Source organism: Polypterus senegalus, chromosome 6 (genome assembly GCF_016835505.1).
Source record: "Polypterus senegalus isolate Bchr_013 chromosome 6, ASM1683550v1, whole genome shotgun sequence".
Lineage (NCBI taxonomy): Eukaryota > Metazoa > Chordata > Cladistia > Polypteriformes > Polypteridae > Polypterus > Polypterus senegalus.
Window position 1 is genome coordinate 20394417 of NC_053159.1, and position 125369 is coordinate 20519785.

Here is a 125369-nt window from a genome sequence, read left to right on the forward strand (position 1 = left end):
ATCCCCCTGTAGTTGCTGCAATCCAAGAGATCGCCCTTCCCTTTCCAGATAGGGACAACTAGTCCTGTTTTCCAGTCAGTTGAGAAGATGCCAGTCTCCCAAATGGAAGCAAAGATTGCTTGCAATGCCAGGAGGACAGTCTGACCACCAGCCTGGAGAGGTTCACCCCTGCTTATCTTCATGATAATATGCTGGCTACTAAAGTACAGTTTGCGTCCTTGACCACCTGTGATGCTGTGATATCACTTGCGATTCCCATATGTGTACTCCTGCACACTTCAGTCATTGATCTTTATGTTTGTGCCAGCAATCACACCGACAAATCCAGAAAAACCAGTGATTTGCATTTGTGCTGCTTGCTTTACCATTACCTCACACTTTACAAGCCCAGGAAGGTATAAGGAGGAAGACAGAGACTTCTCTGACATTGGATAAATAGAGCTTTGCAGAAAATAAGAGGAGATTACAGAGAGAGTGGCACAAAATGCAACTCTGGAAGGCGATTTTTAGGGACACTGGAAGAGTGAATGCGACTTCAGAAATGGCAAGAAGAGCCATGGCTAGTTTCAGTGAATATGATTTTACAATGAGTTTCCCTTGGTCATAACAGCAGGAAGTTGATTCTCCTGAAACTACAGCTGTGGATCATCTATTGTTAAACAAACATGCCCATTATCATTCACTGTGTGGGTCACATTCTTTCCATTTCAGTGCTCTTTACAGTATTATTCATGGTGTTGTTGTGAACTGGCAACAATTATGTGAATCTGAGTGCAGTGTCCTACCTTATTATAGTAGTCTTTTTCTTCTTATTATTTTGAATATTATTATTGTTATCATTATCTTTATGGTGTGTGATGGACCCGGGCTGTCAGCGTGCCCCAAACCCGATCACACACAGTCCTAGATTCAAATAAAGGATGGCTTATTAACCAAAAAAGTATGTCCCCAAAGTTACACAAGCACAGGTTTTCTTTCTCCACAAATCAATTCTCTTACAATTCCTCTCACCGCCACACTTCCTCCTCCAGTCGAGTGTTGCTCCACGTCCTCCCAGCTCCAACTCGCCTGGATAGGGGAGTGCGGTCCCTTTTATTTAAGACCCGGTAGTACTAACGATGCCAAGGTCACTGCCCAGTGGAAGTACTTCCAGGTCATATGGAAGTCCCATAAATTGGGGGGGTGCATCTCCCAATAGTACCCCCTTGCGGCACCCATGGTCCTCAGCAGCATTCCCTGCTGGTTCCCAAATGGGTGCTGATACAATAATATAATAATTTATCCCCTGTGGTGTCTTTTACAATTGATGGGCTCTCCACCCATCCCTTCTGGGCATCTCTTCTGGGTCTGGCTTCTTCTTCTCTCCTGGTTGGAAGCCCATCTGCCTGCTTGGAGCCTCCTGTCCCAGTAAGGAACCATCCCTTTTTCTGGATGGGATGCCTGTCCAACCCTGGTGGCATTTACAGGTGACTTTAACGTAAGTATCCAAAAACTACCAAGCATCATCATGAATTCCAGAGAAACTACAAAACACCTTCATGAATTGCAGTTTGAGGCTCAGGTTGCCATAAAATTGTGATATCATTCATTCTCAAACATGAAATCCTGCTCTTTGCTGGGAGTTAAATGTAGGACACCTCATAAATATTTCTCATGTCCTACTCGGGGTAGGACAAATTCTTATTCTAGTCAGATTTTTAGTCCAATTCCTAGGAATAATTCTGAGATGCTTCATAAATACGGGCACCGTATATCTTTAGGGATGTGGGAGGAAACCAAAGTATGAGGAACAGAACCCACTCAGACACAGGGAGAACATGCAGACAGCAACTTGTTATAGAAATCAAATGTACACCCTTGGATTTTTGTAGCATAAGGGGTGAACACTATGCCACCTTCACACATATATTCTGTTTTTGGAGTCCTGTTGCATGTTATATGTTTTGCTTTCATTTCTAGTGTATTTGTAAATGATGTGAGGGTTACCACAGCGGGTCATCTTCTTCTTCATCTTCACCTTCCTGTCCTTGTCATCTTGTTCTGTTACACCCATCACCTGCATGTCTTCTCTCACCACATCCATAAACCTTCTCTTAGGCCTTCCTCTGTTTCCCTTGCCTGGTAGCTCTATCCCCAGCATCTCTCCTCTGCACGTGCCCAAACCAACGCAATCTCGCCTCTCTGACTTTGTCTCCCAACCATCCACCTGAGCTGACCCTCTAACATCCTCATTTCTAATCCTGTCCATCCTCGTCACGCCCAATGCAAATCTTAGCATCTTTAACTCTGCCACCTCCAGCGCTGTCTCCTGCTTTCTGGTCAGTGCCACCGAGTAGCTGAAAGAAGAAGATGATGTCAGGGTAATGAAAGTGCACTATATTAGAATAAATTGAGCAGACTGAATGCTTCATAACACCGTGCTTCACAGGAGTTCACCAGACAGTTTAAAATGTATCTGATAGATTTTGGTCTGCCAGTCACAAAAATACCCTTTAATTTTTCCTCTCGTGTACTTGCTTTATTGCAGTCGCCTACTTTTGTGATTTTGTCTTATATGTCTACATGTACAGTACAACAGCTACAACTGGAACATCTGCAGTGATCTAAATGCAGTAGCACCACTATGCAACTTCGATATACCAGGTGCTGCAAATGGGACAGTCATGCTAAAGAGTCTCGTTACATTAAAAAGAAATGGCTACTTCATTAGCATTTGGTTCCATCCATCCATCCATCCATCCATTATCCAACCCGGGTTTAGACATGCAGGTTAGGTGGATTGGCAATTCTAAATTGTCCCTAGTGTGTGCTTGGTGTGTGTGCCCTGCGGTGGGGTGGCGCCCTGCCCGGGGTTTGTTTCCTGCCTTGCACCCTGTGTTGGAATTTGGTTCCATTACAGAAAAGTGTTGCACATAAATCACTTGTCGACCCAACTGGCATATTTTTGCCTCCTCTTCAAATAAAACTTGGAATGATGAAAAAATTTGCCAGAGCAATGAACGAGGAAGATGAAGGAATTTAATATTTGAGACAGATGTTTCCACAAATAACTGATGCCAAGATTAAGTAAGGCATTTTTGTTGACCCACAAATCAGACATGGCATCGATGACAAGTGCTTTGAAGATCTGCTAATAGGGCTGGAGGACTGCATGGAAAGCATTCAGGGATTGAGAATTTTCTTGCCAACTCTAGAGCACCAAACTACGCCCAGCTGGTTTACAACATGCTTCAAGCATTCAAAGCCATGAAGTGGAACATACATGTCTGCAAAAATTCTTTTTCTGTATTCACATGTGGACTTCTCTGCTAATTTTAGTGCAGTCAGTGACGAACATGATGAAAGGTTTTACCAGGACATTGCAACGATGAAAAGAGACACTATGAGGACAAGTGGAATCCATTAATGCTGGCTGACTATCGTTGAATGCTAAAATGAGAAGCAACAAAACATTTTTAGCTCAACTGAATTAATACAGTGTGTCAGCATTAATAATCAATTAAACACATTAAATTCAATAAATGTTAACTTCATGTTTCTCCAAATTCCTACATATATAGTCAATCTGAAATTATAATTGAACCAAGGGAATAATATACACTGACTGGCCACTTTATTAGGTACACCGGTTCAACTGCTTGTTCACGCAAATATCTAATCAGCCAATCACATGGCGGCAACTCAGTGCATTTAGGCACGCAGACATTGTCAAGACAAACTGCTGAAGTTCAAACTGAGCATCAGAATGGGGAAGAAAGTTGATTGAAGTGGCACGGTTGTTGGTACTAGACAGGTTGGTCTGAGTATTTCAGAAACTGCTGATCTTCCGGGATTTTCACACACAACCATCTCTAGGGTTTACAGAGAATGGTCTGAAAAAGAAAATATCCAGTGAGCGGCAGTTCTCTGGGTGAAAATACCTTGTTGATGCCAGAGCTCAGAGGAGAATGGCCAGATTGGTTCAAGCTGATAGAAAGGCAACAGTAACTCAGATACCCACTCATTACAACCAAGGTATCTAGAAGAGCATCTCTGAACACACGACACATTGAACCTTGAAGCAGGTGGGCTACAGCAGCAGCAGATCACACTGAGTGCCACTCCTGTCAGCTAAGAACAGGCAACTGAGGCTACAATTCACACGGGCTCACCAAAATTGGACAATCGAAAATTGGAAAAACGTTGCCTGGTCTGATGAGTCTCAGTTTCTTGGGATGGTAGGGTCACAATTTAGCGTCAACAACATCAAAGCATGGATTCATCCTGCCTTGTATCGACGGTTCAGGCTGGTGGTGGTGATGATGTAATGGTGTGGGGAATATATTCACTTTGGGCTCCTTAGTACCAATCATTTAAATGCCACAGCCTACCTCAGTATTGCTGACCATGTCCATCCCTTTATGACGCATAATGTGCCGTGTCACAAAGTTCATATTCAGGGCTGTGGAGTCAGAGTCAGAACTGAGGAGTCAGAGACAATTTTGGGTGCCTGGAGTCAGAGTCGGCAAAAATGAACCAGCTCCGATTCCTAATAAACTTACAATACAATACAGTTTATTTCTGATAGCCCAAAATCACACAGAAAGTGCCGCAATGGGCTTTAACAGACCCTGCCTCTTGACAGCCCCCCAGCCTTGACTCTCTAAGAAGACAAGGAAAACTCCCAAAAAAACCTTGTAGGGAAAAATGGAAGAAACCTTGGGAAAGGCAGTTCAAAGAGAGACCCCTGTCCAGGTAGGTTGGGCATGCAGTGGGTGTCAAAAGAAGGGGGTCAATACAATACAATACACAGAACAGAACAAATCCTTAATACAGCATAAAAATAAAAATTTTAGAAATACGGATCAGAATTTAACAGTAGATGATATCACGTAATATGATTTGGATTTGTTTAGAGTCCTGGAGACCTCAGCCATCAAGCTGCCTCCCCCATTTGGCCATTCCACAGCTGAAACAGTGCTGGGCCAGCCAATCCGATGAAAGGACCCCTCTTTCCCATGATTCCTGCGATCCTCCATCAGGGATGACTTTACCATAGGCAGGCAAAACAACTTGGCAGGTGGGCCATGGCACCAAATGCCACATTTGAGTACAGAATAGGTAAGGGTTAGTATTCAATTATAACTGTCATGTTACTTATGTTTTAGTGCTAATGACTAACAACAGAGATGCAGTCTGTTTAGTTAATCAGCAGCTCTAGTCAGGGTGTGCTAAACTGAAGTGGTGAGTCTTCAGCTAGGGTTTAAAGGCTGAGACCGAAGGGGCATCTCTTATAGTAGCAGGCAGACCATTTCACAGTTTAGGGGCCCTGTAACTAAAAGATCGACCTCCCTCTGTTATTTTATTAATCCTTGAAATCCTAAAAAGACCAGCATCTTGAGATCTTAACGTGCGCTCGGGTCTGTAAATCATGATAAATTCAGACAAGTAAGCTGGACCTTGGCCATTTATTACTTTATATGTTAAAAGGAGGATTTTGAAATCTGCCCTAAACTTAACCGGGAGTCAGTGTAAGGATTTAAGAACTGGAGTTATGTGTTCATATTTTCTTGTTCTTGTAATAATTCTCGCAGCCGTATTTTGGATTAACTGGAGGCTGTATAAAGAACAGTTTGAACAGCCAGTGAACACCGCATTGCAGTAGTCAATCCTACTAGAGATAAATGCATGAATTAATTTCTCAGAATCCTGTTTATTTAGAATTTAAATTGTAATGAAAATAAATACAGCAAGTTCAAATGTCCCATTTCACAAACAATACTCATAATGAAGTACTTCTCTGATGTAAGAATACAGTCCGGTGCATAGTTGTGTTACTACTAGTGTGAAATTCAGCTGAGCTATTATACAACCTGACATTCTCATAGTGTAATCTGGATTATGGTACATTACAAAAAGTGTTTTCATTTTATTTCAGATATAATGTGTTTAACAAGTTAATATGAGTGTAAACAAGTGTAATGATGTAGGTGGAGGTGTGTGCTGTGGCCTGATGTGTGTTCAGGGGTTCTTGTCTTTTGTTTAAACTGGTCAATATGGTAGAGAGTCAGCTTCCTAGCCAGTAGTTCTGTGGTTAAATGACATGTATGTTGCCTTCCTTCCATCAACATGGAAAATAAATACAGAAGAGTTGGAGTCAGGGAGTCGGAGTTGAAGGATTTATCTACCAACTCCACAGCCCTGCTCATATTATCTCAAACTGGTTTCTTGAACATGATGATGAGTTCACTGTACTTAAATGACTTCCACAGTCACCAGATCTCAATCCAACAGAGCACCTTTGGGATTTGGTGGAACAGGAGATTCGCATCATGGATAATGCAGCCGACAAATCTGCAGCAACTGTGTGATGCTATCATGTCAATATGGACCAAAATCCCTGAGGAATGTTTCCAGCACCTTGTTGAATCTATGCCACTAAGAATTATGGCAGTTCTTAAGGAAAAATGGGGTCCATCCTGGTGCTAGCAAGGTGTATCTAATAAAGTGGTTGGTGAGTGTATCACTTTACCTAGACTTTATCACTTCTTCACAGGAATGACCTTTCATTTTTTTCATTGAGTCCACGATCTCATTAAGAGCCATAATGCCCAGGATAATGTGAAAAGACATAGTGAGTGCAGCTCATGTGAACATAGAATTGCACCTTGCAGATCAGCCCCACCTCGTTTGGTGGGCTGCAGTGAGAACAGCGTCTGAATAAAGCAGACAGGGAATGCATGGCACAAATGTCCAGCGGCGTACTTGGAATGACTATGTAGATGACCGGGTGTTAGCGCCAGCAGAGCACACTTGAAAATCATTCCGGGTTCATTGTATACACACATTGCTCCAAAAGCAGGGGACACTCGTGTTTTAGATAACTGACAGAGAGTAAAGCATAGTGTGTTTATTTGCATAGCCCATGTGTTTTCTGGTTTAATAATATCATGGAGTAAAAGTAGCCATTTTTCTTTGAAAATGTAGTGAAGTCAAAGTGAAAGTAGGCAGAAAATATTATACTCAGGTAAGGATATTTTCAAATATACTCAGATCCAGTAACAACAGAGTGGTTGCTCTTATGGCTAAGGCTCTTCACTGCTATCTGGAAGGTTGACGTTTCAAATCCCATTATTGCCAGAAAGGTTCCTACTCTGTTGGGCCTTTGAGCAAGGCCCTAAACTAGAAACAAAATTTGCTTTGGAGGGCTGTACAATAGCTGAACCTGTCCTCTGACCCCCAAATGTCTTGCAAAAAGACAATATCCCCTTAAGGATTAATAAAGCATATTAAATTAAAATCAAAAAAATCAAATTCTGCTTCATTAATATGTACCACTGCTTCTGTGACCAGTAAGTCACTGCAGTGTGAGATGCCCATGGTGGCACAAATGTTTCTTGAATATTAAACAGATAATAAAGTTGTGGCCTGTTATTCCCCAGGTACCAGTGGACACCTGTTCAGCAGTTCTTTTAAAGAAGGATGCAGTCTAATAGCCAAGAGCCTGGAATCAAACCAGTCAAGTCTGCCAGTTGAAATTCTGCCCCTGACTTTCTGTGATATCCTTAACTTAAAATTGTAAGAAATGTCTGTGAAGATTCTCAGCCATTCAGGTGAAATTATCTGGTGGTTGAGTCATGGCAACTGGACTTCTTCCTTGTTAGATAGATAGATAGATAGATAGATAGATAGATAGATAGATAGATAGATAGATAGATAGATAGATCCGTGGCAGAGTGACGGGCACTGAGCAGGCTCCTGTCAATCATGGAGAATCCACTGCATCAACTGAACAGGATCATCTCCAGACAGAGGAGTAGCTTCAGCGACAGCTGTCACCGTCCTGCTCCACTGACAGACTGAGGAGACCCCACACTATGCGACTCTTTAATTCCACCCCATAACGTTAACATTATACAAAGTTAATGTCTGTTATACCTGCATTCTTATCACTCTTTAATTTAATATTGTTCTTTATCAGTGTGCTGCTGCTGGAGTAGGTGAATTTCCCCTTGGAATTAACAAAGTATCTATCTATCTATCTAGATAGGACACTTTATGATAAATAGATAGATAGATAGATAGATATGAAAGGCACTATATAATAGATAGATAGATAGATAGATAGATAGATAGATAGATAGATAGATAGATAGATAGATAGATAGATAGATATGAAAGGCACTATATAATAGATAGATAGATAGATAGATAGATAGATAGATATGAAAGGCACTATAAGACAGACAGAGGCAGAGAGGCAGGCAGGCAGGCAGGCAGGCAGATTTCACTGTTCATCCAAGCAGCTTCTTCAGTCTGAGAAATGTTGTTGGAGACCACAAATTTATCCTCCAGGTTAGTTTCACTACACACCTGCCCTGAATAAGCTCGTTGAGTAAAACAAAGGAAGGAGGAGGTGTGGGCAGATGTAACCATCACACCTTTAACAGCCCCTCCTACCCCCATAGAGGGGGTCATTACGGGTGGTCCACCTGGTGGAGGTGTAAATTGGGCCTGATTTTCCTGAGGATAGATGAAAAGGCAGCATGATAAAATGAAGACAGGTTATGCCAAAGGCCTCTACCTCTGTTGAGTGAGGGGCTGTTGATTTGCACATATAAAGCTTCCCTCTCCCCTCTTTCAAACCAGTTGTCTTCTCTATCCAATATCTGGACGTTAATGTCCTCAAATGAGTGTCCTTTGTCCTTGAAATGGAGGTACAAAGCTGATTCCAGCCCTGAGGTGTTGCTTTTTCTGTGCTGGGCCATCCTTCTGTGTAGCAGCTGTTTGGTCTCTCCATTGTACAGTTCAGGGCACTCTGACACATCGCTCTTCTTCTGTTTTGGTATCCTGTCTTTGGGGTGGACGAGTTTCTGTCTCATTGTGACAGCGAGTTTGAAGTGAACAGGTATGTGGTATTTTTCAAAAATCCTTTTTAGCTTTTCAGACACACCAGCCATGTATGGAATAACCAGGTTCTTCCATTGGCCCTGGATGTCCGACTGTTCTGTTGTCCTTTTTCTGGAACAGATAGAGAAGACAAGTGGCTTTGAGAGAGTGGTGAGGGAAGCTTTGCATGTGCAAATCAACAACCCCTAACTCAAGAGAGGCGGAGGCCTTTGGCATAACCTGTCTTCAATCTATCATGCTGCCCTTTCATCTATCCTCCGGAAAATCAGGCCCAATTTACACCTCCACCAGGTGGACCACTCCTAACGACCCCCTTTATGGGGGTAGGAGGGGCTGTTAAAGGTGTGATGGTTACATCTGCCCACACCTCCTCCTTCCTTTGTTTTACTCAACGAGCTTATTCAGGGCAGGTGTGTAGTGAAACTAACCTGGAGGATAAATTTGTGGTCTCCAACAACATTCCTCAGACTGAAGAAGCTGCTTGGATGAGCAGTGATGGATGGATGGATGGATGGATGGATGGATGGATGGATGGATGGATGGATGGATGGATGGATGTCTGTCTGTCTGTCTGTCTGTCTGTCTCTTTCCTATTTATTAATCTACCTATCTATCTAACAAGGAAGAAGTCCAGTTGCTATAACTCAACCACCAGATAATTGTAAAGAAATGTATGGGAAAGTTTATAGTTTGGTCCTGGTATAGTGCCATGGCATAGCATTTTATAAAAAGGCCCTATATATTAAGTAATGTCAGTGTTACAGTCAAAGCATCCATGATTGCAAACCACATACTATATGAATATAATTTTTGTTCATTTATCATATTTGATCATTTAAATATTTAATAGGATGGACTTGAGTACAATAGTTAGTACTTTTACCCCACAGCTCCGAGAACCTGGATTTGATTCTTAGGGTACAATCACGCCTGGCAGACAACTTCAGGGCTCAGCTAATAGCAATTCCACCCCGAATCAAGGGTTGGCGCTGTTGCTTAATGCCTTTCTTTCATCTCCTATTTTCTGCAAACCTGCAATGAGAAGATGAGTGACATGACTTCCGGGTTTTGGTCCCCTGAGCCGGTCTTTTAACTGGCTCCACTGCCATCTTGCATCAGTCAGCATTTTAGTAATTATTTGCAGGGACTGCCTGTCCCTCTTACGCTCACATACGTTTCTCTTCACACTACAGGCCATCAAACATCACAAAGATTAGAGTGTTAGATTAATTGGTGGCTGACAAATGATATTGTCTTTCAAACAATCCTGTAATGAAGTGGAATTCAGTCCAGGGTTGACTCCAGACTTTCACAGGATGGTGGCAGGGTAGTGTTCATCTTCCCATGACCCTTTAAGAAAACAGTTGGACTTAAAACACAGATAAAAGGATAATTTTGGTTTGTTTTGTGTTTGTCTGTAAAAAGCTCCTGCTGCAAGTACTGCTCTGGTCTCCGTCTAACTGAGAATGGACGGACTGTTTGGAGACCTAATATTGTAATAGTAAACACTGCCACCTAGTGGCTAACCTGTGACACACTACAAACAGAACAATTTCACATTTTAAGATCTCGGTTTGTGGAGAAGGCTTGTGGCCACAGGTTATTTTTTCAGATAATTTCTTAATTACAGCACAGCCAACTGAACTTGCTAATGGGATTTGTGAATTAATCAAAAGGCTTGTTCCTGCTTTCACTGCAACTCATTACTCATGCCCACCAGTGGAGATTTTACTTTACTGAGAAAACCAACAAAATGTTTTTCATACCCAAGTGAATTAGGATTTCTCAGCCACCTATGCTTTCATTATTCTAAATATTTCATTCTGTTAACCATATTGCGAAGGGTGCAAACACAGTCAACGAAGACACTCCATTGCTAAACAACCACAACACTGGGTTGTCTTTAGACCAGTTAGACCACACTGAAAAAAAAAATGCGATGATTCACACTTAATATTTTCAATCTGAACCAATATAATTCTTTTTAGCTTATTGATCCCACAATTTTTAAGTCGAGGCAAATCATTTAGAGTGATTGGGTGCAATTCACTTGTTTTTTTACTGAAGTAAATCTATTTTTTAAGTTGTTCTTCTTTTTTGGCAGTTGGAAAGCCATCAAACTTGAAAGTTCGACAAAAAGAATATACAAACGGCCCCACAAACACAGCACACGAACAACCTAAAATATTAAGTTAAATGAAATAGGATTTTTACGTTTATTCCCTCCACCATAACTTAATTTGGTGCAAACAAATTTTTTTTACTTTGATTGAGATCTGAAACCAAATATTTCAAGCTGTAACACTAAATGACTAATCTTAAGTTGCTTGAAAGAGAAAATTTACGTTGAATGAACAACATCCATGTTATACTTTTCAGTGCAGCTCTTTGGTTTTCCTGATGTTAAGTTGCAGACAATTCTCTTTGCACCAAGCGACAAAGTTCTCCATCTGACTATTCTCCTCTGTCTCATACTCCCTTATCAATACTCCCGAAAAGCGCAGAATCATCTGAGAATTTCTGCAGGTGACATGACCTGATGTTATATTTATACTCAGAGGTGTATGGCGTGAAGAGCAACGGTGACGGGCCTGTTCCTTGTGGTGCTCCACACAATCCTTGAGTCTCACAAACTGAGGTCTGTCTGACAGACACAGAGTTCATTATCCAGGACACCATTAGCTCATCCACCTGAATACCTCTGAACTTAACAGATGGTAATAAAGGCACTTCAGAAATGGAAAAACCGACAGATGGTTAGGAACAGAAGAAGCAGGTCCTCATCAGTCAGGCTTCACACATTATGGCTGGCTAGAGCTATCAACATGTCATCTGATCTCTCCTCTGGCTCTGACACAGCCAACAATCAGGTCCTTTTTGCTGCCGTCTCTGACCTTGACATCGCTGGTACTGCTCTCGTGTGGTTCGAGTCGTACCTTCTGCACAGATCCTGCCATGTGCCCTGACAAGGAGAGATGTCAGCTTTGTAGCAGGCAAGCACAGTAGTGCCCTCTTTCTATGCACCTCCTCACTAGGCCCGATCATCCTGTCCCGTGGTTTCTTTGTAGTTTAGGTAATTGACTGAGTAAAGCATTTTGCATGTTTGTGTAGCTTTTAGTTTTTTTCTGGTTTAATATTGCGGTATAGCAAAATACAGGGTGGGCCATTTATATGGATACACCTTAATAAAATAGGAATGGTTGGTGATATTAACTTCCTGTTTGTGGCACATTAGTATATGTGAGGGAGGAAACTTTTCAAGATGGGTGGTGACCATGGTGGCCATTTGGAAGTCAGCCATTTTGGATCCAACTTTTGTTTTTTCAATAGGAAGAGAGTCATGTGACACATCAAACTTATTGGGAATTTCACAGGAAAAACAATGGTGTGCTTGGTTTTAACGTAACTTTATTCTTTCATGAGTTATTTACAAGTTTCTGACCACTTATAAAATGTGTTCAATGTGCTGCCCATTGTGTTGGATTGTCAATGCAACCCTCTTCTCCCACTCTTCACACACTGAAAGCAACACCGCAGGAGAAATGCTAGCACAGGCTTCCAGTATCCGTAGTTTCAGGTGCTGCACATCTCGTATCTTCACAGCATAGACAATTGCCTTCAGATGACCCCAAAGATAAAAGTCTAAGGGGGGTCAGATCGGAGACCTTGGGGCCATTCAACTGGCCCACGAGGACCAATCCACTTTCCAGGAAACTGTTCATCTAGGAATGCTTGGACCTGACACCCATAATGTGGTGGTGCACCATCTTGCTGGAAAACTCAGGGAACGTGCCAGCTTCAGTGCATAAAGAGGGAAACACATCATCATGTAGCAATTTCGCATATCCAGTGGCCTTGAGGTTTCCATTGATGAAGAATGGCCCCACTATCTTTGTACCCCATATACCACACCATACCATCAATTTTTTGTTCCAACAGTCTTGGAGGGATCTATCCAATGTGGGTTAGTGTCAGACCAATAGCGTGGTTTTGTTTGTTAACTTCACCATTCACATAAAAGTTTGCCTCATCACTGAACAAAATCTTCTGTATAAACTGAGGGTCCTGTTCCAATTTTTGTTTTGCCCATTCTGCAAATTCAGTGCGCCGATCTGGGTCATCCTCGTTGAGATGCTGCAGTAGCTGGAGTTTGTAAGGGTGCCATTTGTGAGTAGCTAATATCTGCCGAAGGGATGTTCGACTAATGCCACTCTCCAGTGACATGCGGCGAGTGCTACGCTGTGGGCTCTTGCTGAATGAAGCTAGGACAGCCACTGATGTTTCTTCATTAGTGACAGTTTTCATGCGTCCACATTTTGGCAAATCCAACACTGAACCAGTTTCACGAAACTTAGCAAGCAGTTTGCTAACTGTAGCATGGGAGATGGGTGGTCTCGTAGGGTGTCTTGCATTGAAATCTGCTGCAATGACCCGGTTACTGCGTTCACCAGACATCAACACAATTTCTATCCGCTCCTCACGTGTTAACCTCTGCGACATGTCAATGGCTGTAAACAAAGAGAAACTTGTAAATAACTCATGAAAGAATAAAGTTACGTTAAAACCAAGCACACAGTTGTTTTTCTTATGAAATTCCCAATAAGTTTGATGTGTCACATGACCCTCTTCCTATTGAAAAAACAAAAGTTGGATCCAAAATGGCTGACTTCCAAATGGCCACCATGGTCACTGCCCATCTTGAAAAGTTTCCCCCCTCACATATACTAATGTGCCACAAACAGGAAGTTAATATCACCAACCATTCCTATTTTATTAAGGTGTATTCATATAAATGGCCCACCCTGGTATATTGGAATAAAAGCAGCCGTTTGAGTTAAAAAGGTCGTGAAGGAAAAAAGTGAAAGTGAGCAGTTAAAATTTTATTCTAAAGTAGAAATATTCTCCAAAAATACTCAAGTACAATTTGTTACTTCGTTACTATATAACACTGCCAGCTGAAACCAAATTAGGCCGAATTTTACCCACAAACGTTAAGACTGATAAACTGGTTAGAGCAGGGGTGTCGAACTCCGGGCCTGGAGGGCCGCAGGTTTTCATTGTAACCCTTTTCCTAATACGTGACCAGCTTCCACTGCTAGTTAAATTTGTTTCTCTTCATTTTCATAGCCCTGTTTCTAAGGATTCAGCCCTCTGAATGTATTCCTTTCTTCATTAAATGACATCCATCCATCCATTTTCCAACCCGCTGAATCCAAACACAGAGTCACGGGGGGTCTGCTGGAGCCAATCCCAGGGCACAAGGCAGGAACCAATCCCGGGCAGGGTGCCAACCTACCGCAGGACACACATTAAATGACAGCCAAACAGAAATGAGACGTGAAACAAGCCGGCATATGACCAGCTAAACTGGGGCTTCAAACTCCAACCAATTTCACTCCAACCATTTTCTTAATGAGAAGCCGATTCTTGCTGTTAATTAAACTCGTTCTTTAATTCCACGGCTTGTTGCTGCTCTCATTCTGCCACAGCAGACATTTCCAGAACTGTTGATTTTTCTGTTTTTTCTAAGAACACATTTCTGAGAAATGTTTTGGTGACCTGAGAGATCAGCCTTACTGAGACCTTCACCTTTCTTTATTTTCAGATATTGTGTGATAGGCACAGGTGAGCTGCTCATGTGGCGGCTTGTTTTAGGTCTCACTATTGTTTGGCTGCTAATTAAGGAAAAAGAAAATACTAAGGGGCCTGAGTCAAGTTAATTAAAATGAATGCTAAAGAAGTTAATTAGCAGCAAAAACCGGTCACTAATTAAGAAGATGGTTAGAATGAAAACCTGCAGCCACTGTGGCCCACCAGGCCTGGAGTTTGACAATCGTGGGTTAGAGGATGGATGGATGGATATTTATTTATTTGGATTTTTATTACTATATTTTATTTTGATTCAGCGTAGGCTCTTTCCTTGGAATTGGGCCTAATGTGCCCACTCCCTATAACCTGAGTAACTAGATTTACAAATTGGTGGATGGATGAGTGGCTAGTTGTCACTACCTGGCAAACACCATTAGTCAAGGTAACTTAACAACATTGGAGAGACAGCTGGTTCCATTTCTTTTGTTTTTCCAACTGGAGCACAGAGAGGTGAAGTGACTTACTCACGGTCACACAGTGTCAGTAGTGGGATATGAAGCCACATTTTGAGAGTCTGAAGTCCAAAGCCTTACCCACTAGGCCGAACTGCCTGCTTATTTATAACACAGTCACTTTTAAAATCCGGTTTCCTCCCACAGTCCAATGACATGCAGGTTAGGTGCATTGGCGATCCTAAATTGTCCCTAGTGTGTGCTTGGTGTGTGTATGCCCTGCGGTGGGCTGGCGCCCTGTGTTGGCTGGGATTGGCTCCAGCAGAACTGTATTTAGGATATAGCGGGTTGGATAATGACCAGCTGACTGACTTTTAAAATGAGATAAAGTAGCACTTCTTAATATCCATTGTGACCTCTAGGGGGCACCACTGAGCCCCCAAACCCCAGACACAACCACCCCAAAGGTGCAAATTTTTTATTCACAAAATGATCAGGCTTCTTCTCTTAACACAGCACAATGCAGCCTAGAAAAAGACTTTTGCTTCTACTTACGCTAACTTACTCGCTGTACTTAAAATACAGGTTAGCAACTATGGGTGGCAGAGATTTCAATGTGACAGCTCCTAAAATTTGTAATATTCTTCCTCGCAGGAAAAAACTATTATCCATTTCAAACTTCTGTTAAACACACAACTTTTCAATGAGTATTATTCATTTTCTTGTATGTAATTTCTACTGTCTTGTTAATGTGTTTATTGAATTGTAAAGTGTCCTTGAGTGTATGAAAGGCGCTACATAAACAAAACTTATTATTATTCTTTCTCATTGACCCTTCCTAGGCGACTTGTCCAGCTTGCCTGGCTGAAATCGAGCAGCTTCTTTTAAAGGTGACCCAGGAGTAGTTCTGGTGCCCTACCATAGCCCACTGGAAGCCCTTCTGGGTCGAACGGAATTTACTTGAATGTAGGGATTGTGAATCCTGTCACCCCCCCCCGGCAGTCCCCATGACAACCCAACAGGGCTGTCCTGTGGAAATGCCAATCTCTGCCTGCCCGGCAGGTATCCTAACCCAGGGTGGCTGCCATCTAGCATATTGGGGGAGAAAATATACGCTAGTGCTAATCTCCCCGGTCCTTCCATTACACTGGCCACCCAGATGGGTATGGGACTTTGTTCAGTCCTGGCCAGGATGCTAGCTCATGTGTGCCATCCATTACTCCATTTACTTTTAAACCTTAATTCTCTGCAGGAATGGGGAGCAGCCAGACCATTCCAGGGGGCACTCACACATACCAGGCTGGCATAGCGTTGCAACTCAAACTCGCTGCAAGCGATTGCAAACCGCTATTGTTTGAACTTCTACCTAGAGACTTCAGACAGAATGTGTTGACTCAAACCCGGGTCAAAGTGCCATCAGATAGCAATGTTAGCCTTTAACTTAGTAAACGGAGAAGTTAAATATTGTATGTATATATATGTATATGTGTATGTATATGTATATGTATATGTGTATATATACACACACATAAAACAGATCTTACATCATGTGGTGCTCCTCAAAATGCTCAATTTTTCCTGTGTTTTGCCTGAGCTGCGCCAAGCAAATCTTTTTTTATTTTCAATTTCCTCCTAATTGCAGCTCTAGGCACAAGGCAAGCACAGCATACTTTTGATCCTACTCACCCAGTCCAGGGTGAAGAAGCTTTAAAGGTGAACAGAAAGGATTTTCCGGGCAAAGATGGCTGCTTTTTTCATTTTCCTTTTTATTCTTTGAGATGTTATAGCCAGGTATGGTGTGCTGAATTCCCCGTGGAACTAGAGGGTACCTGTTAGCCCCACTGTTAGATGAACAATGAAATCTTTTTCTGCTAATACAGAATATACAATAAATTAGCTATAAAGAATAATGTCAGTTAGAATAAACATACATTGCATCATACATGGAAACAAAATCTGCAAACAAATGCCACACTAGATTCTACTTCTCACCAGAATCATGCAGAACTGGGATTTTTAATGAGACACACGCATTTATAGTGCCCTCCATAATAATTGGGACAAAGACATATTTTTCCGTGATCTACTCCTCTGCTCCACAATTTAAAATTACAAATCAAGCAATTCAGACATCGGGATTCAAGTGCACATTGCAGACCTTCCTTTAAAGGGATTTGCAGACATTTCGGCCACACGACACTTTTTCTGTATGGTCCCCCCCATTTCAGGGCACCATGATGTTTGGGACACAGCAATGGCAGGTCTATTAAAGCTGTCATATTTAGCACTTTGTCGCAGATCCCAGCATGCAATGACTGCTTGAAGTCTGCGATTCATAGACATCACCTACCAAGCCTCTAATGCAGCCATCTTCAGCTCCTGCTTATTTCAGTGGCGTATCCCCTTAAGTTTTCTCTTCAGCAAATGGAAGACCTGCTCAAATGGATTTAAATCTACTGACTGGTTTGACCTTTCATGATTTTTCCATTTTTTTAGCTTGGAAAAATTCCTGTGTTGCCTCAGCAGTATGTTTGGACTATTATCTTGTTTTCGGATGAAGTGCCGTCCAGTGAGTTTGGAGACTTGTGCAGATCAGATGTTTCTACACACCTCAGAATTCATTGTGCAACTGCCATCAGCAGTTCCATCATCCATGAAGAGAAGTGTGTCAGGACCTGTAGCAGCCATACATGCCAAACATACAGTCATAACACCTCCAGCACCATATGTAACAGAGGAGGGCCTTCTTCAGGGAACAACTATTCGGTTACAACCTACAGATGTTCTACAGCAATTAAAAGTAAATGAAGCCTTTCAAGTTGAAGCAAACAATTTGCACAGGTGTCCCAACTTCTGTTGGTTACTTAAAAACCCTCAGTCTGTCTTAAAGCAGAGTTGGACCAGACTGAGTTACTGTACCCTCTGAAGTACGACTTGGACAATATTCCGGTGATAATGACAAGAAAACCACAACTAACCAATGAAATGAGATGGAGCATTATTACCCTTAGAGGTGTAGGCCTTTCATTTTTTTCCAGTGTCTCTAAATGAAAGTGTCAGTAAGTCCAGTAGTGTCCTACACAATCCAAAGGTACTTTAAAACTGGAAGAAACTTTGATAGAATGAGATCTGGCAGATCCAAACTCACAAGCCAATCAGATGACAGGTTTCTGAGGGTCACCAGCTTGTGTGGTCATAGGAGCCTCGCAGCACAACAGCTTCAAGCCCAGCTTAACAGTACAGGTGGACAAAAGCAGTGAAGAGGAGACTTTGTGCTGCAGGTTTGACAGGGCGAGTGGCAGGAAGAAAACAAAACGGGGCCTTGAAATACCAGCTGTGGACTACTGCAGAGTTGAAGAAAGTCTTACGGAGCAACGAATCCAAATTTGAAATCTTCAGTTCATCATTGATGCAGGGTGTTAGTATACCGTTGAGTTGGTGAAAGGATGGCTCCTCAGTATGCGACACCAACTACCGAACATGGACGAGGAAGTGCGATGGTCTGGTGTTCTTCTGCTGTTGGCCGAGTTGGTGACTGGCATTCTGAATCAAAGGATTACCACAGTTTACATCAGCAAAAGGTGCAGGCTGCTTTGATGAATCAAAAATATGAATGAAATTTTTTACACTTAACGATTCCTTGACTTATTTTATTTGCCGTTGTTTACTTGTTCTACGCTTTGATTTCATGAAATATTATGACATTAAACTCCATTCATTTCCATAAAAAACTTAAAAAACAGAGTTGTTCTCAAATGTCTGCATTTCGTCTCAGTGCTCATTACAATGAATTCATCAGACATGCATTTTGTTTATTCTCTGTTAAGATTCTTTGTTCCTGCACTTTGTGCTACGTTTTCATAAAGTTGCTGTCATCCTCTGTTAATTCTGCTACCATACCCTACACAAAGGCAGAGCTTTCTAATTATGAAGGGACAACTTTTTGGCACCCTAAGTGTTATGACTCATTCAGTTCATTTGGGGGTCACTAGATCAAAGGGGCCGAACAATTATGAAAACTCTCTTTCCTGAAGAATCCATGTAATTAGCTTCCAAGTATTCAACCTGAATAACATTAGACTCGCAAATAAAAATTTGAAAGGGCAACACAATGTGAACCTTATACAGAACTCAAATTACTTTATCAAGGTGCTGTATATTTCAGAATATATTATATACAAAGGCTGATGTTAACAAAGAACACTTTGAGCTTTCCACTGACTCATTCTGTGCCCACAAAGGATATGTGAGTCAATTAATTTAAAGACAGCTGTGTGCCAAAGTTGGAAAATGTCAGAGGCCCGGCACACCCCTGGGACACTTGGCAAGGAAACCCTTCACACAGTGAAGACCCACTGGAACTGGCAAACTGCCCCACCAAATGCTACAGTAAGACTCACGAGTTTCAACAAAGAGCAAATCATGTTTCTTACTGTTCTCTCTAAAGTTTATTTCTGAAAATACAAAGCTGGGAGCAGTGGCGGTTTGTAATGCAGGGTGCTGGGTGCCGCACCCCCTCCAAATATTTTAAAATCTTTACATAATTAGGTAATGCAAAATAATTAAAATAAATTTGTTTATTTGGACAACGTGCCTGGTGTCTGGCAATGTCAACACCCATTAAAACTGTTTTGGACTGATTTTTGTGTGAATATCTATCTGCCTTTCCTGAGTGAAGGGTGATGGCCAAGTGAGAGTGTACTGTTTGTAAGTCCTTCATCTGTTGGCAAGCAGGTGACCTGAGGCTGCCTTTTAATTGGCTGTTTTCAGATTTTTCCAGGGACGCAGCTACCACCAGGTGGAATCTTCCAGATTTACATAAAGTACGTGCGCAAGTATAAACAGTACAATACTTGCGTAGCAGTAGCGTCTCCTGGAGCATGTGTCACGTCGCATGAAGTATAAACCTGGCCTTACAGATTCTGTTCTATTGGTGAACAAATTAGAAATGCCACTACAGTTTACCTCAGCAATGGCAGGCTGCATGCAGCTGGGATAACAGCCCATGGTCAGCTCCAAGTTTACTATCGGTAAGAGAAGTAACATGGACGCCTCCCCATTTTCTTGCAGAACCTTGGTTAGATAAGAACATTCCCTAACCCCTCAGTTATTTTTAGTATTAATAAACTACCACAAGGTAGTTTCAGTGAGATAATTCAAACTTTATTTAATGTAAGCCTAACAAAAATCATTTCATTTCAAATCGATTTCTTTCAACTCGTGCTGCATTTGCAGATGCTCGAGCTTCTTCAGTCGCTTGTGCACGGCTGGCACGATGTCTGTCAACGTTAGTAGCTTTCTGTAGCGCATGTTCTTCATCTGTCCTTTGTGTCCGATTTCTTTCAGCGTTAGTAGCATTTGTAGACGTACGCTGCTCATACGTTTGTTGTGCTCGTTGTGTATGTGTGGTCGCATTAGCAAGTCTACGTTCTGCGTCAGTCATGTGACTTTGTTTCCTACACATCCTTCCCGCGGCCGCTGCTCGAGGTACTGCTGCGAACACCATACATATGGATAGTATCAAATTATATATAAGGATTGGCACTTTACTTGCATCAATTAGGGCTCTGTTCGTGCATTCACATGTACTTTAATAAAATGATTATTCACAGAAACCAGATTTGTAAAATGCCATGTAAACCCTTATTTAGGTTATTGGCCTCTAAAAAAACCTGATTTAGCAGAGGTAGATTTCTCTGCAGATAATCAGATTTTGTGGCCATGTAAGCTCTAACCGGGTTAATGTGAAGGGTTTTGTAGTCTGCACATGTCAAGCATTTGATTTCAGCAGCCACGGGTAGAAGATTCCATGAAATACTTTTCTACAAATAAATGGTTGGGTAATCGCTTTATTTTTTCTCCCAGATTAAGTAGTGCGTCTTAGTATTTCAAAAACCACTAAACTTACAGTATGTCGATGAGCTAAATGTACAGTGCAAAACCCGGCATCACAATCTCAAGACCATGTTAAAAGATAATGTGTGTTACAGAGTCCAATTAATTTTTCAAGTAATGAATAACCTACTACAACACTCATCTTACTGAAGAAAAAAATCCCTGTGCTGGTATTATTGCAGAACTGGTTGTACGGCAAGAAGCACAAGTCACGTACCGGTATGACGCTCCTCTGCAGGGCTCAGTCACACAGCCAAGCAGACAAGCGTGCGTTGTGACTAATCTAATAACAGAATCTGATACAATAAAGCATCAATTTGACTAAACATATTTATAAAACACAAGAAAACGATCATAGGCGTCATTCTTATTTTCTGAATCACTGCGGACAGCGATGATGATGTGCAACTCTTTTTGGCGCAGATTAAAGACGTCGGAGCATTTTACCAAAGGAGAACTCCAGAGGATCACTTGTAAATGTAAATGTGGATCATTAAGAAATGAGGCTTCTGCCTTAACCGTGTTATTCACCTTCTTGGTTACATGTGTGCATGTATATACACTGCTTAACTAAGCACGCATTTGAACATTTCCTCCTTAATGTTGATAACATCTGAAAAAGGTTTGATGATAAAGAAAATAAAAATCTTACCAAACAGGCAAAACTGGTCCAACAACCCCAATCAAGGAAAAAAAAAAAAGCAAAAATAGAAAAAATGTATAGACGGGCAGAAACATTACTTATTTTTTGCTTGACTCTATTTTTGTTGCCAATCATGTTGTTAGTTAAGAAACAGAGAGGTCCATAAAAGATCTCAGAATTTTTGATTTATTATGTTGCAGTTCAGCATTTTAGAAAATCAAAATTTTTTCATATTATTTTTCAACCACACACAAAAAAAAAAATACAATAAGGCACTTGCTGGCATTTCAACATACATACAAAATTGGACATTTTACAGTGAAAGGTCAATTAACATCCATGAATGAAAATTATTTGATAAAAGTCGCTCGTTTGTTGTGAAAGTAAAAGAACAAACAGAAAAGGACACCAGTCTCTTAGTCTCAGAGACAAACCTTACAAAGTGGGTCAAACTGGCCTTTGTTATGTGGTCTTTAGATGATGAACCACCCTGGGATGGAAAAAAAAAAATCAGCCCTCCAGTGCTGATCCAAAAGCTTTTTTATATAAATCTAAATTTTCTAACACATTGCAGTTTTTTGAGGCTTATTGAGTCCATCTTATCTGTGAAACTTTCAGTTTATTCAAGTGAAATCCATCAATGGACTACTAAAAGTTACTTTAAATTAAACTCATGTCATTTAGTCTGTAATCATTATGCCTCAAAGATGTTTTCAACTTATTTGTTCTGCGTATTTCCCAGTGCATCTCCTATAAACTTTACAAAATAAATAAAATTCTTAAGACCATATAACATTAGACAACTTTGCCATCAATTTTCAGCCATTTCTGTCATTTAAATAATCATAGACAGCTGGAGGCAAACATCCAGTCTGACATACCCAGCAACTCAGTCTAACTAGTCCATGACTTGTCCTGACAAAATTAAACAGGTTTTAGGTTGTCTTTAGTAGTAGGGGTGGGCTTTGTGTGCATGAGAACCGACAACCAATGACTGCAAGGGAACAGGAGTATTTTGGACCTCACAAACAGAAGACAAGCTAGTTTGTCTGATGTCTGTGCTAGAAGATTGGCATAAAGTTGTTTAATGTGAAATGCCCAGCAATTTTCAGTCAGGTAAATTGACATGGTCGGTCAAAGAGATCGGCAAGTCTGACATCCCCAATGATTAGAAGTAATGTAATGCGACACTGGCCTTAGCAGTAAACACAGGAAATGATCATTTCGTCATTCTATAAATGGCTTACTTACTCTGACTTAAACACATTCAACATTTTGACTTAAGTGAGTTAGTGAAAGCCAGTGTCAGAGGAAGGATTTAATTGCTCAAAATCTCCAAGCTGTAACAGTAAAGATAATTTTACCAGCCGAATGCCCAAAAAACAGAACTAAACTCAAGGTTAGCATATAGTCTCATGGAAAGGGACCTCAAAAGTTGGAATGCAATTAAAAATTAATTAAGGTTTATGCACAAGTTTCTTCCAGCAATAGACAATTATGCTACCAACTTTTCATATTTGTCTGTATTTAGCTGAAGATTATTGTATTATTTTTATTAAACTATGGCCCCTGCTTGTTAAGCAAAGGGACATGGTGACTGACAATGTGTCCAGTGATGCATCACAAGGCTGAACATTTGATTCACTTTAAGGTGACAAAAAGTAATGGCTAAATAGCTTTGCATTTGTATTTAATTTCTTTTACAACATTCCCTAAATTTCTGATTGAAATTTCTCATCACCTTTTTATTTTAAAGAAAATTCTTTGCACATTTTTTAATTTGCAATTTACTAAGAGAGCTTTTTGTATACCCCTCTCCTAAAAGAGAAGACACTTCATCACGATGGGTTTCTAAAACTTTACTGAAAACAGAGATATACAGATGGCTACCCACTCAGCCAGTGAACTCGTACCAACTCATATAAACTCTACAAAAAAGTGCAACTGATCTCGTTACAGCGAAATATGTGATGAGGTGATGAACAGTAGACTCAAAATCAGGCACACAGACAGGTTTGCCAGCCTGTAAAAAAGTTTCTTCCAATATGGACACACTAGGCATTGTTTACTGGCTGACACTTCTTAAAGCATCAGCCATGAGTGAACATCTCTGTTGTGTGTGGCAGACAGAAACTGGCTCAGTCTAAGCACAAGAACAGATGTCCAAAAAAATGAAGGCTGCTTTGTATTCCAGAGTTAATATGGTGAGCACCGTGAAGAGCACAGAACATATTACATAACTACAATCTAGAGGACAAGGGCTCACGGAGTATGTCCTACTTTATAATTATGAGACTACGCAAGAATAAATAAGAAAGGTTTGGCAAAAGCTAAGCAAAATTTCTTTATCTTTACAAAAGTATTGTATATCATTAATTGGGATCAACGCTACGTTTTACTCTGCACTGCACTGGCACCCAGCCCTGGGCAGCTCCAGGATTTCCTAGCTAAGACCACGGAGACCCTGACTTCAACTAAGCAGATCTGAGTATGTTATACAATATTTTGCTGACTATGAAGATAACATCCTGCTAAAACCATATTGTCCAAGTAAAAATATGTTGGTAAAGGTCTTGGGTTGAAATAAAGATCAGGAAATGCAATAAACAAAAAAAAAAAAAAGCACTACAGATGAGAGATGAATGTTACAGATACGTCATAAATCAGGAAAATCTACATGTGTGGCAAGTGACAGACAGTCAGTTAAACTCTTCCTCATGGCTTGAAATTGATAGAAAACACTTAAGAATAACTTTGTAAATGTTATAAAAAGCAGATCTTATAAAAGTATAAGAAAATCTTATAAATACATATGTGGTCCAAGTAGTACAGCATTTGAAAACTTCTCTGTAAGTGACCGTCAGCTAAAGTAAACTTCACAGTTTGAAATTAAGATTAAGCTAAGAATGATTCATTAGCAGCACAACAGAGACAGACAATCTATCATTTATAAAAAAAAAAAAATACAACAAGAAGCATTTCAAACACCTGATCCCATTTGAAGTATATTTATAATAAGCTAAAACAGACAGAAAATGAACTCCTATGAACTAGTTTTACATATAAAAAAAATCTCAACCATTTTGATCATGAAAGTTCAGAAGACACTGCAGCTTCTTTGGACTGCAACTCGCACCGCAGCTACAGTGGAGTGGAAGCCAAAGTAGCTCTTAAATTCACTTCTGCGGGGCCTAATTGCCCAACCTTTTGATCCCAACCAACTCATGGTTGGCATTTTTTATTAATTTTTTTGTGAAATTTTCCTGAATAAATATTTACAAAGTATGCAACTATTTAGGGACTTTGGGAACTAAGGAGTCTGAATTCAATATTGGCTTTTTGTTATATGGTGAATCAAAAAACCAACATTAATTGGAATTCAATAACCATTAATGTATTTCACACCTTTTTAAGTCATTATTATTATTTCACACACCTATTTAAGTCATTATTTTCTAGTGAGCACATGACTGTGCGTGACATTGAAGTAGTAGCATTTTTAATTTTTAACAATACTAATGACATTATTATTGGGTATAAACAAGGAAGTATTCTCCACAAAAAAATTAAAAATTACAAAAATACATGACGTTCTAAATTTCCTACGAATGTCAATCTCACACTACTATGCTTTTCTGAACATAGACTTGAGAAAAAAAGAACATCATCAAGATCAGTTAATAAGTAAGATGACTTGACGACTGTAAAACTGTTTGGTACAAAAACCTGCGGCCACAAGGGACCTCCAGGACTGAACTTGAGGACTGCTGTTGTATAGCACCATAATACGGGTACTGATAAAATGGATTTCACACTCGCCTTATGGCTTGAACTTTAACCTATTCTTAATAACCTCAACTGCAACGTAAAAGTAATGCTAATTATAGATAAACAAATAGATTCATATTTTACAGTAATATCGCTGCATTTTTATACATTCTGTGTATGTACATTCATTTTTTAAACCTTCTATAAGCAAAGGGTCTATTTTGGTTTACATGCGTAGCGTGTACACAAACCCTTTAAAGTATTCAAGTTTGCATAAATTTACATAAAAATATAAAACTAATGTAAGCTTACACAATAAACATTATTTCTTCATTAATGAGAGCCTTTTCCATATGGAGGACAGCTTTTAAAAAGGAGGCAAAACTCATTTTAAACTATATAGCAATTATTAGTAAGAAGAGTATGGATTCTTAATGTTTTGTTCATTTTACATTCCTGGTTGCAGCGACTGGTCAAGGTGAAACACAGCTCTTTTGATCAACCAGGAAAAGAAATAGTTAAAATTGTCACAGCCTGATGAAACTGTGAATTACAAAGTCCATAGTAGTAGGACACCAAAATACAACGTTATTGTGATATTTATTGTGATAACTCCATGATTGTACAATATTACTTTAATATGTGATGAGATAATGCTACAACGTTTTCAAGTGTTTATGACTGTGGTATGTATTGAAAATTATTTCTTCCCTGTGATGGGCTGGCACCCTGTCCAGGGACCATCTCTGCCTTGCATCCTATGCCTGCTGGGTTAGGCTCCATCTCTCCAAGGACTCTGCTCAGAATGAAGCAGACTTTATTGGTGTGGTATTACTTCGCTTGGTATCACATCCCATTGGAATAATTTCACTTTGATAAAACTAATAGGAAAAACACTAATTCAACTGCAGAAAAAGCACTTAAGTATCTCAGACAGTTCCTTAAGGCCAATTACTGTACAGTAAACAGCAGCTGAATATGAAGAGAGTCTTTATTTCTGTATTGCAGCTTTAAGAATTTGATTTTCCTAAAATACTGCTTGCAAACTGCATGTTTTATACGAAGCTCTGTGTAAAATTATGATACCTAGGGAAAAGCTCTAAGCTCTATGTAAAAGTATGAAAACCAAAATGTACCCAAATACTCAGCTTAAGTATGGACGGAGTCTTTTATCCAAATGTCTGACATTAGCGGCCATTATTGCTCCTGCACCAACAAAGAAAAACTGTTGTCAGGGTATTTCTAATTTCATTCAAGGAAGGAAAGTTCTATGTACCTTTTAAAAGGCTATAGAAGCAATGAATTGATAAGTGTCAATATACTGATTAAATAAAACAATGAAAAATATCATAATACTATATTGCATTGCTATTGCTCCCCATACCTACAGTAGTTGTTAGCCAGTAAGCCAACTTCTCCATTAACAACTCAACTACCGCATAACATGGTTGTTATTTACTTGGCTTGTAATATAATGGATGACAAATGTAAAAATGGCTTCATAAAGAATCACTCAGGACAGCGAATATTCATCACTGTTCATTTTTTACATGCTAAGAGGGAAGAAAATAGTAAACTGTACTTGGAGGTAAATGATCCATGTTGTAGCTAGGAATGCTTCATTGTGTTCATTAGGATGAACAGGAGGTCTATGGAAACAATTGCTGAAGTGAGGTGAGATTTAATCAATTCTTTCTTCAAAGATTAGGCAAAAGTAAAATTGAAGAAATTCAGCTGATTCGTCTCATAAAAATCATCACTAATCCTTAGGACAAAAATCTAATTTATAACTATAAAATGAAACACAAGTCAAAACGCTAATTCCTTCTCCAATTGTTTTTGTTTGTTCGTAATAACCATGTGAAAACGCTCATCAAGGTCTTCACACATATCACTGTATACGCCGCCATCTCTTATAGTGCAATTGTGCCAAAGTTAGGTGCCATACAGGTGTGGAACTTTAAATTAAAAAAAAAAAAGTGCAACACAAACAATGATGCAGTGTTTCTGACAAAATAAAGGCTCTGTTCTCTTTTCTCTCCAAATATTGTTAATACCAAGAAATGTAAAATGAGATGTTGAGACCACTGATGACAAATCAACAGCATCTGACAGCACACAAATTAGAATGACTGTGTGTGCCACACTGGAGTTCCTCTGCAGCAGTGTGTTTAAATACACAATCAATCTTTAAACTTCCACACATAAGATTGTGAAATACATTAGACATAAATATGGCATGGGTCATGACCAACCTCATGTCCAAAACTATTGCTGGTCTAAACAGAGCTTTAACCTTGCGTGCTTATGCTTACAAATAATTTCTTTCATTAAAATGTCAAACACAGGACCTGTCTTAACATTTTTTAAGGGAGCACTACTGCTACAAGTTTTATGTTTCGGTATAATTCACAGCTAAAAACCTCATCTGAAATGTAAAAAAAAAATAAAAAAAATAAAGTATAATTATGGCTCAGAGAAAACTTTTTCCTTTATCCAAGAAGAGCATCGTAATCGATATACCAAATAAGCTTTCCACTTGTGGGCTTCACTGCTGTTATTGGCCACTTTTTGGCATCATCTTTTACACGACTTAACTGAGTTATCATTTCATGCTTTGCCTTTCCAGTTATTAAAACCGCTACGTTTTTGGCTTTATTAATGGCCGAGAATGTTAGGCTCATTCTTTGATGTGGTTTTGAAGGGCTTTCTGTCAGCGCTACCAGCTTGTCTTTATGCATTTCAAATTTGCTATTTCTAAACAATGATGCAGTATGCCCATCATCTCCAACACCCAAAAGAATAAAGTCAAAGCTGGTGTCATTTACTAGTTTCAGGATCTCTTTTTCATAGGCCTCTGCACCACTGTCCTCTTCAACACACAGCCTCTGATTCAGGTAGACTGGCATGGGGTGAATATTGTAATATGGGACCTTGATGTACTGCAAAAGGTAGTCATGCAGAGTTTTAAAGTTGGATCCGGGATCATCCAGGGGGACACAGCGCTCATCGACCATCCAGAAATGTGTCTTTTTCCAAGGGAAAGTGTAATGGTGCAAGGCCAACCTTTGAAACAAAGCAATTGGAGTAGAGCCCCCAGAGAGTGCCATATGAAATTGCCCACTGTTTCTAACACTTTCCTCAGCAACTTTTTGTAGATCAGCAGACAATCTTGAAATAAGTTCTTCAGCCCATGCAGAGACCATTTCATTCTGCCGATACTTACCCTGAGTGATCTGAAAGCTATCAACTGAAATTTCATCTTGAATGTTTGACGATATCACCACTGGTTCTTGAATGAAAGAAAGCTCACGGCCTTTAAGCTCAAAGTCCAAAAAATTATTATTGTCATTCCCTCCTGGATAAAGACGGGGCATATGTAGGGATAAACTATGAAGCAATGGTGACCAGAACTTCCATGAGGCCAACAGATTTTCTGTGCTGACAAAACTGTCATGTTTACCCTGAAAGATTAGAGAGATGAGTATTGTATATGGTTCACTCTGTGTGACTGGAGTGTAGATGTAGTACTCTGACAGTGGCTGTCCTAGTAAGGTCAATTCTGGATATTCAGTCACTTCCTTCCAGCCACTAGGTAAAATGGGTTTAAAGAGGCTCTTACTGACCAGAATGGCTGGGTACTGTAAACTTCCATGCCCAAAATAAAAGATCACCTGTCGGAGTTTACAATGCATGGCTTCCTCATTCTGAACACAAAAAGTTGGATTCCTGAAGACAATGCGTGCATAGCCCACACGTTCATCCAGTGACTTTCCTGAAGTCAACAAAAAAGGCACACCATCCCACTGGACATTCTCAATGTAAACTGCAACACCTGGAATGGGGGAGAAAAAATATAATTTTTCAATACAATTAATTATTAATAAAAATAAAAAGACAATTTACTCGTCTACAATCAAGTGAAATCTTACAGTCAGTGATCATTAGTGAAATCTGCTGAATTCGCTTCACCTTGAGTTCAGTGAAGTTGCAGCAAGGTTCAGGAACTCTGCCAAATTCGGTGAAACTCATTGAAGTCAATGGAGAAGGAGGAAATGATACCAGCTTTGAGTGGGTTATAATAGTTCAATGGTGTTTTGTGTGTTCCTGAGGGCTAGCAAAGTATTGCAAACTATGCATGAATGCTTACTATGTTTAAAAATGTAACCTAAGCTGTGAGGCAGCAATGCCAACCACTGCACCACCATGCCTGCCCCAAGATAAAATTAACAGCATATCAGACAAGTAAACTTTCTTTAAGAGAGTGTAAACAGGAACAGGAAAAGGAAGTATGACTTCACTAACTCTTGCCCCCCTAGAATTCGATTGCTGGTACTCACTTCTCTTTGCCAGTACAGTTTTTTTTTTGGTTTTGTTTTTTCCTTGACAATTTTGTTCACTCAATGCCATTGCCCTCAAATACAGTAAGTGCAACACTATAGCACATGAGTTCTTCATTCTGTTTGTATCAGCTACAGAGCACTCTGGGTAGTATTATTAAAGGGGCAGGCTCATGTATTACAAGTAAGTCACATACAAGTCCAGACAAAAAGACATTACCGTTAAATCACAAATAAACAAGATACACCAATACATTTTCAGTTTCCTTCTGTGCATGTGTTTTGCATTTATATGCATTTGCATATCTTCTGTTCGTTCTTAGCTCACGGTATAGCAGCTCTTTTTAAATCCATACCAAAAGAAGAGTTTCATCTGGGATACCAGTTGATCTGGCATACCACCCAATACTAGGATTAGAGTTGTATACTCAGCAGGGCTATCCTAACCAACATTGGGTACTACTGTGGTGTCAATTCACATCATGGGCCACTGGGATTATTTAAAAAAAAGCCAGCTGCCTGGTGAACTTTCAGGAAAATATATATTGAACAAGGTCACCAGTTAGCCAACCAAATTGACTGCAGTTAACGCTTTGGCAAATTCCATCAATCAAGAATAATGATCACGTAACGAGTACAATGATAAAAACACCAACTCCATCCATTTTACTATTTTCACCTTTAGAACTGTAATAACTTGATTTAAGTATGTATAACATAAATGGATTTCCCCAACTTCTCCATTTATTTAAACTGCATAACCTTATTCTATCTGAAAATCACAACAATAAGAAATATAAGTCGTCATGTGTTCCTCGCCCAAAAGATTTACTCAACTGTGGTTTTTCAATATCAACCGTCACAGCTAGCATGAACAAATCCTAGCATCCTTTATATCTTTATGTGGAGGCAATTAGAAATAAGTCTAGGCAAGTGGGACGCTGAAAACCAACCATAAACTAATCAGAGCGTGCATTTCTTGAAAGAATCCTCTTTACATGCCAATTTAAACTATATTTAAAATACCACTGAAGAACATTTTTCACTTCCTTAACAGTCAAATTAGTTTTGCTCTTAGCAACTCTACTCATCTTTGGGGTTGTGCTAATGAAACAGACTGGGAACAGGAGGACACACACTTAAAAACATGGATTGAAAGGCTGCAGGGTATAATTTGAAAAAGTGGTGTTCATGTAATAATTTTCGGGGTTCTTTAATTTAGTAAATCTTTTGATTAGAGGACTGGCACAAAATCTTACGTGATGAAAAGACGTGAAAGGTAATCGCAAAAAAGAGTACATGAATCATAAAAACAAAACACAAATCGCATGACAGAGCAAAGCTCAATTCTTTCTCAGATAAGTTATCACTCCCATAAGTATTTTCATGCCTTAATTACCATGTGACTCATGACTATGAGCTTCACACATTAAAATTCTGCCTACTGATTCAGTTTAGCCATGCTAGATAGCAGTTCAAATACCAAAGCCCATCAGCTTTTAAACTAAACTTTTTTTTAATCTTTTCATATGCCTTTTGGTCGAGTGCATACCAATTACATAACATTCTGTGCTGTACTTTAGCTAGGGAAAAACTGACAGAAATTTAAAATGTTATGTTGTTTTGGGAATTTTATAACTTTATGTTATCAGAGCTGGGTTTTATGGGATATAAACTAAAAACAAATTTATCCAGTCATTTATGTTCCTAAATAAATGGATAATCATAGTAAATCTCCAAAGATCAACAAGCACTGCTCCTAATTAAAAAAAAAAAAATGTAGTTCATCATTTACCTCTATGCACATTCTGATGGAATCTGGTATTGTGAATGCTTGTAGTGTACTCATGACTTCCACCTCTTACAAGAAACTAATTTATGCTCTTTCGTGGATAAAATGATAATATTCTCCCCCATTCAACTATGAATAGAATTAACCTTTCTTGGTAATTGCTCAGGGTCACACTCCCCTCACAGCTCTTATCCTCTCTGGGACAGCATATGCAGGACATGAACTTGGGCCAGTGGTTTGTACAGCAGCACTCCCAGCCCTCTGTGTTAAGGGACAGCCCAACAGCTGATCATGTAACTAACTGAAGAGGACTAAGCAAAGACAGATTCTTTCTTTCAGCCTAGTAGCACTTGCCCATTATGTTGCAGTGATCTATATCTCTCTATTATAATAAAATAAAAAAAAATAAAACTTGGGTCGAGATGTGATCTTCTCGGAAGACACTTTGACATCCTGCGAGAGAAAAGGACAGCTGCTGTACAGGCTTTTAAATGATCAACGTGCAGCACGACAAGCAGAACACACAGCTTGGCAGCAGCAAGCCAGCAGCTGATCCGTCCGAATCTCCTTAGCGTGCGTTCAGCATCCACCCCCTCTCTTCATAACGTGAGCGGCTGGTGCGTAGCGCTGGGAAGGGCATGGGCAAGAGAAGCGAGGCAGTTGCTGTACAGGCTTTTAAATGATCGGCATGCAGCTCGGTGCATTCAGCAAAACATGAGTGGCAGAGGCACAAAGTGAGCACCCCTAGTTTTCACTAAGAACAAGGGAAGTACAATATCTATATTAGTCTTCAGAAGACTTCATGCTAAAATTTTGCTGTATAAGGTGATGCACATACTCACCTGCAAATGTGGCGGTGTTGCTCACATAGTCCACTGTCTTATTTAACTCCGCCTTAACTTCAGAATTAAAATTCTGGTATTGCCCAACCACTGCACTCCTCCGGGAAAGGTCTTGTAAATTGGTATACAATTTGAGTTTCTTTCCGAGGACCTCTTGTGGGTCATTTGCATTATAGGGAATTTCCATGGCAATAAGCATCAGGATCTCCGTTAGATGATTCTGAATAACGTCTTGAATAACACCATACTGATTATAAAATTGTGCCCGACCTTTAAAGAAAAAAAGGGAAAAAAAAAAAACATTCAGAGTAAAGTCACAATGTTTTTATTTCAGCAATGATTTTGTTGCCCAAAAGTGAAAGCAGTTTATTAAATTCACCCAGGTTGTTGACAACCCTATTTAAACTAACAATTTATCTCTATGGGACATGCACCTTCAACACCTAAAAGGAAGCAGCACAGTGACCTTAGGATATGTGCGACACCAGTAATAATTACTTGTTCTCTTTAAATAATAAGAGAATTTCATGGGGAATAAATTAGGAGCTATAAAGAACTTGCAAGACAGATGTATAATGTGTACTAGACTAAAAACTCCAGCACTAACAAAGGGGCATATAAGAGCATGAGTGCAACAGTTAAAAATGATATTAGGAAAGTTAAAAGGCAGCTGGAGAGAAATATTGCAAAAAAGACAAACCCAAAGGGACAATTTCAATATTTTATAAAGGTGAAGGCAGAGGTGAGGAGAATTAGGAACAATAAAGGCAAACTAAAAGATACAGACAGTGAAATGGCAAATGCTTTGAAAATATGTTTTTCTGTTGCTTATATGTGTGAAGAAATTGATAAACCACAAAAAGTAACAGTATTACTAAAAAGGTTATTTATTATCTGGAAAAGTACTGATTAGACTAATCAGACTTAACCTCTTTAGCGTTAGACCCGAGCGTCATTCGGGAAACTGCATAGATGCATATTGTGCAAGCGTTAGACCCGGGGATTACTTGGGCTATAAAAGTGGCAACAGCATTAATGCCGAGTGTTCGTTAGGAAATGGGATAGGCGTGTCTTGTATAAGTGATAAGCCGTTACCCAGGGAACGGTCTTTTTCCTAGCCTCGTAATGGTGTCTCGTAAGAAACGTTTTTCAGCAGCCCAGGTGTTGCATGCTCTTAACAGTGATATGAGCAGTGATGACGAAGTGAATACAGTATGTCTTCAGGCAGTGGAACTGAAACAGACAGTGAAACTGAAAGTTATTCTGATGAATCTGAAAGCGATGCTCATGTCAATCACACTTGTGCGGTGTGCATTTCAAAAGCCGGAAAGAAAATCTACAAGGAATCGAGCAAGTCCAGAGGAGTATTAGCCAGTAAGCTGGGATTGACAAGTATGAACTACAAGAAGAAACTGAAGGAACTAAACTTTCTTAGTTTAAGCAGAACAAATTAAGTGTTGGTACAATCAAAATTTTGAACATTATGAGGGGAATTAGTACAGTGTATTCCAGCTTTTACTTTAAAATCAATTCTTCAACAAAAACACCGGGACACAAAGGAAACTTAAAGAGCATCTTTAACACCAAAGTTAGAATGTTTCTTCATACAAAGAACCAGCAGGACTTCAGCAACCTTCAAAGCTTAATTTGATATTATTTTGGAGAATGTAGGGGAGCAAAACTGGCAAACTTTATGGGATGAATGGCATGTTGTCACAGTTGTCCTAACATCAGCTAGGCTGTGGAAGTACTGCCCTGTTACATTTTTAACTGCTTTTTCACCTATAGGGCTCATGATGTAGTGCTATACACTCAATAGCAACAAGTGACAGTTTAGCAACAACTCTGGGTGCAATACCATTGCACTGCATGACACAAACTACCACAAACATTACTTTTATAATAACATTCTCAAAACTGTTTAAACCAATAACTGATCTCATGGAGCACACCGCAGTAGCAAGCCATTCATTGCAGAGCCCACTAATGCCCAGATTCACATATGGCCAATCACCAATCAGTCTTGCACACACAGCTTTAGCAATAGGAGGAGCGATTCTAAAATTCTCCCTAGTGTGTGTGTGTGTGTGTGCCCTGCGGTGGGCTGGCGCCCTGCCCGGGGGTGGTTTCCTGCCTTGCGCCCTGTGTTGGGTGGGATTGGCTCCAGCAGACAGACCCCTGTGACCCTGTAGTTTGGATATAGCGGGTTGGATAATGGATGGAAAACTGGGGTAACCACAGATAAACCCATGCAAGTATGGGAAGAATATACAAAACCAATATTAACAAAACTAGCCACAGGATTCAAACTCAAGATGCTGGATTCATAAGGTAGTAATGCAGATGTGCTTTTCTCTTCCTTTTCACGGAGTAAATGTCCTTCCATATTATTACAAAGTGTTCCTAAAGTATGCATTTTATGAAAATGACAGTCATAAATGAGCAATTTGGATAGGAATGAATAACATCCATGCATACTAAACAACAGATGATGACTGAAATACAGATACTTACAGCATGAAATCTTGGGCCGAACTTAAACTGGGCTTTACACTTGCAGTCTGGAGTGCCTAAATAACTAAATGGGAAAGTGAACTTAATTCTACATACATCTCCTTTAAGGAGATTGAAGGAAAAAAAAAATGAAGCACTAAACGTTCTCTTAAACTACTCACAACTGGTAGACTAAGTTTTGGGCGATTAATTAGGAGGTAAATTTGATGCTTTTTTCAAGCAAAGTGCTATATAGAAAAGGTTTAGTAAAACATTAACTTGGAACAAACATAACATTGCTAAACTGAAACAAAATAACACATGAACAGTAAGGTAGAGACAAGAAAACAATCTGATGCTTTTAGCAGCATAGGCTGAAGACCACAGAATCACAACCATCAAAAGGTGCTAAAAAACACTGATGAGAACATGGTTCACCTCTTATTTAGAGAAAGTGAAACAATCAATAAATAAATAAATGTAAAATGATTATAAAAAAGGGATATCTTGGCTACTCAGTCCCATCCTGCTCTTTACGTAACTTCACAGAAAAGCCACTCAATGAAAGTATAACAGCCGAAACACTGCCAATATTGCCTGGATTCATCCAATAAGATATGTAAAAAAAAACAAAACAAAAAAAAACAACAAAGATGCACTCTAAACATGTTTCATTTCATTTACTCTTCCTTCTTCTGTAATATCATAATTGTAAGAAATTCCTTTCAGTAGATCACCACGGTAGGTGCTGAATATTCAAAAATGTCCTGCTGTGATGGCCTCGAGGCTTTTCTGGCAGGAGGTCTATTGATTGCATAGTTTGCCAAAGGTGCCATCTGCTGGCAATTACTCTAGGGTTGTCTCCGTCAACAGCTACGGACATTCTCAATTCAATAAAATAATAAAATCGATAAACATGTGTAACTCAAAAAAAAAAAAAAAAAAATAGTAGTATACGGAAGTAGCAGTCTTATTAGACCCCAAATGCTTTTTACAGTATTCAGGCAAATACTACCAAAAGACAGAATGGGCAAGACTAAAGTTTTAATGGCTTGGCATATGACACAATATTTATTGGGTGACTCATGCACTAGAATGGGTGCCATTTCTGCTAAGTGTTCAAACTCACATGTCATGAGTGTTTCAGGAATGGGTCACCAAGGGGAAACAAAAAAGTAATATGCAGGTGTGTGACCTGTCCTGAATAACAATGAGCTACATTTATCAAACATTAGCTGTGTGTGATAGTGTTGCACAGAAAGGCTTATCAGAATGTATACCTTCTTGCTTATGTGGTCCAGCAAGGGAAAAAAAACGTACAGTTGATGTGTGCTGGAGAACTCAAACACTGGAGGATATCACATGTTGGAAATGAACAACACTGACTGGAAGATCACAATACGTAGCTTTTCTATGACATTGCACCTGAGTGTACAAGTTTAGAGTTCAGCAAAACCTAAAGTCAGTAGTACATTTCTTCTTTTTTTTTTTTATTAGTGTTTGTTTTGGACATTTTCGTAATTAAGATAATTCAGTTTTACAATCCACCACACTTTGTTTAAATTTATCCACCACCTATACATTATCATAGAAAAGCATTTTCTCCCAACCCTTTATCAAATCAAATTACTTTAACAAGCACATTTAAAACAGCTGCACCAAAGTGCTGTACAAAGTAAAACAAAAATAAAAGTGAGGTCTCCAAACCTTTGAGCTTTAAAGAACATGACAACTTCCAGGCCATAGCAAAGCAAAAACATTATTCAATGTCTCCAAAAGCCAAAGAAAACAAGATGCGTCTTTACAGAGGATTTAAATGTCAGGACAGCTGAAGCAGTTCTGCCAAATAAAGCCAACTCATTCGATAGTTTTGGAGCAGCAACCGAAAAAAAGCTTGATCATCTTTTCTTATGAGGAGAGAACATGTCATAGTTAAGAAAATTTGGAAGATGATCTCAGTGATCTGGTGGAAAAATATAGAATAAGAAATTCTGAAATAAATGGAGAAGCGAGGCTATTTTGTGCTTTAAAAACAAAAAGAAGCACTTTAAACATAATCCTGAGCCTGTCGGGCAGCCAATGAAGAGACGCCAAGGTAGTTACCTCTTGTGGGAACCTGCATTTTGAACTAGCTGAAGATGACATGGGGAAGCCTGACTGACTCCAAGACATAAAGAAATGTAATAATCTAATTAACTGGAGATACAGTAAGTGCATGGATGACGGTCTCTAGGTCTTCATTAGGTAAGAAGAGCTTGACTTTGGCTAGGTTTCTGAGATGATAGAAACATCCACGCCCATAGCATTTATCTGAGGGAAGAATCAAAAAACACCCTCAGGTTTTTAATATACGTTTCAATTGGGGGCAGGATGGTAAGAGGGCCAAGATTATTAGCAAGGCTACTGATGGAAACAGGAGGGTCAAAAAGCAGAACCTGCCTTATTCTTATTTAACTAAAGTAAGTTATTAGCGACCCAGCACTTAACATCCTTTAAGCAGTCAAGCAGATTGGTTATTGAACCCTAATCAGTCGGCTTCAGGAGAAGATCTAACAGTGTGTCATCAGCATAGCAATGAAGTGCAATATTATGATGTGACCTAGCAGAAGCATGTATAGGGCAAAGAGTGTTGGGGCCAAAATGGGCCCTGGGGAACAACAGAAGAGACTGTAGTAGAAGAGGAGGAAAAAGGCTCTATGTAACATTTGCTCTTTAAATTCCTCTGGCATCTTCATTACCATGTTCTGGAACCATCCATCTCTGTTAACTTTCCTCTGGTCTTTTATTTCCATGTCTCTTTCCAAGATCCTATCTTTGAATATTCCTCGTATACCTCATATTTTTCTCCTCCTAAATCCAGCTGACTCCTTCTCGTAAAGAGCATTTCTTTCTATGCACTATACCAGCAAGCCTGGCTTTAACCTCTAGAAGGAAGTCTGCAGCCCCGCTTCTGCATAACCCTTGAAAATACTCCACATTAATTAATTAATTCATTAATTAATCAATCATTTTTGGTTAACAAGCAGCTTTACTGAAAATAATAAATTTACAAAAATATATAGTAGAGAAGCCAATGATTATTAGACTGACAATTTAACTGAGGAGCTTTCAGCTGACATACAAATGCTTGTAACAAAAACAGAAGTGAAGTGAAACCAAACAAGAAGAAATAGCAGAAAATATTACACTTACACATATTCTGTCTATAAAATTTCTGAACTGGGAAAAAATAGCCATTCATCACTTCATTTAACAAACATGCAGTATTTTCTCTACATGGAATTTAAGGTTTGCAGATTTCTCAGAAACATTTTGTGTTAATAATGATTTGCTGACACCCAGTGGCCTACAAAGGAAAATGTTCAAAAAAGGAAGAAGAAGAAAAAAAAAAAAAGGGGGCCCCACAAGCACACCTTGACTTGAGGAGTAAGGAGAAATATTTGGGTAAAACTAAATACACAATAAATAAATAGTAAAATGGTACACTTATTCCTGAATAGTTCACCAGACTGATGTTAATCTACTCAACTATATTGGCCTCTTTTGTAAGTCACTTTAGGTAAAAGAGATTATTATGCAAATATATGTAAATGTAAAATATGTGATATAAATATTTAAATGTGTTATGAATTATGCAAGTTACCAAGTAGTGTGGTAGACAGTAGGACACTAGGAACATTCAAAGTTCAACTTGATATTATTTTGGAGGAATTAGGTTGATAGGACTGGCAAAATTTGCTGGGCTGAGTGGCTTCTATTGTTAAAAAAATTTCCAGTGCCCTTTCTAATTTGTTTTTTGTTGCTTATTTATGTACTAGCAAAACACCTGCGCTTCGCAGCGGCGAAGTACTGCCTTAAAATTTTTATTAAGAACAAAATTAAACCTTTTTAAAACTGAGGGAAAATATACCAATACTTATTTGTTAAGGATCTCTTTGTATACCACATCGTCAGTTCGGGCATTCGGTTGTAATATGACCAAGCTGTGTGCTGAGCTTACTCTTGAGCATGCAACGTACAGTTGGCCATGTGAACAGTAATCTTGTCTCATATCTCATAGCTTGGATTGCTGCTGTCATAATCGGTTTGAGTTTCATGGTTTGTTTCAATTACGACAGTATTTGCAAGACTTGTGTTGAAGTGACATTCGCCATCTGTCAAGCGTTTTAAGCATACAACCGGTTTCATCAATAACTTCACATCCACATCACTTTTGAGAGTTTAAACATTAATAAACATCAAAGTGTCCACTACTGAAATCGTCATCTGTGAATCTAAGATGTTTAAGGGGCACTGGCGGTTGTCCATAGGTGTAAAATATTTGGCCATTTCGGTACACTTGAAAGCGACAACCGAACATTTCAGCGGCAGCCATTAACTCACATGCAGATGCATAGGTGAAGGGCTTAAGCATTTCACTCTTATAGTGCTCCTGTGTAGTACAATTATCTCCTGTACCGTCATCAGTCCACACCTTGAACCTGTCCCAGTCATTCAATACATTAGACACAATGTTCCTCCGGATATCAAGAGTGAGCCTGATATGGCCGTGCAATATGTAACACAGAGAATGGAAAAGGCAGGTTCCATCTCCGGGCATGGAAACCACTCTGTAAGTGACAGTTCTTTGATCGATGGTGATCACCTCGATAGCCATGTTAATGGGGATACGGTTGGAACGATAAAGGAAATGGGTACCTGAACAATGTAAAGTAAATCTAAAATACCTACACAATAACTATAATCATAATAAACGAACAATAAAACAGCGGAGAAGCCGTGGATTAAATAAAAAGGTTGTAGTTATCAGCAGGGAGACGTGAATTCAGTGGCGGAGCAAGGAACGGAATGTAGCGACCGGAGCGACAGACGGCCTTATATAGGCAGGCAGCCAACAACGTGGGAGGCGTTGGGATGGGGGACCCAACGCTGCCTCACACAGTGACCGAGCTGCAGGCTATGGACGTATATATGTACATAAGTAGGATTGAGTTAGCGTTGGGAACACGCGTACCAAATTTCTTGAAGATGGGCCCATAAGTAACAAAGACCATTGGAAAGTCCAATATGGCAGCCGACAGTAACATCATACCACAGAAATAAGTACGTACATTGGTTTTGGTTAGCGCAGGGAAGCCACCTACCAAATTTCGTGAAGATGGGGCCATAAATAAGAAAGTTCAACATGGCGGACGTTGTCGACCGTTATGACCGTTACGCGTAGAATTTCAAAATGAAACCCGCTTAACTTTTGTAAGTAAGCTGTAAGGAATGAGCCTGCCATATTTCAACCTTCTACCTACATGGGAAGTTGGAGAATTAGTGATCAGTGAGCGAGTGAGTCAGTCAGTCAGTCAGTGAGTCAGTGAGGGCTTTGCCTTTTATTAGTATATATTTAATTACTTCATGATCTATTTATTTCAGTGGCACTGCATGCAACATGAAATATTGTTCGAAATGGAAACTATCATTTTCATTTATCAACGATGAGAGGGCAAGCCCTAGTGAGTGCGGTGTTTAAACTTGTGAATTGTCGGTAGCGGGAGTGCTTACAGTCACAACTTTGCACATGCCTATGAGCCACAGGATTTCTAAGAGAACCAAAGGGCATTCTCAACGTTATGAATGTGCACGTTTTTGGCAGGCACAAGTGTAAGAAAAAGTTTTCCATAATTACTGCCTTAAACAGGTACTTTAATTCAAGACTACCCGAATTCATCACCAGGAGTCTGTATAGGAAGTATGTGCCTAAGAATGTAGCACTTTATAACCAAAGATTTACATCCACACGCAAGACAATTCACCATTCAAAAAACAATACTTGCTATAGAATCCACTCCTTTAACTTTGATGAGTTGGGTGGAAGGAAGAATAAAAAAAACGAAGTTTGAGTTGATTTTGATTCTGTATTTTATGTTTTACTAGAAGAATACCCGCGCTTCGCAGCGGAGAAGTAGTGTGTTAAAGAAGTTATGAAAAAGAAAAGGAAACATTTTAAAAATAACGTAAGATGATTGTTAATGTAATTGTTTTGTCATGGATATGAGTGTTGTTGTCATATCTATATATAGCAAAATACCCGCGCTCGGCAGCGGAGAAGTAAAAAGAAAAGGAAACATTTTAATAATAACGTCACATGATTGACAATGTAATTGTTTGTTTTGTCATTGTCATGAGTGTTGCTGGCATATTTATATATATATATATATATATATATATATATATATATACTGCTCAAAAAATTAAAGGAACACTTTGAAAACACATCAGATCTCAATGGGAAAAAGAAATCCTCCTGGATATCTATACTGATATAGACTGGGTAATGTGTTAGGAGCGAAAGGATGCCACATCGTTTGATGGAAATGAAAATGATCAACCTACAGAGCCCTAAATTCAAAGGCGCCCCAAAATCAGAGTGAAAAATTATGTGGCAGGCTAGTCCATTTTGCCAAAATTTAATTGCAGCAACTCAAAATTGTATGCAGCACTTTGTATGGCCCCTGTGTTCTTGTATACATGCCTAACAACATCGGTGCATGCTTCTAATGAGATGACAGATGGTGTTGTGGGGATCTCCTCCCAGATCTGGACCAGGGCATCACTGAGCTCCTGGACAGTCTGAGGTGCAACCTGGTGGCATTGGATGGACCAAAACATAATGTCCCAGAGGTGTTCTATTGGATTTAGGTCAGGAAAGTGTGGTGGCCAGTCAATGGTATCAATTCCTTCATCCTCCAGGAACTGCCTGCATACTCTCACCACATGAGGCCAGGAATTGTCGTGCACCAGGAGCCACTGTACCAGCATAGGGTCTGACAATGGGTCCAAGGATTTCATCCTGATACCTAATGGCAGCCAAGGTGCCTTTGTCAAGCCTGTAGCGGTCTGTGTGACCCTCCATGGATATGCCTCCCCAGACAATCATTAACCCACCACCAAACTGCTCATGCTGAATGATGTTACAGGCAGCATAATGTTCTCCATGGCTTCTCCAGACCCTTTCACTTCTGTCACGCTCAGGGTGAACCTGCTCTCATCTGTAAAAAGCACAGGGCACCAGTGGTGCATCTGCCAATTCTGGTATTCTATGGCGAATGTCAATCAAGCTGCATGCTGCTGGGCAGTGAGCTCAGGGCCCATTAGAGGACATGGGGCCCTTGGGTCACCCTCATGAAGTCTTTCTGGTTGTTTGGTCAGAGACATTCACACCAGTGGCCTGCTGGAGGTCATTTTGTAGGGCTCTGGCAGTGCTCATCCTGTTCCTTCTTGCCCAAAGGAGCAGATACTGGTCCTGCTGATGGGTTATGGACCTTCTATGGCCCTCTCCAGCTCTCCTAGAGTAACTGCTTGTCTCCTAGAATCTCCTCCATGCCCTTGAGACTGTGCAGGGAGACACAGCAAACCTTCTGGCAATGACACGTATTGATGTACCATCCTGGAGAAGTTGGACTACCTGTGCAACCTCTGTATGGTCCAGGTATCGCCTCATGCTACCATTAGTGACACAGTGGCCTACACCTGTTAAACCATTCCTGTTTTTGGGGTCATCTCATTGTTGCCCCTCTAGTGCATCTGTTGTTAATTTCATTAACACCACAGCAGCTGAAACTGATTAACAACCCCCTCTGCTACTTAACTGACCAGATTAATATCCCATAAGTTTCATTGACTTTATGCTATACTCTGATTAAAAGTGTTCCTTTAATTCTTTTGAGCAGTGTATATATATATATATATATATATATATATATATATATATATATATATATATACACATATATATATATATATATATACATATATACATATATACATACATATACATATACATATATATATACACAAATCTACATATATATATATTAGGGGTGGGACTCGATTAAAAAATTAATCCAATTAATTAGAGGCTGTGTAAGAATTAATCTTGATTAATCGCACACGTAAATTTGCCCCAAATCGCAAATGTTTTGTTTTTTTTAATTTAAAAGGGTTTTAGTGGGCAACAGAATCAAATAATAGACATGGACATGAATATTGTAAACTCAAGCTGTTTTAATTTCTGAAAAAAAAAAATGCTTTTAAACTGCATTTGAATTCAAAACAGAAACAAAAATATCATCCCTGGTTAAAATTGGGCAGACTTAAAAATAAAGTGGTAGTTTAAGTACTTTAAGTACATTTTCAGAATGGTATTGTCTTTAAATAATAATAACCAAAATTTCAACATAAAGTGCAGTTTTTCTTCTTAAAAAAATAAGTCAGAAACATAAAAGGTAATTTGACCAGCTTCACCTTTAAACTCTGAGTAATCTTAGCCAAAATTATTTTGTACATTAGGCTAAAACAGTGTGATCATTGAACATTTTGTAATTAGATGTAATTAGAATTACTAACGGTCACGGAAGTCCAATGATCCCCAGTAAGAGCCACAAAGTCCGCTTTCTGTAATGCATCTAATTTTGCTTGCTTTTCAGTGTGCACAAAACCATGCTTTTATCAAGGCTTCGGGTAGTCGAAATGATCAGTCGTAGGAACGCGCTTTATTCCGACTCTGACATTTTTGTAGCTGTGATGTGTGCATCAGTGTAATCGATGTACCAGGAAATCATGTATTGACAAAAGTTCCCCTTTGCTTGGAATTGAAAGTGTGATTAAATGCAACATTTTAAAAATAACAACATGATTCTGCGTTAACCGCATATTTTTTCATACGTCCCAAACCAAGGAGATGCGAGGGTAAAATGAATCGGGAAGCATGCGTACATACTCGGTGCATCCCCTCTCGGGAATCAAACCTCGGATGTCGGCGCTAGAGGCGAAGCCTCTACAATTGCGCCACGGCGTGTCTATTTGAGAGTATGTAGATCGGGGTATATATATATATATATATATATATATATATATATATATATATATATATATATATATATATATATATATATATATATATATATATATATATATAGAGAAGTAGTGTGTTAAAGAAGTTATGAAAAAGAAAAGGGACCATTTTAAAAATAACGTAACATGATTGTCAATATACAGTAATTGTTTTGTGAGTGTTATTGAGTGTTGCTGTCATCAAGGATTTGATTATCATTATTTCTTTCAATCAGGGTCGTATTTGTAGGATGTGTTGTGTTCAAGTTACATTCCGTGTTTGTCAATCGTTGTAAAGATAAGAGGTTTCATTCATCGATTCATTTCTTACTGCATCAATAAACTGCTCGTCTTCCTCTTTATCTGAGATGTGACACACTGCATGCATGGTTTTTTTTACACTGTCTTCCTTTAGCGGGACATTGACTTTTTCCACCGTGCGCTTTGTTTCCGCAGTAGCTGCACTTATGAATATGCTTGTATGAATCAGACGCTTCATATTTTTTGCTGACTTTTCAATTGTGTAATTCAGTTTTTGTTCAGCACTCTTTGGAACTGTTGCTTTTTGTCTGTGCACTGCGTCAGTTCACGTGAGCAGCTTGGTGTTCTTGCATCGAAGGTTTCCAGCTGTGCTGGTGCCATCTCGTGTGATGTCCACGGCTGTATGTAATGTTAGCTAAGACCCGGCACTTAAAAGTTTCTTTTGCAGTTTCGCTGAGTTTGTGCCAAACACCACCCTGACCATCTCATCTTTCTCTGCATAAGCACAGTCCTTCACCTGTGAATATTTAGCGGCAGTGTTTCTATTGGATTGCTGCTGACGGACGGCCTTATATGGGCAGGCACTAAATTACAAATGCCAGCGGCAGCCTGTCTATGAACTTAATTTAAACTTTAGGATTACACCGTGGTTTGTTTCCGAAGTAGCAGCGCTCATGAATATGGTTGTATATGTCAGTCACTCGCTTCTTATTGTTTCGCTGCCTTCTCAATTATATAATGCATGTTTTCTTCTGCGCTTTTTTGAGCTCTTCCTGGTTTTCTACGTACTGCTTTGATAGTCAGTTCACGTGATTACGTGGGAGGCATGATGATGTCACATGAAACTCCGCCCCCCCACGGCCATCCAGCTCAACTCCATTACAGTATATGGAGAAAAATAGCTTCCAGTTATGACCATTACGCGTAGAATTTCGAAATTAAACCTGCCCAACTTTTGTAAGTAAGCTGTAAGGAATGAGCCTGCCAAATTTCAGCCTTCTACCTACACGGGAAGTTGGAGAATTAGTGATGAGTCAGTCAGTGAGGGCTTTGCCTTTTATTAATATAGATACCAGGGATGTTGAACTTCGGTCCTGGAGGGCTGCAGTGGCTGCAGGATTTCATTTTAACCATCTTCTTAATTAGTGACCAGTTTTTTGCTGCTAATTAACTTCTTTTACCTTAGTTTTAATTAACTTGACTCGGGCCCCTTAGTATTTTCTTTTTCCTTAATTAGCAGCCAAACAATAATGAGACCTAAAACAAGCCACCACATGACCAGCTCACCTGTGTCCATCACACAATATCTGAAAATAAAGAAAGGTGATGATCTCAGTAAGGTTGCTCTCTCAGTTCACCAAAACATTTTGACAGCGTTTAAAAAAAAAAAAAACACAAAAAATCAGTTTTGGAAAGGTCTACTGTGGCAGAATGAGAGCAGCAACAATCCATGGAATTAAATAACGGGTTTAATGAACAGCAAAAATCGGCTTCTCATTAAGAAACTGGTTGGAGTGAAATTGGTTGGAGTCTGAAGACCCAATTTGGCTTTCCATCTGTTGGCTCATTTCACGTCTCATTTTGTTTGGCTGTCATTTAATGAAGAAAATGATCAATTCAGAGGACTGAATTCTTAAAACAGGGCTATCAAAATGAAGGTAAAAGAAATTCATTAGCCGTGATAACTGGTCACCGGTTAGGAAAAGGTTTAGAAGGAAAACCTGTAACCAATGCGGCTCTTCTGGCCTGGAGTTTGACACTTACTGTCACTGAAAGGGGGAAGAAAAAAAAAGATGACATACATAAAGAATTAAGCAACAAAAAACATTTCATGACATATTTAAATTATTTATGGTTACATATAATTTTATTTTAATTCATTCATTGTCACATTTCACAATATATTTATTTACATATTTATTTAATGTAGCCAAGATATTCCTCCATAATGGAATGACATACTACTTGTATCATTATTAGTAAACGGGAGACCAATATATTATTACTTTTAAAATACCGTTTTGGTTCAATGGTTTCAGCAGCTGGACAGGTATTCTTATTATCAGGTCTTAGCCATAAATATTATTCTGCAGTTTCCAAATTTGTACACCTGATGTCCACACTGGGTTAATATAATACTTTAAAAACACATGGGATGGATATGGACAGCACAAGAAAACTTAGTCCAAGAGAGAACATTTTACATAACAAAATTTTCTGCAAAACCTATACTGGATGCCTCATCATTTACAGCAAAACGATTCGTCCCACTCAGTGTTTGCCCTGTTTTGTCACATTACAACCTGGACTTAAAACGGATTTTCATTTGAATTTTATGTAATGGACTTAACAGTATAGTCCAAATTGTTGAAGTGGTCTACCTGTGTGCAATCAAAGTGTCACATGATCTGTCACATGATGTCTGTATAAACAGACCTGCTCTTCATGACCCCTTCAACTCCACAACACTAAGCAAGCAACATGAAGAAAAAGTAGCATTTCAAACAGGTCAGAGACAAAGTTGTGGAGAAGTGCAGATCAGAGTTGAGTTATAAAAAAAATTCCAAACTTTGAATATCCGACAGAGCACCATTACATCTATTATAACAAAACGGAATGAATATACACTCACCTAAAGGATTATTAGGACCACCATACTAATACGGTGTTTGACCCCCTTTCGCCTTCAGAACTGCCTTAATTCTACGTGGCATTGATTCAACAAGGTGCTGAAAGCATTCTTTAGAAATGTTGGCCCATATTGATAGGATAGCATCTTGCAGTTGATGGAGATTTGTGGGATGCACATCCAGGGCACGAAGCTCCCGTTCCACCACATCCCAAAGATGCTCTATTGGGTTGAGATCTGGTGACTGTGGGGGCCATTTTAGTACAGTGAACTCATTGTCATGTTCAAGAAACCAATTTGAAATGATTCGAGCTTTGTGACATGGTGCATTATCCTGCTGGAAGTAGCCATCAGAGGATGGGTACATGGTGGTCATGAAGGGATGGACATGGTCAGAAACAATGCTCAGGTAGCCCGTGGCATTTAAATGATGCCCAATTGGCACTAAGGGGCCTAAAGTGTGCCAAGAAAACACCCCCTACACCATTACACCACCACCACCAGCATGCACAGTGGTAACAAGGCATGATGGATCCATGTTCTCATTCTGTTTACGCCAAATTCTGACTCTACTATTTGAATGTCTCAACAGAAATCGAGACTCATCAGACCAGGCAACATTTTTCCAGTCTTCAACTGTCCAATTTTGGTGAGCTTGTGCAAATTGTAGCCTCTTTTTCCTATTTGTAGTGGAGATGAGTGGTACCCGGTGGGGTCTTCTGCTGTTGTAGCCCATCCGCCTCAAGGTTGTGCGTGTTGTGGCTTCACAAATGCTTTGCTGCATACCTCGGTTGTAACGAGTGGTTATTTCAGTCAAAGTTGCTCTTCTATCAGCTTGAATCAGTCGGCCCATTCTCCTCTGACCTCTAGCATCAACAAGGCATTTTCGCCCACAGGACTGCCGCATGCTGGATGTTTTTCCCTTTTCACACCATTCTTTGTAAACCCTAGAAATGGTTGTGCGTGAAAATCCCAGTAACTGAGCAGATTGTGAAATACTCAGACTGGCCCGTCTGGCACCAACAACCATGCCACGCTCAAAATTGCTTAAATTACCTTTCTTTCCCATTCTGACATTCAGTTTGGAGTTTAGGAGATTGTCTTGACCAGGACCACACCCCTAAATGCATTGAAGCAACTGCCATGTGATTGGTTGATTAGATAATTGCATTAATGAGAAATTGAACAGGTGTTCCTAATAATCCTTTAGGTGAGTGTATATATTTAAAAAAAAAAAAAGTCACAGACCAAGCAAGGAGGGCATTAATCAAAGATTTCAACAAAGACACCAAGGATAACTAGAAAGAGCTGTGAAGATCCACAGCAGAGACTGGAGCATCTGTCCGTTGAACCACTTTAAGCCATACACTCCACAGAGAATGGCTTTAAGGAAGAGTGTGCAGAAAAGAGCCATTGCTTAAACAAATCAAAAAAATAAGCAAATAAGTTCAGAGTTTGCCTAAGAGCATGGGGAGGACTTCCCAAACACAGAGAAGAAGGTTGTTTTGTCAGATGAGACCAAAACTGAACTTTTGGCAAACATGAGAAATGCCATATGTGCTTAAAAACCAACACTTCCTATCTCCTTGTGAACACCATTCCCACAGCGAAGCATGGTAATGGCAGCATCATACTGTGGGGGATATTTTTCACTGGCAGGGACAAGAAAACTAGTCAGGACTGAAGAGAAAAAAATGGATGACATTAAATACAGGGCAGTTCTTGAGGAAAAGCTGTTTTAGTCTGCCAGAGATATGAAACTGGGATGAAGGTTCGCCTTCCAGCAGGAAAATGACCCTAAGCACACTGCTAAAGCACCACTGGAGTAGTTTAAAGAAAAACAATCAAATGTTTTGGAATGACCGAGCCAAAGCCCAGACCTCAATCCAACTGACAATCTGTGACATGACTTGAAGATCGCTGTACACCAAATGCAACCCGTCTAACTTGAAGGAGCTGTAACAGTTTTGTCGTGAGTAATGGGCAACAGTCCCAGTGGCAAGATGCGCTAAGCTAATAGAGACATTCCAACAAGAGGGGGCTCTGTTTTTTGTTTTATTTATTGTTTGTGTCACAATAAAAATATTTCAACCTTCAAAGTTGTAGGCATTTTGTATAAATCAAATGGTGCAACAACCCCAAATAAAATCCATTTTAATTCCAGGTTGTAATGCAACAAAACAGGACACACACTGAGGGGTAAGAATACTTTCACAAAGCAGCGTACAAGAGTCAACAAAAGAGCACAACAATGAAGCTCCATTACCTCACCTTGGTAGCACCTGATTTGTTTACCACATGGTGGCAGGAAGAATAGCAAAGCATGCCATTTGTTGGCATTTCTATCATCACTACTACAAAACCACTGTAAAATATAGGTAAGCAAATATAACCTATGTTTAAATTATCAGTAAAATTTTAAGAACCATTTACACGTGTGTGTGTTCCAGTGGTACTATACATAGTATGCATGTAAAGTAAAAGTCACAAACATACGTGTAGTTTTTCCTTGAGTTAAAGTAAGCACATTAAAATTACTTAAGGATTAATGTTCTCATGAGATTAAACATTGAGGAGCCTCTATAGAAATCTACATTTATTCTACTCATATTTTTTTAAATACGTAGTCTAAAGGTGAGAAAACCCATTCCAAATACCAATTAGTTCAAGGAGTCAACCTGGAAAAGAAGCAAGTCCACCACAAGACGATTCACCCTTATTATTTCACATAAGTCAAGTTTAGAATTGTTAGCCTAGCCTATTCATAGCCTATGTGTTTGAACAGTGGAAGTAAATCCATATATCCTCATGAAGGACGAAAAAAAAAAAAACATTCAAATAATATGAATAAAGGTGCCCCAGCTAAAAAAAAAAAAAAATCTAGCCCACCCATCAATTACCTTTGACATCCAATGTTTCTTTTAGGACGATTTCCACTTTTTCCACATGGTGTTGGTTCCACAGAGGATACAGTAATTTTGCATTTTCATGTCTAAATGGTAATATCTGTGCAACAGCCTTTTAAAAGGTAAAGAAAAACAGAAGATTGAAAATTTCCACTTTTTAATTTTTGCTCTTTTCAGTATACAGTGTACTTAGAATTAGGAATTAGAATACAGTATCTGACCCACATAGCACACATCCTGGAGACTTCTGGTTCTGACCCCCTTTATAAATTTTGGTAAAGTGGTCAGTAAGCATAATTTGCTGAATAAAGCTGTTACTACAAAAATGCATCTTGAACGGAGAAGACAAGGTAGACATACTGAAAATAAATAAATAAATAAAAACAGGAAACACCTGTAGGTTAAAAAATCTTAAGCATCACCACTGCATAAAGAAAACAAAACTGAAGAAGTTACTTTCAGCATATTTTTGCTCAGCCTGAAAATCTAAACAAAGTTTAACACCGTTCTTTTTTGAGTCGTATCAAACAGGATGTACAAGACCCTGCATGGAGTATTTTTGTACTGTATTATAATTTCCTACTTTATTTTGAGCCTCTACAATCTGCATGACCAGGGTCAACTAACAACAAACAAAACAGTTGGGTAATAATGTCAAATAACATTAAAAAAGATCTAATGAACAGATAACATTACAGCAAAATAACCCAAGGGCAGCAAGATGACAGGATCCGTTACAATGGCAGATTAGTTTTATATATCTGCTTTCATAACCGTTGTCAGGATAAGTGTTTCTGACAGGAATATTAGAACCTTATTAATGGTATGAGTAACTCAAGTCCTCACTATCCCCGACAGATTTTGAAGGAATTGAGGTTTTAATTTCCTTATAGAAAAAAGCTTTAATTTATGTGGTGAATTAAATCAACAGAGAGGCAGAGGTCATCCATGTGCTTTGAAAACATTTACAATGAGAGGTCATTGCGTGAAACAAAACATTTTCATTACGCTGTGCATGTATAGAATATAGAAAACACAGACTAAGATCAGAAATGTGACAACTCAGTATACTCATCTGGTCATACATACCTGTTTTCCCAAATAGTGGTCTATCCTGTACATCTCATCTTTTCTGAGAAACTTGTCCAAATCCATGGCTAGACTCTGAGCACTGTCGTAGTCATGGCCAAATGGCTTCTCAAGAACAACTCTCAGCCATCCCCCAGTAGTTGGTCTGCAGCTGCTATTGATCCTTTCTGCAATTTCAACATATGCAAAGGCCGGAACTGACAAATAAAACAATCTGCCTGCCTCTACCAGTTCTTCCTGCTTAAGCTGCGTGTTGATTTCTTCATGAAGGGCAGAATACTGCTCTGCAGTCCTCAGCTGTCGATACTGAGAAAGTTTTAAAAACTGCTCCTTCAACAAGGCACACTTTTGCTGATCCACATCAGATGGGCACCTCAGGCCCTTCAGGATTTCAAATAATGCTGGGTTTCCCTGGTCGGCTTCTGCTAGAGCTCCACCATAAAAGCTAAAGCTGTTCCCACTGGCGACTTGTTCCATGTAGTGGTGGAAAAATCCCTGCCATAAATATTTCCGAGCTAAATCGCCTGTTGCTCCCAAAATCACAACGGAAATGTGACCATTGGACTCCTTTGCTAAGATCTGAGGTAATGGGTAAAGGCTGACAAGTAAAAAGAAGAAAGCACTGCAAAAGTTCATCTTCATTTAATCGGTGAGATAACAAAAGTCACACTTTGGCAGTTTTAAGAGATGTTGAATTGTCCTTTCCTCAACGTTGTGCTGGTTATCTCAATGTGTGCTTGTTCCTCCAAACTGTACGGAGATAAAAAGCATATAAACTTTTTAACCATTTGTCTCAATAAAAAAAAAAAAGACATCAAAAATAATCATTGGGTCAATAATCTATAATGGGTGCATTTACTTATCAAGTACATTTTTCAAAACAACACCCTTGTCCTATTCACTGAGAACCAAAACATAATGCATCATTAAGAAATGAATAACAGCAATTCACCTTGAATTTGAACCTACAATATATGAATTGCTAACAAAACTACAAGCGAAGCAGCTGCTAGCATCAAACACTGCAATAATGGAAAAAAGGGAAATTAGCTCCTTGCAATATGCCACAGTTCTGTACATTCCATATAGCAGACTGTATATAGTTGATACTACAGTAATGAGATTCATCAATAGATGCATTCTCTAGGCATGCTACCTTCAGTATAGAACACTGCTAACACAATTATGGTTGATATACCATTTTCAGTTGAATTAATACTATATTTCATATTGGAATATCTATATTATGTATAATGTACAATATCCACAAAACTGCTGCCACTGCACCATTTATCGGCCAGTCCTAAGAACACCTCTAACCTCAACCCTTTGATTTAGTTGTCATTTCATAACCCTATCCTGACCTATGGTCTGTAGCCCTGGCTAGCAACTGAAATGAGATCATGAGTACAAGTGGCCAACTTAGACAACTGTACTTGGTTTTTGGGCAAACTGTGTGTCAAAATTTAAAACTGGACCACTGCATCTCTGGAGAGAGAGGTGGTTCAGGCATGTAGTTAAGGATGTTTGCACTTCATTCTCTCTTGGAGGTAATTCCATGAATAGCCATCTAGAAAACGACTCAAGAGTAGACCCAGGACATGCCGGAGGTATTATGGGCCATTTCAATTTAATTCAACAAATACCCTTTGCATCATTTCTGATCCTGAGGACTCTTGGCATATGAATTAGGGCTCGTTTATACTTCACGCTCAGAACGCGTACGCATCATGGCTGCCACGCATTCCCAGCGTTCATTTGATGCGTCCTCTGAGCAAGTTCTCAGAAATTCACGTGACGCGTGCGCGAGTTGTAGTACCAGCAAAAAGTGGGGTGGGGTGCAGTGTGATAAAAGTCGGAACGTGACGTCAGAGTCCCTGTTTACTATCTACACGTGATAGAAAGCCTCTCTGCGGATCCTATGGGATCAATATGCGAGCTTCGATGTTTGATGAATGGTTTGATGTGGTGAAGCAAAATGCCGACATACAGATGCATTTGTGGTGCTTTTATATTCAAGTGTCGCATATTCCCGATCATAATGACATGATTCATTTTAAAAAAGTCTCACATACCATCTTTTGTGCCGTCTTTTTTTTCTGGGGCTTCCTCCTGACCTGACAGGAGTGGCATACAGCAATAGATTACCACACAGAACACATTAAATGTATGATATTCCAACTCTCTGCACATTTAAAATCCTTACATTTATACTTGATATCACGTTCATGATGAAATGCATTAAAGTATGTATGCTACATTTTACAGATAAATTATTAATTTCGTTTAAATAATGAACATTGTTAATAATTACGCACATGGGGGTGACACGGTGGTGTAGCAGTAGTGCTGCTGTCTCGCAGGGAGTCACATCGTTGGTATTCGTTGCCTGGAGTTTGTATGTTTTCCTGCTGGGTTTCTTCAGTGTGCTCCAGTTTCCTTCCAAAGATATGCAGATTTGGTGGCACCAAAATGACGGCAGTGTATGTGAGTGCTTGTATTCAACTTGCGATGAGCTGATGCCTCGTTCAGAGATTGTTTCTACCACTTGCCCAATGCTAGCTGGAATGGACACATCCCTGGATTGATGGATTTAATCATTAAACATCCTTTTCAAAGATATTGTGGTAAGGTGTCATCGGAATTTAATGGGTGTTCCAGTCAATTCACAACACAGCAAAGCTGAACCTGTTCCCACCGTGATGATATCTCACATTGCCACCTGGTGGATTCCTCCATATTTACGTAAATTACGCACGCAAGTATAAACAGTAACAGGATTGTCCGCTGCAGCATGTGTCACGTGAAGTATAAACCCGGCCTTAGACCTTTCAACTGGAGCTCGGATATTTCTTTTTATATATATATATATATATATATATATATATATATATATATATATATATATACATACATATACACACATATAGTACAGGCCAAAAGTTTGGACACACCTCCTCATTCAATGTGTTCTCTTTATTTTCATGACCATTTACATTGATAGATTCTCACTGAAGGCATCAAAACTATGAATGAACACATGTGGAGTTCTGTACTTAACAAAAAAAGATGAAATAACTGAAAACATCTTTTATATTCTAGTTTCTTCAAAACAGCCACCCTTTGCTCTGATTACTGCTTTGCACACTCTTGGCATAGTAGCTACTAAATTGCTATAGATAGATAGACAGATAGATAAAATACAACATGATTTTTATTTTGACTGATAGCAGGCACACAGTATTAACTAACTATAAAAAGTTTACACACCACATAACTTCTCAAGCTGCTAAACTGCATTTTTTAACAAATGTGAACAATTCTGGGGTGTTAATCTCATGAAAAGACCCAGGTAACAGGTTAATATTTTAAATACAAGTAGTACCCATGAGAATATACTTTGGCATTAAAAACGGACTTATTATTGCGAGCCTGTCACTGTTTGGTTTTTAAGTCAAAAATAGTAAAATAAAAAAGACAAGTTGCAAGATGCATTTTTAGATTTGATAGGAAAAAAGCTGCAGCTCATAAGAAAACACTCTATATTATAATTTTTAAAAGATGTTTTAAAATGAAAATGACCTCCATCCACACTAGCGTTTTCACATAGTTTACGAAAGTACACAAAAGACATAGCCATTGTCCTACACTGGACATTGGTGGAAGGCAAGTGAGAAGTGTCCTTCACGCTAGACAAATATTTGTAGGTTATGTTTACAGAGAACTGCAATGGTAAATAAAAAAAAAAAACAAACATTGTTTTGTTTGGACAGAAGAGGAGGTGGAATTGTAATTGAGAGTAACTCCTGAGTGTAAGGGAAGCAAAGCAGCTGAGAAAATGTAATGAGCAGAATCCAATCAAGGAAGTGCCATATAACCAATCAGAGCAGGAGTCTATATTTTCAACGTTCACCATTTTCCACCATCCACAATGCATTGATAAGCCAGTGTTTTTCAAATTATATAGTTCTTGGGGGGCTTTTTCAAAAGTCTTCTCTTTACATGAAGGTACAACTTGTTTATGTTTCATAAGCATCTACTAAATTAGATTCCTGCACTTTTCTCCAGAATAATAAAAGACAGGAAAAGCAACCCACTATTTGGACTGCTAGGAAGACAGTTTTTTGTGCATTCTGTTAAGCATGAATTTTGAATGTCTGGTTGAAAAGGCTAGGCGATACCCTGAATGTGAAAGCACTTGTCCCTTCCCACTGTTCTCTGCCTGCTTTATTACAATGAAAGCCAATACATTGAGAACTCTAGATGCCATTAAGGCTGTTCTCTTCTCTTTGCAGGAAGGGACTGGATGAGTTTTAGGAAGGATGCACCCCTCTGGGGGAACTAGATATTCCGCAAAGAAGGTCTAACATAAGTCGGGTGGAGACAAGGCAAGAATAAGGTCATTTTGAGTCACTTGGCTAAGACAAGTACAGAGTGGTCCAGATCTAATTATGCAATTTTCATTATGCTATAACTTAGGTTTATTACATAGAGAATTCACAAAAAATTCTTTTTGTTGCCGATAGATGGCAGTACCTGCCCTACATTCCAAAATGGCGGGGAGACGGTTGTCAGTCGAACAGCGGGTGCGATGTGTTTGTCTTTTCGTAATTGTATACTTAGATCTGGACCACCCTGTATAAAGGATTAGGGTGGTTTGGTTCAGTAATGAACTGAGAAAGGATTAGAACTCCACCTGAGAGCTCATTCCAAGTCAAATACTTAAACCAAAGAAGAGTCTACTCTGCTAACCTGGACAGACATCTTTCCACAGTCTTATATTTGACGTCATTAATAGCTCCTCTGTGAGCCTCTTAGTGGAAAGAGAAATCAATTCTGCTTTTAAAAGAAATTGTAGAAACAGTATACAGCACATTTGAAGTTAAAAGGTCTCATCTATAGGTTTATTATATCGGTTTAAGACAAATGGAGCAACTAGAGCCTTTTGTATACCAGTCACACAAGACACTAGTAAAAAGTAATCTATAGATAAACAGTAAACTTACTGAACCAAACAGATCACACTGTCAATTGTTTAGACAAAAACTGCAGCAGAAAAGAGCATATTACAAATAAACAACCTTCAAGGATATCCTAGACATTATCCGATTAGCATTTCCAATATGCTTTAAAGAAGGGGATTTAGTACTTTCTGGAGTAAGCACACCTAAAGAAAAAATTTAAGCCCCACCAAAACAAAACAAATATAACATAAATAATATACACAACTACATTCAATTCCAATAATTCACCAGATAGTCCAAAATATACTAAGACTTATGTAGATAAAGGCTTCTAAATACTTCTTGTATTTACTAGAAGTTACAAATACAGAAAATGAAACCTTGAAACAAGTCTAAATGGGGCAGTAAATCACTAAGCATTACATCATGGTAATTCATTTTTTATAATCCAAAATAAATAATATATACTACAAAACAACCTTAAATCTCATTATTAAATTATTCTGAATTTTAAGCACATAAAATTAACAAGAACTGGTTGATAAAGTTTAAAGATGACTAGTAACAATATTTAGGCAGCACACAAATTGATATTTTAGGATCAGGAAAAAAAAAACATTTTGAATTAACATAAAATACCAATGAAATTCATTCTAAATCTATGTTTAAAAAAAAAAAAATCAACAAAACCTAATAGTAGCTACATTTTAGGGCACTTTCAGCTGCGTTAATTGAAAATTGTAGAAATTATGTTATGGGAAATTAATAAATACTAGCCAACCCGCGGCGTACCATACGCCGCATAATCAGGCCGGTTTTTTAATGATTTTTAAGCACAGAGAGAAAATTAATATTTGAAAAATCGGTAATGTAATAAATCAGCAAGAAAAGCAACATTGTAACAATGCGTGAACGAACCAACACACAATCGTCCGTGACTGAAAACTGGCAGAGCGCCATCGCACCTTCTCCTGGGTGTACGGCGCTCAGGCGCAGAGGGTGGAACGGGAGGAGAGGAGAAGGACGTCCATTCCGCTCCCTCCGTCATGCTAGTCTGCCGATTTCTCGTTCAGTATGCACTGCCTGCTCATGTGCCCACCTCCAACTCGTCACTTGAGTCGTTGTCGTCTTTGCACAGTCCAGATGCACCTGTGACTCACGTAGACGTCTCATTGCTCTGTGCGGTTTTGGCTGCTTTTCTATATATAATCCACCCAGACACCTGACCACAGTAGTAGCGAGGTGGGAGGGGGGTGTGTACAAAGGGTAGGGACGTAATCAGTGGGAGCGTATGAGTCGCACTTAGTGGGAATTCCACGGCTTGCAGCCCGAATGGGGTTCAACGGCTTACCCACGCCTAGACACACGCTCAATCTCAAGCATAATTATTTATTGAATGCTAAACACTTCTGGAAAGACACGGTTGTCTAAAACGGGTTGGTGTGAGAATACAACAGTAAGTGAATGAAAAGATGGAACTCTGGAGAGAGCAAAATACAACACAATAGTGAACCCGCGGCATAACAAACGCCGCATAACTATTTATTGATGGTTGAACACTTTTGGAAAGACACAGTTGTCTAAAAATGGAGGGTTTGAGGATACAGCAGAAAGTGAATGAAAAGATGGAAGTCTGGAGAGAGCAACATATAATTGTCCGTGAGTGAAGAAGACGCATGTTTGTCGTGGAAGCGAATTGCTGTATGTAGCGTGTAAAACAGTTTGCTATGGTGCACGCGGTCGTGCGTCGTAACCGAAAACTCGTTTTTTGAAGACTGCTTACTTCATTGTGTTTTAACCTCAGTTGTAAAGGATTGTTTTAACGATCCCATGGGATACCCCTCGCAAACTGTTTTACACGCTGTATATGGCGACTCACCTCCACGAGAAACATGCTTCTATGAACAGTCAACGTGGCTCGGAGGTGCATGTGGCCTCTACGACAGAAGAATATAAAATGACACCGTTTTTTCTGTGTCGTCGCGTCCGAGTTGGTGGGCGTGGCTCTGCGAGTTGTCGTGTATCCAATGGTCTTGGAGTTGGTGGGCGTGGCTTCTTCCTGCGTGCGCCATAGGTGTCTTGCCTTAGTGAATTATATATATAGATCTTTAATACTGAATATAAAACATTCCATTAAGAATTATTCTGTGATGAACTGACACCCTGCCCATGAATGGTTCCAGTAATCCTGAAATGGATTAATTATGTTATTACTAGTGGATCAAGTATTATAGATACAAAAAAAACAAACAGAATATATAAAATATGTTACTAATCAATTCCCATAATAGTTTCATACAATAAAGATTACCAAAAACACACATGTTTAGCATTTGCAAACTATGAAATCTACTTCCCAATGCATGGTACATCAAACAGCCATTTTAGTGTATATGAATTAAGTATGAACCTAACTGAATCTAACTCCAAATTAATCAATTTCCAAAAGATGTTTTTTTTTGCCATTTTTTAAATATAGGGCTTCTATGACTTGATAAAGCATCTTGTTAAATATTAAAGCAGTCTAATAAATGGCTTCCTAACAACAAAGAGTTAAACAACATTATTGATGTACAGGAACTCTTAAGGCCACAGACTCTTTGGAAAGACAAACAGGCCATTTTAGTGGTGAGGCTTTGCGACTAGATAAACAGGTTGTTAAACATTGACACATTCTAACAGATTATTTCCTTATATCAAATAGTTAAATTACACTGCAGCATTACAAATAGTTTCAAGTCCAGCAATGGTTGGTCGACTAACTAGTTTACTACTTATGAGTGATGTGTTGGAGGTCGTGTTATTACCCTTCATGTTTGAAGCAGGTTTGATTATAGCTGGTTGTACAATGAAGCAAACAAAAGTGTTTATGTAGCCAGCGTGCAAAGGCAGAAAAGGAAGAAAGGAAAAAAAAAAGCAGTAGTATACGATTGTCAAAGCTGAACTTTAGTGCAGTGGTACCAGTAACATATGTTAAATCATTACTAACATTGCATGTTATTTTGGGGTCATTTTTTGCCCTTTGCTCTCAAGTATTTTTAATGCAGAAACACAATATATTTGAATAAGTCTCAGATTTTTTTATTCTATATATTTCACAGGGTAAGCCGACACAAGAAAGCCAGATACAGGAAAAGGTGCAATGTGACGATTTATACCTCCAAGCATCTAACCAATATCTCCTAGTATTAAATAAATAAAAAATAAATTAGAAACAATCAGACATTAAAAAAAAGAAAACACAATAGGGTGAATGTTTGTTTAGACAAAGAGGCTCCTGGAAACATGATATGTAACATTTTAATAAAGTCTCTTTTCATCATTAATGTGAGTAGAGCTGAACAATACTGACAAAATATCAAATAAATGTTATTATCTTCATTAAGACTGCGCCTCCAAAGCACCAGTGCGCCATATCAAAAAGGTGTATTACAAACCTTTCATACTATTTCAAAATTTAACCACCTGGGTTTGGATTGGGACCCGAGTGCAGCTGGTGACACCTCAGCACCACACTGGAACAGTGTGAGGTTTTGTTACGGTGGCTGGAGTGCCAATCCTGCCACCAAGCCACCCCCAATATTTTTCCCTGTAAGCTGGAGGAGTCAAAAAAAAAAAAAAATTCAGAAAGAGAATTGGCTTTTATTTACTTAATGTTTAAGAGAAAAGCCAAGCAAAATGACTCCTTTTACATTCATAATGGCTAACACGGTACAACACCCTAGTACTACTTTATGTTTTAGAAACCCATCCAGCCATTATCCAACCCGCTATATCCTAACTACAGGGTCACGGCGGTCCGCTGGAGCCAATCCCAGCCAACACAGGGCGCAAGGCAGGAAACAAACCCCGGGCAGGACGCCAGCCCACCGCAGGGCACACACACCAAGCACACACTAGGGACAATTTAGGATCGCCAGTGCACCTAACCTGCATATCTTTGGACTGTGGGAGAAAACCCACGTAGACACGGGGAGAACATGTAAACTCCACGCAGGGAGGACACGGGAAGTGAACCTACCCACTGCGCCACCATGCCGCCTTGTTTTAGGAACTATTCTTTTAAAACAATCTTGATATCTGAACACATGGTAATAAAAGCATTTAAAAAAAAAAAGGTCTCATACAGTGAGAAACAACTCCAAGTTGCAACTCACTTCCAGTTCAGAGCTGCATGCAACTGTGTGTCGTATAATCATCCTGAGGAGCAGTCAGTGGAGTCAAAGAGAAGTCCTTTTGCTCAATTAGCTTTTTAGAATACTGATAGTGAACACTCATCTTGACATTTCTCTTGTATAACTCAACTCAAATTTAAAATGTCTTCACAGTTACTTGCCGCAAAGGAGAAGTGACTGATAAGCCTTTCCAGGAATAACTGCTCTTTCGTTTTGCACTTGTACATACCCTTTCCATATGCTCTGCTTTGCAGCCACCCCTTGTAATTTGTTCACTGGCATTTCAGAGCTACTATAATGCACAAATGGTTTATTTAAACAGTTTTTTTAGGATAAAATCTTTTACTTATATACTGTACACCACAATTGTGTTTCACATTTGAGTTATGTAGCCACTTTCATCCATCCATCCATCATCCAACCCACTATATTCTAACTACAGGGGTCTGCCGGAGCCAACACACGGCGCAAGGCAGGAACCAAACCCTGGGCAGGGCGCCAGCCCACCGCAGGGTGTATCCACTTGCAAAAAACACTTAATATTATTAAAAAAAAGTTTTTGAAAATTATTATGGAGCTGAAATGACCATCTTTATTTCTACATGTATTGAGCTTATAGGTCAAATTTCAATAAACAAAACAGACTTCATTCTAAGATTAAATCAGTACAAGATTACAAATAACTTTTAAAATTAAATTATGTCACACTATACAGTCATTCACCCCTCTCCTAGACAATTCTGAGAGCAATGTTAATGAACAGCCAATATGTGGTAGATCCTCATGTATAATTAAAGATAAAAAAAAAAAACGATTACTGTTAGGATAACAAAATGTGGATGAATTTAAAGAAATATTTCTTGATGTTATTGATGTAAATAACTTATCACTGAAATGACTTTCTAATTAAATATAATACACCAACAACTACAACTGCTGGATGCCATGGGAGTTGCTGCATCAGAACAAGGTGACCAGGGTTTAAATACGGGTGCACCCTGGGTGGAACTTGTATGTTCAACTGGTGTTTGCGTGGGTTGGCTTCAGGCACTCCAGTATCCAATCATGTCCAGGTTAGGTGAATTGGTGTTGTGTTATTGGCCTGTGTGTTTTTACCTATGATGGACTAGCGGCCTGTCCAGGAGTTGGTCCTGCTTTACACCCAATGCTGGCTAGGATAGGCTCCAGCTTCTCTGAAACCCTGCTCTGGACAAGACAATATTTAGAAAATGGGTGGGTGGATGAAATGAAAGTGTTACCTCAAAACGTGGGAGGCTAGAATGCAAACTCACTGCTATTTTAATCTTCTAACTTATTTTAGCCAAATGTGTTAAAAAAAAATCTAACAGTGGCAGCAAATAAATAAAAGCCCAAAATTTTAAAACAAAGAGTTAAACAGATTGTGCAATCAGAAAATATACCTTTTTCCAGTAAAGGGTTCTACAATCCAGAAAATATTTGAGAAATGTACCAAGGACTACCACTTGGCAGTGCGCCCAGTATAAACTCCAATTCAAAATTTAGAAAATGCAAGTAACTGAAAGTAGACTGAAATCTTACATGAATTTAGAAAAATGGCAATTGCCAGGCCTTCATTTACAATAAAGGTTAATATTATAATATTTAAATACATATCCATTCAACATTTTAGATATACCTAAGGATGCCCTTACTTTATTATGTGCCTGTTCACCATTTGTTCTGGTTTTGTCTCCGAGATGGACTAGCGACCTTTCCTGGAAATTGTTCCTGCCTTGCACTCTGCTGGATCCATCCCACCACAACCCTGATTAGGTTTATGCAAGCTTTGAAAATGGTATGGTATATTACCCTACAATTCTAGCATTACATTTTTCTTCTCTGATAGTTGTAAGGCATCATATAATTGAAAACAGAAACAGTCATAAAATAAAAATGGGAGTCAAGCCAAACATTGCTATCCAAACTGTCTTCTGTGTGTAGTCTGCGTGTTTTCCCTGTGATCGCGTAGGTTTCTTTCACAAAATCAATAGTCCAGTAAAACACTCCGCTGCCCAGGTGTTAATGAATTTAGTCGTTATTGTTTAGTTTGTTCAGGGTTGGTTGTGTCCTGCCTCGCTACAACTATTTTACTTATTGATTTCACTTCCCACTGAAAAAAAAGGAATGAATGGTGTCCCTATTTTTTTTCTCATAAGGCTTGGCGACAATGCTAAAAAAAAAATACACTCTAAAGACACTACATAAAAACAACGAAAACGATCAGTCACTTCAGATATGATATAAACAGTTTAAACTGGAGGGGTCAGGCGTAAATGTAAACTATAGTAATGTCTAGTAGCCTGGTTTTTGACTGACTTCAAGATTCAACTGCATTGAATTCCGCGTACGGTTGGTGACGCCACAAATGTGAAATTTATTTTAACAGGCTTGCAGTTTAAGCTGGTTAAGAACGTAAGGCTGCATATTCTCGACAGTCTGAACATTTTATTCTCACTTGTGAACAACCTCGTGATTTAATGTTGGACTCACTTAATGCATGGATCCACCTCTCTACCTGCACCCAGACACACCTATGATTCAGAAAAAATGGATCAAATTGATACTTGTCAGCTTTAAGGTACCAAGCAACAATCGCGTTAAAGGCTAGAAAAACCTTGAGTGAAATTCGATGCCTCCAACACACCTGTCACCTACAGTAATATGTACTACAAAAACGTGACTTCCTTTCCTACCTTCACTGAGATGCGTACAAACTTCAGAGATCTCGCCCACTCCAACACCTAAAAATGTTCGTAGGAATATAAAAAAAATGGTCCCATGTAACAGCAGTCTGCAGCTGAGCTGAAAGGAATTGGTGCGCGCTTTCTGTACACGTCAAGTTGTAGCTTTGAAGGGAGGAGAGTAGTAAAAATTCTCACAATTCAATAGGCCAGAAGTGTGTCACGTGACAGCGGAAGAGAGCGCGGAGAGGAGGACCCGGATTGCCGGCAATGCAAACAGTTCCCAGAAGAGTCAAAAGGCGAAGACCGTGCCGAGGTGAATGGAGAAAGAAGTACACAGAATACATGGATAAATCAGAGCATTCCCGGAAGCTTTACGTATTAGCTTAAAGTAACGAGTCGTCATCCTTTCCACGTGGAAGCAGTAACGAGGCGTATCCTGTGCCTTCAATACCTTTCATAGTTGTGTCAAAGTTGGTTTGATCCTGCTGTCATGACAGGAAATGACTTGGGAATCTTATCAAATGATAGAGTTGCATAATTACCACTATTATAACGCAATCAATTCAAATTTTATTTGTCAGTTACAATTATGCATAGTACAATATGTAGCGAAATGCTTAGTTGTTGAGCTCTATCGCGTTGCATTAGAACAATATAAAAAAAGACAGTAAATTGTAAATTCTCAGTTCTCTACATATTGTAGCCGAAGGGAATGCGGAGGCTGGAGACATTGATTCAAAAAAAAAAACAAGCTCCATTACTAGCAGCTGGCACAGGTGCTTTCAAGCCAACAACTCTAAAAGAAAGTCTGTTACTGTGTTTAAATGAAACACAACTGCACAGCCTTTTAACCCAATCTCAAAAAGACAAGATATGCAAAGGGGGTATGGAAAATAACAAGGCAATCTCCATTCACTATTTACTGCCTCCTCCCCAGGGCCAGCTGTCCTGGTGGCCTCAAACAATCTAATCAGACGAGCAATAAAAGTCTTCCTGCTCCCTTGGGGGCTAACAAATTCACCCTGGCAGTGACCCTTTACTTCCCTGAGCTGGGGCACCACTGTCTATCTCACCAGTGTGAGCCCCGCTTTATATCCCCCAAAGATTGTCCAGAAGCCCTTTGATCATTGTGAGGCAAGTTTGGAGCCAAGTGCTCTTGCAGCAGTACGACAGTTTAGTGCCTGGTTAAGAGCCAGACCCGATAACACACTACCCTCAGTGCATCCAATACCTCAAGTGGGCCTTGGCAGGCACTCTTAACTTTGGGGAAAATTCTCGTTTCCACTTTAGATTATACTCCCACATCAGGTTTCCAGGGTGCTATGCTTGACCATGGCATTGGGTATCATAGTGCCACTTCTGTTTGATCCTGGCTCTGGTGAGGTGTTTCACAGCAAAGGCATATGTCCTGAGCAGATGCTGCCTGAGCTCTGGTCCAGTTGGGGCCATCTCTGTAGGTTTCAGGTTGCCCCAAAAGCCAGTTGCACAGGTGTACGATTCTGATTCTCAAAAAGCATAGAGACAGGGGTGCACAGCTGTTTGGTAGGACCACAGGTAGGTGAAAATCCCAACTTCACACCCATCACCAATGCCGCCAAACCCAACAATGAGGCTGAAGATAGTGACTTGAAAACAAAAACAAGCCTTAATATTAGCAGCTTGCACAGGTGCTTTCACAGCTAACACCAACAACACCAAAAGAAAACCTGACATAATTTTTAAATTGCATACAACTTCACACCTTTTCGTTTTACCCCAGTAATAAAAAGGCAAGACACTCGAAGGTGGCATGGAAAATAACAGTAATCCTCATTAAATATTTAGAAGAAGAGCTGCAGTCTGTCCAACTGCCCAAAACCCACCATAGTTACAATATCAATATGTAAAGTTTATTTGGAAGTTCACAGCTTTGTAGCTCCTAAACACAGGCAGATGCAAAGTACTGTACTTTCTTCTTAATTAAGCAAAAAAAAAAAAAATTACCCCTCCCCATGTCCTTTTTCTGACACTTGAAAACTGCAGTTTTTAAGAAAAGATGAACATTTTTGGAGTAGTTAGGACCATAAATATTTGGACAGAGACAACTTTTTTTGTAATTCTGGTTCTGTACATTACCACAATGAATTTTAAATGAAACAACTCAGATGCAGTTAAATAAAAATTTTTCTTTGTGAGCTTTCCAATGTGTTATTTCAGTCAGGCTTCAGAACAAATCACAGCACAGAAACTGCACTCGTTAAAGTAGTAAATGATTTGCGGGTGAATGCAGACAGAGGCCATTTATCTGTTCTCATCCTCTTAGATCTGAGTGCTGCATTTGACACCATTGATCATAATATTCTTAGAAATCACCTTAGTCAATGGGTGGGCCTTTCTGGCAGTGTCTTAAATTGGTTTGAATCCTACCTGGCAGGTAGAAAATTCTTTGTTAGTTGTGGTAATCACATCTCAAAGACACATGATATCCGATATGGTGTTCCACAAGGCTCTATCCTGGGTCCGCTGCTCTTCTCAATCTACATGCTTCCGTTAGGTCAGATTATCTCAGGTTACAACGTGAGCTACCACAGCTATGCTGATGACACACAGCTGTACTTATCAATAGCACCTGATGACTCCGACTCTCTCGATACACTAACACAATGTCTTACTGGTATTTCTGAATGGATGAATAGTAATTTTCTCAAACTAAATAAAGAGAAAACTGAAATTTTAGTAATTGGCAATAATGGATTCAATGAGGTTATCAGAAATAAACTTGATGCATTAGGATTAAAAGTTAAGACGGAAGTAAAAAGCTTAGGGGTAACTGTTGACTGTAATCTGAATTTTAAATCGCATATTCATCAGACCACTAGGACAGCATTTTTTCACTTTAGAAATATAGCTAAAGTTAGACCTCTTATATCATTAAAAGATGCTGAGAAATTAGTTCACGCTTTTGTTTTCAGTCGACTATATTACTGTCATGCACTCCTCTCAGGACCACCCAAAAAAGACATAAATCACTTGCAATGAGTGCAGAATGCAGCTGCTAGAATCCTAACTAGGAAAAGAAAATCCGAACACATTTCTCCAGTTTTGATGTCACTACACTGGTCACCTGTGTCATTCAGAATTGACTTTAAAATTCTGCTTATGGTTTATAAAGCCTTAAATAATCTCGCTCCATCTTATATATCGGAATGCCTGACACCTTATATTCCAAATCGTAACCTCAGATCCTCAAATGAGTGTCTCCTTAGAATTCCAAAAGCTAAACTTAAAAGAAGTGGTGAGGCGGGCGGCCTTCTGCTGTTATGCACCTAAAATCTGGAATAGCCTGCCAATAGGAATTCACAGGCTAATACAGTAGAGCACTTTAAAACACTGCTGAAAACACATTACTTTAACATGGCCTTTTTATAACTTCACTTTAACTTAATACTGATACTCTGTATGTTCAATTCTTCATAACTATTCATGGTGGCTCTAAAATCCGTGGTGACCCCAACTCTCTCTTCTGTTTCTTTTTCTGTTTCTTTGGCTTGCGCCACCTCCACCTACTCAAAGCATCATGATGCACCAACATTGATGGACTGAAAGCCAGAAGTCTACGTGACCATCATCATCAGGTCCTTCCATGAAAACCCTAAATACAAAGAGGACTGTTTGACTTATGTTAGGTAGATTGCCCAGAGGGGACTGGGTGGTCTCTTGGTCTGGAATCGTACAGATTTTATTTTTTTTTCTCCAGCCGTCTGGAGTTTTTTTTTGTTTTTTCTGTCCACCCTGGCCATCGGACCTTACTCTTATTCTATGTTAATTAATGTTGACTTATGTTTATTTGTTATTGTGTCTTCTATTTTTCTATTCTTCATTTTGTAAAGCACTTTGAGCTACATTTTTTTGTATGAAAATGTGCTATATAAATAAATGTTGATTGATTGATTGATTGATTGATTGATTGATTGATATAGGTGAGCCATGTAGCTTTGATAGGAAAAATGTTAAAACTCAAAGCAAAACACTCTAAATAATCATTTATTTACTGGTAACAGTGAAGAAAAGTGCCTATACCTCAAGGATTTTTTTTAAATAAAGGAAAAACATTATCAGAGCTGCGGAAGGCACATCTAATTCAAATGGCAAGTTGCAACAAAAGCAAAATTGGAGATTTTTCTTTTTTAAAAATTTGTTGAATTAAATGGCAAGGATAAGTTTGGCGTTTTTCAACTCAAAGTTATTTCTTCACAATTATGGTGTATATTAGTTGGTATATTTTATACATTTTAAAATATAACTAGCCTTCTGTTATGTTTTATACTGGAGCTTATGGATAGTGAGGTTCCATTTTAAAGGAAAAGCCTAAAACCTACCAAATACGTTCATTTTTCAAGCCAGGAATGTTATTGAGTATCAATGTGTGTTCTTGAGATTACATACTGTACATATTGCAAAGCAGCTTATGTATGTTGTTTTAAGAAGGTAAAAAAAGTAAACCATTGTCGTGAGATTGAAGCATTTTAAAAAGATGGCCATGCGATTAACTTCACCAGATACCCCACTTGTCATTACATCTCCAGGAGGACTAACCCAGCTGCAGCACGCAAAACAGGGAAGAGATACTTGGCCTCAAGGGCATGGATTCACCTCAGAAAGCCATTACTAAGCGCTATTTTTGGTATTATTGAATGTTGATGCCAAGTTGTGAATTAATTTTTCTGTTCTGAAGACAACTAGCCAATAATAGCTTAAAAAGGCACACTCACAACTACAGTACTTATATTCTGTCAATATCCAGAAGGTTATAATCTACACACATGAGAGTGAACGCACATACAATGCAATCAAGTGACAAGAACTGAAGAGACGTTATAATCAGCCGGTCATCCATCTAACCCGCTAATCCAGGGCTGGGTCGCAGGGCAGCTGGAGCCTATGACAGTAATCATCGGGCGCAAGGCAGAAACACTCCCTAGACAGGGAACCAGTTCATCACAGGGCAAACACACACACACTTGGGCCAGTTTAGCAATGCCAATTCACCTGAGTTTATTCAGGTTAAAGTTTAGTAAGTTTGGTACAGATGGTTTACATAAGCAGAGGGCATTGCTTCATTCCTGCCTCATCGCACCAAGGTCTGCATGAGCTTTACATGTTCTCAGCATGTATTTATGGATAGATTGGTATGAGTGAGTGTCAGTGAGTATATTCACTCAAATACATTGTCCTATTCTTTTATTACCATTTCTGAAGCAAGAGTGACTTATCATGCATATAAAAGAAAGTTGTAATTGTTTTTTGGCGCTTCAGTCAGCTCTATCACACTCAGTGCTTTTCATTTTCTGAGTATGTTTAGTGTTGTACAACACGCCAGAGAAAGTGGAACGTGTGAGTGGCTTGGCTCTTTCAAAAATCTAAGCCTTTTAAAAGAAAGAAAGAACGAACAAACTTCATTTACCACAGGAGGAAATTTGGCTTTTTACTGAATAATACATACATACAATTAGGTCCATAAATATTTGGACAGAGACAACTTTTTTCTAATTTTGGTTGTTTTGTACATCACCACAATAAACTTTAAATGAAACAACTCAGATGCAGTTGAAGTGCAGACTTTCAGTTTTAATTCAGTGGGTTGAACAAAAAGATTGCATAAAAATGTGAGGCAACTAAAGCATTTTTTTAACACAATCCCTTCATTTCAGGGGCTCAGAAGTAATTGGACAAATTAAATAACTGGAAATAAAATGTTCATTTCTAATACTTGGTTGAAAACCCTTTGCTGGCAATGCCAGCCTGAAGTCTTGAACTCCTGGACATCACCAGATGCTGGGTTTCCTCCTTTTTAATGCTCTGCCAGGCCTTTACTGCAGCAGCTTTACTTTCAGTTGCTGTTTGTTTGTGGGCCTTTCTGTCCGTAGTTTAGTCTTCAACAAGTGCAATGCCTGCTCAGTTGGGTTAAGATCAGGTGACTGACTTGGCCATTCAATAATTTTCCACTTCTTTGCTTTAATAAACTCCTGGGTTGCTTTGGCTGTATGTTTTAGGTCCATCTGTATCATGAAACGCCCGCCGCCCAATCAATTTGACGTCATTTAGCTGGATTTGAGCAGACAGTATGTCTCTGAACACCTCAGAATTCATTCGGCTGCTTCTGTCCTGTGTCACATCATCAATAAACACTAGTGTCCCAGTGCCACTGGCAGCCATCACACTGCCTCCACCGTGTTTTACAGATGATGTGCTGTGCTTTGGATAATGAGCTGTGTGGTGTTATGGGTCCACAGCTCGTTGAGTAAAGGCCATTTTTAAATAAATAATCAATGTGCTCGCGGCTTAGTGAGGGGACGTTGGGCCATAGTGGGCCGTGGGACGATCCGTAGGGTGTGGGCGTTTCTCACCTAGTGCACAGGTGAGGAACTGCCCACATTCATGATTGTCCCGCGGCTAATGCTGCAGCTGCTGTGGCCCTCGTCATTTTAAAAATAAGCGCGAGTCGGTTTTAGAGGGGAAAAAAACGATCGGAGAGAAAAAGGAAAGGAAAGAGAGGAGGGAGGTTACAGGGAGCGTGGAAGCAAGCGGTGCAGGAGAGAGACGGACACGCGGAGCGTGTGGTGAGCGCGCGATCGAGCGCTCGTGGGCAGCTGCGAGGAAGCTGGGAGGAAGCTGGGTGTTAGGCCGACACCCAGGTGTTTGTGTAGATGTCGCTCCCGCTGAGCGATCTGGTAGCGGGAGTGACAAGGTGAAAGCGACGAGCCGCGGAAGGCAGCGGAAGTCGGGAGGCTTGGTGGTGGAGTCCCCAATATGAGCGACCTGGCTATTGGGGTAATCAAGTCTCGGGGACTGGGATGAGTGCCATACCGGAGCCAGGGATCGGGAGGTCTCCAGTCTCGAGCGTGTGAAGTAGGAGGGCAGCTGCAGAGAGCGTCTTGCCTGCTGCTAAGCCCGTACGGGATAAGCAGGTGAGACGCATACAGAAAAGCACCGGATTTGTTTTTTGTTTTAAAGACTGCTTCCAGGAGAAGATTTTAACCTTCGTTTTTAAAGGATTGTTGTGTTTATTTATTGGTTTTACCCCACGTTCGTTTTATGGATTATTTATTTAATGAACTATGAAGATCTGCACTATTTACTTGAACACTGTTTTTGTTTTTGTTGACTGTTTTAATAAAAGCACTATTGCACTTTTTGTATACCACCCCTTGCTCAATTGTTTATTTGCCTCCATTGACTAGCTCACTCGGCAACATTATCGACGGTGTTGGGTTCAAGGGTTCCCAAACATCAAAGGGAGTGTGGAGCCAGAACCCACATCGTCACAAGCTGTTCCACGACTTCTCCATACTTTTTTCTTACCATCATTCTGGTGGAGGTTGATCTTGGTTTCATCTGTCCAAAGAATGTTTTTCCAGAACTCTGCTGGCTTTTTTAGATGTTCTTTAGCAAAGTCCAATCTAGCCTTTCTATTCTTGAGGCTTATAAGTGGCTTGCACCTTGCAGTGCGCCCTCTGTATTTCCTTTCATGTACTCTTCTCTTTATGGTAGACTTGGATATCGATAACTGCCCCCTGGAGAGTGTTGTTCACTTGGTTGGCTGTTGTGAAGGGGTTTCTCTTCACCATGGAAATGATTCTGCGATCATCCACCACTGTTGTCCTCCGTGGACGTCCAGGTCTTTTTGCGTTGCTGAGTTCACCAGTGCTTGCTTTCTTTCTCAGGATGTATTATGTATGTAATATTGTAGCAATTTCTTGGATGGTTTTTTTTCTGTTTTCGCAGCTTAAGGATGGCTTCTTTCACCTGCATGGAGAGCTCTTTTGACCGCATGTTGTCTGTTCACAGTAAAATCTTCCACATGCAAACACCACACCTCAAATCAACTCCAGGCCTTTTATCTGCTTAAGTGATAAGACATAACGACGGACTTGAACACACCTGCCCATGAAATAGCCTTTGAGTCAATTTGTCCAATTACTTTTGAGCCCCTGAAATGAAGGGATTGTGTTAAAAAAATACTTTAGTTCTCTCACATTTTTATGTAATTGTTTTGTTCAACCCACTGAATAAAAGCTGAAAGTCTGCACTTCAACTGCATCTGAGTTGTTTCATTTAAAATTCATTGTGGTAATGTACAGAACAACCAAAATTAGAAAAAAGTTGTCTGTGTCCAAATATTTATGGACCTAATTGTAGATATAAAAATAATAAATACGTACACACACACACATTGTGATCTGAACAGACACCAGAATGACTAAAAAAAAGAAAACTGCAAAGAAAGAAAACTTAGCAGTAGCATTCACAGTGAGGTATTATGCAGTGTATTGCTGTTGGTATAAAGGAGCCTCCACAGAGTTTCTTAACACACTTCTGCTGACTAATTCATTGGCTGAAAATATTACGCGTTCATATGTCAGAGAGACAGTGTGTAGCTGGGTTCATAATGGCACCCAGTTTTGTCTTCATTCTCTCCACCATCACTTCCTTCTTTTAATTAGCTTGTTGATTCACTGGGCTTGTCCTGACGTGATGTTACCAGCACAGCCCAGCACACCAGAGTGTAGAAAATTGCCCGGGCCATCACAGAGTGACAGAACATGTAAAGGATGTCCCTACTCACATTAACTCTTTGAGGGCTGAATAATTTTTCTAAAAAATGCAGCTTTCTAAAATAAACACAAAGCTATAGTTTCACATGTAAATCAACATAAAATGTCTGTCGCTGTGTGCTGTGGCCACCAGTTTGCCACTCTGGGCCAGCATGACAGCTAGCGGGGATGTGCGGCAGGCTGGCTGGCTGGCTGCCATGTTCTCTTTGGGGGGCGGCAGCGGCAGTCAAACTGGTTTGTACCTCTTGTCATTGTAAGTGTCTGTCTTCGCAGGTGAACATTGCCACAGATGCATCAGCTACATGAATGTGTTCAGCACCACGATCAGCTGGGGACCTGATGCAGATACCTCACTTTCGTTTTTTATCTCGATCTCCAGATCACTTGCATCAAAATCAGTGCCCGACCAGTCAGGGTCCAATTCAGTGATAATATGTAAAATGGTGTCCACAGAGTATTTTCGCTTCGATCTCTTGTCAAATGTCGATACCCTTTTTGCTGTTGTTTGCTCTTCACTTTTTACACCTGCATGGGGAATCTCGGTTAGACCTACAAAGCTCACTTTCCTTCTAGCAAAGACGGTCAAACTAAAGCGCAACGGCGGGTTTTGTCACCGTTTCCAGTTGATTACCACCCTCAACCCCTCCTGTCTGACATCTACCCTAAAACAGTTAAAGGAACGCAGTCTTCTAAAAGAAAAGAGTCTGCTCTGCCCTTTCCTCAGTGGTGTGAGACCAGTCCAACCTGTCATTGATGTGGACCCCCAAGTACTTGTGACAATGCACAACCTCCACCTCCGCTCTCTGAATAGTGTCCAAGTATCGAGGGTCTTTGGTGTGGTGAAAGCCAATAACCAGTTTCTTGGTTTTATCTGATGTTACAAATACAATGCAGTGTAACCAATTCAGGTCAGTTTTATTGTTATTTTACAAAGTACAGTGAAAGTCTTAGCTTTTCATTTTGCCAATTGGCGTGGTTCTTGCTGTGTAGACTATGTAAAATAATAACTCAAAATGTAATGTGCAAAAGGTAGGCACTGTTTACTAAAAAACAATTACATGATTTGAGTGTGCATCTGTCTGTTACTACATGCTGTTACAGAACCTAACCGCTGATGAAACAGAAACAGATCTGCACAAGCAAAAGTAGTAAATGGGCAGAATAAAGCTTGGCACTGGGGGCTTGTTGGATTGTCATAACTCCATTGCGAAAGCAGCTGTGAGCAGACAAGTGAGTGGGAAATGTATTCTTACCTCATGAACCAGTCAGTCAGTCAGTCAGTCATTAGCCAACCTGCTATATCCTAACACAGGGTCACGGGGCTCTGCTGGAGCCAATCCCAGCCAACACAGGGCACAAGGCAGGAACAACCCCCGGGCAAAGCGCCAGCCCACCGCAGACTTAACTACCCAAAGTAGAAAATATTTATTTTGAATCCTTCTGAGATGCATACATAAACAAAAAGAGCCCAGGAGCTTATGTGCAGGGAGCATTGCATACTGTTCAACAAAAAGTATTCCAGCTTTGTGAATCTTGGTACTTTCATGACATAGACTTTGGTTAGGTGGGTCACAGTGAATAAAGTGGCATGTGTTTGGTGTCAAAAGTGACCTTGTGAACAACCCCAAGAGAATTCATTAATTTAGGGAAAGTTAGGGTAATCTACATAAATATTACTTGGGGGAAAAATTTGCAGACATTTGCTATCATACTTACAGCGAATTTTGAGGTTATCACAAATAAAATTTATTACCATTTATTGTGGACAATAAACAAGGCAGGCACAAGGCAGGAACAAATCCCGGGCAGGGCACCAGCCCACCGCAGGGCACACACACACACACATTAGGGACAATTTAAGATCATCAATGCACCTAACCTGCATGTCTTTGGACTGTGGGAGGAAACCCACGTAGCTACGGGGAGAACATGCAAACTCCACGCAGGGAGGACCTGGGAAGTGAACCTGGGTCTCCTAACTGCCAGGCAGCAGCGCTATGAACCAGTGATAAATTAATTATTTCTAGTTTCCTTTCATTATAAGAAGGATGCCTCATAGACACAGAAGGCGTATTTTCTTAAATCGAGACCTTTGCTGCATCCAGGTGGATGTATTTGGTAAGCTTTAAGGCGTTTTCATTTGTTTAAGGACCCTGGTACCCTTCAACCTCACTGTAAACTGCAAGAACAGACAAGGCATTTTTAAAATGTATAAAGAACACTTCACTTTAGAACACAATTGTAATATTTCCAATGATTATGAAAAAAATAGATAGATAGATAGATAGATAAGAAATGCACTATATAATAGATAGATAGCATACAGCAGCATACTGATAAAGAACAATATTGAATTAAAGAGTGATAACAATGCAGGTATAACAGACAATCACTTTGTATAATGTTAACGTTTACCCCCCGGGGTGGAATTGAAGAGTCGAGTTGGGTCTCCTCAGTCTGTCAGTGGAGCAGGATGGTGACAGCAGTCTGTCGCTGAAGCTGCTCCTCTGTCTGGAGATGATCCTGTTCAGTGGATGCAGTTGGTTCTTCATGATTGACAGGAGTCTGCTAAGCGCCCATCGCTCTGCCACAGATGTCAAACTGTCCAGCTTCATTCATACAGTTGAGCCTGCCTTCCTCATCAGTTTGTCCAGGCGTGAGGCGTCCTTCTTCTTTTTGCTGCCTCTCCAGCACACCACCACGTAGAAGAGGGCACTGGCCACAACTGTTTGATAGAACATCTGCAGCATCTTATTGCAGATATTGAAGGACGCCAGCCTTCTAAGGAAGTACAGTCAGCTCTGACCTTTCCTCTGACCTTTGACTTTTATTTGAGGAAACTTTAAACAAGATAGTTAAAGGATCTTTTTGTCCTCTGGTATTTTTTACTCATGCCTGTCTCAGACTTATTCAGCATTCTGAACTGCACTCTAGGCATTTTTCTTTTTTTTAGAATACAGGAAGCTGAAATGCAGTTCCATGAATACATGAGGGAATTCAATCTTGTGCAGCCGTGTGCTTCTTTCCTGATTGTATGGCCTTGTTTGATTGACGTCTACAGCGTCATTCTGATACACTCAACACAAATGCAGAATTTGCTGCTCCCCAGTGGCCCTTGTGTTTTCACAATGGCATTTGCAGGGCATTTTCTGCTGCCGGTAAGATTCTATGTCTCTTTTGGAGGACTTGTTCTTCACTTAACACTGCTTTTTACCATCCTGATGGCTGCATTTTGTCAACCAGGTCTCTCTTGAGTAGATCTTGTATAAATTAATGAAAGTGTTATGAAGTAATCCCAGGCTCTTACTATAAACAGTAAGATGGGATTCCTTCACCGAGACTCTTGTAAATACATTTTAATTACCTTAAAATCCCTTTGAAAAACTGGGCATGAAGCATTACGGGTGCCATGGCATTTTGGCTAGAAAATTAAAAAAGTGTTCGCAATACGAATAGAATCAAAGTGACCCAAACTTGTGTCTCCTGGTAAGTACAGTTAGGTCCATAAATATTTGTACAGAGACAACTTTTTTCTAATTTTGGTTGTTCTGTACATCACCACAAGGAATTTTAAATGAAACAACTCAGATGCAGTTGAAGTGCAGACTTTCAGCTTTTATTCAGTGGGGTGAACAAAAAGATTGCATTTTTTAACACAATCCCTTCATTTCAGGGGCTCAAAAGTAATTGGCCAATTGACTCAAAGGCTATTTCATGGGCAGATGTGTTCAAGTCCGTCGTTATGTCTTATCACTTAAGCAGATAAAAGGCCTGGAGTTGATTTGAGGTGTGGTGCTCGCATGTGGAAGATTTTTCTGTGAACAGACAACATGCGCTCAAAGGAGCTCTCCATGCAGGTGAAAGAAGCCATCCTTAAGCTGCGAAAACAGAAAAAACCCATCCGAGAAATTGCTACAATATTATGAGTGGTAAAATCTACAGTTTGGTACATCCTGAGAAAGAAAGAGAGCACTGGTGAACTCGGCAACGCTAAAAGACCTGGACATCCGCGGAAGACAACAGTGGTGGATGATCGCAGAATCATTTCCATGGTGAAGAGAAACCCCTTCACAACAGCCAACCAAGTGAACAACACTCTCCAGGGCTTGGTAGGCGTATCGATATCCAAGACTACCATAAAGAGAAGACTGCATGAAAGTAAATCCAGAGGGTGCACTGCAAGGTGCAAGCCACTCATAAGCCTCAAGAATAGAAAGGCTAGATTGGACTTTGCTAAAGAACATCTAAAAAAGCCAGCACAGTTCTGGAAAAACATTCTTTGGACAGATGAAACCAAGATCAACCTCTACCAGAATGATGGCAAGAAAAAAGTATGGAGAAGGCATGGAACAGCTCATTATCCAAAGCATAGCACATCATCTGTAAAACACGGTGGAGGCAGTGTGATGGCTTGGGCATGCATGGCTGCCAGTGGCACTGGGACACTAGTGTTTATTGATGATGTGACACAGGACAGAAGCAGCCGAATGAATTCTGAGGTGTTCAGAGACATACTGTCTGCTCAAATCCAGCTAAATGCAGTCAAATTGATTGGGCGTTTCATGATACAGATGGACAATGACCCAAAACATACAGCCAAAGCAACCCAGGAGTTTATTAAAGCAAAGAAGTGGAAAATTCTTGAAAGGCCAAGTCAGTCACCTGATCTTAACCCAACTGAGCATGCATTGCACTTGTTGAAGACTAAACTTCGGACAGAAAGGCCCACAAACAAACAGCAACTGAAAGTAAAGCTGCTGCAGTAAAGGCCTGGCAGAGCATTAAAAAGGAGGAAACCCAGCATCTGGTGATGTCCATGAGCTCAAGTCTTCAGGCTGTCATTGCCAGCAAAGAGTTTTCAACCAAGTATTAGAAATGAACATTTTATTTCCAGTTATTTAATTTGTCCAATTACTTCTGAGCCCCTGAAATGAAGGGATTGTGTTAAAAAATGCAATCTTTTTGTTCACCCCACTGAATTAAAGCTGAAAGTCTGCACTTCAACTGCATCTGAGTTGTTTCATTTAAATTTCATTGTGGTAATGTACAGAACAACCAAAATTAGAAAAAAGTTGTCTCTGTCCAAATATTTATGGACCTAACTGTATATTCACACATTACAAGAAATTGCCTATTTTTGCATTAGTTTTAAATAATATAAAAAAATGTAAGAAAGTTACCTGGGAATTCTCCTGAATACCAAAGGAAATGTAATATCAGAAATGATTCTTATTGCAGAGTCATTGCTTGTTGGAGGTAGAGCGACAGAATTATCTGCCAGAAGAACGTCTGCTTGCTATGCACACAGAAGGGCCATCATTCTTTTTCATAGATTTTTTCAGTCTATGACAAATTTATTGGTAGTGAGAAATGAATGGCAATCTTCAACTCTAGCCATAAATTTCTGTTTTATTCAGTATTGGACTGGTCCTTCATTTTCTTTTTTTTTTCAAACAATCCATTGATCTGGCCTTGTGCGTCAGGTCATTGCCCTGCTATAAAGGATCATTTGCTGACTCATACATTTTATGTTACTGGCTTGTGATGATAATTGCATTGTAAGGAACTTTTCATTGGGAATCTAGTAGGATCCTCATTTGTAGCTCCAATTGAACGTGTGTCACTGAAATAAAGAAATGTCCTTGATGTTTATTATTGTGCAGCTTGAGGTGTGATTTGAGTCTTGCCATTGGTTATACACTCAGTAAACAAATGTTGCATCAAGGTACCAATTTTCACAAAACTTGGTACATAGATTTAGTGACAAGCATGTAAAAAAATTATTCTGGATCCAGAAAAAGAAAGAAATGTACTGCACTAGAATAGCACGACAAGTAAGGGTTATTACTATTAAGGCCATATTGTCCTCGTATCCAGCTATAGTTCAGCTGGTGTCCCAAAGAGGCAATGGTTTGACGATGGTGCAGAACAGACCATCACTGGCACACATGCTCTGTTGGGGGCATAGCTAGGCAGCATGGAGTGCTCACGTCATGTGTAGATTCTCAAGTGATGGTAGCTGTTTGTTATCAGGCATTATCATGATAAAGGAATACTGCACACAAACGTTTGCCACAGGTGGACTCCAGTCAGGTTCGAGACACAACTCAAGGATAATTAAAGAAACAGGATGCAAAGGGTCTGACTATTTACATGAATGAGAGATTTCTGTTTTTTTGATTCTTCATACATTTTGTATCCTTCCTGAAAATATAGTTTCACTTTCTCATTATCAGTTATTGAGTATTGACTGATGGCCAAAATGTCATATTATTCATTTAAAATGAATCCATAGCACAATAATACTTTCTGCACAAAGTTCTCCACCTGACTCCTATACTCCGTCTCATCCCCATGTACAGTGGTGCTTGAAAGTTTGTGAACCCTTTAGAATTTTCTATATTTCTGCATAAATATAACCTAAAACATCATCAGATTTTCACTCAAGTCCTAAAAGTAGATAAAGAGAAACCAGTTAAACAAATGAGACAAAAATATTATACTTGGTCATTTATTTATTAAGGAAAATTATCAAATATTACATATTTGTGAGTGGCAAAAGTATGTGAACCTTTGCTTTCAGTACCTGGTGTGTCCCCCCTTTGCAGCAATAACTGCAACTAAACGTTTCCGTAACTTTGATCATTCCTGCACACCAGCTTGGAGGAATTTTAGCCCATTCCTCCATACAGAACAGCTTCAACTCTGGGATGTTGGTGGGTTTCCTCACATTAACTGCTCGCTTCAGGTCCTTCCACAACATTTTGATTGGATTAAGGTCAGGACTTTGACTTGGCCATTCCAAAACATTAACTTTATTCTTCTTTAACCATTCTTTGGTAGAACGACTTGTGTGCTTAGGGTGGTTGTCTTGCTGCATGACCCACCTTCTCTTAAGATTCAGTTCATGGACAGATGTCTCTGATATAATTCAGAATTCATTGTTCCATCAATGAAGGCAAGTCATCTTGGCCCAGATGCAGCAAAACAGGCCCAAACCATGATACTACCACCACCATGTTTCACAGATGGGATAAGGTTCTTATGCTGGAATGCAGTGTTTTCCTTTCTCCAAACATAACGCTTTTCATTTAAACCAAAAAGTTCTATTTTGGTCTCATCCGTCCACAAAACATTCTTCCAATAGCCTTCTGGTTTGTCCACGTGATCTTTAGCAAACTGCAGACGAGCAGCAATGTTTTTGTGGAGAGCAGTGGCTTTCTCCTTGCAACCCTGCCATGCACACCATTGTTGTTCAGTGTTCTCCTGATGGTGGACTCATGAACATTAGCCAATGTGAGAGAGGCCTTCAGTTGCTTAGAAGTTACCCTGGGGTCCTTTGTGACCTCGCCGACTATTACACGCCTTGCTCTTGGAGTGATCTTTGTTGGTCGACCACTCCTGGGGAGGGTAACAATGGTCTTGAATTTCCTCCATTTGTACACAATCTGTCTGACTGTGGATTGGTGGAGTCCAAACTCTTTAGAGATGCTTTTGTAACCTTTTCCAGCCTGATGAGCATCAACAACTCTTTTTGTGAGGTCCTCAGAAATCTCCTTTGTTTGTGCCATGATACACTTCCACAAATATGTGTTGTGAAGAGCAGACTTTGATAGATCCTGTTCTTTAAATAACACAGGGTGCCCACTCACACCTGATTGTCAGCCCATTGATTGAAAACACCGGACTCGAATTTCACCTTCAAACTAACTGCTAATCCTAGAGGTTCACATACTTTTGCCACTCACAAATATGTAATATTTGATCATTTTCCTTAATAAATAAATGACCAAGTATAATATTTTTGTCTCATTTGTTTAACTGGTTTCTCTTTATCTACTTTTAGGACTTGAGTGAAAATTTAATGATGTTTTAGGTCAAATTTATGCAGAAATATAGAAAATTCTAAAGGGTTCACAAACTTTCAAGCAGAACTGTACTCAATGTCCTCAGGAGTAGCAAGAGTACTACTGGATACCCCATCTCAGACTGAGAGCTAAGCAGAAGCTAAAAGGAATTAAACCAAAACACAAGGAACAACAAAAAGCATCAAAGGAAATATGAAAAAGGGTAAAAACCTGCTCTTCCGCTAGGCCTTGTTCCTCCACTTTTGCCCTAGATTTCTCTCCTTTTCACCTTCCAACATACTTTCAATGAACCGTGCTGTCACTGTGGTGTCCTCAGGGTATTTACTTTGAGGTTATCTTTCACAATGACAACGTGTAAGCCCCTGGTGGCCCCTTCCTGTGCAGCCTGTTATGAAGACGTGGTTTTTCTCAGTTGCTAGTGTGGATTCCTCTCTTGTTATCCACTAACAGGGATCTCCTGAATGCTCTTAGCAACACTTTGCCAGCTGGGCATCCCCCTGACACCCATATAATATCTCAAACTCATGACGGTGTCACCTAGAAGCCAAAGCACTACATTGCTAAAAGCAAAATTGCCAATTCAGCCTCTGAGCAAATGTGAATAACTGGACTAGGACTCAGTAGTGGTAAAGGGCTTGAAGGTGAAAGTATAACATGAAGGATGTTTAATTGGATATACTGTATATATGTGCGCTCTCTCTAAGAATATGTAAAGATTATGATGAGATCTTGTTAAACGTCCTGCTACTATAATATATAACTTTTTAGTCGTTTCGTTGTAATATATTACATCATGCTTTATTATGTAGATTTCATTTTTTATTAATAGAGCCTAACTAATATTTTATGACAACAAAAGTAATGAGAGCGGACATAAAGCTGTCAGAAAGGTCAAATGCTGTGCTCAGAAAATTCATCCTAGCGTATGCTTTGTGTTTTCTTTTTCCAGTGGGATTATTGAGAAGCCTGCAGCACACTCAGTAAGAATTGTGAGCACCGTTGCTATCTTCTGTGAAATCTTTGCTGTAAGCATTTGGAGATGTATGTACGTATGTACTTTATATATCACCTGTTTCTGTTTTAATCTTAGATTTAAGACTCAGTTGTATTTTATTTTTAGTGACATTGCTGTCATGCCTTCTGCAATGATTTTAGTCAAAAACTTGCTGTGCTTCTTAGTTTTACACTCAAATTACCTGGTTTTCTTTATTTTACACTGAGGTTTTTAGTTTAATGTACATACACTTGCTTAGCAAATTATTAAGAAAACATATACTAATACTGCTTGGGGCCTACTTTTGTTGTTAGAACAGCCTCAGTGTTTTGTGGCATGGATCTCACAAGATGCTGGAAACATACCTTTGAAGTTCTGGTCCATGTTGACGTGATTAAATCACACACTTTGTGCAGATTTGTCAGCTGCACATTCATGCTGCCAATCTCTAGTTCCACCACATCCTTTAAGTATTCCGTGGGATTCAGATGTGGTGACTGGTAAGCCCACTAAAGTCATTGTCATGTTCAGGAAACCAGCCTGAGGCAACGTTTGCTTTGTGACATGGTGCATTATCGTGCTGGAAGTAGCAATTAGAAGATAGGTCATTTGTGGGCATGAAAGGATTCTCACTATCAGCAACAATACTCAAGTTGGCCATTCAAGCAACGATTGATTGATATTAACAGATCCAAAGTGTGTTAAGAAAACATTCCACACCCCATTACACCCCAAAGGCTTGGACTGTTGACACAACGTAGGTTGAGTGCATGGATCCATGCTGTTGGTGCCAAATTCTGACCCTACACTCTGTGTGCCTCAACAGACCAGGCTACATTTTTCTAGTGTTCAGCTATCCAGCTTTGATGAGCCTGTGCCCACTGCAGCCTTAACTATGTGTTCTTAGCTGAAAGGGATGGAACCCTACATGATCTTCTGCTGTAGTAGCCAGTTTCCCTCAAGGTTTGATGTGTTGTGCATTCTGAGATGCTTTTCTGCTCACCACAGTTATACAGAGTGGTCATCTGAGTTACCATTGCCTTTCTGTCAGTTCGAACCACACTGACTATTCTCCTCTGACCTTTCTCATCAACAAGGCATTTCACAAGACTGCTGATCACGGGGTGTTTTTTTTTTTTCACACCATTTTGAGGAAACTCTAGAGCAGGGGTACCCAATATGTCGATCTCGATCGACCAGTAGATTGCAGGTAGAATGCAAGTAGATTGTGTTGCATTCAAAAAAAATTTTTTTTAAATGTTAGTCTATCATATATCCTCCCTATGGCATTTGCCACTTGATTGACATACAGAGCGGCCAGTCTGAGATTTCTTTTCTTCTAACACACTGGTTGTCCCGCACATACGATCAAACGTGTGAGCTACTGCAAAACTCCGGCTATCTAAGTGATCTAGTTAGCCTTCCAATTTATATTGACTAAAGAAGGGATTAAAAAAAAAAATTGTGGGCTGGATGTGGAACTGGAAGATGAATGTCACAATCGAAGTGCGTTTGTCTGATCTGTCAATCTATCATTGCTATTCCAAAGAAGGAAAATGTGGAAAGGCACTTTCGAGCTGTTTATAAAAACTACAAAACTGACTTCCTTCCGAAAAGCAATCTGAGAAAGAGAAAGGAGAGGGAACTAAAATCACAGTTAATCAGACAGCCATCATTTTTCACTCGGTTGAATTCAAAAGCAAAGGCAGACACACCGAGGCATCGTTCCGGGTGAGTCACTCAATCATTAAGCATAAGAAGTCCTTCCAAGATGGAGACATGATAAAAGAGGCCTTTGTTGAGACAGATGGCTAGAGAGAAATTCCTGCTGAGATTTCAAGACCCCTGGCCGGAGAAAAAGGAGTTTCTCCTTGGCATTAAACATGCAGAATACAAGCAACTTAATAACGATACACAGTATATATATATCCTATTTAATAAAACCGCTGTGTGCGTCCAGGTGTCCGTGTGTGTGTCTCTTCTGGTAAAGTGCGCATGCACGGGGCCGCACGTGTTCAGTCTCTCCCTGTGCATTAACTGTGCAGAGAGACAGAGAGAGTGAGAGAGAGAGAGACACCCACACACACACACACACAGGCGCGAGAGAGACACACACAGGCATGCGAGAGAGACACACACACACACACACAGGCGCGCAAGAGAGAGACACCCACACAGGCGCGAGAGAGACACACACACAGGTGCACGAGAGAGACACACACACACACACACAGGCACGCGAGAGAGAGACACACACACAGGCGCGAGAGAGACACACACACATGCGCGATAGAGACACACACACAGGCGCGCGAGAGACACACACACACACACACACACACAGGTGTGCACGTGCATTGCTGCAATGTTACTTTTCTTGGTGGTTTATTAAATTACGGATTTTTCAAATGTTCATTTTTTTCCTTGTGTTTAAAACTCATAAAAAAAAGTGTTTTTAGCGAGCGGTTCGTAGCGCTAAAGTGCGAACTCTGGCAGTGTTACTTTTCTCTGTTGTTCAAGGTTTTCTTAATGTTATTCAATGTTTTTACATTTAGTTTACTATTACACTGTGCATTCTGTGGTATAATTAACTATATTTGTACTTAAAAACTTAAAATAAAATATATTTACATACAGTTCGTACGGTCTAGAATGGATTAATTGCATTTACATACAATCCTATGGGAGAAATTACTTCGGTTCACGACCAAATCGGCTTAATGGTTTTATTTCAGGTGACTACCTGTTGAAGCTCATCGAGAGAATGCCAAGAGCAAAGGGTGGCTATTTTGAAGAAACTAGAATATAAAAGATGTTTTCAGTTATTTCACCGTTTTTTGTTAAGTACATAACTCCACATGTGTTCATTCATAGTTTTGATGCCTTCAGTTTGAATCTACCAATGTAAATGGTCATGAAAATAAAGAAAACACATTGAATGAGAAGGTGTGTCTAAACTTTTGGCCTGTACTGTGTATATATATATATACATATATATACAGTATATATACTAGGGGGTCAAGTCCCCCCTTGTGCCTTCGGAGCCCAACCCCCAGTTGCAGCCATAATATTAGTAAAATCTGTAAATATACAAAAGAAAAATTATTATTTATTGGAGTCAAAATCACAAAATTCTATAAATATGTAAAAGAAAAATTAATTATTATTTAACGGAGTAAAAATCATGAAATGAGAATAAAATATTTACTCTCTTACCGATTGGAGCATTCTCGTTAAACTGAGGTCCACTTTGCTCGATGAGCTTTATAAGAGACTAAATAAACAATCCATTCATTTTAACTGACATCCTTATAGAAAAAAAACTTTTTTTAAAAATGACTCATTTAAATAACAGGAAAAATCACGTGAAAACTAAAGTGGTATGCAATGGGTCATCGTAACTCGACCTTCAGCTAACTAAATCACCTAAATACAAACATTGGTGTTACGAATAGATAATTTTTTTTTAAATTGTTTGTTCCTGTGAAAGAAAGTTTACTCAATCAAATATAAAAACCACAACTTTCTTGATATTTTAGTTTATGATTTAAAAATGGAATACGAATCTGACAATCTAACAACATTACATTAAAGATCGATAAATTCTGAAAAGAATGATACCAAACATATATACAGTATGTAGGATTTAAAATAAGCCCAATTTAAAGTGTGACATAAAAACGTCACATAAAATCATTGCACAAAATCGTTGCTCTTTTAGGCTTAGGATTTTATATATAGAGAGTAGATACTGTATATCTATAGCTACACCAAGAAAATATAATTTAATAAGCAAGAAATGCATTTTTTAAAATGATGTGTTGAAAACGCTTTGTGAACTCTCATAGGCTCCTTTTTTTTGGAGTCATCCTGAGATAATAGTAAATATCCGGATATTCTGTCATACCAAAACTTTTAGAAAACAAAGCGGATATAGTATTCTCTTCTGCAATAAAGTTGTAGACTGGAAGTCCCCGACGATGCATCTCCTTTGCCAGAAATGTGACAATTGCCGTCATACAGCCTTTGTTCCTGAACTCTGGAAGGATGTAACCCATCCTGAATGCGGACAGTTCATCAGTCAGACTCCATCCCATAAGACGACCCTCGTCATCAGACATGCAAACAGATGGGAAAAGTTCAATACGCTTCTTTATATAATTCAGGCTCTGTTCACTTCCACCGTAGCCTATATGTTTGTTAATGAGCTCTGCAAGGAACATGGTGTCACTGGACAGCTTTGATGATTTGTGAAACCTGCAAAGTAAACGGAATTACTTTAGTAACTAAGATTATTACAGTACGTTATGTTTGAGAAAAAAGGGCAGATCTTTTGGAGATGGCTAGGAGTGTTTATTTATTTTTTATTGATTTATTTTACAAAGCTTATAGTGCTAGGGAGTTCTACTGTGTTAGCCATTATGAATTGTGGCATGCGGCTGGGGGTGGAGGCCAGCCGGGATGCCCAGGAGGACCGGAGGAGGGCTTGTGCTTCCTCCAGACCACGAGGGGGCAACCGCCCTAGTTGTGTTGGGGCCCGCAGGTAGAGGGCTTCGAAGCCCAACCCTGTAGGGGCCTGTGGCCACCACCAGGCGGCGCCCCGGTGCCTGAAGAACCCTGGACCTCAGCACTTCCGCCACACCCGGAAGTGCTGGGGGGAAGAAGACTGGGGACACGGGGGCTTCCGTGTCCCAGCACTTCCGGGGGTTGCCAGCCGGAAAGCAGCTGGAGCCCATCCGGGCTGGTATTTAAGGGGCCGCATCCCTTCATTCATCGGCAAGAGTCGGGTGGAAGAGGACGGAGCTCGGAGAGAGGAGTGGAGGCGGCCAGGAAAGGCACTAGAGGCCTGGACTTTGGGGGATCGGTGCTGGAGGCACTAAAACAATTGTAAATATTTAGTTGTAAATAAACGTGTGTTGGGTGAACAACGATGTCCGTCTGTCTGTGTCTGGGGCCACTTCCACAGAATGTAGTGAGGGGTCAAGCAAAATGATACCTTTTATTAGCTAACTAAACTTTACTGGCTAACTAACTTTTACAAAGCTTATAAACAGAATAGTCTAGTTCTAGGAAACGAATGTGTGCATATTAAGTCTTGGTGCCAGTACAGCAATAACTTAAAATAATAATAACTAACTTTGTAGGTCACATCTGGACCAATGGACGACAGCTACGGAACAGGCCAGGATGTGTCAAGCAGACAGGTGTCAGTACTTACCGACCATCGTCAGTAATGCTTTCTGGATTATGATGAATAAACACTTTGCTTGGTATCATGAAATGCTCCAATGTCAAATTTTTTGCATCAGCCACTTCTTGTAAAATATCAAAGGAGGAACCTGGAATACCTTAATAAGCACAAAGTACATTATAGCAAATCCCGAATTTCATAGAATGTCTTAATGAGTGCTGCTTTCCTAACCACATCTTCTCACTTTGGACAGGCACAGCAAAATGTATATAGGATGTGGTAGGAAAAGACCTGAAACTCTTTTGCCCTCATGGGCAATGCCACCTTCAGGAAAGAGCACAAGGAGGTGAGCAGACTTTGTGACAGACATAAAGGCCGTGGCATTTGAAGTGTGAATCTTCAGGTTCAGGTCTCCTCTCCACTAGAATACTCTTAAAGCTGTACAGAATGTCTAAAATTTTATGTTACGTATTTCCCGATTCCACAACTCTTAACCACTAAGCCACAGAGCCAGTTTTCAGAGAGATGACCTCAGTTCACATATTAAAGCTTCTTAATTTATGAGATTAGGTTCCAGCATTTTTGGCCGACTATAATGGTCAGATACCTACCGTTTACCAGAAGGCTTTGCTTCCAATCAATTACTTTGAATTCCTGTAGCATTCTCTTCAACTCAGCTGGGTCCTTAGCAAACATTGCATATGGATTGGAAAAAGCGTCCTTGTCATCTGTAACAAACTGTTCAGCAATTAACAAGAGCAAGCAGTTAACAGAGGTCCCTTAGTCATTTCATGATCACTAAGTGCAATTGCAACATTTCAGAATCATTTTTTTGTCTCAAATTTGCTAGTATATAATTGATTTTTTACTTTTACTTAACTTTTTTACAAAAGAACGTCTTTACCGAGCTTTACATATTTAGGAACTGAGCAGTCAAATTATCGGACCCACTTAGCGTTAATCTTACTTTGCTCTTTTTTCCCCTGCCTTTAAACCCAAACTTCATCAAAATAGAAGAACATTAAAAGTGAAATTGAGCAACATGGTGGCGCATCTCCAAAGGTCTGGAAGGTTGGGTTAAACTGTAATTCTACACAGGCAAATTGTAAATGTGTGCGTGTCCTGTGATGGGCTAAAATTCTGTCCAGGGTTGTATCCAACTTTGCATCCAGTGCTGCCATTTTATGCTCCACCATAACACTGAAATGGATTAAATGTGTATAAGAAAGTATGAATGTAATTATAATTAGTAGAAAAATAAATTATAAAAGCATCCATTAGCATGGGCAGTGGCTATAAATTTCAATCCAGGGGGACGCTGTGGTTGCTTTCCAATTAGTTTCGTATTCAGTAAGTCATTTCTACTTTTAGATGATTCTGTTGTTTAAATAGTTGGCCTCTTTATCTTTCTTTCAAAGTCAGAAAGTCATGGCACTATAAAACGTACATTTATGAGCAATTTACAAACATTTTTTTGTCATGACTTTAAATACTTTTTTTTTTTTTTTTCTTTTTTACCAGCCTGTCAGTAACACAGATGACACATGCATATGTAATGCATGTGTAGCTGTGGTGTCATCATTCATGGCTTTTTTTTTTTTTTTAAATATATATATATTTATTTTTCTTTTAAATAGGTTTGTTATAGTCACAGACAGGACCGGGGGAAAACAAAAACAAAAGAAAAAGGAAGAAAGTGGGGAAAGAGTCAGATGGTGGACAATGGAAGAAAAGATAAAAAGGAGGATAGAGAGAGAGGGGGAGACAAAACAAAACACCGACAATCTGCTTCAATACCTGTTGAGAGGAGAAAAAAAAAAAAAACAGGCAAAAACACAGCAACCAACATCTGTATCAATCACAGTGATTAATAAATATTAAATGTTATTGAACAGCACATAGTACTAATATTACAGGATAGGATTAGAGGGAGCCACTAGGCAAGACAGTGTGTGTCTGTGATTACCTGATTATACACACGTGTTCACCTGTGTGCACACCCGTATATGTGAGCGCACTTGTATTCATAAGGTTCTTCCATGTAAATGTCTAATAGTGTAATAGTGTGTGTGGGGAACAGCAGCCCCGCTCCCCAGGACCCGAAGCAGATATGTAGGAGACCCGTGCCCCAGACATCCAGAGAAACTCCCGGACACAGGAGTCCTAGGTGGATCCACGCAGGGATGACTGCAGCCCCCACTCAGAAAAGAGCAGAGGAGAGCCCCGGAGGAAGGTCATCCAGCAGCCACTGTGCCAAAGCCCTGGGGGGCCATGGTGGCGAGCCCGCGGGCCCCGTCGGCAGTCGGCCGCCAGGGAGGACCGGGCCCTGTGCCCCGGGATCCAAGAGCCCCCCGCCCACCAGCAGGGGCCTGACACAGCTGTGAGGTCCAGGTCCCGCCAAGCAATCGCTGGGAGTGAGCCAGCACCCACCCGAGTATCCAGCCCAGGACATCGAGAACTGCCAACACAACAGCGGTTGGGGGGATCATCCACCGGCAGGGAGTGGGGGGGGTTTGGGTGGGAGAGTAAGGACTTTAAATCCTTAAGTCTGTCTTGCCTTTTTCTTCTTTTTTTTTCAGTTTCCCTCTGGTGTTTACGTCCTTAATTGTATCCAGTTTAGCAAAGAGCAGAGAAGACGCAGGTGCCAACAACACTCAGATTTAAAGGTGAGCAGCTAATGCTGTACTTCTCTGCCATAGCCATTTGTCTGCTCATTAGCAAGCAACTTAAATAACCAGAACATTTAAAAAATTTGAAAGCAAAATCTTTAAAAGTATGATATACAACACCAATTTGTGATATTCTTTAAAAAACATATTGTGACAGTAGAGGGCAGTAGCGCTCCCTTGAACCCTCAGGTACCACGCCAAACACCAGGTAAAAGTGCCACAATAATTTTTTTTATTATAATAATTATGTGCACCCTCCACTCCACACTACTCATAAATAACCACAATACTCCAATAACAATAATCAATCCTCCATTCCCAGACGCGTTGCCCTCCTACCACCCAGCTCAGCTCGCCGTCTGGGAGCTCCCTCAGTCCTTTTATATTTCCTGACCCGGAAGTGTTCCCAATCCAACAGTCCACAAGTCCTTATTCCTTCCCCAGAAGCCCGTCGCTCTTCCTGTGACGAACTTCCAGGTCATAGAGTGCAAATGAGTCCACTGGCCTCCCGACAGCGACTCCCAGTGGTCCCCAAGGTATCCAGCAGGGCTGTGCATAAAAACTACATAGTCCATGAGGCCCTGCTGGAATTCGGGGCCCGTCCATGCTCTCGGGAGAGCTCCTCCTGGCGGCCTGGGGGTGAGGGCCGGAATATGAAGCCGGCCATCCACTACAGTATTCAGCCAAGCGTGCTATTTCTGGATTTACACAAAAGTGGAAATATCAGCTTTCTTAAATAAGGAAGGAGTCTCGTTACACACATAAGTTGGTTAGAATGGAAATCTGATGCCACAAGGGTCCCATATCAATGACCCTGAATACCATGGCTCTGTTACGAGATATCTGTGAATTTCCCCTTGGGATTAATAAAGTATCTATCTATCTATCTATCTATCTATCTATCTATCTATCTATCTATCTATCTATCTATCTATCTATCTATCATATAGTGCCTTTCATATCTATCTATCTATCTATCTATCTATACAGTGGTGTGAAAAACTATTTGCCCCCTTCCTGATTTCTTATTCTTTTGCATGTTTGTCACACAAAATGTTTCTGATCATCAAACACATTTAACCATTAGTCAAATATAACACAAGTAAACACAAAATGCAGTTTTTAAATGATGGTTTTTATTATTTAGGAGAAAAAATCCAAACCTACATGGCCCTGTGTGAAAAAGTAATTGCCCCTGAACCTAATAACTGGTTGGGCCACCCTTAGCAGCAATAACTGCAATCAAGCGTTTGCGATAACTTGCAATGAGTCTTTTACAGCGCTCTGGAGGAATTTTGGCCCACTCATCTTTGCAGAATTGTTGTAATTCAGCTTTATTTGAGGGTTTTCTAGCATGAACCACCTTTTTAAGGTCATGCCATAGCATCTCAATTGGATTCAGGTCAGGACTTTGACTAGGCCACTCCAAAGTCTTCATTTTGTTTTTCTTCAGCCATTCAGAGGTGGATTTGCTGGTGTGTTTTGGGTCATTGTCCTGTTGCAGCACCCAAGATCGCTTCAGCTTGAGTTGACGAACAGATGGCCGGACATTCTCCTTCAGGATTTTTGGTAGACAGTAGAATTCATGGTTCCATCTATCACAGCAAGCCTTCCAGGTCCTGAAGCAGCAAAACAACCCCAGACCATCACACTACCACCACCATATTTTACTGTTGGTATGATGTTCTTTTCTGAAATGCTGTGTTCCTTTTACGCCAGATGTAACGGGACATTTGCCTTCCAAAAGTTCAACTTTTGTCTCATCAGTCCACAAGGTATTTTCCCAAAAGTCTTGGCAATCATTGAGATGTTTCTTAGCAAAATTGAGACGAGCCCTAATGTTCTTTTGCTTAACAGTGGTTTGCGTCTTGGAAATCTGCCATGCAGGCCGTTTTGCCCAGTCTCTTTCTTATGGTGGAGTCGTGAACACTGACCTTAATTGAGGCAAGTGAGGCCTGCAGTTCTTTAGACGTTGTCCTGGGGTCTTCTGTGACCTCTCGGATGAGTCGTCTCTGCACTCTTGGGGTAATTTTGGTCGGCCGCCACTCCTGGGAAGGTTCACCACTGTTCCATGTTTTTGCCATTTGTGGATAATGGCTCTCACTGTGGTTCGCTGGAGTCCCAAAGCTTTAGAAATGGCTTTATAACCTTTACCAGACTGATAGATCTCAATTACTTCTGTTCTCATTTGTTCCTGAATTTCTTTGGATCTTGGCATGATGTCTAGCTTTTGAGGTGCTTTTGGTCTACTTCTCTGTGTCAGGCAGCTCCTATTGAAGTGATTTCTTGATTGAAACAGGTGTGGCAGTAATCAGGAAATTGAACTCAGGTGTGATACACCACAGTTAGGTTATTTTTTAACAAGGGGGCAATTACTTTTTCACACAGGGCCATGTAGGTTTGGATTTTTTCTCCCTAAATAATAAAACCATCATTTAAAAACTGCATTTTGTGTTTACTTGTGTTATATTTGACTAATGGTTAAATGTGTTTGATGATCAGAAACATTTTGTGTGACAAACATGCAAAAGAATAAGAAATCAGGAAGGGGGCAAATAGTTTTTCACACCACTGTATCTATCTATCTATTATATAGTGCCTTTCATATCTATCTATCTATCTATCTATCTATTATATAGTGCCTTTCATATCTATCTATCTATCTATTATATAGTGCCTTTTATATCTATCTATCTATCTATTATATAGTGCCTTTCCTATCTATCTATCTATCTATTATATAGTGCCTTTCATATCTATCTATCTATCTGTCTATCTATCTATTATATAGTGCCTTTCATATCTATCTATCTATCTATCTATCTATTATATAGTGCCTTTCATATCTATCTATCTGTCTAGTTGCAGTGTTGTATACATAGTACAGGACTTTTTCCAGCGATTTTCAGCTGTAGACTTCGTTTATATAATTTAAGTGAGTTTAGAGGCAGTTGCGGCACACTCCCATAGCTTTCAGTTTTGTAGTGTGTCATTACTTGCGACTCAGTCCAATCAGTCTGCAACTCTCCCTGACAAAATCAAACAACAACCTGAAAATACAATGAATGTAATGCTGCTACAAAAGAATAAGGAACACAAGTATTTTGAGCCTCACAAACTGATGTTTCATGTTTTACATACCGAGAAAGAACAGAAACCAGAGAAGAAGGCTGTGATTGTGGCTGAACTTGCCATACCTGTAAAGTCTTCATACAGCACTTGTGCTGTCAGGCAGCATGTTACTGGCTGTCAGGACAAGGGGTGAGCTTCCAGTGTGGGAGGAATGCTGGGCCAGTTTACAGTCACAAGTTAACCAAACACCCAAACTGATTTTGAAAGCTGTACAGGTGATGGCCTGGGTAAGTGTCTCAAGTTCTTAAAGCACTTACACAGTAATATTCTTGTGTTCTCATAGTAATACTAAAACCTGTCTGAGTATTATGAAACCAGTCATAAAAATATTGATGTCATTGTTTTGTTTACATAATTAAAATTGAAATCAAGTAATTTCTCCATTTTTATGCAGTGATTGACCAGTCTGTAACTGGAATCTTACATAAAACCAAGGTCGGAGCCAAGCCTGGATGTCATGCACATATCTTAGTACAGTTCAAAAAATGTACAGTAGAAGGAATCAGAATGCACTTCAATAAGTGAATCCAAATACCTGTCTCTGACACCGCAAGACAACTGTTCTGAAATCTGGCCATGAATCAACACACACCTCCATGTTGAAAGGATTATTGTTTCGTATGTGCTGAAGACCTCCATAAACCTGGAAATGACAATAAGAAGCAAGAATTTCAGTAGGTATGTGAATACTTATTTTCTGCTTCAGTTTGGGCATCCATACAAGTATTTGTTTTATAGATTTTTCATCATCAGACTTGAAGTACAAAGTGTGAGCTTTAATTCCCTCTCAGGATTTATTATGTCTAATTTAGATACACTAAACCTCTGGGGGTCACTGCATAGTGTGTGACGTGGTGAATCTTCTAAAGATCACTCAATGTTCGCCTTATTCACTGAATGTTCAGACAAATTGTATGTAATCATTTCATCAGTTTTATACAGTATGGAGCTCTTCACTAAAGAAAGTAACTCAAGGCACCTTAGAAACAAACTCATAGAATTCCCAGTAACAAAACAAAAAATCAAACCATTTAGCATTCTAAGTCCCAACTAATGCTGTTGAGAGTCACAGAGGGTTGGGGGTCAGAACCCATTGTGTGTGTCACAGGGCCGGCTTATACATAGACCCTCACAGAGCCAGTTTCAAATTGCCAGTTAAGCTATTCCCATCTTTACAATGCTGGAAGAAAAACAAAGAACCTGGTAAAACCCCATGCAGACACAGAGAGAACATGAAAACACAAAGACAGTAACCCGCCTCATTTATTGGTCAAGAATCCTGTCCTTAATTCAAAAGCGTGATCCAGTGTGAAGAGGCTTCCTGTTTGTGGACTACTTTCATTTTCACGTGTTGTTTATTTAACAGTATTTTAGTAAATAATTCAAGCATTTTGTATGTTGTGAGGATACCACTAAATTATTTGATATGTGGAATGTGTGAGACGAGTAAAGTGAGATTTTTTCATGGACACTTTTGATAACGTTTGCTGGTCTCCAGTGTTGGTAACCATTGGGTCCAATTCTATCAAAAACTTTACTATGTTAGTTCTGGATGAAAACATGAGATTAAATATTTTTCTTGGCCATCACTATAAGTTACATCAGGTAAGTAACATTTAAAAAATATCATTTTGGGTGGAATAAAGGAGATTACAGAGATCACTTTTCTTCTGCAGACATACATGTCTGTCTCTGTCTCTGCTGACATCCTTAAAGCAGAATGAGGCTGATTTTGAGCTCCTCAAAATGAATGCCACATTACCTGCCACAACAGCCTCAGTTGTGTGCTCATTTTCAAAGCTGACACTGGTGAAATCAAAACTACACACAGGGTCAGTTTAGAACCACATGTGTCTAACGTGCAATTCTTTGGGATGTGGGAGGAAACTCTGTGTAAACATGAGGAGATAATGCTTATTCAACGCAGACAAAGATTAGATACAGGAGTCAAACACGTTACGTTAATCGCAGTGACTCAGTACTGTACCGCCATCTTCCATTAAGTCCATTCTGATTACAAGATTGATTAAACCCAAGCAAGCCAGGACTCGGAGAACCCTTGAAGTTCCCCTGTTAAGTGAGAAATACTAGCAAGAAAATATCCTACAAGGCTTCCTGTGCCTCAAACTCCCATCATGGGCAGCAGAAGTAACAAACATAGTTGGAGACAGTCCTCAGTGGGCACTTTAAGGCCTTGTTCACACGGGCGTTAAAATCGAGCGTTATTTTTTGCGTTCGTAGCGTCCGGTGAGCGCGGATCAAGCGCCGAGTGTTTTCTACACATAGGAGTCAATGAGAGTGTTCACACGGGCTTTGGTGACGTGCGTTTGTCCGGCTGCGCGTTTATACGGCATCAAAAAAACGTTGCATGCAGCTTTTTCTTGGCGTTCAAAACCCAACGAACGCAAGGAAACCGCTTCTAGTTCGTTTTCTGCGCGTTTATTTTACGCTTCGGAGGAGCAGGGGGGCATTTCAGTGCAGAACACCGGTGTAAGCGCACACTCGACTACTGTTTCCTTACCTCAAAGTGACAAGTAGTCTCTCTTCGGGGCTAACACCAAGTCGCATATTGGTTGATCGGCGTGCAATGTGGCATTGCACCAGCTGCAGCAGACAATCAAAAGTGGAAACCGACATCCGACAGTAATTAAAAAACTTGCGCGGAAATTTTCGCATTTCTTCATAAAGCACAAAAAAACTTCCTTTAACCCGACGTTGTGCAGTCAGAGGATGAACCCAGTAGCGGCGGCGATTTTTTCTCTCCCTACGTTGCCGTATTACGAGTATTTTTAAAACAAGAAGATTAATATCTAACATAGCAAAATGGTCCATATTGAAAGGAGGCACCTCAAATAAAACGACAAGGGCTTTCATATCCAGTTCCCGACACTGCCTCCACAGGTTAACACACAAACTACAATTTGGGCTGCAGGCTGGCGTTAGACAGAGACAAACGAACGCCGGTGTAGAAGTCAATCGATCGCCACCACAAAATGCAACATAAACGTCTAGGACGTTCAGAGCAAGTTCGTTGATCCAAAAACTTAATGCCCGTGTGAACAAGGCCAAAGAAGGAGGAAATCCCAGGTTGGGGACATGGCGGAGAAAGACCATTTTAAAAATACAGCCAGCACCAATGCAGCTCCTAAAGAACCAAGTACACTACACACCTTTTCTAGTGTTTTTCAGTCATTGACTTAATTTACATAACCTTAGTTAAAGTGAGAGTAGCTTGCAATACTTTGACAATATAAACCTGCACTAAAAAGTCATCACTCAGGCATGTAGTTAGCCATTCCCTGTGACTCCTAGTTGTGTAATCTGACATCCTAAGGAGGTGAGAAAAGCAACAGCACTTGTCTAATTTGGCATTATCTCTGACTAATATGATGCCAGCTTCATTCTGAGGCACCCTAGAAGAGAGAAGAGATTAGACTAATGGCTGACTCAGATGTGACTTCTCTCTTAGCACAACACAGAAGGTTTCATGAGTGCCTGATCACCGGTCACAGGCGACAACTTCTTTAAGCCAGGTAATAGGAGCTCATAGTTTTTAAAGTCTGATACTCCTTAACATCCTTCTGAAATAACAGCTCCACTTCCTTGGATGACTTAACCTCTGGGCCCCCTCCTAGGGGGGTCTCGGACTACACCAATACGTTTGAAGGGTTAAAATAGGCAGTTTATTTCACAACAAGCTCCCTGTCCTATTTTCATGGGTTGCAAACAAAATCATTTAAAAGGCTTCTTGCATGTAAACATAATGGTCAGTTAGACCCTCTGTAATCCTCCATGCTCTCCTTAATGCCCCCAATCAGAAAGAAGGCACTAATACATTATAACAAAGCACGTAACGTATAACAAAGCACGTAACTCACCCAGTAGCTGTAGCAGTTTGTGTGGATGTTGCCGGGAAGTCTTCTCCCTCCATCCAACTGACTCACCGCCTGATGTTACTGACTCTGACTAAGATTAAGGCTTCTGTTTTTATTTTTATATCCTTTGTTAAAGGTTGCACCATATGCGTATTGCGGGACACACGCTCCAATTACATGATTAACGGATCCTGAAGCCTGCGATAAACTGGAGACCAAAGACCAGCATAAGTAGGCAGAGAAGATCCTTCTAGTCCTGGCACGAAGACCTCAAGACCGTTGATATAGAATGGGGTGAAGCAGAAAAAGTCCCCACAGACAGAAATTAGGTGGAAGAAGCTTACTATGCACTGAATAGTATAAGAGGAACTACAGTAAGTGATAATTTAGTGCATAACAGGCACATGTAACAATAATGAGTCAGTGCCTCAAAGTTTTGCTTACCAAAGAGGTTGATGACTTTATTTAGCTTCACCAAATCCAATTAAAAATTGATTTGTACATGTGATTTGGAAACTCATTTGTTCTTGGAAAATCTTCACCCGATGTAGTAAAACACTAAGATGTGTGTGCATTCAGTCCCTCAGAGCAATCTGATTGGTCAATTCAGCTTTGGTGACTCGATCGAAAGGGTAAGTGCGAGTGTGACACAAACAAGGAGGATTAAAGGTGTAGGAGGCATGCTGGGAGTCACCTTCAGAGACACAAAGTCCAAAAGTGGACAGAAGGCGAGTGAGGTGCCGCAGAATGACAGAAAGTTTCAGGCTTTATATGAATGTGCTGGGCTAGAGAGGTTAAGACGCACGATGATACTGAGGCACAACACCGAAGGTATAGTATATGTATGGCTAGAGATATCAAATATTTTTAAATTTATTCTTTTACCTGGCTAGTAGACAGGCGAGTGACTAATAAATTCTGTAATATCTGTTAATTCCAATTAAAAGTTAGTTATGTGGAATGGTTGTGTCCAGAGGTCTTGAAACTTTTGCACTACCTACAATAATTTACGAGTCCGGCACAGCTAAACATGTAGTGTGGACTTGATTTAATCCTGCATTGCCTTGTTGTTTATAGAGAACAGCGCAGGAATCAAACCGCTGACCAACTTGATTCTTGCTCACTTTATTTTTGAAGAAATCTCGACATGGGCTGTCCTTTCCGTTGTGGAGCCGACCCGGACACAGACAGGCGGACATGTTGTTTTCAAACCACCACACGTTTATTATACAGTACTATTTACAATAATGGTCACTCAGACCCAGTCCAAAATCAGTGCACAAACCCCAACACAGTCCTGACCACAAATGCCTTCTTCTCGGGCCGCCTCCACTCTCCTTTCTCGCCTTGTCCTTCTTCCACCTGACTCTAGCCTTGAATGAAGGGAGACGGCCCCTTTTATATACTCCCGGACGAGCTCCAGGTGATTCCCGACACTCCTTCATTGGCCACGCCCCAGTGTGGCGGAAGTGCCGGCTGTTCTCCCGGCAGCTCTCCGGACGCCCTTTTAATTCTTCCCCCAGCACTTCCTGGTGTGGAGGAAGTGCTGAGGTAACAGGTCCCCAAGGCATTGGGGCACCTCCTGGCGGTGACCACGGGCCCCTACAGGGTGAGGCTTCCATGCCCTCAACCCGTGGCCCCCAAAGCAGCCAGGAAGGCGGTCCCCACGTGATCCAGGGTGGGCGTAGACCCACATCTGGTCCCTCACGGCGTCCCGGCCGGGTCGTTGCCCCTGGCATCCCTGACACCGTATAGAGCAAAGGTTAGTCTCATACTTAGTAGAAATTGTAGTATCACACACGTGCACATGGGAGGCAGCTAAAGGGCTGGAATAAGGGCAACTCCGAATCAGACCAGGATGTGGCAGAGTGCACCGATTCTTTTTCTCACTTCCCTGCAGACCATTCACGGGAAATTGCACCCGGCTCTGGTGACGTCACTTCCAGGTGCGAACCTATACATGAAGACCTTTCCGGTTCCAGCCCCCTTGATGTCATGTCTGGGCCCGAGCCTATGGTTGACGACCCTTCCGATCCTGACCCCTTTGATGTCACTTCCTATCCTGACCTTTAAAAGCCTCCATCTTTCCCCTACTCCCTCAGTTCTGTTTTGGACTCTGATTTATGCACACCAGTGCTATCTTTTTTGTTTGCAATTTTGCAGCCAGGAAAATAATATACGAGTAGCCGCCCCAAACCTTGCTATGGCTCGTGATCAGCTTCGTGATATTAGACAGATCTGTTAGAGCTCATCAAGTTAATCACTTATTGGATCCATAACTGTCCAGACACACTATATGCATCATTATGGCTTCCTCCAAGAGTACCTGTAAACATTTTCAGTAGTCTAACGCAGAAAGTTATATTAGAAAGAAAAGAATATATCCTACAGATATGGAGTATGGCAGTTCTTTGTGAAGTAGATGAGCCAAGGCTGATAGCTTTTTCACTGACTCCAGCAGAATCATGGTGGAGACTGAGAAGCCACTGAAACTACCAACAGGTTACTGGTTAAAAAGTTGTAGTTCCAGAGTGGGTCTGATGAGAAACCAAGTCAGCAGAAGGCAGCTCAGCACACCTGCTGGAATATAAGGAAATGTTATGCTCAGAAAGTGTTTATACCCATCACAGGTTGTACAGTACATACGTCTACTCACTGCCATGTAAGGCTATTTATTAGCCAGTGAAATGCAGTTCTACTTTCATTCCATACTTGCCTTTTCTGATTTATATTTGTGGGAAGCCATAGCCTATCCTGGCAGTTCCAAAGATAGGGCAGCAGCCAACCAAGAACATAATATGGCACACTGATGCAGTTACCTTCACACTCATACTTGGCCACCTTCCTTCCACCTGTTTTCTGACAATGTTTTTTTCCAGCCACGTTGACATGTGGCACTGGATCCAGTCCTGGGCAGCATCTGATACAAGGCATAAACCAATGCAAGACAGGGCACCCATAGAGTTCAGGACACACACAATCATTCAGTGCCAATTGAAGTCTCAAGACACCAGTTTGCCTCGCATGAATGCGTTCGGAAAGTGTTGGAAAATTGGAGTGTTGAGAAAAAATGTACTTGGGCTGAAGGGAAATGTATTCGTGTAATGCTTACAAGTTTTCAGAACTTCATGGATTTGCCGGTAAGGTGGTGCAGTTGTTGGCAGTGATGTGCCCAGAATACTGGGTGTGAATTGGAGCTCATTCATTGCTTGTGTGCAGCTGCATGTACTATGAAGTTTTGCTCCTGGCTCAGTCAGATTTCTCAGATTTCTTTTACTTTTTTCTTCATTTAGTTTTTTTGTTGTCTTTTAAATATTACTTTGTTATTGCATATAATTTTTCTTTTGTTTATATTTTATAACATATTATTATTGTGTCAATTATGTATATGTGACTTGTGTCCCTTATCTTTTACATGTTGAGCCCTAAGATGTTCCCCTGAAGTCACAGTGGTGAGACCCTAAGCAGGCCATGAGCTGGCTGCTGTGTCATTAGTGACAATTCTGTTGTTCTTCTCCTCTTCTGTTTATTTCTTTTTTTGGATTGATGAATTTTTGACCGTTGTAATTGTTTTCTTTTTCTTATCTTTTGTTTAAGGATTTTAGCTTTGTTCATTACTGAATCTAGGACTTCTTAGTGGTTGGTTTTGGTTTCAATTTTCAGCAAACTTATTGATCTTCCTTGTTTCTGTTCTTGTATCTGGATTTTTAAATATAAAAGAACAATGTTTTTGTTATTATGGGCCAGAGTATTCACGTTTCCCCTTTCACTCTTGGTGGTCCTTTTTGAGCTCTTGAGATTTTTCAGTTGCAATGACTGGGCAGGAATCATAACTATTTACTTTTGCCATATCTGAATGTGACTTCTTATTTAGGTATGATTGTGTGGTGTCCACAAACTTTTGATTGTATAGTATACGTCTTTGTTTATATATTATATATTATACTAGCCAACCCGCGGCGTACCATACACCGCATAATCAGGCCGGTTTTTTAATGATTTTTAAGCACGGGAGAAAATGAACATTTGAAAATCGGTAATGAAATAAATCAGCAAGAAAAGCAACATTGTAACAATGCACAGAACGAACCAACATGCAATCGCCCGTGACTGTAAACTGGCGGACCGCCATCGCTCACTTGAGTTGTTGTCGTCTTTGCACAGTCCAGATGCACCTGTGACTCACGTAGACTTTCCGTGTTCCTGCAGGAGCATCTAAGAAGACGCACGTTTGTCGCGGATGCAAATTGCTGTATGTAGCATGTAAAATAGTTTGCTAAGGTGCACGCGGTCATGCGTCGTAACCGAAAACTCGGTTTTTAAAGACTGCTCACTTCATTGTGTTTTAACCTCAGTTGTAAAGGATTGTTTTAAGGATCCCATGGGATACCCCTCGCAAACCGTTTTACACGCTGCATATGGCGATTCACCTCCAACATGGCTCCTTCCTGAGTGCGCCATAGGTGTCTTACTTGTCGGCGGCTTAGTGAATCCACGCCCCTTCCAGCGTGCTTTCCATCGTTGTCTTGCCTTAGTGAATTATATATATTATATATATATAAAATTATATATATTATATATATATAAAAAAGACGCTCCGCCACCATAAGCCGGGTTTGCCCGCAGTGCGTTACTTCCACCCTTCCTCCTCCATCTTTTCCTGGCGTCATTGATCCCATTCTCCCTCACAGTTCCTTCCCAGCATTCCTCCACTTCCGGCTCCTCCCTCATAAAATGGCCGCCGACGCCATGATTCGGGGTCGCGCATATGAACTGTTTAGTTTATATTTTTGACCTGCTTTCTTTTGCTTTATTGTGGATTGTCTACAATATATGGGGCCGGAAAACCCCAAACCTTTATGCTGTGTGCTTCTACATCTTTTAAAAAAAAAAAATATATATATATACATTAATCCCTCGCTATATCGCGCTTTGACTTTCAGCGGCTTCACTCTATCGCGGATTTTAAATGTAAGCACATTTAAACATATATCACAGATTTTTGCTGGTTACGCTTTCTGCGGACAATGGGTCTTTTAATTTAGGTTACATGCTTCCTCAGTTTGATTGCCCAGTTGATTTCATACAAGGGATGCTATTGGCGGTTGGCTTAAAAGCTACCCAATCAGAGCATGTATTACATATTAACTAAAACTCCTCAATGATATACGATGTGCTTTCCGCGCGGTGCTTGTTTGCTTCTCTCTATCTTTCTCGCTCTCTCTGCCTGACGGAGGGTGTGAGCAGAGGGGCTGTTTGTACAGAGGACACGGACGCTCCTCTACAAAATGCCGCTTTATCGCGGTGCTTCTGTATACTTAAAAGCATGTATTGATTTTTTGATTGTTTGCTTTTCTTTGCGAGCGCTCTCTCTGGCATTTTCTGCTCCTGACGGCGCTCCTTAAAGATAAAATATATTTGCTTTCTTTTAATTGTGAGAAAGAACTGTCATCTCTGTCTTGTCATGGAGCACAGTTTAAACGTTTGACTAAAGGGTGTTATTTCATGTCTAGAGGGCTCTAATAATGTTAACAGTGTGGGAGAGTTTATAAGGGCTTAAAATATACAAAAATAACCATACAAACATATGGTTTCTACTTCGCGGATTTTCACCTATCGCATGGGGTCTGGAACGCAACCCCCGCGATTGAGGAGGGATTACTGTATATATATATATATATGGATATCTATAAAAAATGCTCTTTACTGACACACCTTAAATGTATTTCTGAAAGAATGATTACAAAATATAAAATTAGATAAAATTATATCTATACTAACAGTGATACCTGGCTTCTCCCATTAAATTTTCTAAAACAATGGGCCTCAGTTAATCAAATGTATCAGCAGTACCACGTAACTAACTGAGTACTTTTCTGTTGTCACACACGAGTGCATGGAAGACAACTTCAGAGCTTGTCTAGCGTTTGACCTCAATGTTATGGAACACCTCTGGGGTGAGTTGGAATGCTGATAGCGAGTCAGGTCTTCTTGTCCAAAATCAGTACCTGACCTCACAAATGCTATTTTGGCTGAATGGTCGCAAATTCCCACAGATACACTCCAAAGTCTGGTGGAAATCCTTCCCAGAAGACTGGAGGCTGTTATATCTGGAAAGGGGGAGGCCAATGCTACATTAATGCCCATTGTTTTAGAATGGGATGTCCAGCAAGCTTACATGAGTGTATATAACGCCTCTTTATACAATATATATATAAATATATATATATATGGATATTTATAAATGTGTAAATCATGACAGGCATATGAATGGAAGTGTATTACATACAGTGCATTTGAATTTAAAGGAAATTCTGTTCTCAACAGCTTTAAAATAAACATAAAAATAAATATCCAGGCAAATTTCAGGCTAATAACCAAGGTGTTTTTGAAGCACTGGTATTCATGGAGAGGCCCTGCATTTAGCAGTTACACTCAGCAGATGGCACTCTTAAGTACAAAAAACAGGAGACCCTATAATCGAGGCTGAGGCATGTTTGAGATAAAATGTGAAGCCCAGTGGTTCATTAAAATATCTACAGATAAAAGTAGCTAAAACTGTTAAAACATCTTTGAAAATGAACATTGCCTGAATCCATGTAATATAAAGCAACCGGAGAGATAGAAAATAAACATTACTAGATTATCTATTGTAGGGAAAAGCCAAGCAAAATTGCACCTTTTATTGGCTAACTAAAAGGATTACAATATGCAAGCTTTCGAGGCAACTCAGGCACCCTAGTACTATAGATTATCTATTTAGATTTTTGAATTTAACTGGCACTTTAAGTCTTTTTACAAATCACAATCTCCACAGTCATTTCCATACGTGTGCCAGTGAAGTGGTGGGTGGTGTGCAAGAGGTGGGTAGAGTAGCCAAAAATTGTACTCAAGTAAGAGTAGCGTTACTTCAAAATAATATTACTTAAGTAGAAGTAAAAAGTAGTCATCCAAAAAATGACTCAAGTAAGAGCAAAAAAGTCTTTGGTGAAAAGACTACTCAAGTACTGAGTAACTGTTTGATCATAATAAATGATTTATTTTTTAGAAATGTTGTAATAAGACAGACAAAAATATAAAATAATGTGCAAATTCTGCTATTTCCAAATAATAAAATAAAAAAATGAGTAAAAATAAATAACATCTTTACAAAATAAAGACGCACAAATAACACAAAGTTCCAAATCACAGTTTTTCACAACAAAGCTTTTGAAGCCAATAGCTACAGTAGGTAACATGTATGTTTGAACAGTGCAAACTACTTACAGTGACAAGATATACTGTACACTGACTGTATAATACTGCATATGCACTTGCCCTCCAAATAGCACAGCTGATAGAAAATAACATTAGAACAAGACAGCTTGTGCTCGTACAAGAAGTCTCACTTTACATTGACTGTCTGTGTCTGTGTATGTTTGGTTAAAACGTGCTTGTTCTTCACTCAATGAAGTGATGGTTAAGCTTCAGCAGGAGTTGGCTCTCAAGGTCCCTGCAGTGAAGCTGTGACCGTTTAGCAGTGATCAGGAGCCCTGTATGACTAAAAAGTCTCCCACAGGCTGCAGACGCCTGTGTGTGGTCATGTGACTGCATGGCTACGTCTGATTTATGAAACAGAGTCATGTGATTATTGTTGCTACGTCTGATTGGTGAAACAGTCATTCAGTAGATTCACTGGCAACTTCTCTCCAACTAAAATATAGCGTATATAAATGTGTAAATGAAAAAAGTAATGAGTCGAGTGTTGCCCAATGTAGCGGAGTAAGAGTAGCGTTTCTTCTTCACAAGTGTACTCAAGTAAAAGTAAAAAGTATGGTGCATTAAAACTACTCGCAGAAGTACAATTTTTTTAAAAAGTTACTCAAGTAAATGTAACGGAGTAAATGTAACTCGTTACCACCCACCTCTGGTGGTGTGTATATGAGTTAGTGGTAGGAGTAGTTGAAAGTCAGCCAGTCTTAGCAGCACTCACAGAATTTCAAAAGCTCTCTGGTCTCAGAATTAATCTGAATAAAAGTGTACTCTTTCCAGTGAATTCTCAAGCATATAATATTAGATTAGACACCCTTCCTTTTATCATTGCAGAACAGTTTAAATACCTCGGGGTAAACATCACAAGTAAACATCAAGCTCTTTATCAACAAAATTTCGTCGTCTGCATGGAAAAAATTAAACAAGACTTGCATAGATGGTCAACCCTTCATCTCACACTAGCTGGAAGAATTAACACTGTTAAGATGAATATTCTTCCTAAGCTCCTTTTTTTATTTCAAAACATACCAATATACATTAATAAATCATTCTTTAGGCAATTAGATTCAACAATAACCTCATTTATTTGGAATTCAAAACATCCACGCATCAAAAGAGCGACCCTACAAAGACAAAAGGCAGAAGGCGGCATGGCTCTACCTAACTTCCAGTTTTATTACTGGGCAGCAAATATACAGTCGATAAGAACCTGGACACAAATAGAAGAACATACACAGGCATGGACCACAATAGAAGTAAAATCCTGCAGTACTTCTTTGTATTCCTTGCTATGCGCTCCAATAAACACACGTTATCGGCAATACACTAATAACCCAATTGTGCTCCACTCACTTAGAATCTGGAACCAATGTAGAAAGCATTTTAAGACGGAGAAGCTTCTTTCTGTGGCACCTGTGCAAGAGAACCACCTCTTTCAACCTTCACAAACATATGCAGTTTTAATATCTGGAAAAATTTGGAATTAACTTGCTTAGAGATCTTTATATAGACAACGTCTTTGCTTCCTATGAACAATTACATTCCAAATTTAACATTCCAGCTACAATTTCTTTCACTATCTTCAAATCAGGAACTTTGTTAAACAGAACCTTCCAGATTTTCCTCATCTTGCACCCTCATCCATGCTGGAAAAAATATTGCTCAATCTCAAGGACTTAGACTCCATCTCTACAATATATAAAATCATTTTACAATCCCTCCTTTCAAAGATCCAAGAGGACACTGGGAAAAAGATCTCTCAATTAATATATCAGAAAAGGAGTGGAAAGTAGCAATGCAGAGAATTCACTCGAGCTCCATATGCGCAAAGCATACAATTATACAACTCAAAATTATTTATCGAGCACATCTGTCTCACTAAAACTCTCCAAAATGTTTCCAGGGCATGATCCAACCTGTGAACGCTGCAAATTAGCTCCAGCCTCACTAGGTCACATGTTCTGGGCCTGCACCAAATTAACATTATTCTGGACAAAATTTTTAATTACCTCTCAGACAGTCTTGGACTCACAATCCCTCCTAACCCATTAACAGCTGTGTTTGGGGTTCTTCCAGAGGGTCTTAAAGTGGAGAAAGACAAACAAATTGTGATTGCATTCACTACACTGTTGGCACGCAGACTTATTCTGATAAACTGGAAGAACCCAAACTCTCCTCTTTTAAGTCAGTGGAAAACTGATGTGTTATATTATTTAAAATTGGAAAAAATCAAATACTCAGTTTGAGGATCCGTACAGACGTTTTTCAAAACATGGCAGGATCTAATCAGTAATATTTGAAAATAAGTTCATGAAGCATAGAGAATTTATTAATTTAGGTATGTTTAAAAGCTGTAAAATTTTTATGCCGTTTGGCTTGCTCTCTCTCTCAAGGGTGGGGATCGATCTGTTCTTAACTCTATTCTTCTTTTTGTAAAAACTTGATTGCTTTGTATGGAGTGTAATAAAATTAATAAAAAAAAAAAGAAAGTCAGCCATTAGATTTACTATACGATAATTTGAAACAATCAATATTTATTTTATATTGTTCCATTAATGCAGTACACCACTGCAAGCAGTTTTATGTAGTTAACAGGGTAAATTTCAGAATAAAAGTAGAAACCTTTTAAGTACACATTCTAGTTTTATGTACAGTACTTAAAGTCGCTGTCTGCTCCTCATTAGGACTGTACTTGTCACTGTACTGGTATCTCTGGTGCTGCTCTTTCTTGGTTCACATCATACCTCAGTGATCGCCAGCATTACGTCTTCATTAGGGAACACAAATCTGCCACTACTCCCTCACACAAGGTATCCATCAAGGGTCAGTTGTCGGGCCAATCCTCTTCAACATCCGTATACTCCCGTTAGGTGAGATTATTCGTCAGTGTGGTCTAAGACTCCTCTGCTATGCCGATGACACACAACTTTATATATTAGTGTTGATGCAACTGCAACATCTTCACCTGTTGCGCTGACTGACTGCATTCGGGAAATCAATCATTGGATGACAGTTAATCAATCCTGATAAAACAGAAATCTTATTAGTTGGTATCAACTCTGTTGTCTGCACCCTTCGTGGGCTAAAAATTGACATCGATGGGATCCTGGTTGAACCCTCAGCATCAGTCCATAATTTGGGTGTCATCTTTGATCATCTTCTTACTTTTCTAACCACACATTAGCTCAATAGTACAGACAGCTTTTTTGCTCAACTACATTCTTTCGTCAGTGTGATGGATACTGAAACACTCATTCACACTTTCATCACTCCCCGTCTAGACTATTGCAATGCACTGCTTTATGGCCTCCCGACTAAATATATCAATAGATTACAATATGTTCAGGATTCTGCTGCTCGTCTAAAACATCTGCTCACATCACTCCTGTCCTTTATGATTTGCATTGGTTATATCTTTTCAAGAATCAAATCTAAAATTATTCTTCTCACCTTTAAAGTCCTTCATGGTTTAGCCCCTCATTATTTGTCTGAGCTGCTGCTTCTTTGCACTCCTGCTCGTGCGTTAAGATCATCCCAGACGCTACCTTACTCACTGTACCTAAATACAGGTTAGGCACTATGGGTGGCAGAGCTTTCAGTGTGATAGCTCCTAAAATTTGGAATGCTCTTCTCTCAGCCTTTGCAAGGAAAAATCTATTATTCATTTCAAACTCCTATTAAAAACACATCTCTTCAATGAGTATTATTCATTGTCTTGTTTTTCATATTATTTCATTTCTATTATCGTGTTAACGTGTTTATTGAATTGTAAAGTGCTCTTCAGTGTATGAGAGGTGCTACATAAATAAAATGTATTATCCATCCATACATCCATCCTCTTCCGCTTATCCGAGATGGGGTCGCGGGGGCAGCAGCTTGAGCAGAGATGCCCAGATTCCCCTCTCCCTGGCCACAGGGGCATAGTGGTGAACACTACAGGACACCTGAGTTGTGAAGGTGAAGCCCTGCCTGGGCACTGTCTGTGTTGATTATGCATTTGCTCTCTGGGCCACCGAGCCGTTTCTACCGGTGTTTTGGTGGTTCTCCATAAAGACGTGTGTTAGAATTATCTGGAGACTCTAAATTAACCAACTACGAGTCAGTATGGTTGTGTGTCTGTGAATGTGCCCTGTGCTGCCGTGATGATCTGTCCAGGTTTGGCTCGTGCCTTGTGCCAGATGCTGCTGGGATAAGCTTTGACATCTGTAGCCCTCAGTTGGATTAAGGGAGTTTAATAATGGATAAATACAGTAAAATACAGAGACAATTTCTAAGATATTTTTACATTATGTGTGCCAACTGAGTTTCAGCAGTTTTTGCTGCTGTCCACCATCCACTGGTATAGCTAGCAGTTTCAGGTCCATGACAAAATATCCTCCCAGGCTCCTTTCCACCTTTCCCTTAACAACACTGTATGTGCAATGCAATATAAAACTGATACTTCACCCTTTACTACAACCCCAAATCAGAAAAAGTTGAGACAGTGTGGAAAATGTGAATAAAAAAAGAAAAAAGCAAGTTATAAATTCTCCTCAAATTTTATTTCATTGCAGACAATATGAACAGAAAATAATTCATGGTTTTTTTTTGTCAACATCATTTGATTTGTAAATAAATATCCACTAGCCAACCCGCGGCGTAGCATACGCCGCATAATCAGGCCGCTTTTTAAATGATTTTTAAGCACAGAGGAAAAAATAAACATTTGAAAAATCCGTAATTTAATAAACCACCAAGAAAAGTAACATTGCAACAATGCACGCTATGAACCAACATACAATTGTCCGTGACTGAAAACCAGAGGAGCGTCGTCGCGCTTTCTCCTTCCAAAACGAAGGACGGGGTTGAATGGCGCTCGTTCAGTACGCACTGCCCGCTTATGTGCCCGCCCCCAACTCCCTATTTGAGTCGCTTTCGTCTGTGTACAGTCCACACGCACCTGTGAGTCACGTTGACTGTTAATTTTCCAAACACCGCCTCAGTCGGTTTCCACATTGAATTTTCATTATTCTTTGCGGTTCCGGCTGCTTTTTTATATATAATCCACCAAGTCACATGAACATGGGGGGTTTACAAAGGGCAGGGACGTAATCAGTGCGAGCGTGTGATCCGCACGTACTGGGAATTTCTCGTTCGTGGGGAACAATTGCAAGCCACGGTCTCCATCACGAATGGGGTTCAACGGCTTACGCACGGCTCCCCACGCCGGGTAGACACACATTGATCCATTCAGTGTAGCGCGCGTGCTGTACCTGACATACAAGTGCATCACAGACCTGTTAATACTCAATCTCAGTCCCTCTAAGAATTTGGACACCGACCGCTGTTGGGTCGTGTAACTATTTAGCAGGCGGGAGTCTCGTTCGTTTTCGGAAATAACCAGCCAAATCGCTCCACCAACTAAGAACTGCCATGCACCACCATCCACAGAATCGAGAAAGAGCTATCAATCTGTCAATCCTGTGCGTGTCCGGGCCGGGTGAGGTTTCCTGTGTTGAGTCAAATGAAGTGAAAGGCTTCACACCTGGTGGTGCCCTTCCGTCAATTCCTTTAAGTTTCAGCTTTGTAACCATACTCCCCCCTGAACCTAAAGACTTTGGTTACCCGGTTGGCTGCCCTGTTGCGGGGCCGGCATTGGTGAAGCAGGTGAGACGGTAATGAAACAGAGGCACAGGCCTTATTGGTTTTTAAAGACTGCTTCCTTCATTGGGTTTTAACCAATGCACGGAACGAACCAACACACAATCGTCCGTGCGGCGCTCAGGGTGGAACGGGAGGAGAGGAGAAGGACATCCACTCCGTTCCCTCCGTCATGCTAGTCTGCTGATTTCTCGTTCAGTAAGACCAAGACACCCGACCACGGTGGGAGGGCGGTGTGTACAAAGTGCAGGAGTATCTAAGAAGATGCATGTTTGTCGCGGATGCGAATTGCTGTATGTAGCGTGTAAAACAGTTTACTATGGTCAGGCGGTCGTGCGTCATAACCGAAAACTCATTTTTTAAAGACTGCTTAATTCATTGTGTTCTAACCTCAGTTGTAAAGGAATGTTTTAAGGATCCCATGGGATCCTCGCAAACCGTTTTACACGCTGCATATGGCGATTCACCTCCGCGAGAAACATGCCTCTATGAACAGTCAGCGTGGGTCAGAGCTGCATGTGGCTTCTACAACAGACGAATATAAATGACGCCATTTTTTCTGTGTCGTCGCGTCTGAGTTGGTGGGTGTGGCTCTGCGAGTTGTCGTCGTATCCAATGGTCTTGGAGTTGGTGGGCGTGGCTCCTTCCTGCGTGCGCCATGGGTGTCTCACTTGTCGGCTGCTTAGTGAATCCACGCCCCTTCCGGCGTGCTTTTCATGGTCGTCTTGCCTTAGTGAATTATATATATAGATTCTTGCCATTCAGGCTTGCAACACATTTCAAAAAAGGTTGGGACAGTACAGCACGTACCACTTTGTACAGTTCCCCTGTCTTTGAACAACACTTAAAATATGTTTAGGCATTGGAGAAATCAAGTGACTAAGTGTTGCAGGTGTTAGTTTGTCCCATTCTTCCTGCAAACAACGTTTTAGGTGCGCAATAGTATGGGGTCTTTGTTGACGCATTTTTCATTTCAAAATGCGCCAAACATTCCATATAGGAGACAAATCAGGGCTGCAGGCAGGCCAGTCAAGCATCTGCACCCTCTTCTTACACAGCCATGCCTTTGTTATGCGCGCAGTATGTGGTTTGGCATTGTCTTGCTGAAATAAGCATGGGCATCCCTGGAAAAGACGTCGTCTTGAAGGCAGCATTTGTTCCTCCAAAACTGAGATATACTACTCATCATTGATGGTGCCATCGCAGAAGTGCAAGTTACCTTTGCCGAAGGCACTGGCACAACCCCATACCATGACAGACCCTGGCTTTTGGACTTGTATATGGTAACAGTCTGGATGGTCCTTTTCCTCTTTGGTCCGCAGCACACGGCGTCCATTTCTTCCAAAAAAGATGTGAAAAACCGTCTGACCACAATACACGTTTCCACTGCACAATGGACCTTCCCAGATGCCTCCGAACCAGAGAAGTCAACGGCACTTCTGGACACTATTTATGTTGGGCTTCCTTTTGGCATAGTACAGTTTTAGCTGGCATTTCCTAATGTAACTACATACTGTAGTGCTTGAGAGTGACTTCCTGAAGTAGTCCTGAGCCCACGCAGTTATATCATTTATTGGTGAATGACGGTTTTTAATGCAGTGCCGTCTGAAGGCTCGGGGATCACGGCCATTCAGTTTAGGCTTGCACCCTTGGCCTTTGCGCACGGTAATTTCTCCAGATTCCCTGATTCTTTTCACTATGTTATGCACTGTAGAGGCACTTGGTGGCAAACTGGCGATCCTCTGCCCATCTTTGCTCCTAAAGGAGTAGGCCTTTCCTCGATGCTGCTTTTGTACCGAATCATGATTGCGATCACCTGTTAACATCACCAGTTTCAAATCACATCATTATTTAGTTATTATACCTCATTACTACCCCTGAATTGCCCCCATCCCAACTTTTTTTGGAATGTGTTGCAAGCCTGAATGGCAAGAATGGATGTTTATTTACAAATCAAATGATGTTGACCAAAAAAAAACATGAATTATCTTGTGTTCATACTGTCTGCAATGAAATAAAAGTTAAGGGAAATTTGTAAATTACTGCTTTATTTTTTTTGTTCACATTTTCCACACTGTCCCAACTTTTTCTGATTTGGGGTTGTAAAATAACAACACACAATTGTTCAAACATTTCTATTCCTTTTACACAATTAAATATTCAGGCATCTAACACTTGTGTGGAAATGCAATCATACATCAAAATCAAAAACACAGTAAAAGCTACTGCAGGAAGCATAGATAGTCGGGGTACCTCTGTCACTACAAAATCTCAAAATCGACTTACCACAGAAGCCAAATGCAGCTGATCAGTCAACCATCTCTGTTTTCAAAAGGAAACGCAGCAGTTTTTAAAGAAACCTGTTTCTCAACTCTGCTTAATCATTAACATTATCAGTCACATATTTGTGCACATCCTTGGACTCTGCAAGCACCGGGGCCTCTAATCACCAGCTCTGACTTTCCTGCTAACTTCTGTCCCATTTGAACCCAATTCACTTCTCCTATATAATAAAGCTTCTAGCAGGCTCTCGTGACAATTAAGTTATTTACTTTGAGAGAAAATCAGAAAGATTAGAAGTGGAGAGAGCTGGAAGTTTTCTCTGATATGGTTTAAGATTAGGCCACATGTCATGATGAGGAGGTTACCTATCTTTTTTTTTTTTTTATTTATTTGCAGCAGAGGGATTTGGATTTTGACGCAGGGTGAGAGAGTGGCATATATATCGAGGGCGCCCCACGTCAAGTGGCAAAGCACAGTGAAATGGAAAGAAAGAAAGGAATTGCTTGAATAACTGAACCTTCACTGCTCTGCTGTCGGGAGTCAGCGGCCAGGGGACGCCATGAGAGCCGAGATTCTGCCAATAAGGGCAGCTTTAGAAAATATACACAATTGTTGGCAAAGTCTACTCATATACCATGACAGCCCACTTTGTCACTATCTGTGTTTTCTGGAATTGTGGCACATAATTGATTTTATTGATGCTTCTTTAGGAGATCGAGGATGCAGGGCTGTATTCATATATGGGCACAGGCTGGAGTGCATAAGGGGATGCAGGGCTGTTTTCATGTATGGGCACAGGCTGTGGGGCATAAGGGGATGCAGGGCTGTTTTCATATATGGGCACAGGCTGGAGTGCATAAGGGGATGCAGGGCTGTATTCATATATGGGCACAGGCTGGGGGGCATAAGGGGATGCAGGGCTGTTTTCATATATGGGCACAGGCTGGGGGGCATGAGGGGATGCAGGGCTGTTTTCATGTATGGGCACAGGCTGGAGTGCAAAAGGGGATGCAGGGCTGTTTTCATGTATGGGCACAGGCTGGGAGGCATAAGGGGATGCAGGGCTGTTTTCATGTATGGGCACAGGCTGGGGGGCATAAGGGGATGCAGAGCTGTTTTCATGTATGGGCACAGGCTGGGGGGCATAAGGGGATGCAGGGCTGTTTTCATGTATGGGCACAGGCTGGGGGGCATAAGGGGATGCAGGGCTGTTGTCATGTATAGGCACAGGCTGGGGGGCATAAGGGGATGCAGGGCTGTTTTCATATATGGGCATAGGCTGGGGGGCATAAGGGACCCATAATGTTTCTGATGCCTTTTGCTATCAAAACTCTACTAACACTATGCACTACTTTGCACAGGGGGCTGTGATGCTGTTAAGATGGCCCTGCGGAACTAATCTTTTTTTTGGATGCAGATGACACAGCAGGCTCTTCATTTTGTACATAGCTGACCATTATAATGAGTTGTGTGAATATTGCTGGCTTAATTGACAAGTGTTTTATTGGTTTCTTCAATGCGTGAGATGCAAAAACCGATTTAAAAACTCTGGGAAACTGACAAGATAATAAAAGTACTTGTCCAGATCGACATGTATAGATAGATGAGGTTTGGTGTTACTTGTTTATTATCTACGTCTCCTTTGCTGATAGCCACACACAAAATTAGCAGTCATGCTAAAGTTCAGGAGACACATGCTCTATAGAAAGAATTATTATTATTATTATTATTATTAAATGCAATACTTAAATAAATGCATGCTTGCAAGTTAAAAATTCAAATGTAATGATTTTGTTTAACCTTCTAAATTGCAAACCTTATTTAGTACATTGTGCTGACACAATAATAATAATAATTACTTCAGCTTACTATTGTAATTTCAGCTCCATTTCATTAATCCACTGATAAAAAATAAACAAAAATGACGTTGTGATAACTTAATCTTGTTGGTTAGGTGACATGATCTCCACGCACTTTCATTTCAAATGCGATATGTAAGTTCCCAACCACTCAACCTGTCTGCCCAAGTTAAATGGCACGCCACCCGCCCATCGCACAACACTGTCTGGAGTGCAGGAACAATCGCTTGGGGTGAGTGTGACTTTAACACACTCCTAATAATCAAAGTGACATCTGTATGCTGGCTTTGGTTTGTGATATAACAGACAGGGGAGGACTGGCCATTAGGGCATCTGGGCAATGCCCAGTGGGCCGAAGACTCTGGCCTGGTCATGGGCCGGCCCTTTCATGAAGTAAATTTTATGTACTGGTTACTGTTTGACATTAAAATAAATTTTCTAAACTACTAAACATTATCTGTCTGGTACTGCGATTTCTACAGTCCTATTTAATATACCGTATTACGTCATCAAGTTGTTTTAGTTGTCAGTACACAACGTTGCAGTGAAAAATTTGGTCCAAACTGCCTTTGCCGATTTCTGTTTCAATACCGCTAAATTTCAGTTAACATATACTGAACATTATTGCAATTTATTTTATCTCATATCTAATATTAAAATTTTTCAGTACTAATAATTAGTTTAGATTCTGTATTATGCGTGGGCGGCACAGTGGCGCAGTGGTGGCGATGCTGCCTGTGTCTGCGTGGGTTTCTTCCTGGTCCTCTGGTTTCCTCCCACAGTCCAGAGACATGCAGGTTAGGTGCATTGGCGATTCTAAATTGTCCCGGGTGTGTGCTTGCTGTGTGTGTGTGCCCTGCGGTGGGTTGGCACCCTGCCCAAGATTGGTTCCTGCCTTGTGCCCTGTGTTGGCTGGGATTGGCTCCAGCAGACCCCCGTGACCCTGTATTCAGATTCAGCTCGTTAGAAAATGGATGGATGGATGGATGAAATGAGTTTCCTCCGCAGGGTGTCAGGGCTTTCCCTTAAAGATCAGGTGAGAAGCTCAGTCATCCGGGAGGGGCTCAGAGTAGAGCCACTGCACCTCCGCATCGAGAGGAGTCAGATAAGGTGGCTCGGGCATCTGATCAGGATGCCTCCTGGACGCCTCCCTGGTGAGGTGTTCCAGGCACGTCCAACCGGGAAGAGGCCCTGGGGAAGACCCAGGACACGCTGGAGGGACTATGTCTCCCGGCTGGCCTGGGAACGCTTGGGATTCTCCCGGAAGAGCTGGAAGAAGTGGCCGGGGAGAGGGAAGTCTGGGCCTCTCTGCTTAAGCTGCTGCCCCCGCATTCCGACCTCGGATAAGCGGAAGAGGATGGATGGATGGATGGATGAATAATTGAAATGTATATTCTTACTTTGTGATGCCGAGAGCCTCACAGCACCTTACACTCAGGTTTGCCGACAGAAATGGTTAGCGTCACTTACCCAGAACCCCCGAAAATTACAGCGGTCTTGTTCATTTTGTTAGTAGTTTGCATTGAACTGAAAGTGAAACGGACAAATATTTGCATGTCAGCATTCGACATGTTTGCCAACCAACTTGTGCACGTTGTTACGCAGAAAATGCTTCGCTAAAAACGGCGCCCTAGTCTTGCGTGGGGGGAAAGCAAAAGTTAAAGGGAGCCCTGTTTCAGTTTTGATGTTGATTCGATAATCGCGCAGTCTGGTTGAGTTAGTTTTACTCGTTTAGGTCAATAGTGTGTTTTATGTGTGTTAACTCAAGGGCTGCAATACTGCGCGTGAATTTCTAGAGGGTTACTCAGTTTGGCCCGTTTTCCCCTTGGAAAAGTCTGAGTGGAGTGCTGTGATAGTCAGGGGAAGATCGGGGCCTCCTTATAAACTCGGCAAGTCCGTCAGTATGTGGTCGACTGATCCAGTGGAAGACCATTTTGTGGGAGCAGAGACAGCCAGTGGGGGAAAAAAATAAGTAGATATCATCAGTGTGGTGGCTCAGTGGTTAGCTGCAAAGCAGGTGCTGTGAGGGAACCAGTGGAGTAGCTAGCGTGCAGAAGGCCCCTGTGCAGCGCCCTTTGGTGGGCCCCTCCTGTCTAGCATAATTGTTAGTAAATTATTCACAACTATCTGGGCAGTGGTGTCCACGACCAGATCACATGCTGGTGACAAACAAACCGTAATTTGTAATAACTTTTTTAATCGTTTTATTAGACCAGCTCTAAATTAGCAAAAATAAAATAAATTGTGGGAAATGAGTGTGGAAGGTGTGAGTAATAGTAGTAGTACATAAATATATGTAAGATGTAAGGACCCGCTTGCTTTTCCAAGACAACTTTTTGAAGTAAGCTAGAAAGTAGAAACTGTGCTGTGCTATTAAATGAAGCAATTTCAGTTTGTATCAAATTAAAGCGACAACACCGGCTGACAGGATACTAACTACTACACCATCGACCTGTTTTACACAAGTTCTGAGAAAATGGACATCAAAAAGTGAGGTGTCAATGGTTCCAAGAAATTTGCCTTGTCGGTAGGAAATTCCTTGGTCATATATATTGCTCGTTTGTCTTCAGTAGTTTCTCCATTTTTAACGGTTTTATCAGATAGCACCTGATCTGAAGCCATTGTATTGCTACTTCCAAACTTGGTAGTTGTCACCACTTCACTCACTGCACTGTCTGCATAACCTGCTTGCGACCGTTGCAACGATTCACCAGCCACTACTGGCTCTTGCTCAGTTTTGAGAAAGGTAGAAATCTTGGTAAGCTTAGCGATTTTCAGTTCCTGCTGCAGGTGCGCTTTATGTTTAGCAGCACCACTCGTAATGTTTGCCGGACCGACTACTACTGGCCGACATGGTGTTGTTTGGCGAGAGTATAAAAAGCATCAAATATGTTCTAATATTTGCCGAATAACGGGGACCATAACGTATCAACAGAATTGCTATGATTTACTATTTCTGAGTTTGAACTTCAAAAACTGTTGACATCAAATCAAAGTACGAAAGTAACAATTATTTATGATAATAATGTATATTTACACCATTCATGTGACATCCTTCAAAACTTCTTCCATTCACGTCCTCTATGGCATGCCGAAGGTTGCCAAATTTGGGAATGTACACTTCTCTGTAAGGTGGACTGACTAGGCCGTGTTGTGCCTCCGATTAGGCTCTGAACCTCCGAACTACCGAAGTTTCAATTCGTGTGCACTGTATGCCTGCCGAATACGTAACATCATCATGGATTGGATTGGACTTGCCTGGTGATGGCGCAAACACGTCACTTAAACTGTGAATTATTGACGCAATGAACTGTGCAATTGATTTTAGTTATTCATTTTGTTTTAAATCTATACGGTCCTGAGTCCCCCCCCCAAGCTTGTAGGCCCTTGTGCTTTGCACAATCTGCACAATCCATTGCTACACCACAGGAGGGGACTCTTATGAGTTAGGGTGGTCTTTGGATTGTTTTGGCTAGGAGTTTTATTAAATGGAAGGTGATCTGACATAAGCCTTTTATTTTTTCCATTTTAATGAATGGCAGAGTTTTTACCCAAGTCTTTTTTTTGGTTACCTGAATAAGAGCTCTTGTGCAGAGGATTTTATTTCATTTTTGAGAGTGACACAGTGGAGTGTTATTTTTATGTGTTTTATGTTCATAAGACTTAATGCAATCATTTTTACTGTAAATATCATCACTGAAGCTCCATCCTTGTGAACTGGCTTGCTGTTAAATGAACTCATCCTTTTACATTATAACATCAGTTGTCACCACGGTACGGCGGAGTGGTGGCTCTGAGGCTGGGGACCTCTATTCGGATGGTTGCCGGTTTGAATCCTGTAAATGCCAGTAGTGACTCTACTTGGTTGGGCCCTTGAGCAAGGCCCTTAAGCTGTAATTGCTCCATCCTGAGGATGACGTTAACCTGCACCCAACCCTGCAAGCAGGTCCTCCAACTTACAGGGAAAACCTGAGGGATGGTAGAAGGTTTGGCTTTCCAGTCACTGTAACAAAACCTGACAGTGTTCTAGTGTGGTGCTGAGGTGTCACCTGCTGCACTCAGGTCCCAATCCAGGTGGCTCTGTGTGTGGTGGGTGTGTCAACGTGCTGCAATCAGCGTATGCTTCCAAACCCTCCCTGTCACCACTGTGCCATAGTTGATTTTATTTCTTACTGTCTCTCAGTTTACCTTTGGTTGGCTCCATGCTACCTCTGTTCCACAGTTGGCTTATAACTTACTTATGATTACTAAGTACGTGACTCATAAAAAGGCAGCACAGTACCATGGTGGTAACACTGCTGCCTCCTAATGATAAGACCAGGGTTCACATCATAGGAGAGATACAAGATGCTTTACTTTGAACATACTAGGGGGCTCTGCCCCCTGCTCGCTTCACTCGCCAACACCTGGGCAGGCGCTATGCGCTAGACACTTCGCGGCTTTGCCGTTGGCATATGGGGAAGCGGATGTACAATTTAAACAGATTGTTATTTTCATTGGAATTGTTACATATGCATAATACAGCTAACTATTTTACATTATAGCGAGTAATTAACCATAGTAAAAAATAGTAAAACGTAATAAATTGAAAGAAAATTATGTTTCATGTTGCATTAGAGATATTCGTTGCGTTATACGTTTTCGTTCTGTTTAACTTTGAAATTAACACGCAAATACTTTTTAAACTTACTCTTTTACTGTAAAATTTCAGTAAAAACAATATTTGGAATTAACTTTTCGTCAATATCGCTTTGAATTTTGATTCCGTGTTTGGAGTTACATTGTGACAACTCAACGTATAACCGCCCGTGAGTGAATATCATTTCTTTCTCTCTAATAAATAAACCGTCTTTTTTGAATGTTTGACTCTGAGATTTGTTAATTGTCATAGCAAAAGGTATTCTAGCGAGAAACTGTAAACGTTTTAATACGGATGGTATATCAAGATCTCGTTTGGTGTCTAATGTTATCCACAGAAGACTGGATGGTGTTAACGGTTGTAGATATTTTACAGGATATTGTAAGTTGATGTTTTCATCCTCCGCACAATCACCGCCTACTTTTTCAGCATAGTCTGTTGATACGCATTTAACCAATTTGCCGTGTAACCGATCAACAATTTTACGCATTAATTCGTTTGACTTCATCGTTTCTCTGGTGTGCTTGGATTGCCCGTGTACTCATTTCTTCTGTTGGTAACCCTTCGGGGTGAAATTCTTCATTAAGATTTGGACATCATAAGTCTTGTTGTATTGAGAACTTAAAAGTGAGGAAAACGTAAAAATTTATAAGAGCTGAGAGCGCAGGAACTGTGTCTGACAAAAGCATTCACATGAATGAGAGGTTGGAGGACCGTGGGCGTGGGTCGGTAATCATAAATGGTTGAGAGGAGGGCTGGACTTCTTGGAAATAAATAGTCTCGTCTCGTCTCAAGATTTTCTTTTATAATATGGAGATATTCTCAGTACTAATACAGACATAGTGACACAGGGCTGTCTCTGGTAAATATATTCACACTACACCAGTAACTGCTTATTGTTGAATTAGCTTGAAATAATATACAAAATTTAAGGCAGTTATAAGGGAATGTAACGGAATGGCAAAGGAAATGTTACAGCTGACTGCAGAGAGAGTCATTGCTTGTTGGAAGTGGAGTGACAGAATCATCTGCCAGAAGCCTTTCATTCTGAACGTCTGCTTGCTATTCTTTTTTTGTAGATTTTTTTCAGGCTCTGACACATTTATTGATAGTGAGCAATGAATGGCAACTCTCGCCATGCATACATTTCAGTGTTACTGTATTCAATATTGGATTGGTCGTTCATTTTCTTTTTTTTTTTCAAACAATCTGTTGTTGACCTGGCATTGTGCTTCAGGTCATTGCCCTGCTATAAAGGATCATTTGCTGACTCATACATGTTAGGGTACTGGCTTGTGATAATAATTACATTGTAAGGACATCTTCACTGGGAATTTAAATCTAGCAGGATCCTCTTGTGTTCCACCTTTGCAGGTCTATCACTGATGTGTACAGAAATGTCCTTGATGTTCATTATTGTGTAATGTAAACTGACCATAAACAAATGTCAAGTCCTGGAGCACTTGTACAATTTTCACAAAACTTGGCTCATTGGTTAGGTGACAAAGAGTGTAAGACATTATTCTGAAACCAGAACAAGAAAAACTTGTGTTGTACTAGAATAGCATTACAAGTGAGGGTGATCAGTATTAGTTAATATTCTCATAGCTAGCAAAGAACATGGAACAATTGAATAAATTGTGCAAATGACACACGTTATCCTGTGCCACATTAATCCAGGTATAGTTGAGCTGGTGTCACAAAGAGGCAATGGTCTGCGGATGGTGCAGAATAGACCATCGCGGGCGTACATAGCTAGGCAGGGTGGAGTGCTCATATCATGTATGGATTCCCAAGTGATTGTAGCCATTTGTTATCAGACATTATCATGTGTCATGCACGTGCGAGTAGGAAACATTCAAAGGGCTTGTGTAGTGTTGAAAATTTCACTCCCGAGTCAAGAGAGGACACTCTTATTCACATCCTGTTGTTTTTCATCTGCAGACCAGAAGCACAGAGTGTCACAGAGTGTCAGGGATCTGTGAGGTCACTTTTGGTTGTACCCCCTAATCCCGATTTCTTCTCGTCAGGAATCCATAAAACCTCCACACTTGTAATCTTGGAGTCAGTCATTATATGAACTCATGTCTGAGAAGATTCATGTTGTCCGAAATTGCAAAAATCTTGCTTGATCTTCTCTTACAATATATGGAGATCACTGGCTGGTGCCCCAACATCTCAAAATAATACTGCACTCAAAAATGAAAATTTTACTCACCCTGTGTAGTTTGTAGTAATGGCCAAGAAAACATTTTAATTAATTTTTTGTGGAGAATGGAGATAACAAACTTTATCATAAACGGGCTTCAATGCAGACATACGCTGAACAAAAGCAGACAGTACCAAAATGTCAATGAAAAAAAAATCTCAGTTTACTTTTGTTGCATTATTTGGTGATATTGTTTTGTTTTGGGTGGGTCCCAGGGTGACCCTGCTCCCCTTTTAATACTGGTCTATTTATTACTCATACCATAACTGAATGCCCGAGATCCTATACTCTTACCACACTGTCACAATTAACTGCTGCTGTAGTTTAACATTTCCCCTATTCTTGTGTATTTTATAATCTCAGGCAATTAGGGCACAAGAACAAGTGGGGGTGAAAATTACAAATGTATTCAGATATCATAGATAATATTTCCAGTATAATAAACAAAGTACAAATGTGAGTGTTGGCAAAAAATATTAAATATTAATAATTGCTTCATCTTGCTTAATAACGTTACCAGGTGGCTTTCTGTCTTGGTATTTTGATTGGCCTCTGGATCAGCGTCGCCCGACATGGACCTTGGAGGAAGTGTTGTAAACAGAGAGCGTGGTCAATCTGAATGTGGCAGCCGAGAGAGAGAAACTAAGCTTCTTTGTTACTCTGTCTTTATGCTTACCTTGTTGTACTTACCGGATCGTTGGGATAGGCCGATTCCCTGCTACGTTCCAGTCCTGCTTCAGCACGACTCCGCCCCATTCCATCCCCAGAAAGACCATTCTTTCATCTCAGCCATCTGTATTCCCTCAGGCTAGCTGACCAGTCAATTGAATTTAGACAATTTTACATTAAAAAAAGACTACTGCCAGTAATTTGGTTCCAATTCAAGCACTGCTCGGTGGTGATATGCGCTGTTCAAATGAAATGTGAGGTTAAAGTTTGCGACTGGAGGCTTAAAGGAGCAGTTCAAACGAAGCAGAATAAATGAAGTTTGAAATGCAGGAAAATATTGTTCATTGATATTTTTTGATGTATTTACACAGATTTGTTTTGGTGTAATATTGAAGCTTTTTTTAAGATGACTATTGGTGTTAATATTTCCTTAAATGGTAAAAATGTTTTCTTTTATATGGAACTAGCAATGGCGTACTGCACGATAACGTGCAGTGAATACACTTGACTTGAGCATTCCTTGGTTTCATCCTCTTTCTCTGTACATTTAGCATTCATTTGCTCAGAGGTTGATGCGCTTGCTGCTTCCTGAGCAGCTCTTCTTTTCTCCACCCTAGTGGCCCGCTTCTTCTCTTCTTCCGTCAGCATCTTTTTGCGTTAAAACTGGTTAACTCAGTGTTTGTGTTGCAATTACTTAGTACATTTTCCTTAATTTTTCACTTAAGCTGGCACTGAAGTCTTCAATCTGCCTCAAGAATGATTTAAGATATGAAGAGGGAAGTGACGGCGAAGGTAGTAGGGAATGAGAAAGGCGCCCGTACACATGTGCCGCAAGGCTGCCCTGCTGGCCACTGCCGAGTGTTGCTTCCACAATAAAATAAAATAAAAATAAAAAGAGGAATAACCTTGGAGGTCAATCATCACCCCAAAAGCGGACAGTAGATGTTATGTAGTATATGTGTACCAAATTTCAGGTCAAACGGTTTGTGAGCTAAAGGTGATTTAAAATCCTGGACAAACAGACAGCCACAGTAGCATATTATATAAGAAGATATGGAATATAAAAGTTGGTAAATCCATTATCACACACATGCGCAGAGAAGGCAGTCAATGGGGCTTAAATAAATGTACTTATACGCTAGACCAGGGGGGTGGCGAAGCACACTAACACCTTCTCTCATTCCTCGGCAGCCCCACAGAAGGAAACCCTACGTGAACTTACTTCGGGTTCCAGCCCACAAAACACACCCCTTCCCGTCAACCCACTATAAAACCACCGTATTGTCTCACATATTTCAGTTCAGCCGTGGACTGAGTCTGTTGCGACTATTTGTATTGCTAAATATTTCCTTTCTTTCAAGTATACAGGGTGGACATCCCAAACCTTCATCTTGGTGTTTGTTGTTTCTTCTTATATACTGCTCAAAAAATTAAAGGAACACTTTTTAATCAGAGTATAGCATCAAGTCAATGAAACTTCTGGGATATTAATCTGGTCAGTTAAGTAGCAGAGGGGGTTGTTAATCAGTTTCAGCTGCTTTGCTGTTAATGAAATTAACAACAGATGCACTAGAGGGGCAACAATGAGATGACCCCCAAAACAGGAATGGTTTAACAGGTGGAGGCCACTGACATTTTTCCCTCCTCATCTTTTCTGACTGTTTCTTCACTAGTTTTGCATTTGGCTACAGTCAGTGTCACTACTGGTAGCATGAGGCGATACCTGGACCCTACAGAGGTTGCACAGGTAGTCCAGCTTCTGCAGGATGGCACATCAATGTGTGTCATTGCCAGAAGGTTTGCAGTGTCTCCCAGCACTGTCTCAAGGGCATGGAGGAGATTCCAGGAGACAAGCAGTTACTCTAGGAGAGCTGGAGAGGGCCATAGAAGGTCCTTAACCCATCAGCAGGACTGGTATCTGCTCCTTTGGACAAGGACAAACAGGATGAGCATTTCCAGAGCTCTACAAAATGACCTCCAGCAGGCCACTGGTGTGAATGTCTCTGACCAAACAATCAGAAACAGACTTCTTGAGGGTGGTCTGAGGGCCCAACGTCCTCTAGTGGGCCCTGTGCTCACAACCCAGCGCAGTGGAGCTCGATCGGCATTTACCATAGAATACCAGAATTGTCAGGTCCACCAATGGCACTCTGTGTTTTTCACAGATGAGAGCAGGTTCACCCTGAGCACATGTGACAGACGTTGAAGGGTCTGCAGAAGCCATGGAGAATGTTATGCTGTCTGTAACATCATTCAGCATGACCAGTTTGGTGGTGGGTCAGTGATGGTCTGGGGAGGCATATCCATGGAGGGACGCACAGACTTCTACAAGCTAGACAAAGACACCTTGACTGCCATTAGGTATCAGGATGAAATCCTTGGACCCATTGTCAGACCCTACGCTGGTGCAGTAGGTCCTGGTTTCCTCCTAATGCACGACAATGCCCGGCCTCATGTGGCAAGAGTATGCAGGCAGTACCTGGAGGATGAAGGAATTGAAACAATTGAATGGCCTTCACGATCCCCTGACTTAAACCCAATAGAACATCTGTGGGACATTATGTTTCGGTCGATTCGGCGCCGCCAGGTTGCTCCTCAGACTGTACAACAGCTCAGGGATGCCCTCATACAGATCTGGGAGGAAGTGCCACAAGACACCATCCGTCGTCTCATTAGGAGCATCGCCCGACAAGCTCGTGGGGGCCACACAAGATACTGAAAAGCATTTTGAGTAGCAGAAATTAAGTTTTTGAAAAAATGGACTAGCCTGCCACATCTTCATTTCACTCTGATTTTAGGGTGTCTACACAATTGAGCCCTCTGTAGGCAGAAAACTTTTATTTCCATTAAAAGACTTGGCATCCTTTTGTTCCAAAGACATTGCCCTGTCGTTATTTGTATAGATATCCAACTTCATATTGAGATCTGATGTATCTAATGTGTTTCTTTAAAGTGTTCCTTTAATTTTTGTGAGCAGTGTACTTTAACATTTTTAATGGTGAATGTAAATTCCACATTCATAAATGTAAATGGTCCAAGAAGATGCCTTGCACAATTTAAAATTTAATTTTCTCTCCTAACCCCTCTCTCTTATATTAATACATTTAAAGGAGGGAAAGACAATGCTGAAAATGTATATGGTAAAGCTTTGAATCCCAATTTATTTGTTAGTTATTTTAATGTTATTGGTATACAGTATAACATTTACAAAAAATCCCTATGTATGTATGTACATCCTTTGTATGTTTCCTATTTAATTTTTTAATTTGAATTTTTCAGCCAAACTATGCTGAATATTACATCAATAAAGATTTACTTTAAAAAAGGATATGATGGTTGAAACTCTAGGGTGACATGCACACTACAAACAGAGCTTGATGAATGAAGTTCGAAACACTGAACTGACATGCACAGTTCAAATGAAACGCCAAGCGCTTTTCAAACCATTAAACCCTGTGTCTCATTAGACGACTTTTCAAGTGATTTTAAGGTGTAGTCTTCATTTACATTATCTTAGCCAGTCAGAGGCAGTTCTGTGAAGCTGATTGTCTAATGTGACATGCCTGACAACTGAGACCAACTACTCTGGGACTGGCTAGGATCAAGTCAAACATGTTTGATTTTCTCGTTAGTCGGAGGGGCGGGCTGTGTATGCCAGAGAGCTGACAACCAAATGAGCCAATGAATGCTCATCCAGACATGCAATGTATAGAAAGTAATGATGAAGAATAAGGAACAGTTGTGTTTTGAACCTCACAAACTGAAGGGGAGCTCATCTGTCTGATGTCTTTATTTTACATTCCAGAATAACAGAATGATACAAAATAATAAAGTGCAGAATTTGCTGCTGAACTCTATGCAGCTGTTAATTCTTTAAAAAGCAACACTCCATCAGGCAACATCCTATTGGGTGTCAGAAAAAGGGGCAAGCACAACTGTGCTGGAAGATCAACTTTGGCTGGTAAATGTTACATGGGCTGCAATTATCAGTCATATAATCTGACATGGTGCAGCAACGACATCAGCGACTGTGATTGGCAAATCTGACATACCCACAACAAAAAGTCTCATAATGGGGCATCAGCCTAAGGTGACACGCGCAGTTCAAACTCTGACTAAATGTAAATTGTAATATAACGTGTTAAATTTTCCAATTTCACATATAGTAATTCATCCATCCATTATCTAACCCACTATATCCTAACTACAGGGTCACGGAGGACTGCTAGAGCCAATCCCAGCCAACACAGGGCGCAAGGTAGGAAACAAACCCCGGGCAGGGCGCCAGCCCACCGCAGGGCACACACACACACCAAGTACACACTAGGGACAATTTAGAATCACCTATAGTAATTCAAATAAACCATTTTTTCTTCTGGATAAATAGTGACCTGTATGAGTTATAAATTATATAATTACACTCAACCCACTTATTCTCTTATGTCCCTTTATTTTTCTGAATTCACATAAAAAGTCAATCACAATATACACACACACACACACACATATATATATATATATATATATATATATATATATATATATATATATATATATATATATATATATATATTTTTTTTATTTATATATATATATATATACATACTAGCTGAAAAACCCAGCGTTGCCTGGGAGGAAAATAAAGTGTTTTTTTTCAATTGTTTGAGAAAAATAGAATAAAAAAAAAACACAACTTTAAAAATAAAAATAAATTAACAAGCAATGAAGACTCACTAATATGCTTGTCTTGTGGTCTTGTATGTATGTTATCATCCAATTGACACTCAGATCCAGCCAATTTTGTTTACAGTAATTTCAAAAGCAACAGTGGCGCGGTGGTGCTCAAACATAAAGAATGCTGGCAATGTCCTCCAATTTGCTCTCTGGTGGTCATTCCGAGTGTCAACTGGAAGATAACATGCTCACAAGACCACAAGATCAACCCCCCAAACTACCTATGAAGGGCGTGGGTTAGGGTTGATTTCACCCTACAGTATTTTTAGATGACCTATGAGAAACATGTGTGCCAAGTTTCATGAAAATCGTTCCAGCCGTTCAGACGTGATGCTGGAACATACATACATACACACACACATACATTGACTTTTTATATATATATATATATATAGATACATACTGTGTATATAGATGTACACTCACCTAAAGGATTATTAGGAACACCTGTTCAATTTGTCATTAATGCAATTATCTAATCAACCAATCACATGGCAGTTGCTTCAATGCATTTAGCGGTGTGGTCCTGGTCAAGACAATCTTCTAAACTCCAAACTGAATGTCAGAATGGCAAAGAAAGGTGATTTAAGCAATTTTGAGCGTGGCATGGTTGTTGGTGCCAGACGGGCCGGTCTGAGTATTTCACAATCTGCTCAGTTACTGGGATTTTCACGCACAACCATTTCTAGGGTTTACAAAGAATGGTGTGAAAAGGGAAAAACATCCAGTATGCGGCAGTCCTGTGGGCGAAAATGCCTTGTTGATGCTAGAGGTCAGAGGAGAATGGGCCGACTGATTCAAGCTGATAGAAGAGCAACTTTGACTGAAATAACCACTCGTTACGACCGAGATAAGCAGCAAAGCATTTGTGAAGCCACAACACGCACAACCTTGAGGCGGATGGGCTACAACAGCAGAAGACCCCACCGGGTACCACTCATCTCCACTACAAATAGGAAAAAGAGGCTACAATTTGCACGAGCTCGCCAAAATTGGACAGTTGAAGACTGGAAAAATGTTGTCTGGTCTGATGAGTCTCGATTTCTGTTGAGACATTCAAATGGCAGAGTCAGAATTTGGCGTAAACAGAATGAGAACATGGATCCATCATGCCTTGTTACCACTGTGCAGGCTGGTGGTGGTGGTGTAATGGTGTGGGGGATGTTTTCTTGGCACACTTTAGGCCCCTTAGTGCCAATTGGGCATTGTTTAAATGTCACGGGCTACCTGAGCATTGTTTCTGACCATGTCCATCCCTTCATGACCACCATGTACCCATCCTCTGATGGCTACTTCCAGCAGGATAATGCACCATGTCACAAAGCTTGAATCATTTCAAATTGGTTTCTTGAACATGACAATGAGTTCACTGTACTAAAATGGCCCCCACAGTCACCAGATCTCAACCCAATAGAGCATCTTTGGGATGTGGTGGAACGGAGCTTCA

At 40.2% G+C, this 125369-nt stretch overlaps 2 protein-coding genes across 4 annotated transcripts; both read right to left on the reverse strand.

Annotated features, from left to right (window-relative positions):
* Positions 1-24830: 24830 nt before the first annotated feature.
* Positions 24831-62454, reverse strand: h6pd (hexose-6-phosphate dehydrogenase (glucose 1-dehydrogenase)). Its single transcript, XM_039755520.1, has 5 exons — positions 62325-62454; positions 50472-51221; positions 49377-49494; positions 32211-32480; positions 24831-29071 (listed from the first exon to the last, which is right to left on the reverse strand). The coding sequence occupies exons 2-5, from the start codon at positions 51111-51113 to the stop codon at positions 27729-27731; spliced, it is 2373 nt and encodes a 790-aa protein (XP_039611454.1). The 5' UTR covers positions 51114-51221; positions 62325-62454; the 3' UTR covers positions 24831-27728.
* Positions 62455-83610: 21156 nt separating this feature from the next.
* On the reverse strand, positions 83611-109864 carry LOC120530847 (glycine N-acyltransferase-like protein 3). Of its 3 annotated transcripts, none has more exons than XM_039755522.1 (6): positions 109816-109864; positions 97028-97215; positions 91299-91406; positions 85574-85700; positions 84990-85119; positions 83611-84028 (listed from the first exon to the last, which is right to left on the reverse strand). In XM_039755522.1, the coding sequence occupies exons 2-6, from the start codon at positions 97103-97105 to the stop codon at positions 83614-83616; spliced, it is 858 nt and encodes a 285-aa protein (XP_039611456.1). In that variant the 5' UTR covers positions 97106-97215; positions 109816-109864; the 3' UTR covers positions 83611-83613. The 3 variants fall into 3 exon arrangements, with proteins under 3 accessions (XP_039611456.1, XP_039611455.1, XP_039611457.1); XM_039755521.1 differs by having other exon boundaries at positions 97028-97218; positions 109816-109861; XM_039755523.1 differs by lacking the exons at positions 97028-97215; positions 109816-109864 and adding an exon at positions 94642-95130.
* Between the last annotated feature and the right edge of the window lie 15505 nt (positions 109865-125369).

Bases quoted from the DNA above. Each gene is read 5' to 3' on its own strand.
- h6pd (XM_039755520.1), bottom strand. From the start codon at position 51,113: ATGAAGATGAACTTTTGCAGTGCTTTCTTCTTTTTACTTGTCAGCCTT. The intron at 32,481-49,376 runs GTAATTGATGGG...TTTTCTTTAAAG, and splicing joins AGAAACATTGGATGTCAAAG to GTCGGGCACAATTTTATAAT. The intron at 29,072-32,210 runs GTGAGTATGTGC...CCCCCATTCCAG, and splicing joins CAACACCGCCACATTTGCAG to GTGTTGCAGTTTACATTGAG.
- LOC120530847 (XM_039755522.1), bottom strand. From the start codon at position 97,105: ATGATTCTGCTGGAGTCAGTGAAAAAGCTATCAGCCTTGGCTCATCTA. The intron at 85,120-85,573 runs GTAGGTATCTGA...GTGCTTATTAAG, and splicing joins GCAAAGCCTTCTGGTAAACG to GTATTCCAGGTTCCTCCTTT. The intron at 84,029-84,989 runs GTAAGTACTGAC...TTTACTTTGCAG, and splicing joins AGCATTACTGACGATGGTCG to GTTTCACAAATCATCAAAGC.